At 43.1% G+C, this 144,179-nt stretch overlaps 1 protein-coding gene across 1 annotated transcript; it reads left to right on the top strand.

The window, feature by feature from the left end:
- The first annotated feature begins 50,432 nt into the window (after positions 1–50,432).
- PLA2G4D (phospholipase A2 group IVD) lies at positions 50,433–132,949 on the top strand. The gene is made up of 20 exons (XM_069208776.1): positions 50,433–50,557; positions 71,289–71,358; positions 73,165–73,301; positions 79,291–79,422; positions 83,840–83,880; positions 89,830–89,872; positions 91,424–91,481; positions 94,992–95,170; positions 95,261–95,359; positions 96,727–96,764; positions 99,245–99,380; positions 101,248–101,384; positions 102,243–102,465; positions 105,004–105,121; positions 106,380–106,517; positions 110,226–110,333; positions 116,415–116,609; positions 120,219–120,385; positions 126,370–126,556; positions 132,547–132,949. Exons 1-20 carry the CDS (start codon positions 50,456–50,458, stop codon positions 132,753–132,755), a joined length of 2,517 nt encoding a protein of 838 aa, XP_069064877.1. The 5' UTR covers positions 50,433–50,455; the 3' UTR covers positions 132,756–132,949.
- The last annotated feature ends 11,230 nt before the right edge of the window (positions 132,950–144,179 follow it).

Here is a 144,179-nt window from a genome sequence, read left to right as displayed (position 1 = left end):
CAGCTACTCCTGCGAGGCCCTCAGGATGCAGGATGTGCAAGACTTGCTCCTCCCATGCTGTAAATTCTGGGGGAGTAGGTGGGGGTCCGCCGCCAGTCTTCTGCACCGCAATGTTGTGCCTTGATACCATGGAACGCACCTTCCCCCGTAGGTCGTTCCACCGCTTCCTGATATCGTCCCGATTTCGTGGATGCTGTCCCACAGCGTTGACCCTGTCCACTATTCTTTGCCATAGCTCCATCTTCCTGGCAATGGTGGTGTGCTGCACCTGTGTCCCGAAGAGCTGGGGCTCTACCCGAACTATTTCCTCCACCATGACCTTGAGTTCTGCGTCAGAAAACCTGGGGTGTCTTTGGGGTGCCATGGGGTGGTGTGGATGAGGTGTGGGGTGGTGTATGTGTTGTAGAGTGTGGTGAGTGTGGTGGTGTGTGGTGTTTTGTGCGTGGATATTGTGTGGGTGATGTTGTGATTTGCCTCTGTGTGATGGTGTACTCTATTCTGTGCTGTCTCTCTCTGGCCTTCAGTCGCAATTGTGGTCGTAAGGGTTTGTGGGTGATGTGGGTGTGTGTTTTATATTGTATTGGGTGTGTGGGAGTGTTGTGTGTATGTGTCTCAGGTGGGTGTATTTTGAATTGTCCAATGTGGCTGTGTTTTGTAAAGGTGTGTGTATTTTGAGCGCGGCGGTGTGTACCGCCAATGGAATACCGCGGTTGAAAGACCGCTGCGGGGATTTGTGTGTTTCGGAATAGCATGGGCGTATTTCTGTTGGCGTGACGGTGGAGGTTTGGTCATCGCCAGTTTTTCGCTGGCCGTTGGTGTGGCGGACTTTTGTTGATGTCGGGTTTTTGGCGGTTTGCCAGTTGCGGGTCAGAATGACCGTGGCGGTTTACCGCGACCGCGGCGGTGTTATGGCGGTCTTCTGACCGGCGGTAAGCGCCTTTTACCGCCGAGGTCAGAATGACCCCCATAATGTCTAGCGTTAGTCAAGCAATATTGTTAAAGATTTGGGTAAAGCGGACATGGATTCCTACCAGTCGTGTGTTCGATCCCGTTTCTTGTTTGTAGTGGTCGGAAACGCTCGTGCTGGCTTGGACCAGCTTAATAGTTTCACGAGCGATGGAAATGGAAAAGGGACAACTAATTTGCCGATCTTGGTGGCGGCCATCTTAAAATGGATATAAAGCACCATAGATAAATGGAAATCAATGGTAGTAAGTATCTCAATATAACAACTTACTAAAAAATGTGGAGTATAAATTATTGTAAAAAAACGAACAGTGAGAGCGTGAAAAAGTGGAAAGGAAGAGAGATACCGAATTGTGACCCACATGCTTATGTGTTAGGGAATATGAACCCTAGTCTGAGGGTAATTGTTGATGGCCAGAACGTAAACCCAGACATTGTTACAATGTTATTCACATACAAGATACTGTGTTAATCAATACTATGTACATATATTTATTAGCAATGCATGATGTTGCAAATCATTGTGAAGCATCCTCTTTTGAAAATATCATATCTTAACTCCGCATATTTACTAACATAGTATTGCATATGTTATTATTATGAAAGCTATCAAGTAACAATTACAAAAAAACATGTAAATCTTTTTCCTTGTTTAGTCCCTCCTCCACTGCCCGCAGCTTAATTATCCATTTGCTTTCCAGTTGTCTAAGTAATAGTGTTTTGTTGCCACCCCTTGCACAGCCACCTAGCGTGGCAATACTGTGTGTTTTAATATGATGTAAGTCCCGCTGTGTGTGTACGGAATTAAAATGTAAAGCAAACGGGTAGTCTTTATTGTTGTTTTTGATTGCTCGAAAGTGTTCCTGTAACCTTTCCTTGTAGGGTCTGATGGTACTCCCTACATATATATGATTACAGACGCATGTCAGACAATACACCACATATTTGGTGTTGCAGTTTATGAAATGTTTGATATGATGCGTAACACCCGTATTGTAACAAAATGTTTTAATTTTGTCAATAGTGTATTGATAAATGATGCATTGGCCACATTTGTAGAAACCAAGAGGTGGTTTAGGAATCCAGTCATTGTTGGTGCGACCAGGAAAGAAGCTATGACACAACTGATCTCTTAATGTGCGTCCCCGACTGTATATGACATTGGGTCTATCACTGAGACCACTTTTCAAGGTGTTGTCAGCCAATAATAGTGGCCAGTTCCTTTTTAGAATTTTGAACACGTCTGAACTGATAGTGCTGTACGGGGTAATTAAACTCAGTGCCTTATTCTCTTTAGTTAGTTTCTTGGGTCTTGCATTGGTTAAGAGTGTAGTTCTATCTATAGTGCGAATTCTTCTATCTGGTTTTGTCCCATAGCTTTTCCGAATAGCACCTGTTCAGAAAACGCTGTTTTAGTAAGTCAAGTTGGTTGGTAAATTCATGATCATCATAGCAGTTGCGTCTTATCCTTATTGCTTCCCCAAACGGGATGGCTCTTATTTGGGAAGATGGATGGGCACTAGAGGTGTGTAGAATGGAATTGGTCGCTGTGGGTTTTCTATACAGTTTACTGCAAAGGATGTCATTTTGTACATAGATAGTAAGATCTAGAAAGTCTATACTGACTGGGCTGTATTGACTGGTGAATTGTATACTGAAATCGTTAACATTGAGATGACTAATGAACTGATCCAATGTTACATGATCTCCGGACCAGAACAGTAAGACGTCATCTATGTATCGTCCCCAGTAGATTATGTGTTGTGTGAATTCCGGTGCGCAATTGCGCCAAATGTGTTGTTGCTCATAGTATCCCATGTAAAGGTTGGCAAATGAGGGCGAAAATTTAGCCCCCATTGCCACTCCTTGTGTCTGTTGATACCATGCACCTTCATGTAGGAAGACGTTGTTATTCATGACTAGACGTATAAGAGCAAGTAACATATCTGAGTGTCGCAGATACGTGGTCTCCCTTTTGTCCAAAAAATGTCTTATGGCCATTATGCCTGATTTTTTGGGTATGCATGTGTATAAAGATGTCACATCCAAGGTGACTAAAAGATGTCCCTCTGTCCATTGGTAGTCAGAAATCAAAGAGAGTAGATGTTTAGTATCTCTAATGTGTGAAGGGAGGTTTTGAACAATCGGCTGTAGGAATAAATCTATACATTCCGAAAGTCTCTCAGTCAGAGAGTTGATCCCTGAAATGATCGGTCTCCCAGGGGGGAAGTCAGCTGTTTTGTGTATCTTAGGTAGTATATAGATACAAGGGTAACTCGTGTTGGATTAAATAGGTATTTGTACTCCAGATCCGTTAGCAGGCCCATATCCCTCCATGTAGACAGTTTGATTTCTATATCCCTAACAATCCTTGGCGTGTTAGATGTGTGTTTTAATGGTATGTTCCACCCCCTCTAGTTTCTTAGGAGTTAGTATGTTCCATAGTAGATAGAATGTGGACAGAAGCTCATGATAGAATGTTGGGGAGCTGTGAGGAGAAAGGGTGCTTGAAGATGGAGCAGTAGAGACGGAAATAAAGGCTCACACTTAAAGAAATAGATCTCGTCTTTATTACAACAATAACCATCATCAAAACTTGCATGTGAGGGAGATGTGTGCACTGCCCAACACTGTTGTAATGTTGGCCAAAACTTGCATATGAGGGAGATGTTTGCACTGCCCAGCACTGTTGTAATGTTGGCCCTGACATATTCGGGGCATCCAGTGCATGCAAGGATGATACATGGGCATGCACACAGAGTCTTTGTGTGTGCAGTGGTACATGTGGATACTTGGTGGACACAGCAAACTGATATTTTGCGGCCAAGCATGCTTTTATTAAAAATTAAAAGCTGATATCTCAATACAAAATTCTTTTTTTGTCATAAAAGGGCCCACTTTTTGTTTTTGAGAGTTAGGTTTATGACTATAAAATCATATCCTGTGGTCATATCATGCTGAGCTTCTATAGTCATCAGTCAGTCATCACACAAGCTTTATTCGGTTACATGACCATCAAAGCATCAAATAATACAATAAAAAATGAATTAAGAAAACAGGATAAAATGAGAATATAAAATTAATTTTTTTTAAATATAATCATATACGTAAAATTTCTAAGTTACTGTACACATGAAAATAGTTCATGAGGAGCTGCTATTTAGAAAACTGCTACGTATAAGCCACGCAGCCACAAGGAACTTGCTAATTGCGACAATCAGAGGTTTGGATGTGTCACTCCTTAAAATCCTCATTGCTATCCAGTATTGAGTCACACCCAAGGCACGACAAATAGTGCAAATCCATTTTGTTCGTGGAGTAGAATAAGCAGGACAAAAAAAAAAGAAGTGCTCCTCGGTTTCTGGACTACCGAGACATGCAGGGTACAGACAGACATGGGAGCAGGTCCCCATTTGCTATTCAGAGATAACAATGGAAGGTTCCCAAAACGGAAACGTACATACAACCCCTTCCCCCGCAGATCAGGTATAAAATCCAGGTATGGTTCAGAATGGGGAATCAGCTTAAAATCCATGAAAGAAGTAGTCAAATGACCATCGAAATTACTACGAGTTAGCTCAGTTCTTACATCGGACCAATAAGTTGTTTTCAAAATGGAGCTGTGTGATTTTTCCAGACCCTGAGGATTTTCCCAAAAGCATGTCAGTCCTAAAAAGTGAAACCATTTAGACACATGTTTAACCCATGGAACAGTAGTCGCATTAGGTCTCTTCAGGAGGTCACTAAAAGAATCTCTGTATATGGCAAGTTCGGGAACCGTCCAAATCCTCACCCAATATAATAACTGTCTTAGGATAATCAAATCATTTACACGTTTAAACCCCAGGATCAGAAACAATGGTTTTAATGGAGTACTCCTCGTACAAGCAATTAAAGCCCTAGCAAAATAGTTTTCTCCTACGGCTAATTTTCCGCAATCAGAAAATCCCCATATTTCAGCACCATATGCAGCAGCTCCCTGGGCTTTAGCCAGATAAATTTTAATAGCAGGAGAGACAGCTTTAAATACAGAACTTTTATAAAAGCGCAGAATAGCGGCTGCTATTTTCTGGAGAAGCCCCACACTCTTTCCAATCTGTTCCTCCCAGAGCATATTACTTGAAATCCTCACACCTCAGTAATCAATAGAGTTAACCTTGGTCAATGTAGACCCATATAGGCTAATGGTACATCTGCCACGAGATCCTAGATCAAACACCATTAACCTGGTTTTGTCGACATTCAACTCCAGACCATAATCCTGACAGAAAAATTTAAATTGATCAACAAGAATTTGGAGTCCCATCGGGGTCTTATAAATGAGGAGAGAATCGTCAGCAAAAAGTAAAATGGGTATCATTTGGGAGCTTCTATAGCCCAGTGCAGAAACGAGTGCCAGTCTGAAGCACCTGAAGGGCATAAAGTGAATTAATTTAACTGGAAATGTCTCTTAGGGGCATATTTATACTTTTTGGTGCAAAACTGCACTAATGCAGTTTTGCACCATAAAGTTTAGTACTGGCTTGCGCCATTTCTGAGGACCAGCTGTGCGCCGTATTTATGGAATGGCGCAAGCCGGTGCAAAGGGTGGGCTAGTGTAAAAAAAATGATGTTAGCCGGGTGGGGCTGGTGGTATGGGAGAAGGGGGTTTTGCACCAAAAAATGACATTAGGCTGGTTAGAGTAAAAAAATATTACCCTAACCATCCTAGCGTCATTTTCTGACGCAAAACCATCCACACCATGTGACTCCTGTCTTAGAAAAGACAGGAGTCATGCCCACCACCCCAATGGCCAGCAGAGGGGACCAGTGCCCCCTGGGCATGGCCATTGCACCCTGTGCCTTGCAGGGGGGCCCAGGTTGGGCCCCAATGGCAATTTAATTAAAAAAATAAAATACTTACCTATACTTACCTGGGATGGGGTCACCCATATTCTGGTGTCCCTGTGGTGTGGGTGGAAGTGTTCCTTGGGCTTGAGGAGGGCCCATTCCATGGTATTTAACCATGGAAATGGTTCCACAGGTCACTTAACACCTGGTCTGACCCAGGCATGAAATAATAATGCAAAGCAAGCTTTGCACCATTATTTAGCCCCTCCTCCCACCGTGCGTCATTTTTGCACAGGGGATAAATATGGGGCTCAGGGGTGAGCACCATTTTTTTAGATGGGAATGCCTACTTTTTCTTTTCTTTTCTTTTTAAATATTTACAAATTAAGTTTATATTTTTTAATTATATTTTAATTATTCAATTATTTAATGAACATTTAATGTTATGAGTTAATGTGCTGTATCTTTTTTCTATCATTTCTAGGGTAATAATAATTTGAATTTATTTTTTATCATTCATTTCTTTTATTTATCATTAATATTGTTTTTAACAATTACTAAACTTTATTATCTTTACCATAGAAAGATCTCTGCCCTGGTGATGGAGACCTCCACCTATGAGTGAAAAGTTAATGGTAGTAACCTTTCACTTGCATATGTCGTCTTAGATGCCCTTACTCACTGTTTTTCAAGTGATGGAGACATGTAAGTCCACACTTGGGTCTACATTTCCAGCTGGAGATCTTGAATAACAAAGAAGTGCAGAGTCTTGTATTTGAATTGCCCTTTCTGTAAAGAGGTATTTATTGAGGCACTTCAAGGCTTCTAATATCTTTCATGAGTTTGAATTTCTGGCTGGGCCAACACAGACATTTAATCTTCACAGGTCGGTACACTGACTTACATCAAATTGAATAACAGTAATACATTTTATTTACAACCACTTGTAAGTGTGGATGTAGCAGCTATACAAAGGCATGTTATTTTTTACAAGTTAATCCGTAACATTTACAGATGGAATCCCCCTCTTGGCTAAGTGTTTAAACAGTTTTTAAAAATTAAAAGGGCTTGATGGTCTAGATAAAGTCCACTCAGCCGTTTATCCTTCGCTTGTCAATAAAAGGCGCACCACTGAAACCGGTATCAGTGCACATCTGATATCTGAAAACACTTTGGCAGTGATCAAAAACTCCACAAAATGGACATTTTTTATTCTATAAAACCTTTTCATCTATTTTGCCATTGTTTTCCTGACTCTCTTGTTGTGTTATCAGAGCCTCTGCATATAAAACAGTTGCTAGACATTAATTTCTGTCTTTTCTGCTTTTTTGCAATCACTTCAGAAGAATTGCTTCTCCAGTGAAGGGTCTGGACCTTAAAAGTGACAAGGGACTATCTAACTATCACGCATGCACAGCTTTTGTAGTTTGGAGCATTGTTGCACCAGTGCTCTGCAAAAGACAAAGGGGCAGAAAACATATCATTCAGTTCTCCACTGTGCTGCAAAGCTAGTGACAGGACTTGTGTCACCATTGCAGTGTGACTAACAGTGCAGAGTCTGTAACCACTAGTCATCATGTGGTGCAGGCTACATGGCGATAGGCTGTATTACAGGCACTGAAAGGTCAAAGTGTAACTTTGACACAAGGTCTGACAAGCAGAAAGAGATAAGTGAAGGATTGCAATCCAAATGGCAGCTAAAACTGAACTGAATAACAGAGTAAGTATATTAATGAGACTTGAATGCTTCTGGTGTGCATGTACAGACAGGTACATATGTGTATGTTTGTATGCATGGGGGAAATCATGTGATTTGTTCACTCTTCCTTGGCCTGTTGATGCCCACTTCTGTTATAATGTTGACCATAATGATGGTAATCCTTGTCTACATCTTGTCATATTGTGGGCATCCATGACTTGATGGTGCCTTCCCATAGTACATTGTTTGGCATTGTATGCTGGTGATAATTCTTGCTATACTATGGGTTCACAATGTAGGAAACTGGCCCCTTGTTGCAGTATCCCCAATTTCTGCCTGATATTTGATGCTAACTTGATGGAGTGTGTGCTGGGATCCTGCTAACCAGGCCCCAGCACCTGTGTTCTTTCCCCAAAAACTGTACAGTTGTTTCCACAATTGGCACACAGATAAGTTATCTGTAAAAAGTACCAGTGGTACCAAGGGTCCTGATGACAGAGAGGGTCCCTAAGGGCTGCAGTATGTATTCTGCCACATTAAGGGACTCCTCAACAAACACATGCACAGTGCCATTGCAGCCTGTGTGTGCTGGTGGGGGGAAAAAGGTAAAGTCGACATTGCACCCCTCTCTGGGTGCCATGCCTTCAAACCACTGCCTGTGGCATAGGTAAGTCACCCCTCTAGCAGGTCTTACAGCCCCAAGGCAGGGTGCACTGTACCTCAGGTGAGGCATAGCTGCATGAGCAATATGCCACTACAGTGTCTAAGACCATCCTGAAACAGTGTAAATGCAGTGTGACCATATTAAGAACATGGGCTGGGAGTTTGTCATTGCGAAGTCCATGGCTCCATGATGGCTTCACTGAAGATTGGAAAGTTTGATATCAAACTTTTCAGCACAATAAACCTACACTGATGCCAGTGTTGGATCTATTGTAAAATGCACACAGAGGGTATCTTAGAGATGCCCCCGTGTATTTTACCCAACCATCAAGTGTAGGGCTGACTGGTCTGTGCCAGCCTGCCACTAATAGATACATTTCTTTGGGCTCTCTGGGGTTAGGATCAAAGCCTACTCTGAGTAGAGGTGCTTCACACCTCCCAACCGCGGGATCTGCAACACTTGGCGGTGAGCCTAAAAGGCTCAGGCCCCCTGTTACAGTGCCCCAGGGCACTCCAGCTAGTGGAGATGCCCGCCCCCTGGATCAGGCCCTACTTATGGCGGCAGATCTAGTGGGAAAATTAATAAAAACAAGGAGGACTGACCACTTCAGCTGGGAGCACCCCTACGGTGTCTGGTGCTGAACTCACCCCTCCTGGCAGAATACTCCATCTTGCTTTGGAGGAGAGTGACCAATAGGGATATGAACGTGCCCCCCTCCCCAAAAGGAGTGTAGCCACCCTCAGGGACAATAGCCATTGGCTACGGCCCTCTAACCCCTGTGAAACCCCTAAATCTAACAGTTAGGGGCACCCCTGAACCTTGCTCACCAGATTCCTGGTGACCTCAAGAAAGAAGAAAGAAGAAAGAATGAAGAGTCGACCCCAGCAGTGAAGACTCCAGACTACATTTAACTTGGCCCCAGCCCTACTGGCCTGTGTGAAGCTTCAAAGACCCCTGCTACAAAAAGTTGGAACATCTTGCAGAACCAGTGGTCTTTACAAACCCCCAGAGGATTGCCTGCCCAGCAGAGGACCAAGAACTACCGCAAACAGCAGCCCTCTCCAGAAGAAACTCTCCAAAAGGACTCCAGAACCGCCCCAGATCCGTGAGCCCTGCCCACTCTGCACCAGAAGCTCATGGCCCAAGTCCAGGTGGCCCACTGGTCCAGAGAAGGTCCCCAGGTGATCTCAACCTCGAGTCCACCCTGGGTTGACCACTCCTGGCCAACACAACGCCGCCTGCAGCCTAAATCTGGAGGACCACCCTTACTGTTACCGGATCAGGCAAAGATTCCTGATGCCCAAAGGTACCCCTGCACCTGCAGCCCCCGGCCTTGGGGAATCCGACCGATAGTCCAGCAACATCCAGCAAGCACCTCTCCTTCTTATCCAGCCTTTGGTTTTCTGGAACCAACCCCCTTGGGTCCAGCCTGCAGCATCTTTGACCCCCGGGGTTCCCCCTTGAAAAGCAATGGCCGCTCTATGCTGAATTTGCACCCTGCACCCGGCTGCCCCTGTGCCGCTGAGAGTGTGTTTTTGGTGCTAACCTGTGGCCCCTCCCAGTGCTCATCTAAACCCTGCAGGTCTGTGCCCTGAAGTCGCGGGTACTTACCTGCAAACTGCTTTCTTCCAAGTGCCCCAGAGCTCATAGGATTCCATTGAAAACCTGACACCAACTTTGACCTCTGCACTCGGCCGGCCCTTTGTTGCTGGTGGTGCACTTTTGGGGTCAACTTGAACTTCGACCTGTGGACATCCTAATCCCTGAAAACTGGCATCATAAATCAAGTACTTATCTATTGACAGTGCTAACACTTTTCCTTCCCTAAAATTGCTAACATTGAAAAGTTTTACTTACTTGTGAACTGTTTTATCTGCAAAACCTAAACAAAGTACATTTGATACTAATGCTTGATACCTACTTACAACTGTACTTACCTGCAACAAAGGCCTTTTGGTTCTAGTAATAAAGTAACAAAATATATGTTTGTTTATATAAACACATTGCCCTGGAGTTAGTCATTGAGTGTGTGCCTCATTTCCTGTGCTTTGCACTACCCTCTGATAAGCCTAACTGCTCGACCACACTACCACAAAAGCGAGCATCCTTATTAAATACTTTAGCTTCTATTAAGCCTCTGGGGAACCCCTGGAATCTGTGCACACTATACCTCATTTTGGTATAGTATACACAGAGCCAGCTTCCTACACACAAGTCCTGACAATCTTTCTAATGGGTATAATACTGGCCATGCTACATTTTGGGCATCCATTGCACGACACAGTGATAAATAGGAATACAATGTAGAATATAGCGATGTGTCATAGTAATATGTGTATGCACTTAATGAAATTCACACACACATCTGATTGGGCATCAATGCATTTATGAAAGTAATTGTATTTTGGAAGGAAGAAAATTAATTTTTTCATGTACTGATACGTTTTTGTTTTGGTAAATTTGGTTTATTTTTCGAAAAAGAAAAACTTGCAGTTGATTGCAAAATGTATTCATTTTATATATCATACATTGAAAAGTCGACTTCAAGGTTAAATGATTGCATTTATATATATATATATATATATATATATATATATATATATATATATATATATACACACACGTATATATATATGTATATATATGTATATATGTATATATATATATATATATATACATGTCAAGGGGCGTAGCTTCAAGGGGGTGTCTGGGGTGTTACACTCCCCCTAATAAATGTATTTTGTGATAAACAGTTGGGTGCAGGTGCTCTCAGCCGTCTGTCTGATTTCATCAAGACTTTTTACATAAACGTAGACAAAAACGCACACACACTCTCTCATTCTGATTAGAAAGACTTCAAAAATGTTTACTTCACAAAATAATATGCTTTCTCTCACTTAATACACCTACCAATCCGCATTTCTCTCCCATTACACTGCCTCTTAAGCCCCTTGAGTGTGCCTTCCTTGTTGTCTAATGCATTTTAACACTATATAACAGTGTGATTGTCCGGAAATGTGACCAAGCTACATCCCTATACACGTCAACTGGAGTAAGGACACATATTGCTTATGCTTGTGAATGCCAGCATCTATCTTTTTGATAAGAAAGAAAGAGAGTGTATTTGTGTGTGTGTGTGGTGTGTGTGTGTGTGTGTGTGTGTGTACGTGTAGTTTCAATTGTCATTAATTAGAACTGTTGAGCATGGGGATAGTATAGACTCACAAGAGGTAACACCTGGAGTGGGTCATGATTCTCCTCCACTCCTTCAACAATGGTGATAAACAACATATCATACCCTGCATATCTGCATATATTGACCTGTAATGTACTGATATGTGACATCTTTCATCAGAATATTAAATTGCGGATGCTAATGGACATTGAACTTGAATTGAGGAGCTAAGTGAGGACTGGTAATGATTGGTCAGTGTGGGTTTTTTACTAAACTGATTCATGGATGCAATTTTTTTTAGTGCAGCAGGCGCAGTGAACAGGGCCCCAGTGGCCTAGAGGGTACACTAAACTCTAATTATTGCTGTATTTATTAATTGAAACAGCAGCCATGGGGCCCATTAACCTCCTTGAGCTAGGGCCCAGGAAAGCAGACTATGCTGCTGGACCCAATGGCGGTCACAAATTAGGTTCTCATGTAGTGATGTCCATTTTGGACCGAGTTTGGTTTCACCTGTTTTTAGATTTCTGTTGCGTTGCACATTTTACATGTTGTACATTTTAGCTACGTCACATTTTAGCAGTATTATTTTTTACGTACATGCTTGCAGGATTTTATTTTGATAAGGTGGTCTACATGACGCTTGTTTTTAGTTAGCCTTCTTGACACATAATCAAGAACACTCTGTCCAAGGCTACATACAGAATGTGATGTTCTAAGTCCGTGTTGCTAGTTCATGTGACAGCCTGTAGTACCAAGACAAAGCATTACGTTAGGGCTGCATCTTTTAACATATTGCAGTTTTATTATAAAAGCTATGCATTGGGAGGGGAGGGTCAGTGGAGCATTTCAGCCACGACCGTCTTGGGACCGGTGTGTTTGCCAAATGCGGCTCTGTGGGTGTTGGTCCATAAACCTCCTGATTGCTATTCACATCACAGGCAGACTCCTGACACCAGTTTTAGATATGAGGCTAAGGCTGATCCCTTATATGGTGCAGGCAGAAGGGTACACTCGACAATGCTCTCTTTAGGGCATCAGGGCTAAGTCAGAATCTCTAGAACCGATTAGCAATGGTGGGAATATTCATTATTTTCACCCTGTTCATAATGCTTATCACTTGCTTTGTTTCATCTGCCTAATTATCGCTGCTCATACGCTTTATATAAGATTACAATAGTTTCAATCAATATATATTGAAAACTCCTAACGTATCTTCCTTGTGTTTTACGCCTTGGCATGCATGAGTAATGCGACGAAAGAGTGGGATCTGTTTCCACTGCTTCCCTGGTGAGTGAGAGTGTCATGTTTCAGGTTGCCACAAACACCCCCTCCAGAGAAGGTTAGGGATACAGGTGAGGCACTGTGAGCTAGCCAGGAACCGGGCTGACATTCTCTGATGGTGTGGAAGGACTCAGTCCTCAAACTTCTGAAGTTTTGTCGCCCCACACATGCAGTTCTGTTATTATAGGAACCACAAAATACAGCACACATAGAACCAAAGCGTCATTTTTGAATGATTGCTTATGTGCAGGAAATAACACCTTCCTGCAGATAAACAATCATTCATGGCGTTTTGCAGAATGCAGCACACATAGAAAAAGCAAAAACGAGGATGAATAAAAGTTTTCCCCTTGGCTGCGCCATGCTAACGCTACCCCTGGGGTGGCATTAGTATTTGGCACTGCCACAGATTTACGATTTCTTGTAAATCTGGGGCAGTATCAAAAGCAGTGGGTGTTGCAGTGGAACTCCCACAGCAGCACTGATTTCACGCCCTCTGCTGCAGAAAACTGTGTCGGAGGGGCCTGTATTTCCAAGGACGCCTCCTTGTAAATATGGTGCCGTGAATAGCGCCCCCGGAGCGTTACTATAAGTGATGCTCCAGTGGCATTGGGGCCTTGTAAATCTGGCTCTAAATGGTTTTCATTGCCTTGTTAAGCATCACTTTTTAGTTTGGCCATTTTTTCTTACAACTAATCACCTAATTACTTTTTACACTTTTAAAAAATGAGCAAAAAAATCAGGTATTCTGAATGTGTGAAGAATATGGTTTTCCCCATATTATTTATTGGAAATTCCAATTACCCAACCGATACTTTCTCCAAGCGTGAAGCAGTAAAGAGGTATGCATGGCGCAACTCTGCCTGTGGCTCAGTGATTAATGCTCAATTTCATATATGAAGTAATAAATTATGCAACCGCCAGGAGTATCGAGGATGGCGCAGGCAGACCTTTCCAAAAGCCAGGCCTGGATTGCTTTTACGCTGTGTTATCCCATTCAGGTATTTCAACGACCAACCTACAACTGAGTGAAGACACGTTTTAGAGCCAGGGGGAGGGACTCGTAGTGGTGAGTGAAACATGATACAGACAAAAAAAGCTGCCACACATCCAAAACTAACTCTGAACTAAAATACTTCTAAGTTAACAGCATGGGGTATTCATCTTTTGTCCATGTGAGGCGAAGTAAGTACCAAAATCACAGGCTAAGCAGCTATTTTGTAAATGATTTGTAATCAGATTCCTTCCATGACACCGTTATGCCATTTGGAAATCCTAAAACAGTTCCTGGTCCCAGCTCTCCAAGAGCAATGTTAGGCGCCTGTGAATTAATTGAAGGGACCCCGGTTATAAAGCATGGACATAAACAGAGCTCTCAAGTTATGAAAATTTGGAAGTGTGAAAACTGGTGGCCGGTCCGTTGTTCCATCAGGGCGACTGAGTAAATTCCTAGATCCTGGTGGAGGAACTGCCCACCAGACGTATAAATGACCGCTAAGCTGGTTTTCCTGTCAATGCATTTTTCTGTCTTTTACAGTGTTCGGTCAGTGGCAGAGTCCTGCACCAAACAGGTTCCTTTTTTTATTGTCAGAAAGAAAATCCGGAAAAACGTTTTTTCTTTAAAAAATAAAAAATAAAAATAAAAGCACTGCTCCCCTTGCTATGGGAGTGCCCTCCTCCCATGGTGAGGGGAGTATTTAGCAGTTTTCATTGCCCTTCCCTCCAGGGTTTTCCTGGCAGTGAAAAGTGACCTGTCATTCCGCCCATCTAAATTAGGTAGGAGGAATGACAAGTCAGATTTCCATCGCCCTTACCCTGCAGGGCCGTCAGAGGGCATTAATCATGCAGAGATCGAGTTATCTCCTCTATGATTAACCCTATGGTCCGTACGCACTTAAATACGGACCGCATTCTTGGTAGAGAGGATACACCGGTGCTGCCGCGAAGGAGCATCCTTACTGCCAAGAATTAAATTTGCCCATCACATATTTGATGACATCATAGGAAGTAACACAAAGACTCACTAAAGTATTTCCATGAATTACAAACATAGAACAGCACGCAGATAGTGTGAAACCACCTCCTCCCATCAGCTGAAGGCGTCAGTATCCTGGCTCGTTTGATGGGATAGCTTCATGAAGACCCTGCAGCTCACAAAACTCGCTTTGCACACAGCAGAGCTCCCAAGGGAGTCGTAATTGGAGACCAGGACCTTGCCTAGTGTGGCGTTTAGCCCGTTATGAGTGAGAGGTCAGTTCAAACTGCGAATGTGTGAGTCTCACTCTCAATGAGTAAGACTTAAGGAGCCAGATGTAGCAAATAAAAAATTTGCGAGTTGCAAAGTGCGAGTCCATGCGACTCGCAATTTGCAAATCGCAAATTGGTATGCAGTACGGTGTCTCAGACACCGACTACAACTCGCTATGGGGTCGCAATGACCCACCTCATCAATATTCATGAGGTGGGTCGCAAATTGCGGCCCCATAGCGAGTATAGGCACTCGCAAACATGGAGGCCTGGTGTCGTCAGCAGACCTCCATGTTCGTGACTGCTTTCAATAAAGCATTTTTTTTATTTTTTTAAGTGTAGCCCGTTTTCCTTAAAGGAAAACGAGCTGCACTTTAAAAAAAAAAACGAAACCTTTCGTTTCTGTTTTTTTTCAGGGCAGGTAGTGGTCCCTTGGACCACTACCTACCCTGCAAAAATATTTTTGGGTCCATTCACAAAGTGGAAGGGGTCCCATGGGGACCCCTTCCAATTTGCGTGTGGGTTACCATCCACTTGAAGTGGATGGTAACTGCGACACCATTTGCGACCGCATACGCGGTCGCAAATGGTATTGCATACCACTCAGACTCGCAAATAGGAAGGGAACACCCCTTCCTATTTGCGATTCTGAAATGCATATTGCGAGTCGGTAGCGACTCGCAATATGCATTTCTGCATTGGGAAACGCGTTTAGCGACTCGCAAACGGCAATTTTTGCCGTTTGCGAGTTGCTAAACGTTTCCTACATCTGGCCCAAGGTTTCTACGTAAATTGCGGCACTCCTTTTCTGTGTGATTGTAGAAATATAGATCATACTCAGTGGTACTTAAAGCTCCAAAATTCCTTCTGGAATGTTGTTTTGCACAGCCTTTCCCACCAGTGCTTTTAGTTTTGCATCAATGCATAGGAAATAGGTGTTACTAGCACTCAACTCAAGGGTAATTATTTAATTAACTTCGAAAGTATGAAAGACTAGTTTAACCATACTGAGATATGACCCAGTAACATCCAAGTAGTACACTGATCACAACAGTGAGTGTTTAACTTATTGAGCTATCTAATATCTTCACATCAGTGGCTCAAGTGAGTGGAGGGTTTTGTGATATTGAATAATAAGTTTGTGACAAAACTGTCAATGATAAAATCATCAATGGTGGCCGATAATTCAATCAGGAGCGGGAGGCGGGCTGGCTGCACAAGCACACACATTCCCTCACCCATCTACATGCACACTCACCTGCAACCCAATGCATTCACAAGCATGCACGCTTATACCTACCATTTAAAATCACAAACGGACACACACACATATTCACAGTACGTGCACACAAAGACACATACTTTTATACATACACAGATGCAAACACACATCAAACAACATTTAAAATAAAAATAAATGCAGCATAGATCTCTGACTTGAGGTTCCTGATGGATTGGGAGGTACTGATGCCTCCTCTGGGTCAACCAATTAAAGGAAGTGGCAGTCCCTACCTCATCACAGACTAGGATAGGGGATCAGTGAGACTTGCTGACCACACCCCACTCTGGGACAAGGCATCAATGAAAGATACTAGGTCGCCAAGGTCTAGTTACACTCACCTCATCATGAGGGTGAGGTCCTCTAAAAGCTTTGCCTGCGTGAGGGGGTCACGCCCACAGGGTTGTGACTACTTGAGCCCAGCAAAGTTCAGCTCTGGCAGCCAGGCGCCTGTGCATTTCACACATGTCTAGGACCTGGCTGCCTGTCCTAACCTTAAAGAGTGTCTGTCAGGGTTACCTTTGCTCAGCCTGACAGCATGTAGGCCAAAAGCTAGGCAGGAGTGTGACCTCTCAACCCTTAAGGATGGGCTGCTGCTTCAAATTATTATGGTGAAAGGTGACAAAATTGTACCCCAAAGGTTGTCCAGGAGTGGACCACTGTCTCCAACCCCTTTCCTCAGCTCTTCATATTTTCTGATTGTCTTTGAGTCTCCTCACAATGTGCAGATGGAAGGATTGTTCTGAATCTGCTTTGTCACACCAGTTCTTCACAACCCCTAATGCATGTGTCTCAGTGCAGTAAGTACTCCTTTTATTTCCACATGCCATGAATAGAAAGGAGATATCTTCTCCTGGGTTCTTGCTATGGTGCAGCTTCCAATACTGTGGTGCTCAGAAGAGCATTATTAGTACATTTTATATTTTAAACAGGTTACAGAGACACAGGACTCAGATTGTACATCATTCCATTGTTGTGAAGGGTTTCTGTAGTGACATTCGATACCTTAGTGTTAATAGGGTTGGAACCTAGCAAGTATTTTGCCGGCATAGCTGGTATGTTTTTGTCAAGGCCAATAAAAAGTTGAGAAATTCAATCAAATCTAATATCTTTCCGTTCTGAAATGTGAATTGCATGTTACTATTGTTATATTTTTTTAATTTCTAGATCATTTTTGTGAATACATTTTTACAAAAACCTTTGTTCCTTTATAAATAAAACAACTTTTTGTTTTTTTTATTAATGAAAATATTTGAATTTAGTGAATTTTAATATATTTGATGAGTTTTTGAGTTTTTTTCAAAAAAGTTATATTTGTAATTCGTGTATTTTTCCATTGAGAATTGTACGTTTATGTACTTTCATTTTTAATTTTAAAAAGTTAATTTTTAAATTATTTTTTATTTTTAAAAATTGTTCAAATTAATTATAGTTATTAATTTGAAAGTTACAATACATTTTTGTTATTTAAATTATTTTTGGTAGTACTCTCAATTTAACTTTTTATGTTATGTGGTTTACTTTTGTGGGATAATGAAAGTGTATTTCTGTAATACATTCTTGTAAGTGTAATGTCTTTCATAATTTTGTGGTTAATTTTAAAAACTAAAAGTATTGCAATTTCCCTAATGTTGTTAAGTTTGGAGTGTGAATGGTAAGTTTAACTCCCCCGCCCCCGCAGCGCCACCTCCCAAATACAAACACTTTCTCCAATGTGTTGACATTTGGATTTAGAATAGTAACTTTCCCCAATTTGAATATGTTTGGAGTTGGAATTGTACATCTGACACCACCCTCTCAAAGACCAACACTGTTCCCAATGTGGTTAATTTTGGATTAGAAGCAGAAAATTTGACAACGCACCTCACCCACACAAAAACCAACACCTTCCCCAATGTGTTGAAGTTTATATTTTTAATAGTAAATCTGAATCCCCCAAAGTCCAATACTTTTCCCAATCTGGTTAATGTTGGAGTGTGATTGGTACATTTGACACCACCAACCCCTCACACAATGACCAACACCTATCCCAATGTGGTCACCTTTGGAGTAGGAGCAATAAATTTGACACCACACCCCACCCCCCAATTCCAACACTTTCCCCAGTATGGTAACGTTTGGAGTTGGAATAGTACATCTGAACCACCCTCACCCCACAAAGTCCTATACTTTCCTTAATGTGGTTAGGTTTGAAATGAAATAGTAAATCTGAACCCCCCCACACTCTTCCAAAGTCCATCACTTTCCCCATTGTGTTTCAGCTTGGAGTTACAGTTGTACATCTGACCTACCCAAAGTGGAACACTTTCAGCAGTGTGGTAAAGCTAGGAGTTGGAATTGTAAATCTGAAATCCCCAAATTTCAACACTTCTCCAATGTGGTAACGTTTGCAGTTGCGGTAGTAATTTTGGACCTCCTAGTGTCCAACACTTTCCCCAAATTGGTGATGTTTGGAGTTGGAATAATAAATCCTACCCCCGCCATTCAAAAAAAAAAATCCAACACTTTTCCCAATGTGGTTAAGTTTGGAGTGGGACAATAAAAACAACCCCCTAAAAGTCTGATTCCTTCTCCAAAGTGGTTACAGTTGGAGTGGGAATAGTAGGAATGACCCCCCTCCCACACACACACACACTTTACCCAATGTGCTTAAGTTTGGAGTTAAAATTGCAAATCTGACCTGCCCAAATTCCAACATGCTCCCCAATGTGGTTAGGTTAAGAGTGGAAGTAGTAAGGCTGAACACCCCCAAAGTCCAATGCAATCATGTTTGTGCAGTGCTGATAAAAATTATGTACACAGGAGCTTTAGATTAGGCACACCAGTGGGCTTTAACCCTTAAAACTAGGAATGCTTCTATATGGATCTATAGGAAATCATGAGGCTTTTCAGAATCAAAAAAGGTAAAGCATGCAGGCTTTGTCACGTCTTTCAAAATGTCAAATGTAAATTTAAAAAAATCAATGGCTAGCCAATGCTTCTTTACAAAAGAAAAGTGTTGTAATTGACACACAACTAAATACTACTGAAAAAATTACAAACATTTACAACTTTACATTGTTTGGGGAATTTTCAGTGGAATTGGATATTGAACGCCTTCCTTAAGGGGCCTTGCAGAATTGCAGGCTGCATATGAAGTACCTCAAAAATATCACAGGGGCAACTAACCAAGTACACCTAGTTTCCTCTTCTTACCTTTGTGGTATCAGATGACAATTTGCACAACAACAACACCAAAACCCAGCAGCCAGCATGTCCTATTTATGACAAGTGTCAGAGGATATAATGCACTTTTAATAAGGCGACCGGGATATCTTTCACGTTTGTGACCTAGTAATCAATCCACCAAACTCTAATTTAGCCTCCAAATCTCAAGCACACTGTTAGGTTTTAGATTGGGTAACTGCACTGTCTTTTTAGTCTCATCCCCATGTTAGAATACAGGTTTATTATGTTAAATTAAGCACAGCTTTAAAGATAAGGTTCTCTAACCTGTGTACAAACAACTCTGAACTATTATTGTACTTGTATGGTGCTTTTCAATGATGCGCTAAGAATTTGTAATTATAGTATCATGAATTCCCATTGTCTGGCACCAAAAGTATACGTTGTCATGCTCCATTTTTGTTCAAGACTTTTTCTCACTTCTTTTGCTGAGCGTCAGCAGAGAAGCACTTTTTCGAACCCCTGTGTATCCTTGCCACTGATCTTTGTTCTGTGATACTATACAAGCCCAAGCAATCAGATTCAGAAAATTTATATTTTAGAGTGAAAGTGTTTGCATGACAATATTAATGCTTCACTTTATTTTGCTGCTACGCAGGCAACTAAAACAATCTATAAGCAAGCACTGGCAAAGACAATAGGTCTGTCATTGTCCGTCAGCCTTTTGTCAATTATTGTTTTGTTTTACCATGGGTTTTGCAAAATATTATTGTTCAGGAAGCTGCCAGGGGTTTGTCAACCTAAAAAAACACATTGACTAAAGACAATAACGTTTTTGGTCTCAAAACAGCATGCATTACAGTAGCAATACCTGGCTATGAAAGGACTGCTTTCTGTGGGGATGTGGTCATTGTGAAAGAAGAAAACGCTATAACTCACTGTGAAGTCAGCCGATGGCTGAAGTGGGCTGACGCTTTGCCCCTTGGAGCATGCTTGAGCAGAATGGAGAGAAATGTGAATGACATAACCACAGAAAAATGGATGAAGTGTGGCAGTAAACCCCTAACAGTAACTACGATGGACACATCATTTCAGTAAAATCAAAAGAAGGATAGAAGCAAGAAAGAAAGAAAGAAAGAAAAAGAGAAAGAAAGAATGTACAGAAAAAAGAAGGAAGGAAAGCAGGAAAGTATGAAAGAAACAATGAAAGAAGAAAATAAATCAGAAAAGTGGGGAAGAAAGAATAGAAGAAGAAAAGAAAGAAGGGAAGAATGAAAGAACAATGAAAAGAAGGATGGAAGGAAAGAAAGAAAGCAAGAAAGAAGGAAGGGGGTAGGAAGAAAAGAAAAAGAAAGAAAGATGGAAAGAAAGAAAGTAAGGAAAAGAAAGAAAGAAAGAAAGAAAGAAAGAAAGAAAGAAAAAAAGTAAGAATGAAAGAAAGAAAGAAAGAAATTGAAACAAATTGTACCAGTGCTGTAAATTAAACATGATAAAGGTTGATTTTCCTCCTGGACAGAGTTTATTAAACAAGCATTGGTGAAACAGAGTCCAGAATAAGCATGTTCTGAGGAATTGTCTTCCTATGAATTCACATGTAGAATATTGAAGCTTTCAGTTCATGTATTGCATGTATAGTAAAATGAGAATAAGTTAATACAGAACAGTTTTAAAGGCACACAATCTGTGGAATACAAATAAACAAAGGACACTTCAAAATGATTTTAAAGCAACATTGACAGGAGCTTATAAAACGTGGAATGTGGCCTGTGCTCACACCTGGCAGAATGGCCATGCCTTTACTTCGGGCTCTAAACACAAAGGCAATACTAAAATAATTATGAAGTAAAAAAAAAAAAAAACACACTGAAGGGAACTACCCTGTGTGTGGATGTTCTCATTGTAAAAGAGCAAAATGCTGTCACTCAAAGTAAAGTTAATGAGTCATTGAAATAGGCTGAACCGCTGCCCCATGCTGTATTACTGTAGTGGGCGGAAGCAAAGTGTGACTGGCACAACAACAGACCAATGGATGAAGAGAGGTAGCTGAAAATCCCTTTAATTAAGTATATTATACATATAATCTTAGTAAAATAAAAATCTATTGGCTAACACCAGATCTAATTACTCTTCTGGCACTATCATTTGTTTTCTAAGCAATCAACATCAGCATGTCAGGCAGAGAAACACCAACAGTCGCTTGTGACCCTCACAAGTGGAGTCAACTGTCCTGCGCATCTCCTGTCAACAATCAGGAAGGTGCAGTGTACTGGTAATCCTCCGTACCAAATCATGTGAGGGAAGCCGATCTTGCAAGGACGAGGATCAGGCACTATTTAGAATATGGATCTCCTTATGCGCATGCCTGCTCTTAGGACTGCTGGATGCTAAGCTATTTTGGATTCATGTTTCCTGATCCTGTTTCCTAATTCCTTTCTGCAACTTCTTCAAAGGATTTGAGATGCAGTTGCAAAGAAACACTTCTTTTTTTGTCAGCTTTCAGGTGCAGCTTAAACACAAGCAGATTAATCAAGTCAAGTCTTTCCTGTGGTAATTGCCAGTTGATTTTGTCCAGGGATCTCTGAAGCAAAGTATTTACTTCTGATCCCACTTTTAAGAGCCAGGATTCCAAATTTAACAACTGGAATCGAGGAAGGTGGAGGGGGAGGGAGGAGAAGGCACAGAGATTCTGTGAAGGGGAACAGAGACACTAAACAGTAGCAGGGAAGGGTAGAGAGTAAAGCAGAACCTTGTTAACAATGTTTTTAAACTTTTGACGAACTCCGCCAGAAGAAATAAAACTTCAGTGGGTATTTATGACGAACTCTGCCAGAAATAAAAAGACTTCAGTGGGGTGATCTAGATTTTGGTGAAGAGGATATACCATTGCAATAGCGACCTAGCACCCTCTCCACCAAACTCACGATCCTCCCAACCAATTTAGGGCAAGGCAGACCTTAAGTGGGTTGATGATAGAGTTTACTCCAGTTCTGTTGTTGATACACTCCTTCCACAGCCCAATGGAGTATGGGCTGTTTAAAGACATGCCTCTGCCCCATTTAGAGTCGGCAGTCAGATGTCATTTTTGGCGGTCCCTGGTCACCTGAGTTGCTTGTGTTCTGGTGACAGAGTACTCTTTTCACCAAACTCACAATCCGCCTGGATTATTTAGGGCTGAGAAGACCTTAATTGTGCTGATGATGGGGCCTACTTGAGCTCTATTGATGACCTAGTCCTCCAGCTACCTGACAGAGTAGAGGTCATCGGAACATATGCATCTGCCCTATTTACAGGGTGCAGTCAGATAAGTTTTTTGGTGGCCCCTGGTCACCTGGGTTACTTGTGTTCCAGTTCAGAGAGGACTTGGGCCATCATTATGACTCTGGTGGTCTCTTCATTACAACTGTAGTGTTACCACCACGGTCGGACCGCCGGCACTGCCACTTTTCGCCCACCGACAGCCTGACGGTTCCGGCAGTCCCAATCTGCCAGGGCAGCGCTGCAAGCAGTGCTGCCCTGAGGATTACGACCCCTCTCTCGGCCGGCATTTACATGGCAGTTTCACTGCCCTGTAAGGGCTAGTGGAGGCGGGGTGGCGGGGGCCTGGCCAGCCATATTGCGCAAATCACAACAGCATTGCTGCCAGCTCTATTATGAGCTGGCATCAATGTTGTTGTGCATTTCCCGCTGCCCACGGACCCAGCAGAAAAACTCCTAACAGGGCCAGCGGGAAGGAGACCGCACTGGCAGTCTCCTGACCGCAGGGGTTTGGGGAGCGGCTTTTTCCACCCGCCAAACTCATAATTAGGGCCCTTGGTCTGGCAGTTCGGGCTAAACTGTTCCCACTGGAGTAGGGTCAAAAGTAGGGTCAAGATTGATTTCCATATGGCTGACTCCAAACTGAGGTGATATGGTGTGCAAAATAAGGGTAGACTGGGATGTGCCTGAGTAATTAACAGTGGCTGAGATTAATTCAAGCATTCCATCACTCTTTGTATCCTTTGTTCTTAAAGGATAATTACAGAGCAATACCTTGGGGCACCAAGACTGATAAATATTTCAAGAATACTCTAGAGGAGGTTGCAAACTGTTAATCCACATCCTGAGAAGCTCTGTATCACCACGTATTGCTAATCTCAATTTCGCATTCCAATTCCCTTTCCCACCAGCTGCACCTTCACATTACAATTTCCTAAGTGTGGAACATGTGTAAGTAGGCAGAAGTACAAGTGGAGGATATGTCGTTTAGCATCCACTTAATTCCAACAGGACCAAGTTAATTGACTAGGTTAGTGCTCAATTACCTTTTGACATAATCACTCTTCAGTCAGTCATAAAAACTTTATTCGATTTCAATAAATCATAAAAGCATAAATACATAAACATATCGGATTGGCAATATTACGATTTATCCCAAACACAATAAAAGAAAAATGAGAAACATCTTGCCATTCACGGTACAGCACAAAAATTTGAGTGAAAACCGCAAAGCCAAATGCTGGCTACATACAACATAAATAATCTTAAAAGTAGGCTTTTGGACGCTTTTTACTAACGCCAGGGCCTTTTCACAAGGGTGCATTCACAGAAGCATATATATAAATTCCTTCAACAAACTCAAAGCAGCATTTATTCATAGCGCTTCCTAATTGAAATAGCCCCCTCCCTAATAAAATTAAGAAGAGCATGGCAAATTGCATACGACTCCATTGAAAGCAAGAGTCTGAGGCCTTCTTGATGTGATGACTCTCCAGTCATAACAACAAACATTAAGCCACTTCTTCAACCCCCAGTTTCTAGAGCAGTGATTCAGGTTCAAATCTATGCAAGTTCTATCTCCAGCTGACTATGAGAATGATATACTGACCAGGGTTACTAAAAAGCTCTTTCTCATCAATGAAATCTATCCTTCGTTTTGCTGCTTAACTGGTACCCAGGACAAATGATTTCTATCACATTACCTTAGTGATGAACCTAAATTTAACCTGCCTGTATGCTTTTTAAACCTCTCCATCTGCAACAACAGACATACCACCATTTCACCCTCAATGCTTCAAGTGGAGCGAATAGATTTTTAAGCATGGAAATTCTGTCACTGGTAATGAAATTCAAGTCACACATGGCTTATAACCAATTCCTTTCCGGAGTAGTAAGCTCTCTCTAGAACATCAGTTCAGGAAAAATGGATAACCTTGCTTTTATTATTTGTGTCTGTCTCCGCGCCCTATCTTTGCCTCCTTTTCTCCCTTAACCAGTTGGATTTATAAGGGTTTTGGAATTCTCAGACACCAATATAGTATCTACAAATTTCAGAAAAACATAATAAAGTATTTATTGTATTGCTTGTTAACATTGGTGCCAAACACTGACCCGAGGCTTTGAGCCAAACACACCAAACCCGTCCATTTTGTAGTTCTGTGCACCTCTAGAAATTGATCTTTTGGCAATATATCTTTCCAGCCCTACCCTTCGGGACTTCAAAAACGTTTGTTATTGTCTGCAGACATTTCTAAATATCAAATACCACTATTCTGCCTCCTTCACACAGAAGATTTATGTGTGTGAGTAAACTACATATGTCTCATGATGGTTTATTGGCCATCAGGCTCTCCATTTGAAGGTACTTTATTAACCAAATAACCCCATTCTGCATAACAGGAAATCACAGCATCCTGGTGGATAATTTTAATTCCTTTATGGATCAGGATATTACCTATCACATTGAAAAAAACAAACGGCCCAAGTCATATTAGAGACTGAACTGTTCACCTTTTCTCGTGCCCCCCCCCCCCCTCAATGAAAGTGTAAACCCTCGTCTCTTTAACCTGGCTGGACCATGTGACTGTTTGATACCTCCTTAGTTTCATGGTCTATGTACCCTGACAGCCCTTCATCCTTGTCTGCAGCCTAGGTAAAACTACATCCACCTCCCCATACCTCCTCTGCAGTAGTCACAACCAAATGATTACACTCAAGATGAAAACAGAGGCCATTTTGTGCCTTTTAAATTCTGGATGGGCTCTTCACTTCACACAGTTGTCCCAATGGAAATCAAAGTCAAGTTTACAAGATGTCCACCATTATGATAACCAGATTATCCTGAGTTCATTCTAGAAAACAGATTTGTTGCCTAGAGAGCACATTAAGTTCCCATCACTGTAAGTTGCACTAGTGAAGTATGATGCCTGTGTTACAAATAAGATTTAAGGCAGATATACATCAAAGAGCAAAGAAATTCTAGGTACTGAGAATGGTTTTCATTGCTTAATACCACTAAACAACTATCAACACTTACAGCCCTACACAGCCCAGACAACTCTTCTCTGGCACTTTATAAAGACCTAAAACCTACAATCATCCATACACAGAAAGGACTATATTTCATTGTCTAGTTGTACTACCAAGCACTGGGATACAGGAAGATCAGTACAGAGATTTGTAAGGTACTGCTGTCCCAGTTTGACGGGTTGACCCCCCTCTCTTTTGAGAGCACAGTTGCTCACTCATTATGGCAAATCAATGATCACACAATCCTTTCGGTTCTAGGCTGAAAATTGAATCAGAGAAACAGTATTTAGATGGATCAAATACCCTATGAGCAACATACCCTTTTATTTTGATATCCAGCCACTAATCTATGTTTCTTGAGTATTAAATCATACTCTTCAGTGGCTATTTTCATCCACCCTGAATTTATGGCCGCAGTTTTGATGTGTCATCTTGACAAGCAATTTTTCTATTACCTGTGTGAAGGCTTTGCAGCATTCAGTTAGTGGATGTAACTGCATTTGAAAGTGATTCCTTAATATTGATGAAAGTCACCTGAAGTAACCATATTTCTAGCCGCGATGTCTAGATGATTATCTTGTCTCCTTCTCGGCCCCTAAAAACTTAGGCGTTTTTAGTAATGAAAACCTCTCTTTTCATCAAAAGATAGAAAACATTTTTAGTTCATGTGTGTTCGCATCATCTGCATGTCTGAGCTGGTATCTGCATTGCTGAAAGTGTAATGCTGATAGCAGGGTCGGCTTTAGGGCGGTGCGAGTGGTGCGTCCGCACCAGGTGCTGATCTGAATTGAGGGGCGCTGACCCCAGGGGGGCTCTGTGTTTAGCAATAACTTATGACACTTACGATTTAAGAGCACCTACTGGAAAGTTCCTTGTGCATTCAGCCTTCAGGAAACAATTAAAATGTCAAGATACCTCTTGTGATAAATGTTCCTGCAAGGCAGAGAGATGGGAGTTTTGTCTAGTGGCAGCTTTGACTCGCCATAAAGTAGCGCAGAGGGTTAATATGACTACTGCAAAGAACAGCACTATATTTTGTGTGGCTAGCTGAGTGGATTAGTAGAGACAGCCTTTACCAGCACTTTAAAACAAATGAATGTATGTGAAAGGGGGGCTATGGAGAGATGAGGGCACATTCAGTTGTTCGACAAGAATGAGCCAGGATGAGATGTATTTCCAGGTCTTGCAAGCTTGCTTTCCTGAACTCTGGCACCTCTTGTCATTACCCATACCCAGCCTGCCGGAGTTGTCTTCTGTGAGGTGTCCATAATGGTATATCACAATTATCTACAGACCAGTCACATACAATGGACATGATTCTGTGCTTGTCACAACTTCCCCTACCTAACTCTGCAGGTTATAAAACCTGCGGATTGTCCAGTGAGAGCTATGCATCACAGAAAGTCTACAATTATTGTTCATCTGAAGAGCAACCAGGCGAACAGTAAAAACAGTAAAACCTACACTATCTACTTACACTTTTTTTATTGATTAGCCCTGAACAGTGGTGTTTCTTCCACAATGATGCAAAAATACTACAAGGCTTGCGTAGTGTATCCATTTCCAATCTATTACAGTACCTAGTGACCCTAATTAGTCTGTCTTTACTCTCACCCAACTTATCTTGCACTTTGTAAGCAGTAGGCTTTTTTAAATTAAGGGGCAGATTTAAGAGCCCCTAACATCTCCTTGTGCCACATAAGCATAATTGTTTTATGCTAATGAGGCCCAATGAGGCCAAAATCGCAGCACCAAATTTACAAAGTGGCGCAATGCATGCACCGCACCACGTTGTAACCCTTTGCACTACATTATGCCTGCGCCAGGCATAATTCATGCAAAGGGGGGCATTCCCCCATTAGGGGGGGACAAAAAAAATGGCGCAAAGAAATCAGCACTTTTAATACCTGCTCAAAACAATCGTTGAAAGGAGGCACACCATTGTTTACAATGGGCCTCAATGGGCTTTGCAGGATTAGCGTAAAAAGAAATTATGCTAATCCTGCAAAGCTCTAAACTGACGTCAAAAATTCTGATGATAGTTCCCTAACTACCGTCATGGTGCGCCGTATCTTGGATACAGTGTGTTCATGGTGGCGTTGGGGGGGGTGCTAAGGGGCGCAAGACACCACTTTTCTTAAATCGGTCCCCTCGTTTTTTGTTGGCCCTCACTTTTCCATATTCAGATTTTCCCCTTTTAACTTAACTTTTAACTGTCATCTGAGCAACAGTTTGCATTCTGACCCCTCTTTGCACCTCTCACAACTTACAAACAAAGGAGAATCCAGTCACGTCAGATTGGCAAGGTGGGCAATCAGCGGGTGCCCGAGGGAGATATGGCAGAGGAGAGCTGGTGGGCCATTTTTAGGTCGAGCGTTAGCGTTCGCCCTGCTGTATACTAAAGTATACAATAGAGTGAGTTTCAGCGTTCGGATTTGTTAGTTGCAGTGTCCTTCAAAACTCCTTGCTTGCTAGTGGTCAGTTCTTCCTCTTTGTCCTGCCTTTTTTCACTTTGGGAGCAGCACAAAGTACTGTGTAATTATGCTAAGTCCTGTTTATCTCTTCTGTAAGGGACTTTTTTTGGGCATTTGCCTGTTCCACCTCAACAGTGTGGGTGCTTGTTTAGCCCCTCCTCCTCACCAGCTCCCTCTGTAAGCACAAACCAACAGCAGAGGGGGGCTTTTCCAGGGCCAGCTCACCCTTACTCTCTTCCTTTTGTTATTTTCAGTCTGCCTGGCAATAAAAGTCCAGTCAGTAATTTACAACGCTATGAGCTCTAACTCGAGCAAACACGAGACTATTGCATTCCAAATGCTTGTTTAGGTCAGTCGGTTCACTCCCTAACTCCCAATTTGGGAAAAGCTAACACTGTGAGGTCGAACTGCATTAACAACCACATTTCTACTTTATCAGTGACTTGTTTTATTTTACATGCACTTTACAAAATAAGTCAAAATACAAATATAAACTATATTTACTCTTATCAGAGTGTAACAATACCCTAAGGTAAATGTTTCCACCCGTACCATACCGTAACCCAGTTAAAGGGAGCCCCCCAACTTTTGGTTTGCTGTTCATTGTGACTAGTGGGGTCACATCGCCTTAAGTTTAGACAGCGTGGGAGTCGGCAAAGACGTCTTTATATGTGCTACTGTTGCTAGTGCTGTGCACATTGTTTCTTGGCTGTCCACGTTCTATCCAGTAAAAACGCATGGCAACCATTCCGTGTCACTGGCACAACACGTGCGCTAGCACTGCTAGCATTGGGACTTGATCTTTCCTCATTCGGAGATAGTTCCTGACGTGATGGTGATACAAATATGAATTACCCCATCAATTTCATTAAAATGTACTTTTCAGGACTAGTCTCTGCAAGGCCGATTAGGAGCCTCCCCGGATTTTGAGGTCGACATGGCTGTGGGGAGGAACTTTAAAAGTACTGTAGCTCCCCGAGTATAGGCGCAGTTAGTTTTGCTGCCTTTTCAAGAAAGGGGCTCGTAACTGCACAACCTTATTTAGATGATTGCTCTCCTAATGACCACGTGCACTCCTTAAGGAAGCAGCTAAAACCTTTTGTTTACCTTGTTTACCTTACCACACGAGTGCTGCTACTATCTGAGATTGCAGAACTGACTGCAGGCAAGTTTGGAGTGCCTGCAAATGACAAATGTGATTAAACAGAACCGGAGGTCCTTTGTATGGGAATGATTTGTTACTTGTCTTGTTTAGCATGTTTTTTGTGCACATTTTATCAGCCTGTGCCAAAACCTTCTCAGCTACACACTCCTGCATGCACAGCAAACCGCCTGTATGCTTACATTTTACACAGACACTTTCTTGTTAATATACACTTCTATTGTAAACTTGTTTTCCAGTCATGATTTTAACTAACATGTGCATACTAAACTTAAAATCATCTCGCTGCCTAATTTGCCTCTTGGCATGCCTTGATGCCTCACCCTCTTGCAGCTCAGAAGAATGTCTTCCCCCGCCGCTTCTATTAAATGGGCTGTACAATGCGGATATTCCTCAGCCCTCTGCTACACAGGAGACTCTGTGGGCTCTCCTGGGATAATTAACACCTCCAGCAGAAACGCGGGGCTGTCATGCAGCAGCGGTCCTTCTTAACTAAATACCACATAGCTTCTCTAACCTCAGGGAAAAAATAACCCTGGTAGTTGCATTAATCCCCACCACTAATTGGTTTAATATGAAAGTGTTTGCCTTTGAAGTACAAATGATCATTGCTTGCAGTCAGTTATTGAAGACAGTATTCTAGTAGGCACTACATTATATCTGTGCTGAAAAATTACTCCAGGGTACTGTGACATGCCATAAATATGTGATTATGCGACTCGTTCCTCTGCCTTCATTTCTGCAAAACACAGGGTTTTTAGCCAAAACATTTGAAAAAAAGGTGCTATAAATTGTGAGGTTTTTTCAAAAGCAATTCTGGGGGGCATAACCGTTGTGTCTGTCTTGTGCAGTAAAACGTGGGACTAGTGGTATATTCTTTTCTCCTGAGGGAGGATGGTGTTTCAGTTCAGCTCTGGCAGCTCTTTAATTTTAAAGGGCTGTCATTGACCTCTTAGCTGCTGCCCCCCCCCAGTGCTGAGCCCTTTTTTGGCTATTTGGGGTAGTTTGTGCTTAGGCCTTCATAACTTTTTGTCCACGTGAGCTAACAACGCCAAATTTGCGTCCTTTTTTTCCAACATCCTAGGGATTCTAATGGTACCCAGAGTTTGTGGTTTCCCCTGGAGGAGACCAAGAAATTAGCCAAAATACAGTGAAAAATTTGTTTTTTTTAAAAAAAAATGGGAAAAAAGGGCTGCCGAAGAAGGCTTGTGTTTTTTCCCCTGAAAATGGCATCAACAAAGGGTTTCTGGTGCTAAAATCACCATCTTCCCACCTTTCAGGAACGGGCAAACTTGAATCAGAAAACCACATTTTTCAACACAATTTTGCCATTTTACTGGGACATACCCCATTTTTACTATTTTTTGTGCTTTCAGCCTCCTTCCAGTTAGTGACAGGAATGGGTGTGAAACCAATGCTGGATCCCGGAAAGCTAAACATTTCTGAAAAGTAGACAACATTCTGAATTCAGCAAGGGGTCATTTGTGTAGATCCTACAAGGTTTTCCTACAGAAAATAACAGCTGAAATAAAAATAATATTAAAAGTGAGCTGAAAAAAACAGCCATTTTTCTCCACGTTTTACTCTGTAACTTTTTCCTGCAATGTCAGATTTTTTAAAGCAATAAACCGCTACGTGTGCTGGACTCTTCCGGTTGCAAGGATATATATAGGGCTTGTAGGTTCATCAAGATCCCTAGGTACCCAGAGCCAATAAATGAGGTGCACCTTGCAATGGGTTTTCATTCTATATTAAGAGTGAAAAATAGGTATCAAGAAAACCTTTGTATTTCCAAAATGGGCATAAGATAAGGTGTTGAGAAGCAGTGGTTATTTGCACATCTCTGAATTCCGGGGTGCCCATACTAGCATGTGAATTACAGGCCATTTTTCAAATAGACGTCTTTTTTACACACTGTCTTACATTTGGAAGGAAAAGATGTAGAGAAAGACAAGGGGCAATAACACTTGTTTTGCTAATCTGTGTTCCCCCAAGTCTCCCGATAACAATGGTACCTCACTTGCGTGGGTAGGCCTAATGCTCGCGGCAGGAAACGCAACATGGACACATCACGTTTTTACATTGAAATCAGACGTGTTTTTTGCAAAGTGCCTAGCTGTAGATTTTGGCCTCTGGCTCAGCCGGCCCCAAGGGAAACCTAGCAAACCTTGGCATTTTTGAAAACTAGACACCTAGAGGAATCCAAGATGGGGTGACTTGTGGGGCTCTGACCAGGTTCTGTTACCCAGAATCCTTTGCAAACTTCAAAATTTAGCTAAAAATAACACATTTTCCTCCCATTTCAGTGACAGAAAGTTCTGGAATATGAGAGGAGCCACAAATATCCTTCCACCCAGCGTTCCCTCAAGTCTCCTGATAAAATTGATACCTCACTTGTGTGGGTAGGCCTAGCGCCCGCGACAGGAAATGCCTCAAAACACAACATGGACACATCCCATTTTTTGACAGAAAACAGAGGTGTTTTTTGCAAAGTGCCTACCTGTAGATTTTGGCCTCTAGCTCAGCCGGCACCTAGGGAAACCTACCAAACCTGTGCATTTTTGAAAACTAGAGACCTAGGGGAATCCAAGATAGGGTGACTTGTGGGGCTCTGACCAGGTTCTGTTACCCAGAATCCTTTGCAAACCTCAACATTTGGCTTAAAAACACATTTTCCTCACATTTCGGTGACAGAAAGTTCTGGAATCTGAGAGGAGCCACGAATTTCCTTCCACCCAGCGTTCCCCAAGTCTCCCGATAAAATTGATACCTCACTTGTGTGGGTAGGCCTAGCGCCCGCGACAGGAAATGCCCCAAAACACAACATGGACACATCCCATTTTTTGACAGAAAACAGAGGTGTTTTTTGCAGAGTTCCTACCTGTAGATTTTGGCCTCTAGCTCAGCCGGCACCTAGGGAAACCTACCAAACCTGTGCATTTTTGAAAACTAGAGACCTAGGGGAATCCAAGATGGGGTGACTTGTGGGGCTCTGACCAGGTTCTGTTACCCAGAATCCGTTGCAAACATCAGAATTTGGCTAAGAAAAACACATTTTCCTGACATTTCGATGACAGAAAGTTCTGGAATCTAAGAGGAGCCACAAATTTCCTTCCACCCAGCGTTCCCCCAAGTCTCCCGATAAAATTGATACCTCACTTGTGTGGATAGGCCTAGCGCCCGCAACAGGAAATGCCCCAAAACACAACGTGGACACATCCCATTTTTTTTACAGAAAACAGAGGTGTTTTTTCAGAGTGCCTACCTGTAGATTTTGGCCTCTAGCTCAGCCGGCACCTAGGGAAACCTACCAAACCTGTGCATTTTTGAAAACTAGAGACCTAGGGGAATCCAAGATGGGGTGACTTGCGGGGCTCTGACCATGTTCTGTTACCCAGAATCCTTTCCAAACCTCACAATTTGGCTAAAAAACACATTTTCCTGACATTTCAATGACAGAAAGTTCTGGAATCTGAGAGGAGCCACAAATTTCCTTCCACCCAGCGTTCCCCCAAGTCTCCCGATAAAATTGATACCTCACTTGTGTGGGTAGGCCTAGCGCCCGCGACAGGAAATGCCTCAAAACACAACGTGAACACATCCCATTTTTTGACAGAAAACAGAGGTGTTTTTTGCAAAGTGCCTACCTGTAGATTTTGGCCTCTAGCTCAGCCGGCACCTAGGGACACCTACCAAACCTGTGCATTTTTGAAAACTAGAGACCTAGGGGAATCCAAGATGGGGTGACTTGTGGGGCTCTGACCAGGTTCTGTTACCCAGAATCCTTTGCAAACCTCAACATTTGGCTAAAAAACACATTTTCCTCACATTTCGGTGACAGAAAGTTCTGGAATCTGAGAGGAGCCACGAATTTCCTTCCACCCAGCGTTCCCCAAGTCTCCCGATAAAATTGATACCTCACTTGTGTGGGTAGGCCTAGCGCCCACGACAGAAAATGCCCCAAAATACAACGTGGACACATCCCATTTTTTGACAGAAAACAGAGATGTTTTTTGCAGAGTTCCTACCTGTAGATTTTTCCCTCTAGCTCAGCTGCCACCTAGGGAAACCTACCAAACCTGTGCATTTTTTAAAGCTAGAGACCTAGGGGAATCCAAGATAGGGTGACTTGTGGGGCTCTGATCAGGTTCTGTTACCCAGAATCCTTTGCAAACCTCAGAATTTGGCTAAAAAAAACACATTTTCCTGATATTTTGATGACAGAAAGTTCTGGAATCTGAGAGGAGCCACAAATTTCTTTCCACCCAGCGTTCCCCCAAGTCTCCCGATAAAATTGATACCTCACTTGTGTGGATAGGCCTAGCGCCCGCAACAGGAAATGCCCCAAAACACAACGTGGACACATCCCATTTTTTGACAGAAAACAGAGGTGTTTTTTCAGAGTGCCTAACTGTAGATTTTGGCCTCTAGCTCAGCCGGCACCTAGGGAAACCTACCAAACCTGTGCATTTTTGAAAACTAGAGACCTAGGGAAATCCAAGATGGGGTGACTTGTGGGGCTCTGACCAGGTTCTGTTACCCAGAATCCTTTGCAAACCTCAGAATTTGGCTAAAAAAAACACATTTATCTGACATTTCGATGACAGAAAGTTCTGGAATCTGAGAGGAGCCACAAATTTCCTTCCACCCAGCGTTCCCACAAGTCTCCCGATAAAATTGATACCTCACTTGTGTGGATAGGCCTAGTGCCCGCGACAGGAAATGCCCCAAAACACAACGTGGACACATCCCATTTTTTTACAGAAAACAGGTGTTTTTTCAGAGGGCTTACCTGTAGATTTTGGCCTCTAGCTCAGCCTGCACCTAGGGAAACCTACCAAACCTGTGCATTTTTGAAAACTAGAGACCTAGGGGAATCCAAGATGGGGTGACTTGTGGGGCTCTGACCAGGTTCTGTTACCCAGAATCCTTTTCAAACTTCAAAATTTAGCTAAAAAAACAAATTTTTCTGACATTTCGATGACAGAAAGTTCTGGAATCTGAGAGGAGCCACAAATTTCCTTCCACCAAGCGTTCCCCCAAGTCTCACGATAAAATTGATACCTCACTTGTTTGGGTAGGCCTAGCGCCCGCAACAGGAAATGCCTCAAAACACAACGTGGTCACATCCCATTTTTTGACAGAAAACAGAGGTGTTTTTTGCAGAGTGCCTACCTGTTGATTTTGGCCTCTAGCTCAGCCGGCACCCAGGGAAACCTACCAAACCTGTGCATTGTTTTAAACAAGAGACCTAGGGGAATCCAAGATGGGGTGACTTGTGGGGCTCTGACCAGGTTCTGTTACCCAGAATCCTTTGCAAACCTCAACATTTGGCTAAAAAACACATTTTCCTCACATTTCGGTGACAGAAAGTTCTGGAATCTGAGAGGAGCCACGAATTTCCTTCCACCCAGCGTTCCCCAAGTCTCCCGATAAAATTGATACCTCACTTGTGTTTGTAGGCCTAGCGCCCGCGACAGGAAATGCCCCAAAACACAACATGGACACATCCCATTTTTTGACAGAAAACAGAGGTGTTTTTTGCAGAGTTCCTACCTGTAGATTTTGGCCTCTAGCTCAGCCGGCACCTAGGGAAACCTACCAAACCTGTGCATTTTTGAAAACTAGAGACCTAGGGGAATCCAAGATGGGGTGACTTGTGGGGCTCTGACCAGGTTCTGTTACCCAGAATCCGTTGCAAACATCAGAATTTGGCTAAGAAAAACACATTTTCCTCACATTTCGGTGACAGAAAGTTCTGGAATCTGAGGGGAGCCACGAATTTCCTTCCACCCAGCGTTCCCCAAGTCTCCCGATAAAAGTGATACCTCACTTGTGTGGGTAGGCCTAGCGCCCGTGACAGGAAATGCCCCAAAACACAACGTGGACACATCACATTTTTTGACAGAAAACAGAGGTGTTTTTTCAGAGTGCCTATATGTAGATTTTGGCCTCTAGCTTAGCTGGCACCTAGGGAAACCTACCAAACCTGTGCATGTTTGAAAACTAGAGACCTAGGGGAATCCAAGACGGGGTGACTTGTGGGGCTCTGACCAGGTTCTGTTACCCGGAAACCTTTGCAAACCTCAAAATGTGGCTAAAAAAACACTTGTTCCTCACATTTCGGTGACAGAAAGTTCTGGAATCTGAGAGGAGCCACACATTTCACTTGTGTGGGTAGGCCTACTGCCCACAACAGGAATAGATCACACAACGGTCAATGTTGATCCTTACATGAGGCAGCTATTGACCCTGGGGTGATCCATTCCTGACTGACGTAGGCACTAGGTGTAGGCACTCAAGTGGGGTAGTGTTTTTATCAGGACAGATGAGGAATCACTGGGTGGTAGGAATTTTGTGGATCCCAGCATATTTCTGTAGTTTGTGTGACAGAAATGCTAGAAAAATAGAGTTTTTATTCAACATTTCAGCTTTGCAGGGTATTCTGGGTAAGAAAACTTTGGGGAATACACACAAGTCACACCTCTGTGGACTCCCCCAAATGTCTAGTTTCCAGAAATGTTTGGGTTTAGTATGTTTCTCTATATGACCGCCGAATCCAGGACCAAAAACATAGGTGTCTGCCTTACAAAACCAGTTTGTTTTGGGATAGATAGTTTTGATGTCTCCACAATACGATTTGGGCGGTGGAATTTGGGTCTGAACTAAATTGGGGAGCTCCCAAGAGAGCACTCTCTCTCTCTGCTTGCCGCCGCATTCACCTGCTCTCAGGGTTGCGCTAACCCACTATTACCCCAAAACACTAGCCTACGTAGACAGTCACAAAATCGATGGTGTGTGTGAGATGCGTGCAACAGTAGAGTCCACCTTACTTGCGCTTCTTCCCTCAATCAGCACGTTCTTTCAAGACACTCAAAAAACACCTTGTCACATACCATTCGTCACAGTCTTTAGCACCTCCTGCGCCCAGTCCAGCAATCATTATTGGTGCTCCCACTCCCTCCTCCTCTGATTCCCTCATTACCACCCAGCAAAAGTGCCCTTCATCTCTCCATAGCCGCCCTCCACCCTGCACATACATTTCATTTGTATTATAGCGCTGGTAATGGCTGACTTTACTAATGTACTCAGCTATTTACATAAAATACAGATTTGCTCTTTGCAGTAGGCATATAAACCTTCTGCGCTTCTTTATGGCACTAAAACTGCCACTAGACAAAAGTCTGATCCTTATGTAGCAGAAACATAATCACAATACTTGACTTTTTTATTGCTGCCTAAAAGCTACAGTTGAAATGCGTCAGTTGAAGTATGTGCATTGCTTTGAAGACGCAAGCTGCAACTGCAAGACAACTGGTGGCAAATCTATATATATATATATATATATATATATATATATATATATATCACTTTTATATGTGGGTCTGGTGTTCCTGGGGGCCGATCGCAGCCCCCAGGGAAACCACACATGTATTGACAAAAGTGATTTATATATATATATATATATATCTATCTATAGATATATCCATGTAGATAGATATATCTACATAGATGTATCTATATATATAGATCTATATATATAGATCTATATATATATATATATATATATATATAATATATATATACATATATAGATCTATATTTTTTTTAGTAGTTGTATGGTTTCCTTGGGGGCCAAAATGGCCCCCAGGGAAACCCTACAACAACAAAAAAAAAAATATTGGCCCCACAGGGGGTCGCCCTGCCCACGGGCGACCCCCTGTCCATTTTTTTTTAAATACAATTTAGCCCCTCGGGGGGGCGCCTACCTTTTTTTTTTTTTAAATATGCCCTCGGGGGAGGGGGCCGGCCCGTTTTCCGAGGGGGCTGACCCCCCAAGTGAAATCCCTGGTGTCTAGTGGTGTTTACTGGCCCCCGATCGCAGCTGTGCTGTGATTAGAAGCCAGGAAACACTTTCAGGAAGGCCTCGTAAGAAAGGGAAGAGTCTCCCCTTTCTTACGAGGCCTTTCCGAACGTAGGGAAGGCCGTTTGGGGCTGTTTTCCCCATCGGAGCAGGAAGCGGCCACAAGGCCGCTTCCTGCTCCGAAGGGGAAATCAACAAAGTGATGTCAAGGGCGGGTGGGGGGTTGGTGGGGGGAGACATGGAAAAGCTTCTGTGTCTCCCGGGGTTTAAAAAAAAATTATAATCCTCGGGTGCAACGCACCCGAGGATTTACTTCCCCCCTCCCTGGTGTCGGCCACTGGTCGTGACCCGCACCAGGGAGGTAGTGCGGGCGTCGGCCAGTGGCCGACAACCGCACCCAAGGGGTTAACATGTTTGAGTAGGTGTGGTGACAGCCACAGTAGTGTTTACATTCTGCCCAGATTAGGAACTGTGTGCATGCACCACACAATCCTGCTACAGGAGGGCACGCCTCTTTGACAAACGAAGCAGAATATTCTGTGCAGGAGAATGTCTGCACGGATAATGTTGCCTTGAAACGCTGTATTTACACAGCTTGACTTTTGAAGTTGTGCACTTTGTAAATTTGGGCAATAGCAGTTGTGAACTTTACTTAATGAAACAACGTCTGAAGGAGGTAAGTCTGATTTGGTGCTGCTGCCCAGATGTCAGCAACAAGATCATATTTCACAGGAACACTTTTCCACCACATACAACTCAGGTGTCAATTTATTTACACGTTTGTATGTAAGCATTGCAGCCTTCAATATGTTAATTGTGTTTCATTATTTGTTGCAGATAAAGGAAGAAGGTGAATGGAAGTGCTTTAGTTATATGCAGGGCCACTGGAATTATATGGAAAAGAGGACGAAATTATGTGGCAGGGTTAACCAATTTATGTGGCAAGAAAAGACCATTTATGTGTTTACAGCGCCAATAGCTGTAAATCAAGCAAATGCAAGGCCTATTGCATTGCAAATGCTTGTTTTCATCTGTGGATAAAGCAGCCAACCATACCTGGGCTGATTTTCCTGAACAGTAGATTGTTGCAGTTTCAGATGAGAGGCAGTCTGAGCAAGCCACATATTAGGCCCTTTAATTGTTATTTGCAGAATAACAATAAGGTGGATGGAGCACGCACATCATGTTGTGCACCTCCTTCCATCCCAGGCCTCAGAAGTGGCAGTGAGCCTTGGAGGGCGGAGCATCTTTTGAACACCATATTAACAAGTCTTCAGTGTGGGGAGGAGGATTTTGACCTCCACAGCAAGTCACAACGATCAAGCAGACGAACTGCAGGTGCCTGCCTGCAGCTTGTGATTGGGAGTTTCATTCAAATTCTGTGCAATAGAATTAAATAAAAAACGCTAGGGGTCATTTTTGAGAAATGTGGTGTTGCACATAGTGCAGCACCACTTTTCTTGTGCCCCTTAGCGCCCCTCTAAAGCCACCATATGTGCGCTAAATTTTAAATACGGCACACCATGGCGGTAGTTAGGGGACTAGCGTCTGAATTTTTTATGCTAGTCCGGCGCTTTGCAGGATTAGCATCAAACAAGTATGACACCAATCCTGCAAAGCACCCAGAGGCCACTTTGTAAGCAAAGGAAGCCTCCTTTGAATGTCTGCTCTGAGCAGGCGTTAAATGTGCTGAAAAAAATGGCGCAAGGAAATTCTTATGCCATTTTTTGCCCCTAATGGGTGAACACCCCCTTTGCATACATTATGCCTGGTGCAGGCATAATGTAGCGCAAAGGATTACAGAGTGGCACAACATAAATATTGCAACACTTTGCAAATATGGGGTGGTGTTTTTGGCCTTCTAACATCACATTAGTGTAAAAAATGACACTAATGTGGAGTTGGAATGGCGCTGGGGCTCTTAAATATGCCCCTAATAACCACAAAACTTTAAATAACTTTGCAATTTAAAAAAACTCTGAATAGAAATAGATAAAAGGAAAATAACTTTTCTGGCTGTGATGCTATGAAAAAATCATTCACCCTCCATCCTGGAGTGAAAGGGGAGAAAAAAGGAAAGAAAAGAGAGAGAGAGAGAGAAAGAGAAGAAAATGAGGGGCAGAGAGTGGGGTGAAGAGACAAACAGAGGAAGGGAGAGGAAGGACTAAGAGGCGAAAAGGTTTGCATGGTAGATTGGCATAGGCAGTCAAAGAAAGGAAACAAAAGTGGAGAGAAAGGGGATGGCAAATGGAGAAAAAGAGTGTACAGCGAATGTTGAAACAAAGTGTTGATGGCGAAGAGGATGTTAGAATTTTTCTGGTCAGTGAGAATAAGGAACAGGTGGATTAGTGACTCATACACACTCCTTAGTTCTCTGACTGTCCAATAGTCTATGGCATGATTTATAAGTTGGCAGACACCTAGAGGAAGCGCTGAATTCACAGTAGAACCCACCAATGGAGTTCCTTTAAAAAAACTGAAATTATTATATAGGAAACTCCACCAGTAAATTATTTGCAGGTTTTAACACTTCCTCCAGAAATTGATAGCTTTTTCATTACCACCCAACTCGAAAGCAGCCTCTTGGTCTGTCCAATACCGGAGCCAGCACAAGGTCCCTCCACTTCCCAGAGTCACCCTCGGAGACTACAGAAATCAGAGTACTCAAAGGCAGAAATCCATTGAACTTCTTCTGAAAATGTTGTTTGCTAAAGCAGGTAGCTACTGTCTGCAGGAGTCATTGGTGCAACCAGGAGCCTTTAAGACCTGAGAGTGAACAAGACTTTAGTAGCTGAGAGTGGGCACAAACCCTAGGAAGCTGAGGGTGAGCTGCAGACTCAGGAACGTAAATGAAGCAATACCCTTGAAGTAAATATTCACCTTCCCAATGCCCAATGGGAGTAAACAGGAGCTTTAGAGATCTGATAGTGACTATGTGCCAAGCAGCAAGGGAAGTACAGAGAAATATATGTTTTGCTCCTGGTGAACATGGTTTTCAGTGAACTGATGGTTTTGTGAAGCTTTTAGGTACGAGTGAGCCAGCGCTACTGAGCCTAATGGTAAACTGGGAAAGTGAGTGCCCAGAAGATGGGCTGTACCAAAGGCACCTGAGGGTGAGCTGGAGCATCGAAGATCTCAGTCTGAGCAGGGCACTCAGGGACTAAAGAATGGAAATGAGCTTAAAGGTTATTAGTAAGTGGGTAGTTTAGGGACCATCTGATAGGGAGTATGAGCCTTGTGTTCTTTGGATTCTTTGAACCCATGGGTCCTTGAGGTGAGAGCTTTATTGACCTAAAGATATGCGTCAGAAGACATGGGTGATCTATTATGGAATAACAGTGTTTTCAGTCTTGGATGTTGTTACTGGCCCTTCAAACTTTAAAAAGTATAATTTACCACACACATCTCCCCAAAATAAGTCTTTAATGCTAACTACACAACGATTCATGAAAGGTTGTGATCCGCAAATATGGGTCACTATTTTTTGGGTGCCTGGGCCAATTTTATGTCCCAATCCAACCTTGAGTCCATCCCTGGGTAATAACCGACCCTTGTTAGATGCCGGGTCCATGGGCTCATAGTCCTAGTCAAGTCCCAGTCAATTATTTTCCCAACCCACAGCACGGTGAGTTTGGCATTTTCCCACTGAAGAGACTAGTGTGTGAGCCGACCCCCGTCTCCAGTCCCACCCGAAGAGCTTCACAGTTCAATAAACGATAATAAAGAGAATACTTTGCAGCTTGTGCCTACTTCGGGTGAGTGGGGCTTTCTACCTTGTTTCTAGCTATGCCGTCAGAGTCCTCCAGAATCCATGATCCCTGAACCTGCACTGAGGCACATAGCAGCTTCCTGTGCAATGATGTTAGTGGCACTGAAGTCCTGCTGGAGTTACTGGAATGGATGTGCAATTGTTTCCAGTAGGGCACCTGCAGCAGCCAGGTAAGTATTGTACTGTAATTATAGGGCTTGTCTTGTTTTCTACGCTGTACATCTCCCTCATTGTGAATTGCAGAATATTACATTTCCTCATCACACTTGCCCCAAGGATATTACCGGGACGGTGTCACTGGAGCTTTTAATAGAAGGGTTGGAGCTAACTATAGCAGTGCAGGAAATAAGGGAGGAGGAAGAAACGTCCAGGATGTGACAATACGTCACTCTCCGCAGGTGGAAGACACCCAAGCTGCTCCCAGTGTTGACTGGTGATTGGCATGAGAGAAAACACCTTCAGGATCAGGGATGGACAAGGGAACACAATGCCAGCAGTGGCACCTGAGGTCCACCTTCAGATAATGTAAAAGGGGGCGGTGTCAGATTTCTGGTGTGTGATCTGACAAAAACACCATGTGATGAAATGCCTGCCTGCAGCAAGGGAAGACGTGAGCACCAGGTGAGTAATGGGGAGAAGAGGTGGTGCACGGTTAGGGCAGTGCTTGGAATCATATAGGGCTGGGTATCCTTTTCCTCCAGTGGAAGGCACTTAGTGGGAGACAGGACATCCTCTTTTAAATGCCAATGCCTCGAGTGCAGAGTCCTAACAGTGTCTGCCCCATCACCAACATCCAAACAATTATTTGTTGGCTCACTCTGTGATGCAAATAATGCCCAGCTACTTCAATTAGGGGTAGACATCGGTGGCAGGTTCTCTCGCAGACTCACTCTTTGATTCCCCAGGCACTATCCTTGGAATCCCTAGTCTGAGGAGGAATGCTTAGTTTGTAAAATAAATAAATAGATATGTGTCTGGGTCCACTCTATTTGTTAGGGCTTGCCATTTGCAGTAAGATTGTGGTTTCCCTCACCACGGAGTGACTATTGTGTGTTACTCGGATTACTTCAGCGCCTCCATCATTTTATACTTCATTAAAACCCACACTACCTGTGATTTTTTTTTCACACACTGAACTATATTTAGTGGTACTACACTGATCCATGACTGTTCAATGTTAGAAGTGCACGTGGCATGGCTTATCAAAGAACTACACTCGCTAACACAGCTTTATAATGAAAATGATTATCATGCAGTTGCCTTTATTCACTTTAGTGATTGTTAATTGAATGTTTGTAATCTTCACAAGACACAACACTTGAACACCTCCCTGATGAAGGACCTCAAATAGGTCTGAGCTGCATTTTGGTCTATAACAGAGATATGCACAAAGATTTGTTCACTTAAGCATTGTTGGAGGCGGCAAGTTCTGGTTGGCTGAGGCTAGACTTTAGCCTTGCAGAGTCTACCACTCCCGTCGGGGGTGGGTGATTACACTCAGTGTATACCTTGCACTCACCTTTTGGTAGCTTGGCACTGAGCAGTCAGGCTTATCAGAGGGGCAATATGTAAAGCACTGGCAAAGTACTTTTCCACAATAAATACACTGAATGTCACTAAAGAGACTTCACACAAGGTGTATGTAAAGAAAGTTTGTATTCGACACACACATCAGCTAACACAACATGAACATCATGTAAATATGGGCATAAATCACATTCAGAAATAATACTAGCAGTACTAGGCCCAACTGGGTTAAAAACAATATTAGCAATCTGTTCACTTGGGGAAAATCCTACTTTCCCTCCCACTACTGTCATGCGGTGCAAAACATTGTCAGTACGAGACCCAGGTATCCCAATTCAGTATCACACAGTTCTAGGGTGCGCCCCGGTTCACAACGTTAGCAGCAATGTGTACATACAAATAATTCCAGCACTTTAAATAGCTCTGAGGACTAGGTACAAACCAATGTCAACCGTGATAGTCTTTTGGCAAGGAAACAACATATTACGGCAACACAGCCATGCGGTGTAGTCAATGACAGGCAGTCACTCCCACACACCCACTCCACACCACTATGGGGTGCCATGGATATCAGGCAGACTCGAATAGCAAGCACTCACACACACTCACTTTCAGCACCTTAAGGCAGAAAACTGTTATCCGGCAGGTCAGTTATCACTGTATTTGCAGACCCCGTGGGCCCAAAACTCCCTCCTCCCTTCAACCAATCCCTATGAGCTGGAGATGAAAGCAACCTTTCCCTGCATACTAGGCCAATTGCGGCCAAAATTAAACTTATCCAGAGTCCCGGGAAAAAGGAGGGGGAAAGAATAGATAACAGGCTCATCAGGCAATAATCAACAACTGGAGGTTTGGCCACAACTCAGGGAGTTCACTCAATGGTCTCCGCACCGTGCCTTCGAGCACAGGCCCAGGTCTGCAAGGTATGGAGGGAAGGAAGGTCACTGTAGAACACACACTGATCAAAATAGTGCCCAACCAGGCCAGGCACTCCAGTACACAAATAGTTATCAATTCTGCACCTCCCTGGAGTGAGGCATGACTCCTGGTCCGTGATGACTTGAGTCGCACCAAACAATTCCAAACATACATGAAGAGTTACCAACTTCCGTACCTCTCTGGAAGAAGGCACAAAGTCTGGTGCATGATGACTTGAGTTGCACCAGACAATGCCAGCAACACACAAAAGACGCAAGTTCAGCAGTGTCACAGGAGGTAGAATGCTGCACTGCTCCGGGTACACCCCACCTTCGAGGGTCGCAACCTGTGAAACAGACACTGCACGCAATGAACGTGCAGTCGGTGTGTCACACGAGAGAAATGTGGCACAATCGACACCTGCAACCAATAAATCCACTCACAACCAACAAGACGCTTATTGTTGTCGTGGACCCACAATAAAGGGCCACACTCCTTGAATGCGGGCAGTACTTTGAAGGCTCTGCACCAGGCAATCTGGTCTCCAGACTCAATACTTAGCTCCACACTCGCACTGCTGCTACCAGGTGGAATCCAGCAGACAATGAAGGCACTTAGGAGGGCACCACTCTCCAGATGACACAGGTAGAAGGTGTATGTCCCTTGTAGGAGGTCTTCCTACATTGAGAACAGGGGGCAAGCCAACAAGCCCTTGGAGAGCACATTTCAGAGTGCCACACAGAAGCAGGCAGTCTGCCAAGGCCAGCCACAATGCAGGAAGGGTGTGTTGTCCCTTCTAAGGACAGTAAATACTCATTTGCACAACAGATTCCACTGGCAGTGTGCACCATGTGGTCCAGGGTTTCTGGCCCCACATCCCTGAAAGTGTATCACTGGTTTGTTGCAGTGGGGCACCAGTAGTTATACTGTACTAGGCCTTTGAAGTTTGGAGTGATTCAGAGGGTTCCTTTGAACCACAGATGTCTCCCCTAAATTTTAGTCCTGTCTGCCATGGGGCGGTGGAATGCAGATCTCCATCTTTAGTGGGGTCATGATCTGGCCCGATAGGCCGAGTGGCAAAAACTCTCCCTCTAATCTATTCTGCCAGGCCCTCAAATAGCAGAGGTCTGTCATTCCACTTGTGTGCCCAAGGTTTATAGATGTCTCTGGGGGATGCACAGATGTGCTCCCCAGCCTCCAGTGCAGAATAGATTGAATTTAAAAAGGCACACAAGACGTTTTGGAGCAGAGAAATGCCCTGTTTGTAGGAGTGGGATTTCTCTGTGGTTATTCACAAAACCACCTTTACCACAGAAAGGGGTTTGTCGGGACAATTTCAATGATAGGATTATGAGGCTGCTCCACTGCAATCCACTATCGCAATTAGGGGTAATGGTAAACTTTCCCCATGCTAACCTATGGGCAGAGCAATCCTCATTGGAAGTGAAAACACACATGGGTATTTTTAACTCCCTGGGCACATGTGCCCTGGCACAGACACAAGCCTGCAGAGGCAGGCTGGACACAAATTTGAGAACACCCAAACAGGCCTGCTGTGACAGACTCAGTACATACTAAAAGACCATTGTGCAAGTGTGCACACACTGGCCTACAGTGGCAGGATCAGCACATGTTAACCCACCATTGGGTAAGTGTGCACACACTGGCCTATGGGGCAGGCTCAGTACATGTTAAAACACCAGTTAGCACCACTTCCTAACATATGTAGGAAGGGTGCGTGCGCTTTCCCACTCTAGTTACAGTGGGAAAGTGCCCGGAGCTCTCAGGCCCCTAAGCGAGAATCAGCAAAACCGATGGGAAGAGCTGACCTCCTAGATAGGGAAAACCGATGTGGGGTTTATTCCCTACCAGGGCAAGAAACACCCTTGCGTACCTGCCCTGCCTTCCGCCTAGGTAGTGTAAGGTCTACTCAGGGTTGGCCACTGGGTGGGTAATGCCACCCTGAGCACAAGGGCAACTGCGCCTCCACAGGCCAACACTGTCAGACCTAACACGGTTGACAAGCTATTCTGGTGGGTGGCAAATCGGTGCAGCATCCCACCAGTAGCCAGGGCCGAATCCGCCCCGGGTATATGGTGTACCTTTTCATAGGGCACTCCTGGGTACAACACCTCAACCAATCATATAAGTGCCCCTTCCTGGCGCGTGTAGGAAGGGTCTGTGCACTTTACCACTGCAGTACAGTGGGAAAGTGCCTAGAGTCCTAAGTTCACGCAAAGAGAGTCAGCAAAAAAAATGGGAGGGAAAAGCAAAAAGTTTCAATGAAATTCCCTAAGAAAGGCCATGTCCAATAAGAACGATATTGAGTTGTCCTGGACACGAATCTATCAATCATTTGCCATTGATGTTTTTTTTCATTAACAACAAAAAGAAGAAACAATTATTACCTGTGTAGATGTATTAACTCATATACAAACAGGCTCTGGGTGCAGATCTTGCACACACTGGTGGTGCGCAGGGGATACAAATCCTGGGAATAGATGGTTTTTGATGTGCCTAGTTGTGGTCCTTGACACAAAGCACACCCCGCAGCACCTCCACAGTAGACCGAGCTCGGTATACAGAATGAATCAGAATTGTAGAAACAATAGTACAATCGTTAAACCTTTTTCTTGAAATGTACTATCACAAATGAGTGCCCCGGATTACTGCCCCGCATTACTACCACAAATGCTAGCTGTTGACAGCTCCACATTAGGGTCTTGCCCTAAATGACTGCCACAAATTACTGCCATTAATAGTTTTCAAGAATTACTTAAATCTGAAAGTTACTGCCACAAAATGCTCCCTCGGATTGCTGCCACAGATATTGCAACAGACTCCTCACACAAATTACTGCCTAAACATCTGTCAGAGAATGCTGCCACAGATGCTGCGACAAACCATGGCCAGAAGTTACTGTCACTTTTACAGGGTCAGATAGACAGTAAAAGAAGCAAGGAATCTTGTGCAATCATGTATTATAATAAATTGTCCGAGGTTCAGGCATATTTATTGTTTGGGTCTTCCTTGGGTGGATCTGGAGAGCCAAGTGCAGACGTGCAGTCACACAGGGCACACTGCACAGGCTGGTCACTGTGGGAGTGCCCAGCAGTCAAAGCAGGAAAAATGGATACAGACCCAATCACTAACCAAAACAGAAACGAAATGTGCTGCAGAGGCTGTGGTGATGCTGACATGCAAGTCCACATGACAAACATATTCAAGCTAGATATCCATAAGATGACAACAGTAACTCAGAGAAGGCGAACATTTCACTCAGATTGTCTGCCACATGTCTGCCATTGTCACCACCAAAGACATGCCCATGCAAACCCCACATCATGCCAACAAGAAAACTCTGCACAGTATATCTCAGTGACAGAATTGCACTGGAATACTATGCCACATGCTTCCTCGAAAAAGGCCCAGAGTTACTTTAAGAGCAGCATCCAAATTCCAGCACTTTATGAAGGGGGAATCACGACACAGTCATATCTACAAAGCTAAGCCTGCTGCTGATGCATTCCCTTGTGCTGGTACACAAACAGTCTGCCCTACCCCATGCACACCCTCACATCTGAGGGCAGAGGTTACTGTGTGGTGTCTAGCATGGGATTTGTACTGAAGCCATACCATCCTTGTGCAAATTGTTATGCTTTGACAGCCACAGAACGGTCTGACACATTGGATGGGTTCTGCGCAGCACACAGGCAATGCATCCATTCTAGAGAAAAACAATGCACTCCCATATCAATCCAGGTATCTCTTTTGAGACTTCATCTGGATTCCCCATGCGTGATGGGCTTATAACCGCATGAAATGGTGATTTTCTGGTGCAGGTGGACTCCTTACCTAGCTATGTACCAGCAATGCATCCTTCAGACAAGCGCCACCCTCTTTTCATGATAAATGTTGTGGCACGGGTGAATTTGGAATCAGGTGCACGCTTGTGCTCTGTGCTTGCAAAATCTTTTGTTGAAAAAAAATAATTAAAAGGGTCTTACAAACCTCCCCTGACCTACCTGAACTTACCATTTGCTTGGTCCAACGTCACTCTAAATCAAGTGCTTCTGACTGGCCAGTACATCATCTGCATGTCGTCTGCTTCACTTCCTGTTTTCTTCTTTGCTGTTCATGCCGTTGTGTTGCCTCAGGACCAAGTACTCTTTCCGGTCACTTGCCATAGGACACTGGCCAGCGTCCTTCTTCTGGCTACAACCCTAAAGGTACTTCTTTTTTCTTTCTACATCCCGTCTTCTTTCTTCGCTGCCGTCTTCCTTCTTTGCTGCAATCTGTCTTCTTTCTTCGCCACATGCAGTCTTCTTTCTTCGCTGCAGCCGTCTTCTTTCATCGCTTCCTCTGGCTATGACACTGAAGGTACTTCTTTTTTCTTTGTGCATGTTGACTTCTTTCTTTGCTGCTGTCTTCTTTCTTCGCTGTCTTCTTTCTTCCCTGTGGGGCTCCTCTGTGGAAGGTGCAGCACCTGGAGCAGCAAACAATGCAGGGAGGACACCGCTGTGCTGTATGTTGTGAAATGAATGTCACAATGGGAAATGGGTTGCCGCCTTCTACCTGTGCTCGGATTGAAGGCTCGGAAAAGTCCATTCTCAGGTTCTGAAAATGTGCCTCGCAGTCAGTCCATTCATAATTTTCTTTCTACACAGTTATGATAAGTGTGTCAACTTTAGGGAAAATGTCAGTAAATGTTGATTTGAAAAGTAATAAAGCCAGCTTCTTCAGGAACTTTTGGGAGAACGTCTGTAATATTGCCTGAATTGTTTTATTGAAATGGTCAGTTTCTTTGTAGCTTAGTTGGTAGCCCAGATGTTCCCACTCCTGTTTAGTGTCCAGAACTTTTCTCTAATTTGGCCAAAAAAAATGTGCTTTTCTTAACATGAGGCAGGCTTGATGAGCATTGGGCGCATGACTGGGTAGGGCCGGAGAATGTTTTAGAACATCATCCAGATAAACACCATCTTCTTACATAATAAATTGTTCCGTTTTCAAATTGATGAAAAGTGGAGGGAGAGCTGCAAAAGCCAAAAGGGTTATGACATTTATCAAAGTGTTCCAAATTGGGAATGAAAAGCAGTGTTCATGTTGTTTCCTGGTTGTACTCGCAATAAGTTATAACATTATTTGGTTTCACACTTCGCTCGAAGTAGCTCTTTGGATAGGATTGATATGGTCATTCTTCATCATAGCACTGATGTCCCAGTTAATTATAAAGGGGCGCTGAGAAGTAAGGCGCTGCTTCAGGTGACTGAGAGATGCTGCAATGAATCCTGTAGCCAGGTTGGTTTTCATATAGCCCTGCAAGACTACCTTCTCAAGGCCTGAGAAAGGGCTGACTTTACCACGAGGAACTGAACCCCAAGTGTTTGGGTGAAGGTACTATGTTTCTTTTTCACATAGTACATCTACTGGGGCGAATATTCAGGAGAAAGATGGCTCACCCCAGCAGTGACAGGGGTCACTTGGTACTGGACTATGGTGTCACGATCTTTTATACTGAGGGCGGGATCCTTGAATGTGGCTTTACAGGGCCTTTAGAAGTGAGACTATACCTGTTCATGTGCACTTTTCATCAGTGGGTCTTGAGCGGCTGACGCAACGCTGTAACTCTGCTCTTTGCTCATACCTAATGATGTGTTTCTGATGCAGGAATACAACGTCACCTCTACCACTGCTATGAACCATGCAGGCTTCTGGAGCAAGCTTCATTGCCCTCACGACTCACCCTGCATTGCTGCAACCAGGAGCTGGGACGTGAGTGAGAAAGGAGGGCCGCCCTTTGATGCTAGAAGTGGAATATGCCATGGAGGGCGGGCGCTGTGTCGGAGACACCTTTGGCGTGGCAGCTGACCCCCGTCTCTTCATCATCCAACATTAAATCAATGGGCCAAAAGGGCCTTACTCTAACACCAAGATCTTGTAAAGACCTTGAGCAAAGATGACCTAGACTCAGCTGACTACCTGTATTAGTGTTAAATATGCAGAGATTAAAATATCTTGGTTATGAGTCATTCATGCAAAGGATAGTTTTTTGACTTAAGTAGCATGAGGTCTGTTTGAAGAAACCTATCCACGAAATTGTGCAAAATACAGATGGGCTATTGTGTTCATGGGCATGAGGGATACGCACTGTAGTGGTGTCTCGCCGTAGAATGATTAAAGTAGCGTTTTGCGTTAGCGATTATTTTAGCAACAAATATTTTATGCTTGCCTTTAACAATACCATTTAATAATGCAAAGTGTTTACAAATATTTGCATTCATGATAAGTTAAGTCTCCATGCAGCATAACAAATTATATTGAGGAACAGTTAAGACCCATTTATTATATAAAGTTGTGTATGCCTAGCGCTTTAGGCCTCACAGTAGGAGTGCAAAGCGCTATATGTAACCCATATAGTACACACTTACACTGCTCACTGAGGACTGGCATGCCTGGCTCAATTTTGGGACCATCTTTGAAATATGCACTTCCGCGTTTTCACTATCTGGTGAAATACAGCTGACAAATTTCCTGCTGGATATGTTATGCTTTGTAGTGTTTTCTCCTGCAAATGCTAACAGAAGAATGTTATAATAATGTTTGTTTTACATTTGATAAACCATAAATATTTGTTTATGTTGTTGTTTATTTATTCAACACACATCACAACATAAGCAACTATTAAAAGTGTATCATATTTAAAACAAACATTATTACAACATTTTTCTAATTTTTATAATCCAGTTAGATAGTAAAATGGAACGCCAAAGAAAAAACACAAAGGCGAAACCTATTGGCTCTGTCAGTGCTTGTTTAACTAGTGTGTTTTATGGTGGTGATTGTAATGTCGCTTCTTGTATCTTCGCTTCGGGCTCAATTTCAGCCTTATTTGTTTTTCAACCAATGTTTTTCCTTCTCCGCAGTGCGCCTGCCTGTTGAAACTCACGGCCTGCATCTGTGGCACTAGCCTTCGTGGCACCCGGCCAAAGGGAGGGCGGATCCAGGTCACAGCAGGAGTGATGCTGTCCTCGCGCCTCTTTAAGTCCCTAATGAATGGAGGGGCGGGGCATGGGATGACTTTATAGGACACCTGTTATCAGACATGACTTAGTTTCAGGTGATGAGCTGCGCGAGCTGGTGGCGAGCCATGGCCCAGCAGCAGCAGCAGAGCGCTGTGCCACATCTCCCAGAGGACTTCCCCAAGCCTGGACCCAGGAGGAAGGGAGCCCTGTCCACCCACCCTTACCAGGTACACAAACCTCTCTGAGATTTACTGGCTTCACTGTATTACAAGGGGGCTCATAACAACGTGTAGCTTAACATTCCAGCATTTATTCTTCCTTTATTCTGTGAAATGGGCTGGGGACCAGGGGCGTGGCTTCAGGTGGAAGGGTGTTTGGGGTGCTACACCCCCCCAAAAAAATATTTTCTGGTAAAAAGTTGGGTACAGGTGATTGCAGTCGGGTTTGGTGGGGTGTCACTTGGATTTTTACATACACACAGACAATCTTACACACACTCTCTCCCTTTTCTGTTTTGGCAGCCTTAAAAATGTTGGTTATTTTACAAAATGTTGTGTTTTCTCTCACTTAGTGCCCCTACCAAAAGGCACTCCTAACCCTTCCCACTGCCACTTAAGCCCCTTTCCCGCGCCTTGCTTGTTGTTTAATTTATTTGAAGATTAATGCCAGCGTGATTGATGGGAAATATGACTCTCCCCCCCCCCCCACCTTACTGACCAAGCTACGCCTCTGCTGGTGACCTTCTTATTAAGTAAAGTAGTATGTTAGAGTTCATTTCTGGGAATATTTTCTGCAGGGGCATTATTGAGATTATTGCCGAACCAAAAGAAACAGAGCTCAGATCTTGACCAAGGTGACCAACGCCGGTCCAGGAAGGCCGCATCACTCCAGATGTTCAGAGCATCCACCAGATAAATGTACATGTGCTTAACATTATTTACATATTCAGTTATTCAACTGTGGTCTAGCAGCTTCGTTATAAGACGGAGACCTGAGCCGTGCTCCTGGTTTCGACGCCAAAATGATGTGGTTTTAGAGGAAATCATTTTAGAAATATTTGTGTGATATGCCATGTAACCGCAAGGGTCCATACTGTGTCAATTACCTGCCCCACAGCATCCCACGCTCGAGATGCTGATGTTGCATAAGAATGTGCTCTGTAGATCACTATCGTGCTCTTGGCAACGGTTGCCGAGCTGCCTGAAATACCTTTAAAGGCAGATAATACAAAAATCCCAAAAAACAGTGCTTAATTTATGTTGGTGTTTTCCGGTGCTCAGCACCGGGACTTATTTGAAAACACCGACACATATTCATCTGAAATCACCACATGGCGGTGCTGTGGGTGTATTTTTAAGCAAAGTTCATTAGTGGAGCATGAAACTATTTAATTTAGCTTTATTTTTTTTCATAAAGCTTGACCTTAAACCTGTAGTTAAAAAGTTTTTTTTTTTAATATACATTAAGCACTGCCAAAAACATGTCAGATCATGAAAACTGGGTATATCTCTGGGGATAACTCTATCTTTCTTCTACCTAAAACGTATTCTTTGGGAGACGGTATTGAACAGACACATATGACAACATGTTATAATTGTATATGAAGCATGAGTGGTGTAGCTATGAAGACTAGACATCCATCATGAAATAGGCTTGCTAGTTGCTAGGATACGTGTGTCTGTTTGAGCGGATATGAGTGCGTATGACTGTGCCTGCCCTTTTTCCTGGTACATTGTATTCGTATCAGAAAAAAACAGACAATTTGGTATAATTTTAATTTCTGAGACAAATAATCTTCTTGTTTTTAAATTGTATATTAGTTGGTGATATCACATATGGCAGGAGTCTCCCACATGTGGTGAGGAGTACCAGATCCAGACCAGAGTTTCAGGACAGCCACACAAAACAAATACACTCTACTTTTGTCCCAGCCTGGATCTGAAAAATTATATTTGCTTGACACTGCTCCCTTCCTTACCAGGCCACTTGCCAGTGCTTCTTCAACAGTAATACGGGTGCAGGGTCCCAGAGACTTTCTTACGAGCCTACCGCTGATGCTGCTGAGGTTGTGTAATACCAAGGTTGTTTTGACTTGTAACCCTCAGGCCTTTTTCTTCCCTCACCCTGCATTTCCCGACCTTCACCTTAGTTTGGCAGGGTCCTTTCATTTTCACTCTCCCCCTTTGTCATTGTTTTCAGATCATGATCTCCCTTCTTCTTTCTCCCTCTCTCTCTCTTTCCTTATCTGGGTCAAAGTTTGATGAGGAATAAAAGTCCAGACCCTACAAATGAGTGGTGGTGCCTACCACCTGCAACTACTGGCACAAATTAGGCACTTCACTCTACTCCTTCTTTTAAAAATTATCCAAATAATCTTATAGTCAAAAATGCATTCTCCACCTGTCCTCGTGCTGCCAGGCCCTTCTCTCTAGTCCAACCTGGCTTCTCGCTTGGCTCTATCTCCCCTCATCTTCATCCACGTTCCCCCACCTCACTGATTCTCTTAAACATCCTTGATTGTTGTGTTTCGTGTTCTTTTGAAGTGCTCAGTGGTATGTGTGGTTTGGTGTGGTGTGGCACTGTGTTGAGTTGTTTTTGGTACGCTATATACATTTCTATAACAGTCCCAAAGTGTCCCCTGGTGGCCTCCAGTAATGGATTGTTCTTTCATACCTCCATGAGTGTCACTTAGGGGTCGCCTCATGTTGCACTCTCTTTGCTTCTCTAGGGTATCATGGGCCCTGGATAGACTCTATTTACTGATGAGCCATCTCCTGTGTCCTCAGCATCCATTGGCAAGGACAGACTGGCAATATTGGGCATCACTCCCCTCTAAGACCCCACAATAGACCAATGATGCTTCATTCTATGACACACTTCCTGATGCCAACAATGTCATTGTGGGCTCCGCAGGGCTGTGTCTGTGACTGCCGGGCCTCTATGTGCCTCACGGCTCCTACACCATGCCTTGGCCAGTTGAAGCTTTATGTGGTGCCACAGTCAAAAACTTTGTGTTGTGTCATTTTGAGAGCTTTAACCTAGGTATAAAAAAATCTCCTCAGAAAAATAAAACATGGCGGCCCCAGCACCGGGCCTCGTTTAGTGGAAGGTTGTAGTAGCGGCAATAAACACAGCAGGGTTGCCTCAGAAAACTAAATATGAAGATGGCATGCAGGGCACTGAAAAGCACAGGGCCTGGTGCATAATGCCCCATCGCCCCCCCAAGAGACGCCTCGGGTATGGTGGTGAAGACCGCAGAACCGTATCTATGAGGCCACGCAAAGCCACTTTGCGTGGCTTTTTAAGGCCTTCTAGGTATATAGTAAGGCAAGATAGCACAAGTCGCTGCGTTGCCTTAATCTGCATCAGGGGAGCATTCCATGGGCGTTGCAGTGGTTTTCCACGCAATACCCGTGGATTTTGATGCTGCCCCAGATTTACTCTATGACGTAAACCTGGGACAGCCCCAAAACCTTCCCCTTCCCCAGAGCAGGTGTAACGAGGAGAAATATTTTTTATTTCGCCTCATGTTTTCTTCTATCCTTGTGTGCTGCATTCTGCAGCACATATAGAAAGAGGAAATCACCTCTCCGGATTGTTATGTGTGCAGGAAGTTTTCTCTTCCTGCACAAAAACAATCCTGAATGCAACACAGGCACCCCTGCTTGCACCATGGGGCAAGGGTGCCCGTGTTGGTGCTGGACACCAAATTTTGCGCTGGGTGAAAGGACTGTAATGCACTGTATTTCGTGAATATTGTGCAATCCTGCCCCTTCACATTGGCATAGGACAGCAGAGCAAAAAGGTTTATGGAGCAGCCCTACGCCAATCTGTTTTAAATATGTCCCCCAGTTCTTTTAGGCACCGTACACTTCTCGCATCCCAGGTAGGTATAAAAGGCTACACTGGAGCCAGGTTCTCTCTCTGTGCCATCCTGCGTTGCCAGGCAGTGTCCGGCCCTCCAGCAATAACCCGCTGTCCACCCACCCCCAGCGGAGATCTCGAATCACTGGGCCGACCGACACCTGGCACCTATCTCATCACTCCAGGGGTAGCAACCCAGTGTTATGTGGATACCCTAAGCAGATGATGTGTATGTTCTTCGCTAAATATACATTATCTCACACCACTGAATATGTGTAACCCCTTCAAGATTACATGTAAAAACATTGACCCCTGAAATATCAACATACAGGCACATAATGATCATCAGAGCAGCTCACAAGTATTGTCAAGGTAAGTTCAGTTTTCTTATTATTAATTGTGCCTTGAAGATATTTTGGAAGTCATTATTGTGGTCTCAATATGTATCTAGGGTGACATTTCAAACTGTGATATTGTGGTGCAACCAGGGATGTAGCTTAGTCAGCGAGATTCAGGGGGTTGAGTTCTCAAGTCTCTCATCTGCCAAAGCAGTGAGCTGCAGGGTGGAGGGATGAGTTGACCAAGGCGTGGAAGGATTGTTTCCATAATGAACAGTCTCAGGACTGATTTGCATGAGATGGGCCTTTGTATAAAGTGACACAGTGGGTGAAAAGCAATAGGTTCAAATGCTTCCGGGAGTGATTGCCACTGGGCAGTACTTGCAAATAAAGTATTCATCCCAACACATTTGGGGCTTTTGATTGCCAGGTGTTTGCCTGGAAACCTGAGACTGGTGCAGCTTTCACAGACTAGTACTGCCAATGTTTGTGAATTGCAAAAAGTATTAAAAATTTTACCCATTCAAGGGGTACATATATGGGTACAGATTTACTACTTTTTTGGGCAAACCAGACACTATACATATTTGAGATCCCTATCCAAAAAAATAATAAATTAAAAGCATTTAGTGAAATGAGAATGATGTGAAAAACTGAGACAGATATAGCAGACCCGACTCAAAGCCCTCAGACTTAAATTACAACCCAAATTTGTATTTGATGGGTGTCACATTCCAAACATCCCCGGAGAAGCTACACCCCTGCCCGTCCCACCTGGGCCTGGTAGTTCTGGTGGGGAGCTCATGAGTACGGTCATGTACAACACAACGGCCTGGATTACTTGCCTTTGGATCACTTATTTTAAATGTATTTTCAGTGGATGCGCTCTTCCTTGTCTCTGCTACAGGAAGCCTTGAATGTAGAATCGTGAAAATCAGTGCAGGCGGGCAGGACTCCATGTTTCTAGTCCTGGCCTTTTACAAATCAGTTTATCAAGTGACTGATGGCTGCGTCCTAAACCCAAGCCACAAAGGTGGGTCCACAGGCAAAAATAATAGGGCAAGCCATGCTTTGGGTCTGGCTTGACTCTAACGAGCTGAGCTATGGAAACATTTGGAAAGTATGTCGGGAAACAAACATAATGTAAAAATCCAATACAATTGCTTCAACATTTTTTTAAAAGTGTATTTCTTTAGCATGGGCAAGCGTTGCACCTTAGTACATCAGATTATATCAATCCGTGGACAGACATTTATTGACAGTGATAGTTTTTTAAACATTCATTGGTCCAGCTCACCCGCCACCCCCGCCACCAATACCATTAGTGAACCAAGAGGCAAGTCAATAGTCAAGTACTATCTAAAGTGGTCTAAATTCTTAATATAGAATCAGCGACATCACAGTCTATGATCTCAAACATGAGGCTCTTGTGCAGTGCTCATCGTGAACACAAGTAAAGTGAGCTCATAAGTGATAATAAAGAAAGAAGGAGACTCTGTGACATAAAATATGTGCCTAGGATCACACAATTTGGATAAGCAGGAAAGCTGGTATTGATTCCAGTTTATCTGGTTTCATGTGTTTAACTTTAGCCATCAGTTGTAGCTCTCTCTCTCTAATATTTTAATCAAAAGGTTTTGTCTTTTATTCTTGGTTCTGGATGCGAAAAACCGCCACAGTAATAGCTAACCCGACTCAGGTTCTCGATGCTCAACTACCAAACAAAAAATGCATTTATTTGGGGAGTGCCATACCCCAATACCAACCAAAGTTACGCTCCAGGGCTGCAACATCACCTTCTGTGCCCTTCAGGGCGTGCCTTGTGGCATACAAGACGATAGGTAAATGTTCTTGCTGTAATGCAAAAAAACACAGAAAGTGAAAATTTTGAACTTCAAACATACCTACCAAAAACCATACATCTAATCCCTCAAAGAAGCAAGTGGCCACAACTATGACCAGATCTTGATTAACCTGGTCTGGTGGGTCGGTGTATTAAAGCATTCTCTGCAGGGACCTGTGCCTGAGCTCAAGGTCACAAGTTAAAATTCTGTTGGGCCCACTCAGCTTTTCATCCTTGCTAGGTAGATAGGATTAGCAACATTGACTTGGATAACCATGAATCTTTGATATTTTTAAATAGTGCCAACACAGTCCCCTGTGGTGAATGAGCACTTCATTGATTCACTTTCATCCATAATAAATTAGGCAAGTCAGTCACAGTGTTTGACTGGATTTAGGGAATTAAAACTGGTCGAATTTATTGATGCAAGGTATTTTTGTAAGGTTGAAATGTTGACAGCCCATTTTTATGCATTTATATTTTTGAGATTTTGCATCTCAATGCCTTCATTCAGTCAGGGGAAATCCAAGGTAGTAATTTTGCGCGCAAAATGACCACGGTTTTAAGTGTTTGTTCCAGTGCTTAATTTGTGCTTGTTATTTCCGGTGCTGAGCACAAGCACTTACTTTTGAGGGCCGGGACTTAGGGGGTGATTCTTACCTTGGCGGGCGGCGGAGGCCGCCCGCCAAAGTACCCCCGCCAGAACACCGCACCGCGGTCGCCAGACCGCTGCGGTGATTCTGGGATTTCCACTGGGCTGGCGGGCGACCGCCAAAAGGCCGCCCGCCAGCCCAGTGGAAATCAACCTTCCCACGAGGACGCCGGCTCTGAATGGAGCCGGCGTAGTGGGAAGGTGCGACGGGTGCAGTGGCACCCGTCGCGTATTTCAGTGTCTGCAAAGCAGACACTGAAATACCAAGTGGGGCCCTCTTACAGGGGCCCCGCGGCACCCCCTACCGCCATCCTGTTCCTGCCGGGAGACCCGCCAGGAACAGGATGGCGGTAGGGGGTGTCAGAATCCCCATGGCGGCGGAGCGCGCTCCGCCGCCATGGAGGATTCTGTAGGGCAGCGGAAAACCGGCGGGAGACCGCCGGTTTTCCTAGTCTGACCGCGGCCGAACCGCCGCGGTCAGAATGCCCTGCGGGGCACCGCCGGTCTGTCGGCGGTGCTCCTGCCGACCCTGGCCCCGGCGGTCTGAGACCGCCGGGGTCAGAATGACCCCCTTAGTCTTCTGCCTCAAGCATTTGCAGCGAGCAAAAGACACGTTTGGGACAGACGGAGGAAGAGAAAATCGAAATAGCATCACAATGAGAGAAAGCTGCAAGAGTGGGCTGAAGTGGCAGGGAGTGGTTTTAAATGGATTAAAGAGGCCCGAGATGGCTTCAGGATTAAGCTGTCTCAGTATTCCGTGTTCGCACATTTCATTACAGCAGCCGCGTGTTTAAGAAAAGGGCTTTGAGCACCGGCACCTTTTTATTGACAAATTAAGCACTGGGTTGTCCCTATGGAATGACCTGGGATATTGGTGTTACTATGCCGATTTCTGGTGATAATTCCGATATTCTGGATCTTTTACCTGGGGAAACAATCGGACAGATGTTACCTCAACCATGAGATAGTTCTGCATCGTGTGCATGAGTAGTCAAATTATTACTGCGAGTTTCTATGGGGTAGAACTCCTGTTTCCCCAACAAGGGAAACTCTTGAGTAATGTCGGGAGATGGCTCGTTTTTATATTAAACCTCTACATTCCCTCATACATCTTGGGATTCAGCAAATTGGTCCGGTGCGTAAACTACTTCCTGGAAGGTATGCGTGAGTAATCCTCAGCTGCATATTCATGTTTACATCCTATATGGGCTGACTCACGCTTTCATCCGTCACGAGATGACCTCCATGCATGGTGACAGACGTCCATCTGCCACTTTAGTGCTTATAAAACAGCAAATCCGCGTAGCAAGTGCTGTAAAAACAAGTTATTACGAAGTACACTACAGGTTTTTAAGTTTATAGTCGTTAATGTCTCACATTGTATTTTCGTTTTAAAGCGTTTTGAGAAAAAGTGCTGAATAAGGGCGTCCATAAATGAATGGGACAACTGAGTGCGCCCTGGAAGGATGACAGGCTGGAGCATTACTTAATGCCTCCAGTTACTGCAGGTTGCTTCCGGCCAAAACCTGAGGGAATTGGGTGTTAAATACTTCCCTGTGCTCGCACAGCATGTTGTAACTTGCTTGGCATGTTTTGTGAGTAGGCCACACGTACACGGAAGGCGATGAATAAGAGTGCTAATTAAAGCACACCAGTTTATTAATTGCTGCAGCTAATATAGAAATTAGCGGCGTCCATGACAAAGCCATGCGTGTGGTTACGTCACACTTCCGGCTGAGCACACCGAGAGCTCACGTGTGGCGGGAGAGTGTGAGAGATTACAGGCCGGGACGGGGCCCTGCTACGCCTGCGCGTGTCGTAGTATCTGGAAAGGGAGCTACTTCTGGTCTAATTTTCAAAAAAAACTTCCGCGTGTCTTTGTGGTTCTGTTATTAAAGACGACACTCCAATCTGTTGTAACTTCACGTCATGAAGGCTCGCATTGGTGGTTTAATAACTCACAACAGTGCTTTCAGGGTAGGGTGACCACCTGGCATTGATGCAAATTCTGGACAGGACTGTAAAAAATTCAGGACAAAGGGTAAAAATTCAGGACAAAAATTCAGGGCTAAGGGTCAAAATTCAAGACAACAATTAAATCAATCAATCATCAATCAATCACAAGATTTATAGAGCGCACTACGTACCCGTTAGTGTTTCAAGGCGCTGAGGAGGGGGGGGGGCTGCTGCTACTGGCCGAAGAGCCAGGTTTTGAGGAGTCTCCTGAAGGTGAGAAGGTCCTGGGTCTGTCAGGGGTTCGGGAGGGTGTTCCAGGTCTTGGCGGCGAGGTAAGAGAAGGATCTGCCGCCAGAGGTCTTGCGTTGGAATCGGGGAACGATGGCGAGGGCGAGGTTGGCGGAGCGGAGTTGGCGGGAGGGAGTGTAGAAGTTTAGTCTGTTGTTCAAGTAGGCTGGTCCAGCTTTGTGGAGTGCCTTGTGAGCGTGGGTGAGGAGCTTGAAGGTGATCCTCTTGTCCACGGGGAGCTAGTGGAGGTCTTTCAGGAGGTGGGAGATGTGGCATCGGCAGGGTGCGTCGAGGACCAGTCGGGCAGAGGCGTTTTGGATGCGTTGGAGGCGTCGGATGTCTTTCGCTGGGATGCCTGTGTAGAGTGCGTTGCCATAGTCTAGTCTACTGCTGACGAGGGCCTGGGTCACCGTTTTTCTGGTATCCGTCAGGATCCATTTGTAGATTCTACTGAGCATGCAGAGGGTGTTGTAGCAGGAGGAGGAAACTGCGTTGACCTGCCTGGATATGGTGAGGGCGGAGTCGAGGACGAAACCCAGGTTGCGTGCGTGCTTGGTTGGCGTTTGAGGGGGTCCCAGCGCGGTGGGCCACCAGGAGTTGTCCCAGGCTGAGGGGGTGCGTCCGAGGATGAGGACCTCCGTCTTGTCGGAGTTCAACTTCAGGCGGCTGTTTTTCATTCACTCGGCGATGGACTTCAATCCCTCGTGGAGGTTGGCTTTGGCGGTGTGTGGGTCTTTGGTGAGGGAGAGGATGAGCTGGGTGTCGTCGGTGTAGGAGAGAATGTTGAGGTTGTGCTGACGGGCCAGTTGTGCGAGGGGGGCCATGTAGACGTTGAACAGCGCCAGGCTTAGAGAGGAGCCTTGGGGTACGCCGCAGATGATGTTGGTGGCTTCGGAGCGGAAGGGTGGGAGTCGGACTCTCTGGGTTCTGCCGGAGAGAAAGGAGGAGATCCAGTTGAGGGCTTTTTCTTGTATTCCGGCTTTGTGGCGGCGTGTTAGTAGGGTGCGGTGGCAAACCGTGTCGAAGGCTGCGGAAAGGTCCAGGAGGATGAGGGCTGATGTTTTGCCGTTGTCCATTTGCTGTCTGATGTCATCTATGTCGGCGAGGAGAGCAGTCTTGGTGCTGTGGTTGCGTCTGAAGCCAGACTGGGAGGGGTCCAGGATGGAGTTGTCCTCGAGGTGGTGGGTGAGCTGAGCGTTGACGATCTTCTCGATGACCTTCGCCGGGAAGGGGAGGAGGGAGATCGGGCGGAAGTTTTTGAGGTCGTTGCGGTCTGCCTTGGGTTTCTTGAGGAGGGCGTGGATTTCGGCGTGCTTCCAGCTGTCCTGGAAAGTCGTGGTTTCGAAGGATAAGTTGATGACCTTTCGAAGTTGGGGGGCGATGGTAGAGTCGGCTTTGTTGTAGACGTGGTGGGGGCATGGGTCTGAAGGGGATCCTGAGTGGATGGAGTTCATGATCTTGCAAGTTTTAGCGTCTTCTACGTAGGTCCAGGCGGTGTAGCGGTTGGTGCAGGTGGAGTTGTCGGGGGTGGGGTCTGACGGAGGCGTGGTGTTGAGGCTGTCGTGGATGTCGGTGATCTTCTGATAGAAGAAGGTGGACAGGGCGTCGCATAGTTCTTGGGATGGTGGGATGTCATTGAAGTTGGCGCTGGGGTTGGAGAGCTCTTTCACGATGCAGAAGAGTTCTTTGCTGTCGTGTGCGTTGTTGTTCAGGCGTTCTGTGAAGTGGGAACGTTTGGCGAGTTGGATTAGCTTGTGGTGCTTGCGGGTGGCCTCCTTGTGGGCTGCCAGGCTGTCGGGTGTGTGTTCGAGGAGCCATTTCTTCTTTAGTTTCTGGAAGGTGCGTTTGGAGGTGAGGAGTTCATCAGTGAACCAGGCGGCTTTTTTCTTTCCTTGGTTGTCGGTGGACCTCTTGAGTGGTGCTAGGGTGTTGGCGCAGTCGTTGATCCACTGTCGTAGGTTGAGAGCGGCGGTGTCTGAGTCAGTGGAGTCGGTGGGCGGGTTCTGGGCGAGGGTGCTGGTCAGTTGGTCTTCGGTGACTTTGCTCCAGCGGCGGTGAGGTGGTAGTTGGGTGCGGTGGTGTTCGATGTGCTTCTTGAATGTGAAGTGGATGCAGTGCTGGTCGGTCCAGTGGAGTTCGGTGGTGTGGCTAAAGGTGACGTGGTTGCTTGCGGAGAAGATCGGATCGAGCGTGTGGCTGGCGATGTGGGTGGGTGTGTTGACCAGTTGTCTGAGGCCGAGGTAGGAGAGGTTGTCGATCAGGGATGTGGTGTTGGCGTCGTTGTTGTTCTCCAAGTGGAAGTTGAGGTCTCCAAGGAGGATGTAGTCTATAGAGGTGAGCGCGTGGGTCCTCGTGAGGTCGGCAATGGAGTCGCTGAAGGGTGCTCGTGGTCCTGGGGGTCGGTAGATGAGCGTTCCCCTGAGGGTGGTGTTGGAGTCAGTGTGGATCTGGAAGTGTAGGTGTTCGGCGGTCTTGAGAGTGTCATCCTTGTGGCTGTGGATTTTGAGGGTGGGCGATGGCTATTCCTCGTCCAATTCCGCTGGGGCGATCTCTTCTGGTGATCTTGTAGCCGTCCGGGATGGCTATGGCGATGTCAGGTGCTGAGGAGTCGTTCCACCAGGTTTCGGTCAGGAAGGCTACGTCTGGGGCGGTGGTGTCGAGCAGGTCCCAGAGCTCGATGGCGTGCTTGCTTGCGGAGAGTGTGTTGAGGAGTATGCAGTGGAGGTGTTTTTTTGAGGTTGTGGCAGGTTTCCTTGTTCTGTCGCAGGTGAAGTTGCAGGCGAGGCAGGAGAAGGGTCCCTTAGTGTTCTTTGGAGATGACTGGAAAAATGTTGTGGGGCGGCCGGGGTTGAGGGCGCTGAGTTGGTTGGCCGAGTAGCGACGTCTGGTGGTGCGGGGGGCATGCGGACCAGGGGGGGTGGCGCTGGGCGCGGTCCAGGCGTGGATGGGCGCAGACGGGCTTGCCTCTGGCGTGCCTCTGGTGCGCCAGCCATTAAGAGGGGAGGGAGGAGCAGCTGGGAGGCGGGAGGGAGCGGCGAATAGGGGTGCAAGGGGGGCGGGGTCGCAGGGAGGCAGCGGCAGGGGAAAGCGTCAAGGGGGAGCGCACAAGGGTTAAAAAGCGGAGAAACAATCTAAGAAGGCACTAAGGGAAGCAAAAGCACAAATGGGAAGCAAAAAGGAGCAAAAGGCACAATAAAGCACAATAAAGCAAGGCACAGCAATACAGTCACAATACGGCGAAAAACGGCACAATGCACACAAGTCTAGCGAGGCAAATGGGGCCAAAAGGCAGATTTAACCAGGGCACAGAATACAGTCACAAATACAGAAAACGGCACAAAGCTTACCAGAAGCCCACTAGACGGGCCTCGAACACGCTAGCAGCAGCGTGGGCGGAGGTCAGGGACACGGACACAGCAAGGTGGTGCTGCAGACGTGGGGGAGCGAGCTCTTGGCCGAAATCAGGTCAGAGGTCGCTCACCCTTGACGCGCAGCGGCAGCCATTAAGAAGGGAGGGGGGAGGGAGGAGCAGCTGGGAGGGGGGAAGGAGCGACGAATGGGGGCACGAGGGGGCGGGCCACAGGGAGGCAGCGGCAGGAGAAAGCGGCAAGGGGTAGCGCACAAGGGTGAAAAGCGGCAAAACAATCTAAGAAGGCACTAAGGGAAGCAAAAGCACAAATGGGAAGCAAAAAGGAGCAAAAGGCACAATAAAGCACAGTAAAGCAAGGCACAGCAATACAGTCACAATACGGAAAAAAACGGCACAATGCACACAAGTTTAGTGATGCAAATGGGGCCAAAAGGCAGATTTAACCAGGGCACAGAATACAGTCACAAATACAGAAAACGGCACAAAGCTTACCAGAAGCCCACTAGACGGGCCTCGAACACGCTAGCAGCAGCGTAGGCGGGGGTCAGGGACACGGACACAGCAAGGGGGTGCTGCGGACGTGGGGGAGCGAGCTCTTGGCCGAAATCAGGTCAGAGGTCGCTCAAGAACAAACATCAGTTTTACAGACACACACAAGAGAAGCCATGCCTCACTATGTTGTCAGGCATTTATTTACTCTTTTTTAACATAGCACTATTTATTCACTGTGGTCTTTTTGTGATTGCCTCCTGGTATGCTCCATTCAAGTGTCACATTAAGTCCTTGTTCAGTACTAAATTAATGCCCTTCAGTACTGCAGCAAGGCCATCACCCCTACCCAAATCTACCCAATCTTTCTTGAAGAGAAAGTAACAGCACATTTTTTATTATGTTTCTGAACATTTTAAAACCCCTGGCAAACAGTTTGGGAAACATTAAGGTAATTAACCTTATGCTAGTTTAAACAAATTGAACAAAAACATCTGGCTTACCTTAACCTCCCATTGACTTTCAACCTAAAAAAAAATTAAGCAGCAGGGCAGATGGCGTGGGTGAAAGTCTCACACCTAATGTCAGGATGTGAGGTACCCACAACTTCTCTGTAGTCTCACAGCACTAGAGTGTATGTCTGGGGCTCTACATTTATCTCACATGAGTCTACTCTACATTCTATGACACTGCACCACTCTGCATTACTGCACTCTCTGCCACTCTATTGTATGCCACTCTCTCCACTGCACTCTATGCTACTCTACCCCATGCCACTCTATGCCACTGCACTCTGCACCAATGCACTCTAAACAACTGCACTGTACGCCACTGCCATCTACTCTGTACCACTGTACTCTACGCCACTGCTCTCTGTACCACTCTGCTCCACTCTACATCACTGCACTGACACTCTAATCTGCAACATTGGACTCTCCACCACTGTACTGTATACCGATCTACTATGTACTACTGCATTCTAGCCACTGCAATCTATGCCACTCTACTCTGCATCACTCCACTCTACGCGACTGCACTCTGTAGCACTATACTCTACTCTGCACTGCACCACTCTACACTACGCCACTGCACTCTCTGCCACACAAGTCTACTCTGCACTCTATGCCACTGCACCACTCTACACTACTGTACTCTCTGCCACTCTATTGCATGCCACTCTACTCCACTGCACTCTATGCCACTCTACCCTGTCCCACGCCACTCCATGCCACTGCTCTCTAAACCACTGCACTGTACCCTGCACCACTGGGCTCTTCGCCAATGCTCCTATGCCACTCTACTCCATTCCACACTACTATGCCACTAACTTTTAGCCATGAACAGGTGCCACTCTGGTGTATAACATGGCTAGAACACATCGGCCAATAACTCTTGCATAGACTAGACCTATTGGCTTTGCCAATGTTTGTTAGGACTATGAGGTACCGAGGCCCCTGAAAGAACTGTGAATGTGTAAGTCCTTATTTTAAACATGCATTCAATGCTTAGTCAGGGATAGTTTGCGTTATATAAATACAATGACATCATATATAGGCACAAATACATTTTGATGAAATGAAAAAAGTGCTTCTCTATTATAGATTTGAATAATATACAGTTTAACTAACATTTTTTATAACACTCCATTAAAACCACACACTCCACAGGTCACCTTGGAACACCATTGCAGTACCTCTCTAAAAGAAAATATCTTTGCCATCAGAAAGCTTCAAGTAACACCTTTTGGTTAAATTGGATGCAGGTTTTCAAGCCCCTTTACATTTGCAGATTTACCAGTTGCCCACATTTGCATTTCTTTAGGAGAAGGAGACACTCTGGCAAGAAGGTCTGTTTCTGTTCTGTCTGCCCCTCCCTCTCTTCCTCCGAGCACAGGAGACTCCCTGCCTTCCACTTCTGCTGGGGAAACTAATCTGCCCATAATTTTGCCCTGCCGTCCTTTGTCCTTTTGGCGAAAGGCTAAAATTACAGACAAATGCCGTCCTTTAAGCCTTCCATCAGGACAACGGACGGCAGGGCGAAATTACGGACGGGGGGTCACCCTATTTCAGGGTCCCGTGTTAGACCCCACCGGCACAGACTCGCATCCCTTCAGCTCTGATCAGACTTTCGTCCTCCTGAGGTTGAATAAATCATTTCCACTTAGGTGGGTATCCAGTGCTTTAAATGAGCCGGTACTGTCCGGTACTGAGTACCAGCACTTTTCTATTTTGAAAGTGAGCGTACCAGCACATTTCAAGAAAAACGTAATACTTTTGATTGGAGAGTACTGGCACTTCTCGGAAACAAGCAGGTACTTTGGCACAGAGTACCTGCACTTTAATTTTTCCATTTCAAGCACTGTGGGTATCAAAAAGATCTATTAAATAGCATCAAACGCTGATGCAAATATACGCGACACAGCAACACGTCATTAAGAGCGAGTGTAGAAATAAACACAGATTCACACATATGTTATAACAGTGCAGAGGTCAAATAACCCGAGAGAAGCTGCCTGTTGTTTCTGTGTCACTGATTGCATGTCACAACGACTTACACTAGAAATTCACAGCTGCTGATGGTGACAGTGGAAGTCTGTCTCAGAGCCACAATTTAACCTCTTGGATCCCGGTTCTGATAAATACTTTAACTTAAAAGTCCTGCGCAAAGCAAAACAGCATGCAATAAACCAATATACTACCATTACATACTACAGCCTTACACCAGGAGTCTTTTACATCGCAGGCAAGTCAATATGTGAATGTATTTAAACATATGTAATCACATGTAATTGTCAAAACTAATTGAAAGTAAACCGAAGTTAATAGTGCTTAACCTATTGGCAATATAGTCATTAAATTAAAAATACATGTTGAATAAAATTATTTAGAAAACCGAGATGTTAATTGAATAAATGTAATTGTTAAAATAATTAAAACTAAGCAAAGGTAATATCAGTTTAATGTTAAAATAAAGCAATTGGTTCATTCTAGGGTAAAATGTAAAGATAATTTAAATATGTATTATTAAATATTAATAAATATAATATTAAATCTATACATATTTAAAATATATATATGTAAATAGGCATACAACTATGTTATATTATAAATAAATGTATTTAAGGCACAAGTTTAAACATATATATATACATTTGGCACTGACTAGAACTAAAATGGGTAGTTTTCTAATGAATTGTTGCTAAGACAATGGACAATGGTGAGGTCCACTGGATGTATGCGACTCTGTGGGAGAAGCACTTACCACATAATTCTGGAAAAGGAGAAGATGTGGATTTAAATGCAGGACAGGAGGTGGCATAGGGGAGGTCCGACAGTAGAAAGCTGAGTGTGAAACTAGAGCATCATGGCTCGCAGCTCAGCATCATATGCTAGGTAAGAGTGGACCTGAGTGTGCCATCGCCGTTTACCCAGAGAGGTCATGCTGTTAGCAGGATACTAAGGGTGACAGTATGGAAGGCTGTAGACATGACGAAGATCATAAGTTTGGGAGGGATTGCTTTGCTGGACTGTGAGGAGGATGTGTAAGAAGTTAGAAAGACGTGTCTTGGTGGAGTCCAATTGGCAAAAAGAATCCCAGAAATTCATTGTGAAAGACAGCTGGCAATCTGTTAAAGATTCTTTTCTCTAGAATTTTGTAGAACAAAATAATGAGGGAGATGAGATTGTCCTTGCTGAAGATGAAGGGTCAGCAAGGACTTTTTAAAGAACAAGAGCCACAGCAACATCAGCTGAGGCAAAGCAGCACTAAATGATGTTGATTGACATCTAAATCTTCACACAAGAGCTCCTCAGTTTCATTGTCAAGTGACAGTGAAGGCAATGGAAGTGCCATGTTGATGTTTACCTCAGAAAAATGTTCGCATGTCAGAATTGCCGCATACGAAGAAGAATTTGAGTCAAAGAAAAGTCAATGACTACAGCCACAAAAGTAATTCAAACATTGTCCAAAGATTCCACTATAAGTAAATTGTTGCTCCATACCTTTTATTATTGACAGTGGTATATCGATAAACATTATGCCGGAGGAGAACCACAATGAACTGTTTCCATTGCCCAACTCACACTGTTGAAGACTAAAGTGTATACATGGGCTGCATCGACACCATAAAAGAGTCAAGATTCATTCATTGCAACCACGAGACACAAAAAGACAAACGTACAAGCACCCATTCATGTACTTAAAGTTACTGCACTAAGTACCTGTTTACTCATTTTCAATACTGCTGCTGAGATGGGACTGATATCTGTGAACTACATCACGAATGCTCATCAGAAAATAGTAAGTCAGTTCCTGTCACTGAGATTGTAGAGAGCCCCTTGACAGCATCTGTCCCTCCATCACCACTGCCAGTCATGGGTGATTCTCTTCACAGCCTCAGAGGACACGATCTGGGCATTTGGTCAGAGCTCCACGACGACTAGAGGAGTTGTAATATATATGTGTAAAATATTGTATTTTTTATTTAACAAGGGGGGAGATGTAGTGTATTGTGAGTTAGCAATGACAGGACCCTTTTGGTGCCTGATGGTCTTTGTAGAACTGGGACCTAAGTGTTCACTGTGATGAATAGATTTATCTTTAGAATGTTGAGTTTGCGGTTACAGGCAGAGAAATAAATACATGTAGGAACAAGCTCCTGTGTGGATTCATTTACAAGTACCCCGGCTGGGGAGGACGCTACACCTGCGTCATCTCTTATTTTGTATTTTGGACCCCAGTTTAACCAATTGCATGTACTTCACTCATCTCGGGTGCAGTGGTTTCTGTCTTTGCCAGTCATGTTACACGTTTTTGCGGGGCTTGAGTAAGCAAACTCATAGAGTCTGGCGCCATCTTCTGGTATTAGCCATGATGGATACCTTGCTTTAAAATCTATAAGCACCATTGTGGCATTCTGCAATAGTGCAAGCCCTGGGGCCCAATCACTCCTTTCAACCACTTTGGAGGAGATTACTGTTGATGGAAGGTACATAGTGAACAATCAGTTCCTTTTCTATTTTTAAGTGAACACTAAGAGACTGCAAAGCTGTTATTACATGAACGAACATATGTGAAATTCCTAATTTTGGTCTTCACACAGTTTGCCGTTTCCCAAGTTTTCTTACACTATGTTTAATGTTATAACACACCATTTTCTTGCAAGTGTTGACACTCAATATTGCATTTTCTTGCAAATTTAGAGTGAACATGATAGTGTGCTTGCTATGTTTTCCTTACAACTATGAAACTGGATAAATGATACAATATATTAGTGCCACATACGTACAAAATCATAGTTGTAATGGTCCTAACCAAGGTTTCAGGCCACTTTTTCACACTTCTAAACTTTTTTTGATGAACACGTGAAGTTTTTATGAAAATCCAGATTTTGACCCGAAAGTCAAAATGTGTAGACCTTCACAATAGCCACATACCTTTTTTCAGCTGAAGGTTGTGAGAAAAACACTTCAGACCCCTCGACCCCCTAATCTACAACACAGCTGTGTAACCCATAACTGAGGGGGGACGAGGAGGCACCTTAGTAAACAATGTGGATAGCTTTGTTAAGTAGCTTATGTAGTATGGCACCAGAATATTGTAAACAAAGTATCATCTGACATAAATATTGTGCCTTAAAGGTAATTTGCAAAAATACTAAGGCCCATATTTATACTTTTTTATCGCCGCATTTGCGTCGTTTTTTGATGCAAAATCGGCGCAAACTTACAAATACAATTATATTTTGGAACTTTGCGCTGCATTTGCGTAAAAAAATTATGCAAATGCAGCGCTAAAAAGTATAAATATGGGCCTAAAATCTTTGTAAATGATACTTAGTGCAAGGTATCTATGTCAGACAATATTTTCGTCAGTGATCTTCTGGCATACAACCAGGAGTAAGAAGAGGACCAATAGGACAGTTGCTTCAGACAGTGAAGTCTTGTTATCCCTATGTCTAGTATTTGCTAACTCCACATCAAGCTCAGGGAAAGGTAAGCAGTTAGAGGCTCCCAGTTTATACTTCGTGGATGCCACTACTGCCTTCAGTGATGGTGGCCATAGTGGCAGTCATCAGAGGACCTCTCTGCAGTTTGGAAAAAATCCATTAAACAAGCAGTCCACCCTTCCAGTGCCGGACTGGCCATAGTGGGCATCAGGCGTTTCCCTGGGAGGCTGGGGGGAGGGGGGTATTTGGGCAGGGGGTTTTGGAGGCCATTTCTGTTACTGAGAGCCAATTTTGAAATGGTGCTGCAATATGGGCCCCCAGTAACAAAAGCAGCAATCCAGTATAATCCACTTACTTTCGTTTCCAGCTTCCGTGCGGGGGCTGGTCTGACAAAATTGCAAGGGCTGCTTTGCGTTCCCAGTCCGTCCCTGCACCCTTTGGAGAAAAAAGGCCACTACTCACTAATTTGGAAGTGTTTATTGATTAAGCATTTCAACAATACTTGCTGTGTAAATAGTATAGCTTTGCTGTACACAAGAGTATTGACATTGAAGTTAATAAACCAGCTTGGGGTGATGAAAGATATACCACTGGTACAATACATGCCAGTACTTTATATATAATATTCACAGCATCCATAATGGGTCAGTATTCATACAGTTGGAGGGGTCACTTGTCACAGGGGGTCAGTATTGCAAGAGGTCATACAGTCACAGAGGTTATGACAGTATGATGAGGTATGATCATTAGATCTGCTGACAGAGGGGAATATTAAGGGCCTTCTTACATATAGTACTGGATTTGTGGCACATTGGTTTCAGTAGGGTGTGCGTTCTCTGCAGGATACTAGGAAGACCAATAATCTTTATCTAAAGGATGTTCATGGGAAGGAGTAGGTGAGCAAATGCAATGCTGGGACAGGAAGAGCGGGGCCAGTTCAGATACATGGCTAGATCATTTGCAGAAGATTGGGGGAGGGCCAGTTCATGGATGGGCCTAGAGGCCAAGATCAGAAATGTACACTGAGCATTGTTTTGGACAGAGCAACCATACCAGGAGGTAAAAACAAGAAGGTGCTTTAGATGCTGAATAGAGGGCTGGTATCAACACTGAGAAGATTTCTAAAGATGAGACGGGACTATTGGTCCAGATCTGAGTGGTAATCGAGTTTTCAACAGATGGAAGGAGAGTGTGATTGTACCCTGAGGATGCTGATGAGGTGAATGAGAGCAGAGCACATGGCTAAGGGAAGGAGCACATTTCTGGGTGAAACTCTGGACTTTGATAATGGAAAATCCACAGTTTCACAAAAAATATCCTTCCCATGGGTGAAAACACTGCACAAAATCTTTTTGATAGTTTGGTAAAGGATATTTAGGATGCAATATTTCTGTCACAGGATATTTTTGCTATTGATATTCTGAAATACACCTCTTGCTAAAATACTCCATAAGCTTGTGTATATTTGATTTTAATTTCCATGAATCCTTAAAGAGCATTGTTGCTCTACTGTTTATGTGTTGGATTTGTGATCTTTACAACACACTAGAATGGTACTGGGTGGGAAATTGCAAAGAATGTCAGCAAGGAAGAGAGTGGGGAGGTGTTTTCACTCCTCTTTTACCATATCTGTCCCTCTAGCCCTGATGTCCACACCACCTGGAAAACAACCCCATTAGACGTCACAAAAAAGTTGTTGTGGTGTGGGCAGGGATCTGAAAACCTTGCGTTCATGAAGGGGCAAAATGTGGTGGGAAAGGCTGAATGATGCAGAAAGAGAAAAGACTAATGAGTGGCGTGATGCACATTATATTTTAGTAATATTTTGTCATTTTGCCATTTGTCATTTTAACTCACTATTAATACAGTATGAGCCAAAAGTGCACCTCTTGTGTACCAGTTTAACACCTGAATAGAGCAATCAGCAACTGTAAGAGAGGTGTCGCTTTTTTAGTAACTTGTGATGCGAATGAGTGAGAAACACCATTTTTGGCAAAATCTGAAAATTATGTAGCAGCTGATGGGTTATGTATCAAGTGTAATAAAACCATAATTGTGCAGAAAAAGATGTGACGTGCAGGATAACATAATTACAGTGTCCATAGGTATGGAATTGTATACTGAACGTGTGCACTTTTTATACACTGTGAAGAGCTGCGTCATGGTAATACAAAAGAGAAGTGGCTCAAGAATTCTTGTTGTACATTGCAGGATGAGGTGTCATCTTACATGCTGTCTGTAAGGATCATACGAGCCAGAAATATCCGGAGCGCAGATATCTGTAAGTAACATATCACTGTTCTCACCTAGGTGCCATAAAATACCTACACTCAGATTCTGCCAGAGGTACATGTGGCATGGATTGGGCATACTGACAGCACACACTCATAGCTATGCTTGTGGTGCGTCCAAGTCAGTATCAGTCACCTGCCCCTCTTAGAGACAGCACTTCTCAGCCTCTGATTGTCTATCACTCTGTTATAATTAGAAGCTTAACTATTGTTCTTACACATATTGAGCCTTTAATCCAACATTTCCTGCTGCTGGGGGCATATGTGCAATGAAAAATGTACTTATCCTGTACTGTAGTAATGGAGCAAGAGACTAAACGGAGGTCGAATGTAACCCAGTCATTATTTAGGATGGTGCATCTCCAAAAGGAATACTTGAGTTGGGTCAGCGGGTAGTCTATTTAGAACTCTAGTACTTAGGGCAGATTTATGCAAAGTGGCATTGCACCCGGTGCAGCGCCACTTTTCTTGTGTCTCTTAGCACCCCCTAATGCAACAATGTGTGCACTGTATTTAAAATACGGCGCACCATGGCGGTAGTCAAGAGTACTAACGTCATTATTTTTTATGCTAGTTCTGCGCTTTGCAGGATTATCGTAAAAAATGATGATGCTAATCCTGCAAAGCACCCAGAGGCCCCGTGAAAACAATGGGAGCCTCGTAAAAATGCCAATAAAAATGACGCAAATAAAATCTCTCAGATTACTTTGTGCCATTTTTTCAGCCCCTCCAGTGCTGGAACACCCCCCTTGCATACATTATGCCTGGTGCAGCCATAAAGTGGCGCAAGGGGTTACAAAGTGACACAATGCAAGGATTGTACCACTTTATGAAAATGGTGCAGCATTTTTGGCCTTCCAACACCACCTTAGCGTAAAAAAAGGATACTACTTTGGCGTTGGAATGGCACTAGGCCCTCTTTAATCTAGGCCTAAGTCTTTTGTGTAGTAAACGGGGGAAAGGGCCAAAACATGTTAACACTGAAGCACCAAAGGTCTTGGGGCTGAGTGAGTCTGGGTATTCCGAACCGTGTGTAAACTCCTGTTTGTGCATGGGTCGGAATTACGAGCTGGGAGATACTTGTATCATCTTATAATTATCAAATGTGTTAAATACCTCAAGCTTTTTAAAATGTTGGCAGGATAAGTCAGTCTAAATTTAACAGGGGAAGTAATACATTATTTACTTTAGCATGCAGATTTTGGGCGCTAATACCAAACTTTGCATGTTATTCCCCGAAAACTCATATTAGGCGCTATTTATCGCACCTGATAAATAAGTTGCCCTAGGGCATTCTTATTTCTGAGGTGCAATAAATGGCATCTTGTTTCCCAACCCACTAGTAACCAGACCCTTGATCTCCTGGGGTTCGCCTAATTTTTATAATTGTCTTATGAAGACATTGAATCAACTATTTTGAATTGCTTCTGATCCACAACTTGAAAAGTCCAAAACCACTTCCACAGGTTCTGTTTTGTATTTTTGACTCTATGTTCTTAGAAACAACACTAACTAGACAAGCAGCTGTGTTAGTAATTACACATTTTTCAGGACAAAAGTGTATCCACGAACAATGACTTGCCTGCTCAACAGTTCACCAAAGCATTGTTAAAATATATTTAATCAAGACTAGACAAAGGAAGTGATACTGGTTCTTTACTAGAAGAAGGGGGGGAGGCCAATGAGTAAAGAGATAGTCCATTATGTTATCAATACATCCATGATAGAGAAATCTTGAAGTACCTGAACCCGATATAACTTTTACTGATATACATTTAATTCATGTTTTCTTTCAGTATCGAAGCCTGATTGCTACGTGAAGGTCTACCTGCCAACAGCTTCCAGTGAAAAGAAGCAAACTAAAACCATCTGGAATTCCAAAAGCCCCGTCTGGGATGAAACCTTCCAGTTCAGGATCGTGAAGGAAGTGATGGTGGGACATCAGTTAATAAAGGGGGCAATGGGAGTGGCCCATAAAGAAGAAACAAAGCGCACCTGTGTAACTGTGTAACTGCAGGTCTAGACCCTAATATATGGTACCACTGGCAACTGACAACTTACACCAGTTAGACTTTTGGTCTAAACTTACACCAAAAGCCTAAACCTAGATCAAAAGTCTACTTATGTAGTAAAGTTAGACTTTTGATATAAACTTAGACATTTGGTCTAAGTTTACACTTGTGAATCGGACCCAATGTGTTTTTCAGATTTTTTGCATGTCATTGGTTTTCAAACTCTTAATGGATCACTCAAAAATCACAAATAGGAACCAATATAAGGAAAAATCGTAAGAGAGAACAGTGGGACTGACTTTGTGCACTCCACAGACAAGTCTCAATTATGGATCAAACCGGAGCTCCCAGGAAATACTGGGTGTTACGGGGCAAATCTGGGGTACTTCTGAGCCAAAACAGTCTGTACATTGTAATCTTGTAAAGTGGGGAGCACAACTAATATTCACACATCAATGGACTAACACAGGCCCAGGTTTTCTGCATCTTCCATAGAGAACATGTTGATTGAACACCAGATAAGGGGCGAGGTTATTTTTAAAGACATTGTGATTCATAAAGAATAATTAAGTGGTACAAAGAAAACCAGGCAAAGAAATTAACAGCACTTCCCAGTTAAAACAGTTGGGAATTCATGGAAATTTTATAATTTCTACAGATAAAGACCCACCTGTATAATTTCCTAAAAATTCATGATCGCTGCTGATACCGTACAATATTAGTATCTGTGAGTTATTTTTCATATTTCACTGTAGATAATTCCAGTGAATTACGAATATCAATGGTAGACCTAGAATATATTTTACTTTGTACATGCTATAAAAAAAGTTGAATAGATACAATGCGTACTATGGTTTTTTAATGCCACCTTTAGGTTTTTATGACATTTACATTGGTGACCATGTTACTGGAACCCATTAGGGGTATTGTATATGGCGTAATCTGCTCTCACTTGTTCTTTATATGGATGCTGCAGGTCACTGTGGAGATCGGTGACCATAAGAGGCATGGGGCCGCAATCCATGTACCTCTATGAGCCACGCATCTCCGAGGTGAGTTGTGATATCCTCATAATGTACCCAGTAGGGGATACATGATCCCACCTAGTAAGTGTGAAGGGATTTTCCGTGGCTGTACTGAGATTCGTGAATGACTCCTTTCTTGATATGCTGTCGCTGTCCCGTGTTTGCGTCTTCTGTGGCACCCAGAGGGTCTGGTGTGCACTGTGGCGCAACATAACATAGCAAAAATAACATCAAATTACATAACATGACATGAACAAGCAGAACACAACAGCAGGTGGCATCAGTTGTAGTTGAAATGTCCGGTGTTTTATTTTTCAGCCATGGGTACCAATTTTATTATTATTATTATTATTATCAAGTGTTCCTTAAGCGCAGGGCTACCAGAATCAGGCTTCCCAGTGTTAACAGCCAAAATTGCAAAAAGACCATTGAAGCATACAGATACGTTTTCAGATGTTTTCTGAAGCTAGACAAATTATCATTAAGTCTAGGGCATATGATAATGTAACATGTAACATAAGCATAGCATTAACATGTTGATATGTTTTCAGCACTTGCCTGTATACCTGTTTACAAGTGTCACTGTAATTCCCCCACCATTTCCTTTCACATCTCATGCACGCTTTCTTTAAATCTTTCAACTCTGCGGAGAACTACTGGACTTTATCACAAGTCTGATATTTCCTGGTTACCTTTAGTGGGATAAGAGTATCTAGGGTGGCATTGATCCAGTCATTGAAAGGGTGGTATGATGTGGCGACATCTCCACCTAACACTGGGGCTGGCTTCATCAAGGCCATTTCCAAACGGGTCATGTCCAGTTAGGACCACTGCCAGATAATCCTTGTTTCCTGTTTTTCAGGGGGTTTTACTCATATTTTTGAAATGCAAAAATAAATTAGAAAGTGTTCTGACCACAGACTGGCAAAGGGGTACGTATTATCATGCTATGAATATTGGAAATTGGGTCCAGTATGTGGCCCTTGTTACGTGTGGGGGACAAGCTGAAGTGCTGCTAGGTCTGACAGTCAATTTGTGGCCTGTGTGCAGGCTTTGTTGTCAATGTATAAGATTAAACCACCTAGTAGTGTGAAATTAGCTGTCTGTAGACTATAGGAGGCTAAATTGTCTGGTATGGCAGAGACAAACTGAGGTCTGCCCAGGAGGACTGTAAACAATTAGCCCTGAGAAAATGTAGGTATGTGAGACCTTGATTAAAAAATGAGAGACTTTCACACCCTGAAATTTGGTTTTGTGGTTTTCCTCTTTCTCCTAAAAGTGAAAATATTGCATTATTATTCTTGAGTTAAAATCCCCCATTAGTACAATAAAACTATTCAGAAAGATATCCATAATATCTTTGAGGCCACCTTTGAAAAAAATGGTCTTTTATTGTACATCTTATCAGACATAACTAAATATACATTCACTACTGATAATACATCAGTATGGGATCGAGTTATGATATAACTAACCTCTATCTACTCTAATCACATTTTACATTCAACTGAATTAGATGTCTCGAGATCTTATAAGAACATTGGAATGTTGGGAGCTCATTTGAAAACAATGGAGTGCTCTGGGCTTCTAATGGCTGGTAGAAGCCTGGAGCTTAAACAGTCCAATGTTGGTCACAGCTGTTGCTGTGAACAAAGGCCTTAAGGAGCCCGATGGGATTTTGGTCCCCTCGGGCTCAGTGAGGCATTGTTTTATTTATCAGCTATCTGATCTCTAGTGGCAGAATGTTCTAATAGCCTTACGGCCCTCCAAAGCTGGGCTACGCCCTAATTTGATTTGATCTCAAATCACCTTGGTACATTTTAAAGGCTTTTTTTCCTTTTTTGATTCTATGGTGGGATTTATTTTATTTCCATTACTATTAGGTTCATGTTCTGCATTACATATTCATTCTTTTACTAGCTGAGAGAAGAAGAGAATCTTGGTTACCTCACCCCATCTGTGTTGATTACAAAACCGATTTATATCTCCTGATGAAATTGATTTTAGGGAAACACATCTATAAAATATCTGCAGAAGACTTCCTTTATTTCTATGATCTCCATGTTTTGTTCTATTTACCCTCTTTAAGCTCATCAATATACATCCACAAACTCTGATCCCTTCCGAATTCATTTTGAGATTATATCCCTAATTTTCTATCTGCTCTCTTTTTCAGTTAGAATGATTGTGTATCCTTATCATCACCCTTCACACTAACTTACTGAAATCTTCTTTCGTTTGACCCTTTTGGCCAACTCCTTTCTGTTTTCCACCCTTCCATTCCTTATCCATACTTTCACTCTAAGGCCCTCATTAAGACATTGACGGTAACTGCCACCTACCGCCACAGCGAGGGCCGCCAACATACCGTCGCTGTGGCTACCAGCCGCTCACCCGCATTATGACCCTCAATGAAATTCCGCCATAAGGCAGCCGAAATACCGCCAACAGTCATGGCACCGGAGGGCGGTAAGGTGGCGCTGCTGTCAGCAGCAGCACCACCCCAGCAAAAGACCAATTACCGTATCATGAGCAATGATACGGCCTGGTGGTGTTTAGCTGGCGGATGCTGCTGCTGACAGCAGCGCCGCGTCCCGTCTCCAGCCGGAGGACCCCCTGCACGCAGGTAAGTCGGTGCTCCGACAGGAGAGAGGAGTAAGGGGTGTTGTGTGTGTGTGTGTTGTGTGCGTGGGGGTGTGTCTGTTTATGACTGTGTGCATGTGGGTGTGAGTCACGTTGAAGGAGTGTGTGAATGCCTGAATGTGAGTGTACGTGTATGTTGTGTGTTGTGAATTCAAGTGTGCGGCAGAGTATGTTGGTATGTATTGAGGTGTGTGGGCATGTATGTGTGAATGCGTGGGTGGATGGGGGTATGCGTGTGTGTATGTGTCTATGTGTGTGCGCGTTTGGGTGTGAAAATGTGCGGGGGCAGGAGAGGAAGGGTGAGGGTGGGGGGAGGACTCAGGGAAGGGGGGTGGGGGAGACCCCTAACAGTGTCAGGGAAGGAATTCCCTGGCACTGATAGTGCCTACCGCCATGGGTTGTGTGGTGGTACGCTTGCCACGAAAACCATGGTGGTAGGCGGGGTCATAATCCCAAGGGTGGGATTGTGACAGCCGCCTGGCTGGAGACCGAAGTCCCCAGCCCAGCGGCCATTACCACCCTGGTGGACGGAGTGGTACATTGGCGGTTTGGCTTAAGCCAAACCGCCAATGTCATAATTTGGGAAAAGGTTCCGCCAGCCTGTTGGCAGTACCTTTCCCCAAATTAACACCGACCGCCAGGGTTGTAATGAGGGCCTAAGAGTTCATTGTTCATCTCTTCTATCGAGATTTCTGATCAATCTAAAACTTAATTCCCTGTTACTGATGCTTTTTTCTCTAACTGGTTGTCTCTACCCTTGGTCCAAATGACTCATTAGTTTTTTTTCTTTTTCCCACTTGGAATTGGTGACGGAGGTCCTTTTTTTTAACCATCTATTAAGGGGTTTGCCATGTGTACATATGGACCCTCTCTTAAAGAATATATAATCTCCCTGTTTCTAACTGACATTGGTCTATCGGAAACATAAAATTAATTTGCTTGAATTCCCCTTTCATCTCTCTCCTTGCGGTTCACTTTTACTGGTCCTATCAGAGTGGGCCCACATCTGTTTTAACTCTGAAGCTAATGTTTTAACAGCCCTGTTTGGGACTTCATTGCATCATTATTCAGCACTAATATACCATGTAAATGTTTCTGCATTCATAATAAAATATAATATCCAACACTGACGAAGATGACAAAGTAATCAATAATGATGACACAATTTGACTTCTGTGTCTCAAGCTTTCTTGTCCCTGAACAGTGTTTCCTTCTTCAAAATCTCTTGTGCTCCACTATTGATGTATGTATGCCTGGATGTATATAATATTGCTATAGTGCAAACGTAGCCAAAGAGCAGTAGAGCGCTTCACATGATCAAACGCAAGCCTAAAGTCAGCGAGTGGTAGGAGAGGAAGCTGGGTTGTGTACAGTTAATGCATTGTGATGTTTTTTAAAGCGGTACATCTTCAGCTCTTTAGTAAGTTGGAACAGCATTGGAGGAGTCTTGATGGTAACAGGGATGTTATTCCAAATCCTGGGTGCATACAAGGAAAAGGTCTGCTGTCTTTTTTTTTTACATTTCTTAGTCTACAGTCTGATGGTCTCCTGGCTACGGGTGTGCTGAAAACCACAAGAGGTGGTGAGCTGGTCATGAAGGCTTTGGTTTTGAAGATGGTGTGGGCCGGCAAGGGGAGCCAGTAGAGTTCTATCAGGATGGGGGTGATGTGATCATATTACTTCAGGCCTTGTACGAGACCTGCTGCAGTGTGCAGGATGCCCCTAAGGGTGCCAGTGTGGAGTCTGGGACTCCATGGAGTAGGGCATTACCACATCCAAATCAAAGAGTTTGAGGGTTTGAAGAGCAGTTCTGAAGTCACTTTCTAGAAGAAAGAGTTCTATCAACAAGATACATATACGTGGAGATGAATATAGTAAACCTATACTTCCCTATATCTTCTTACCTTCATGATATATTTTTGTTACCAATATTATTGCTATGATATTTTTGTAACACAATATTTAGGAATCAATATTGATGTAGCATTCCCAAGCCACACTGTTGGGTTAAGGAGGGGTATGGTATATGCAACCAATCTCTGATTGCGGGGCTTATATTTCTACTCCTTTTAAGTGTAATTTCTTTCTCAACAATATATTTAGCTACTGTTATTATCACAGTCACCTTCAGCCTATCACCATTTTAGCTCTGTACGGGAACGATACATTTTAATTATCCATTCCGTCTCTTTAAGTCAGCTTGGTGCTAACGGAATGCGTAACTATTTGTTTCTTTTCTCAGAATATCCTAGAATTGTCCGTCTACGATGAAGATGTTGGCACTAAAGATGACCTCCTTTTTACTCTAAGTATCGATCTGGCTGAAGTCTCCCCTGGGGAACCCATTCACAAAACCTTTGCTCTCAATCCACAGGTGGGTCATTTTATTTTCCATAAATAAAAAAAGGAAAAAGTGCATGTGTGCCCATTTTAATTCAAGTTTCTCTATTTAGTGAGCCAATAAACAGCCTCCTCTAGTTTGGATTTAAGCATCTTTGGTTCAAATGTGTAAAAGTTCTGGACTACGCAATCTACTTGGAAGGGACTTCCCATTACTTACAGGGGCAGCTCCTCTGCAATGGTGGAGCCACCAGCAGAAAAATAGAATGATATTTGAATATCGTTTTATTTTTCCACTGCTGGCTCAGCTAGCAGGTGCAGGGAGGGGGTGGGTCTGAATCTCAGGAGGTTGTGGGGGGTGAGGAATTGGGTGCACTAAGTGTGCATGTGCATTTGGACGGCCTAATATGGCTGTCCAAAAACACACATGCGCGCTTAGGTTTCTCCAGTCCGGCTGTGTATAAATCTGTACTTGAGAAACCGAACAGGCCCCAGGGTTGTTTCTGAGCGGCAGACACTGCCAATCAGACCAATCCTGACGCTGCTTACATGCCATGTTTAGCATGTAAGCAGCACCAGGATTGCTGGGGAGCCTTTTTAGGTGTCCCAACGAATGCTGGGGCACCAGAACACGAAAGGAGTGCAAGCGAGGCAAGAGGACAAGTGAGGTGGCAAGAGAGGATGGCGGCGGTGATGAACAATACGTTTTTTTTTTTAGGTATTCTTTCCCCCCCTCGGTCACCGTTGTTCCCCACACACCAAACTCTGTCAGTACGTGTCCTCAAATTAATGCAAACACATTGAATATTGGTTTATTAAATCATAAAAATGTGCCCGTCACACTTCTTATCAATAGTACTGTTTGCCTGTTTGCCAAAGGTGAGTCCCCCCGATGTCCATGTAACAAAGGCCACTGTTTATAAATATCACCGCCCCTGTGCCCGGTGTATGCAGGAGGATAGGTGCACACATATTTCAATGCACCCAAAAACCAGGCCAAAGTGTACTGAAAATAACAGTGACCTAAAAGCCACACGGACTCTCAGATGCATCTGGATGGTGAAAGTGAATAAACACAAGGCTAGTAATGTTACAGAGAGCCGAGCAGGGCATGGCCTTGGGCCAGGATCGCTCTGGTGCTTTGATGTATGGACAAAGTGAAAGCATTTCTCCTTAGCAACCCCAGTGGGACCCTCCTGGGTAACCCTACGTGAATAACAAAAAAAACAGGCCATTAGCGTCTAAAAAAAACTACTCCTCACCGGCAAAAGGCAGACAAATACTTCGGTCGCCCGTCCCAGACTGCCTCATGTCCCTGTAATACACTTTCATTGAGCTCGAGCAGATTTACAATGCAGAAAACAATATAGTTTGTTCCTAGACATTTTTGCATTCCATAGAGGATCTGAACTTCCAATGCGTGAATTTAATAACCACTTGTTTTCCCAGTACTAAACAGAAACTCTGAGGGTAGGGGAACCAGCTCAATAGATTTTTTCACCTAAACAACAACAGCTGTACTCTGATCCTGCATGAGGATTCACTTATCGCTTTTTAGGGTCAAGAGCACGCAAGTGCTCTGGCCCCTGTTGTAATCTCTCTGTGGGCTTTTAACCACACCCATCGGTTTGGTTGGTTTGTGGGCTTGCCTTATAAAATTCGCTTGCTTTCATTAGTGAAAGGCATGCACATTTCATGCCTTTTCTGGTGTTTAGCCCTCCTCGAGCGCACTGGTAAACTACTGAAAACATACAAGGCTCAGTGTTTTCTGAATGGCTTCTGAACTATTTCTTTTTATTTCCTACGCAGTGTGATCTTGCAGGGCAGTAGTCGAGTGCTTTACATGATATCGACCCTATTACATGGATAATTCTACTTTTGCCGGTTACATGGTTAATTTTGCCAATACGTTTGACTGCGAGCAAACTTCTGTTTCCTTTTCTGTGTCTACTTCACGCTCATGGCGACTGTCGGCTCTCATATGTGAAACTGTACTTTTCATTATTAGTTTATGTGGCAAGAAAAGTCTGGTTAGGAGTTTACAACGTTAATAGCTCTAACTCAAGCAAATGCGAGACCCTTTGCATTGCAAATGCTTGATCCTTTCACAGTCCCTCTTCCCCGTGTCTTAGTTGGAGTGTGGTATGAGCATTTGAGGAGGGAATACCACACCTGGTAAATACTGGCACCGCAGGGCGTGGCATTTACCAGGTACAGCATTACATCGCCATTATGAGTTCCAGTACTCAGAATGAGGCGTACCCTATGGTACTGGAGGTTGCACATTTGACTGCACTACATTTTCCCTGCTTTGGATCATTGTTCCTTGTTCACAGTTCACCAGGTGTTTCCTCACAAAAATCTGTGGAGGGAAAAATTGCAGAGGGTGGTGTATTGCGCTATATTGCCCACCTCTTGTAATTCCAAAGTTGGTACAAACTCCTATTTGCAGCAGTGCTTGGAATGAAGCCCAAAGAGGAGTTTGTCCATATAGACTGCCTGTGTAGGAGTCAATGTGAAGGCTTCACACAGGGAGTAATGCATACCTGAGTCCAATTCTTCCTTTGAGGAAATATAGTCTAGTGGCTTCAATGCTGATTGTGGGAGCTGGAGGCCAGAGTTCTTATTCCAGCTTTCCACTTGAACAAAAGGTTGTTCAATTCTGGGTTAATCACTTCATCTCCCTTGTCTCAGAACGGTACCACAATATCAGTCTCAGAATCTCATATGACCCAATATCGAACAAAAATTTCACCCAGTTGGATGTAACAATAGCAAAACTACATCCAATGGGACAATAGTTTTGGAAACAATATTTAGGACAATGTATCAGACAAAAGTTCTGCATACAATATTCTGACATAGAACACAGACATAGAAATCAGTATAGACATAGAATATTGAACATGTGTTGTGGAAAATAGTGTAGTGTACTAATTACACAATCCTTGTCTTTTTAAAACCCATATTTCTGTAAAGAGCAGCTTAGTACATGGGCCCTGAAGCAGCTCTGAATATATAGCTCCAGGCCATCATTTGGAGTGTAGAGAAAATGTGTGAACTGTGCAGCAATCGAACTACCAAACACTACACCTAATCAGAGCATCGTAGGATTACCACAATCCCAATCCACTGCAGCCACATTGTGGCCCGTATTTATACTTTTTTACGCTAAACTGCGCTAACGCAGTTTAGCGTCAAAAAATTTTGCGCCGTCTAACGCCATTCTGAAGCGCCATGCGGGCGCCGTATTTATGGAATGGCGTTAGCCGGCGCAAGCGGACCGGCGCTGCCTGGTGTGCGTGGAAAAAAACCACGTACACCAGACAGCGCCGGCGTAGGGGGAAAATGGCGTATGGGCGTCTTAAAATGGGGCAAGTCAGGTTACGTCGAAAAAATCGTCGTAACCCGACTTGCGCCATTTTTTTCCGACGCCCATCCCCCATCAACATGACTCCTATCATTGTAAAGATAGGAGTCATGCCCCCTTGCCCAATGGCCATGCCCAGGGGACTTATGTCCCCTGGGCATGGTCATTGGGCATAGTGGCATGTAGGGGGGCACAAATCAGGCTCCCCTATGCCACCCAAAAAAAAAAAAATTATAAAAAATAATACTTACCTGAACTTACCGGAATGTCCCTGGGGTGGGTCCCTCCATCCTTGGGTGTCCTCCTGGGGTGGGCAGGGGTGGCAGGGGGGGTCCCTGGGGGCAGGGGAGGGCACTGTGGGCTCATTTTGAGCCCACTTGTCCCTTAACGCCATCCCTGACCCAGGCGTTAAAAAGCGGCGCAAATGCGCCGTTTTTGGCCACGCCCACTCCCGGGCGTCATTTTTGCCCGGGAGTATAAATACCACGTAAAGGCCTGGGAGTCATTTTTTAAGACGGGAACGCCTCCCTTGCATCTCATTAACGCAAGGAAGGGGTTCACGCTAAAAAATGACGCACACTCCGGGCACTTTGGCGCCCGAAGCGTCTAACGCCATAGTATAAATATGGCGTTAGTTGGCGTTGGTTTTGCGTCGAATTTGCGTCGAAAAAAACGACGCAAATTCGGCGCAAACGGAGTATAAATACGGGCCTGTGTGCACAATTAAGGGCCGGATGTATCAAAGGGTTTTACCCATCCTGTATCTATGGGGAGATGGGCTGCTATATATTGTTCTAACCTCTTTGTACATAAATGGAAAAACTATTGGTAAATGTGAGCCCTGCTAATTATTCCCATTTATGTTTAGGCAATGCTAATTCTGAGATAATAGTGCGCATACTCACTACTGTAGCGTAACTACTACCACGGATTGAGCACCAGGCCGTAAATGAGGGCACTACTGTTACCCATTTCTGAATGCAGACAGCTCCCTCTTAAGCCCCATATACTCTGTTATTGTTCTGTATGGCACTGGCACTGGCAGGGAGGCCATAACCACTTGTTTTCATTGTCATTTCAGGGAATGGAGGAGCTGGATGTAGAATTCAAAATGACCAGAATGTGAGTACAACACCCAGAAGTATTTTTGTGCTATTATGAGTGGACTGGAGTGGGGTGGATTGGACTGGAATGTGGTGGATTGGACTGGAGTGGGGTAGGTTGTGGTGGATTGTATTTGAGTGGGAGTGTATTGGATTATGAAGTGGATTGGATTGGAGTGTGGCCGATTGGATTGGGCTAGACTGGGGTGGAATGGATTGGGGTCAGGTGGATTGGTGCTATTTTTAGTGCTCAATGTGGGCTTTTATTAAAGATCACTCACTTGGGTACGTTGGGTAGTCCACTACAATATCAAACTTTCTTGGCTTTATAATCAATCTATTAAGGTATGGTACGAGAATATTGTAACCAAAATATTATCCTACAAAAATGTCCTTTGTATCGTTTTCAAACATATCACCCTATTTAAGTTAATTGTAGAAATTTTACACCCAATCAAACTATATTTTTGTAAACAATATTTAGTACACAACATTTCTATCAGAAGGCACTTTTGCTAACAATATTCTGATACATAATTATTAGAAAACTGAAAATCAAGCTGAATAAATAAATATCTTTTTGGGCCTACTTACTGTTAGGCCCCTCATCCGGTTTAATATCAGGGTTAATCATATTATGTTCTGTATCTATTCCTGCAGCATGTTTAATGCCAGGTTACACTGACTTCATCCAGACCACCAGACTATTAATAGCAAACCTCAGCAAGCCAACTCAGATTCCAGTGTGCATTGGAAATCTCAAACTACCAAAAACTATGCGAAGCCATACCAAGGGCAGATTGTACAGTACACAATGTGCAATACCATAAGATTTTAGGAGGTGTCTAGGAAATTATCATGACCAAAATTAATGTATTTGGTTTAAATAAAACAACTATGCAGTCACATTTAAAAACCAGAAGGATAATGCCAGCATTAAGCCAAACATTAGAATGTGCTGCTCTTCATAATCTGATACCATAAGATCGCAATTTGAGAACGAAAACAAAAATCCTGCTGGATCTCATTATAGGTTTGTCAGAAAATATGCATTTTTTATCTATTTATTTAGTTATATTGGCCATTTGCCACAGGGATAGAGAGACACGTCTTCTGAAAGTGCGTAGCCTATGAAGGGCGTGATTATGGCCTTGGCGGAGGGGATTACTCCTCCCTGACAAATATCCCGCCCCCATTTACAAGGTCCATTATATCTTTATATCCTATGGAACTTGTAATGCAGCAGGCGGGATATCCGTCAGGTTTGTGACAGAGTAATCTCCGCCGCCAAGGTCATAATCACACCCTAAGTTGTCATAAAGCCACATTTTAGATCTATCAGTATAATGCAGTTTCTGTGTAAATCACAAACAAGCTGGAGGGTTTGTTGAAGCTACATGAAGGTTTTCAGTGAACATTGACATTCTTCTAAGCTCTACCTTTGCTTTTAGGGGGAAAGTCATTGAGAAAGATGTATGTAGACTATCATGTGATATGAAATGACTCAGTAACATTACACTGATCCCAACCCTTACTAGTCCCAGTCCTTAGATTATGCAGGCATACAGACAACCCCTCTTCTAAAACTCAGTGCAATGTCTACCAAAGCAGAGCATATGTCGAAATTCAATATCTGTGTTGGGAGGGATAAAAGGTGAATGAGCACTGTGACACAGAAAAGCTGGATTTAGTGAAATTAAAAATGCTGGTATGTACACAACCTTTCTTCCTCCTTCCAATCCTTAAACTACGAGGATATACCAAGAAGTATGAACAGAGTTTGAGCAATACTACACTACAGGCCAAAGCACTGATAATCATCTAGGTTTAGCAATAGAAAAACAGGAAAATGACAGAAAAACAGTCTTCTATACTGCTTTGACAAATCCCAATATGAATACCTCCTTGATCTGAAGCTTTCAGTAAGAGATGACGGTATGTGAGGTTAACCAAGTGGCTGTCCTACAGATATCCACCCACCCTACTTAAAAACCCACATGCATTCCCCTTAAGTGTTGGTCATTTCCTTAGAAGAAATATTCTGGAAAATATGGGCCAAGGGTGTGTGTAATTGCTCATAAAGTAACACCGTAGTTTGGTGCAAACATCGCTCAAAGTTACTATGAAAAGACTGTTTCCCTTGTGTACTTCACTAATGGGCACAAACCACGTCAAATGACTGGAAAGCTGCTGTCTCGACCAGATACATCAAGACCACCATTTTGTTCCCTAGAAGGTAAGCAAATCCACATCCACTGATCTAGTAGTCGAAGACAGAAATTGAAGAAGTATTGCAGAATAAGAGGAGAATATCTGTTAACCTCTCTGGAATAACACCGGGAAGGATGGAGCACCAGGGCATCCTGTAAGACTTTCACCTCAACCGCTCAGGGTGGCAACGTGATTCAAACCTATACCTGGCGAAACAAAAATCAAAGGGGCTTTGGCTTTAAGTGGCTATCTGCTCTAGAGGGTTTTAATTGCAAAGGGCAGATCTCAGGCTGGTATTGTAGATGGGCATGGGGCTGAAATAACAGAAAAGTGAAGGCGGGAGGAAGCATACATCTCCTCCACTATGATCCCTTCTGTCGGTCTCTGTGCAAACGGCTGCCAGCTGTGCCCTGTGGTTGAGAAAGCCACTCACAAAACAAGCCCTTCCTGCATCTGAAATTCTCAGACGTCACATGAGAGAGCCTAAAGCTCATAATCTGAGCGCCAAAACAAAAAAGGTGTTTGCGACATAACTTCAAAGTTGAGGTCTACGGGGACCTTTTCAGTGCCAGGACCACCTCCTCCAAAGGAGCCTGCTCTGGTAACCCCTGACAACTAGTCTCCACACTGAAAGCTGTAGTTGGGCCAGGGTCTGGATGAAAACTGCAGGCAACCATGCCTGGGATGGAGAGAAAGACAGAAGCCACCCTGAGACCATCAAACTGCTATAATAGGAGATTAAAACATTACATCCTCCTGCTTTGATAAGGGATTACCAAAACCACCCTAAATCACTAACATCTAATTCCGCAAAGAATGCAGGAATTGAAAGGGATGAGGTGAAAAGCAAACAAAGATCTATCCGGCCACGAGAAAGACAGAGAGTCTGTTACCTTAGTTTTAAAGCATGCGCCCCAGGAGCAGTAACATGAAAGGAGCATATCCTTCTTGGATATAATAGGATTCTGTCAAAAATTGCCAAATTTATGATAAATCGGAATGAATCTCTTTTTATTGCATGGGAAATCAGTTGAAAAAAGGTAGATTCAACTGAGAGTGCCACACGTGGTCTAAAAGTGTACACCTTGGCAACTGATGTAGCTCTTGACTAGCAGATTGTCTGTCCTAACAATGACGGCTTCATCCTGGAGGTGAACAATAAGGGTCATGAGATTATGAAAGACACGTGACATCTCCTTGCACGTGTACATTGTTCTACCCTTGGCCACAGACCAGGGGCCTTGAGAGAACTCCCGACCTGGAGTTTCTTCCTAGTTTCTTCTGCTGGCGTCCATGATGATCATTAGAGGGACCAGAGTATACAACTCTGGCCCTTGGGAAAGACTGAGCACGTTCAGCCACCCCTACAGGGTGGTCACCAGCAAATGCGATTTTAGAATGGCACAGTCAAAAACCAAGGATTGAGAGTTAAGTGCTGGTGGACATACCATGGCAGTGGATTTAAATTTACCCTTGTCCAGGGCCTCATGAGATGTGCAGCGACCAATCCCTTTTAAACATCTAGCCACTGTAGGGAGAGAAGAGATTTCATTGTTTCACAGCATGGCAGGCAATGCAGGAATTTGTAGGTTTGCTGAAGCGGTAGGAAGACTCTGTTAAAAATTGCTTAAATTTTTTAGCCCGTTCCAAGTGAGGTTGACCACCAAATTCCTGGTCCATATCAGTTCTAAATATCCACTATTGTGTGTTGCTAAGATGGAGTGTAGACCATCCAGACATAATATAGATAAATGTGACCTCCTTGGGTCTGTAAAAGCCCAAGGAGGTAAACATACAGAGATTAAAGCTCAGACTCAAGCACAAAACAATTAATTGTAGTATGGCTCATCTGCTGTGAACTCTAGGAACCTCTGATGTTGGTGGATTGGGATGTGGAAATAGGTGTGCCAAAATGTAATGCAGGACCAAATCAGACTGGTACCAGTACATACAGGATGGATTGGATCATTACCATCTTGAAATAGAGGCGGTAGACAACAGTCCTACAGAAGCTGCACTTGGTTCTCCATTTGGTGGGTAAAGCTACCGAAGCCGTTCAAGCATCAACCATCTCATCAGCGAAGGAGCTTCTCGGGAGTGGTGAGACAAACATTACATTTCCCTGCTCAAATAAACAATATAGACCTACCTGAGTGATGCCTCTGCTCTTCTGCAAGTAGGGTTCAATGGAGCAGGACCGTCGGAAGCTACAGCTAGGCAGTAAGGAGTCCGCCTTCACACTCAAAGAAAACTATATTCAAATGCTTAGAGTGAGTAAGAGACATATTTGTTTTCAGGCTCGTAGCACTCTTTTCATCAGTGTCCCTTAAAGGGAGCCATGGAGCAGAAGCCCAGGCGCCTAAGGAGCACAGAGGTGCCAAAGCATTAAACCTAAGTTCAAGGTTCAGCGTTACCAAACCTCAAAGAAGTCTTCCAAAGTTTCTTGTCACAGTACCTGCTGGATGTAACCAGGGGACCATTCTCTTGTTCCAGGACAGACTCCGGAGAACCGTTCCCGTGTTCAGTGGCAGGCTCTTGGCCCAACTCAGCATCTCTCTAGCTACAAATAAAGACTGCTACTTTCTGAACCTTATCCGGCCATTGAAGGGTGTGGTATCAGAATATCGATCCTTTACTACCGTGTTACCGTAATATCTTAACAAATCGACAATATCGACAAGGTGCGTGTATAAGGGTTAGTAGGATAGGGTTACTGTGCTTAACTGCCCGTATATATACCTTGACAAGATATATCTTCAAGGTATGTAGAAGTGAAATTAAGATTATAGCAAATCTATACTTATTAATATATAAGGAAAGTATCGATATTTTGGTTATCGATGTTTTTGCTACAGTATTATGGTGCCATATTACTGCTCGATATTCTGGCATACAATCTGTTGAAGGATTACATTTTGAAAGATTTCCAGTATGTGGAAGGAGAGGATGAGGAGGATGAGGTAGGGGAGCATTCCTTCCCTTGTGCATTGATGTTAGCCACATGAGCATCATATGAGGCAACATTATCATCTGCATAACACTGCCATACATTAAGTCTTACCTGACCCCCAGGTGCCCTGTGATGACATGAAGCAGTTGCACGCTCTCCACTTTCTTAAAGACATAAAGTAGTGACGCTCTTGTTGGTAACTGTGGGTAAGGGATCAGGGGCCCGGTGCGCCTCGGGATCCTAAAGGTCAGATCCGTGAGAAAGGAACCAGGAGGTTCCAATACCAGTGTTCAAACGTGTTTATGGCACCTAAACGTCTGTCCTCTTTTACAGGCCGCAGATACCAATACACAAAACCTGGCAGCGTTGCGTGATTTCTGCCATCTACATGGACAGAAAACAGAGAAATCTGGTAGAGGGGGGCAATAGTGTACTGCCCCTGAGGGAAGACATTTTTAAACCATTGGGCTGTGAGGTTTAGATGTCTCAGGATAGGCTTAGACTCAAAGTACAGGACTGGGACCAGCGAAAAGGCAGAGATAACAATTTATATTTATTTCAACAGTTTGTTTAAGTGCATTATTTACTTTTTTAACTGTACTAGTTTCCTGTTGTTAAGCAGATGTAATTCATCTATATTGGACTTACAATTCTCGTTTTAGTGGAATAAACGCATAACTACAACTGGCCACAAGATGTCCCTGCAGCACAGCTGTATTCTTTTACAGCGACGCACTATAATTAAAATTTGGTATGAGTTTTATTGGTATGGTTAATTTATATTTACCATGTTTGTTCACTTTTCAGCCCTGAATCATCTGAAAAAATCCTGACTAATGAAGTCTTAGTGGTAACTATTTGTTCTTTATGAATGTGCTTTTTTGTCTTTATGTGTTCTTTCATTTATTTTTTATTGTCTCCATCAATACCTTCCTTCCTGCTGTTTTGCAATCTTCCATTCTTCTTCCCTTCCGGCTTATTTTGTTCTATTACACATTTTCTTTCTAGTTGTTTTGTCTTTTACTTTGTTCTTTACACTTTTCCTGTCTGACTTTTCTCCCTCTCAACGTCACCCTTTCCTTTCTTCATTGATATTTCTTTCCTTTGTTCTTTCCTTTGGGTTGCCACCTGGCAAGCACTTTACCAAACTGGCTAATACTTTATGTCACGGCTGCCAAAAAGGAGAAATTACAAAAGTTGGTATTCACCCCCGTCGCCCCACTGAAATATAAACGTAAACGGTGCATCCAAGTAGAAATCACTTCAAACTCATGTTAGAGCTGTCTAAGCTGTTTCTCAATCAGTATTAAAGCCACCAGGACAGACCTGACATTTTAAAAGATAATGCAGATCATTTTGACATAATCTTATTCAGGATCCAGCTATTGGTCCTTCCATGTTCTTTATCCGTGAACAAATGGTAGGTATTTTACTCTGGCAAAGATCGCAGCCCTATTCTTTCCTGTTAGCCAACCGACCAGCCTTTCCCTTAACTTTATTTTTGTTCTCTTTCTCACTTTTCTTCCTCCTCTTGTCTTGTTATCTTTCTTTCGTTTTCTTTCAGTTTGTGAATGCTTGTAAGTCTCCTTCCTTTCAGATACCTCACCCTTTTGTTTGTTTTTCTTTTTTTATGTTGTATCTCTTTCTTTCTCTCTCTTTTTTCTGTTGTTACTTTCCTTCTTTCTCCTATTCCTTGCAGCTTCAATGTGCATTGTGTATGTAGAATAAATAAGGCCCATATTTATACTTTTTTAGAGCTGCATTTGCGTAATTTTTTTACGCAAAAGCAGCACAAACTTACAAAATTCAATTATGGCCCATAATTATACTTCTTTAGTGCCGCATTTGCGTCATTTTTTGACGGAATAGCGGCACACACTTACAAAATACAATTGTTTTAGCTTCGGATTAGCTGAGGGCAGGTGCTGTGCTGAGGGGCGCCCTTGGAGCTGCCCACTGCACCGTTGGTGCTGCAGGGGGCTTTTGTTACGCCGCTACCTGCAGCAGATGTGATGCTGACTGAAGAGATCTGAGTGCGCCTTTTTTTTCCACTGGATGCCCCAGGAAGGGACATTGCTGCGTGTTTCACCCGATAGCTCTGTCTGTACCGCCAGCAGTGAAACATGACCCCGTTGTTCTAGGTGTTCCTTTCGAGAAAGCTTTAGTTATCCGTGACGTTAAATGGCGCCTCGTCGCCTCACGTTGGCTGTCATCTAACCCTGCAGCTCAGCCAGGACACTGGAGCGCGAGAGCCCCTTGGGAGCTGCCGAGCAGGTCAACGAGGGTGAAGAGCTATAGAGGGGGGTGGCGGGGCTGACAGCAGGAAGCTGCGCGCGGCCTGCGATACCGAGGGCACAGGAAGCAAAACAAACACTTAACTGTCCTCTTTGCTCACTTTTAGGCCCGGGAAGTTTCCTGTTTAGAAGTCGAAGTTGACAAGAATCCGGAGAATGTCAAAGGTGGGGACTGTATGTTTAAAATGTACTATTTTTGAACAGGCCGCTTGGTTAAAAAAGTCTGTAGTGTGACCCCACCACCCCCACTTGGCTATGCACAGCTTCCAATAAGCACAACACTGGATTTATCAACTGAACAAAGCACGTCTGCCCGGCGGCCCCATGTCATATGTCACATCCTCACCGAGGCCCTGCTTTAAAATTTGCCCACACGATTTTGTCTGTTGGTATTTTTAGGTCGAGGCTAAATAATCGAAAGAGAAAAACTTCAAGGTCCAGAATGCAAAGCTCAGTTGGTTAAAGAAGCAGGAGTTGCTGACTGGGTAACACATGCCTCGGGGTCATTTTGGAGTTAAAGCACTGTCACTGAGGCCTTGTTATGAGCTGAAGATGTACAATAATTCCCTCCAGGACATCTGGTATATATCATGTTGTCTGGGGCTTTGAAGGTGCTTGCTGTTATATTTGTCTGATCACAGTCGCAGGTGGCTTTGGTAACAAAAAGTTACACAAATGCTAAATGACGTTCCAGAAAGAATAGTCTTTGTTGTTTACCTAGTGATCCTGTAAGATTCAAATATATAGCCTTGTGAATCAATTAGGAACCGTGGACTAATCTGTATAAAAAAACAGTTTTCGACTAAAAGAGCCATGGCTGTGGAAATATTCAAGGACACCCTCTCTCCTGTTTGTTAGCACTCTGTCTCGTTCAACTCGTTATTCGGTTCCACTTGTATTTTTATTTTTATCTAGGCAGTTCTTTATAAATATCAGGTATCAAAATATTCACATAATGTATTCCCTGTGCGTTCTGTTTTATACTCTAGGCATGGTCTAGGTAAACATGACCACTGGAAGGAAATTAGCATCCTTAGAATAGACATGAGGTCGATAGCACATGACTTGAAGATCATAAAGGAAATTTAAGAGGCAGTGATACATAAATTCTTATTACATCTGTATACAGAGGTTCTCCCAAAATGATAACCAAATATGCCTGCTCATGTTATTTAACAAGAGGATTCGTCTTTTCACAATGTCTGTGAGAGGTCTTCTGTCCCAAGCAATCCCATTCTGTCCCAGGCTGATGCTCTGTAAAATCTGTTGACAGCTGGGATTCTGACCTGGACAAAGCACTTGTGAAGCTGTTTCTAACAAGCAGGCACACCCCAAAGACATCTGTCCAAAGCAATGAAGAAAGAAGTAACAATGACATACCTCCTGTCCCAAGTACTGTACTTCTTTCCTAAGACGTTCATCTCAGACAGCTATGGTCCCAGGATGTGTATGCCAGCAGTCACTTTCAAAAGTCTTCATACTAAAGAAGGCACAGTCGAAAGCTCTTGGTTGGTGACCTTCACAGTTAGATATTTTCTAACACAAGTGGCCACTGAAATGCATGGCAAATTCATGAGCCAGCAAGTGTGCTCTCTGCAACTAGTTTGCATCCAGTGATGTACACACTTGGAGGATTGGTGCAATACAGTACGAATTGTTGCATCACTCGCCTTACATTGATATGTTCCTTAGGCAATGTTCTAACTAATCAAATAAAGGTCCTTTGCAAAAAGAAAGTATAATAACCATTATGTAACTGCATGTTATCTTTGGTCATGCATTCTTTAACTGTACCTCGGTTGTGTTAACCTTCTCGGACTGCCTTCTAAACTTGAAGGCATGCTATCAAGTAGCATAATATTCCTGGGAGTAGGCACACTCCGGTAGTGTTTGATTGTAGTTGAGTTATAGGGCCCTCCTTCTCTCCCATCAGTAGCTACCTGGAGCGCACCCACCTTTGACATATTGCTATTGTAAATCTCAATCTTGAAATTTGGGGATACATTCACAATACTGTTTGATATTTGCTTTGTTTTACATGGTAGAAGTTTTAGAAGTTTACAAGAGGGATAACAGTTACATTTTTCTGGTGATAAGTCCCTATAATGTTTGTCTTTTTGAAATTCGTTTTAATAAATGACTGGTTTTGATGTTCACAGAAAGGAGCCTTGAGAAACAGTCATGATGTATATTAGTCACATATAACTTATTTATCCGGTTGCCATACTACTTTTAACTATTGCGATGACATTTTCTAATGTGGTTTCACCCAATGACAAATGCTGTTCCTCTTTTGGGATCTGATGAATCATTTCTGAGAGAGCACATTTTTTATCTCACAATTTACTCATGGAAAATACAGTTACTAGTCCAGAAGCTAAAGAGAGGACACAGTTTCCATAAATTCAGACATCTTCCTCATCCTTCTGAGAAAATGTCTGACTCGCTAATTGAAACATATACTTCGAATACCAGCAGCCGTCTGTCAGTTGAGTCCCGATGGTTCTACTGCAGTTCAGTCACACAGTTACGATGAAAAACTAGAATGCTAACATTCTGTTAATGACAAATGTGGGGCACACCTGAACTCCATGACGCTGGAAAAAATGAGACTGCTGCAAATTTACAAAATTAGGCCTTCGGTTTTGTCTTGGAAGTTATGGTTAGGGCTGCAGAAAATAAAAATGAGGACATATTTTCTGTAAATGCTCAAATATTTTACCATTCATATGAAGAACTGCCTGGTAAGCTAAGTGAAACTTTCTTTCAACAGCTCTGGTGGTCTGTCAGCTGATTCCCCAGTCTTGTACTGTGGTTTCTCTGGGGTGTTAATGAAGCACTAAAAGGCTAATATTGTATATTCTGACAAAAAATGAGGAAATAGGATCCGTTGAATTCAGTGCCTTTCCAAGGGAACACACTGAAGTCAGGGAGCATGGAGCGGTCAATGAAGACATTAAATTAGTGATTTTTGAGGGAAACTATGGCTTTTAGTGGTTATGGCATGATATAGTTTTATATGACATAAAATAGTTAATGAACATTTTTAGAAATTCATAAAGCTATTTGCAGACAGATCTAATATTTAAGTCAATATGTGCTCTGAGGGTTTGTGAGAACCTCCAATGAGTTGCTGTTTGGACATATAGGTTTTTCTTTTAACTTATCCCATTTCCTGTGGTCAATATTTAATCTCCATGCATGAATGAGCACTGGCTTCACAAGTATTTTATTGAGAGTTATATATAAGGAATGCATGAAAACACATTATTAAAATATACATTTATTGACCATAAACACGTTTTATGTATACTTTATAAATGACTTCATTCAAAGACAATTAATTAAACATGTTTAAAATAAGTAACATCTAAAACCAGACAGAACAGTGAGGCACCTAACACAGTGAAAACTGTCCTAGACCACAACATTTTCAAATACTTGGAACAGTTTAAATGAATGGAAAGGAAGATTTTAGAGACTTGTTTATTTCAGGGACTCTTAGAAGAAGAATACATTTTCTGTTGATGTCAACAAGTGTCATCGAACACTTTGCTGAGTATGAACAATGCATGAACAGCAGTGTTATGTTTTCCAGTTTACCAGGATTGTTTGTTTCAGACATAGTCAGTTTTGGTAATTAAATTCAGTCTCCCACTCTTGCCCCATGTTTAGAGACGAAAGAACTTTTGCTGACTTTGAATGGATCATATGAAGAATGTCAAAAAACCCTGGTGAGCTCTGCCTCTGATGGCCACTCCACGGAAACCTTCCTCTTCCACACCCTAAAGGGATGGGAACGAGAACTGACCGCCAGCCTCAAGACACCCACTTCACGCTTCGATGTCACCTTTGTACGTTGTTGCACTCATTAGCATTAAACACAATATATTTGTTTTAAATGATTTTTTATCACATGCCAACACTCATCCTACTTTTTTTAGAGAGGAAATTCACCAGACTGCCCTATTGGCTGTGTGACCGCACCTGTCAACGTGTTTCCTGTGGGACAGGATGTGAAAGTCAAACTCGAAGCAGCAAGGGTAAAAAATATATATATTTATCCTCTCTTCCTTTATAAAACAGAACGTATCATTTCCTGAGTTTCTCTCAACACTTCATACCCCCCGTGTTCTCACACGGTTCACAACTGACACCACAGAACACCTCTGTCCACTCCAGACCCTTCAGTTAAAGATTGTTCTGTTCTAGGGTAAATAATATTTATGTTAACAAGCAAGAAACAAGCAAAAAACTGATCATCAGTTTCTCAAAGAACAAAAAGAGTGAAACACAGGGAAGGGAGTGGGGGGGACCAGTCTTTGTGTGTGTCATGAGCAAGGCTGCCTGTCCTGCGCCGGCTTCTTGCAAACACTGCACCCACGTTAAAAAAGGAGGCTGGGATTATACCTCAAGCTACCTCCCAAGTTAACTCCCTTTGAGATATTATGGGCTGTGGTTAAACCTGCCGGTGTGAGGCAGCACTTTCTGCAGGAGACATGAACGTGCTTCTGGTGTGGGGCTCTTCAAAGTAAGGTTTACCCTCTCCTTTGTGTTGGCTTGGCAGGCCCCATTTCTCTTTACAAACCTTCGATCCACAATGTAGAGACTATGATGCTTTCACTTGCATCATGATGAACTTGGTTATCACTTGTTAATTGACAGTTCAGGTCTAACTGGGCGACCACATGACAGCCTTCTGTGGACCACCATTTTGATCCAGGTAACTATATCAAAGCTTTCTGAGAACAACCAAGCATGTCACAACCCACACGAGTATACATTGAATGCCATAACAGTGAATTTATGTCAGTGCATCAACAACTTTTGCAATAACAGGTCATCGAAACCAACATCCCAACTCGTTGTGAGCATCTTCAGCACCAGGGCTTGATTAGGGTCATAGCAAGTCACCTGAATGCTCATGTTGTTGGAAAGGTTTTGTCCATTTAGAAGTCTGATGCTGTAATGGTTGCTGATGTGATAAGAACACACCAGGCTGGTTAGATGAGCCAGGACAAAAGTCGACAAGCTGGTCCCTCCAAAAGGCTTCGAGGACTGGCACCGTGTCAAACCCATGCTTGGGCTGCACGTTAGTCTTCATGTATGCATGGGTCAAGAGAGCTGGTGTGTCCAGTGTGTGTCTGATAGCGCTGATCTACGCAAGACTTTCAGCACTTCCACATAGGATAATGTTACAACCATTTATTGAATAGAAATGATGTGTATACTAGGTTACATTTTTGAAATTCTGGCATGGATCCTGCCCTCCACAACCTACGCTGGACACCCTCGTGGTTGAAGGACGTACCACAGGTGTAGACTGAAATTGGTTGACAAAATACATCAATTTTTGCCTGCACACCAAAAGAGGCTCTCTGAAACACCATTTCTGTTTCTTTCATTTTAGGAAGAACACGTGGATTTGCAACTCAAGCTGAAGGAGTGGTAAGTTGCTTTTACTAATTTTGCAAAGTGCGCTGCTGAATCTCGTTTCTACGTTTAGGAACAGTTTTGCTTCTAAACGTATAGCAAGGGTCGAACTGGGAACTCACAGCAGCCCTGGCAAATTATGTCAGACCAGCCCCCATAGGGTGCATAGCGAGCAAGCCTGACCACTACAAGGGAGTTTGGGGGGGTCCCCCTAAGAATAGTTGCGAAAAAATGGCAAAACGATTGCATTCTACGACACATTGTTCATTTTATATTCAATTGTATTAATTTTTAAGGCATAGTAAATGATGACCTTACAGTGCACCATAATACATCAATCTTTATTGGGATTCTTCAATGATTGCCTCACTATTACACTCTAACAGTACCTCTCATCTCTCCATAGCCCCTCCCACATGTATTTTACTTGTTTTATAGCGCCTATCCTACCAGCATAGGGTGTTTGAGCACTTTACATCACACACATACATAGACAATGAATCCTACATGTGTAAACCAGTGTATAGAAAATGTTGACAAAGGGGACTACAAGATGTATGATTCACATGTCATCCATACTGGTATGCATTTTTTAAGAGTGCTTGGTCTGGGGAAGCACAAACTCAGGGTTCAGAACATAACACAGTGGCTAGGGTTGACTTTACTAATAATTTATTTATACCCAAACAAACCCTTTTTAGCAAAATTAGGATAATTAAAGCCTGGGAAAAAAACATAACTTTCTAACCTGCAGTTTGCATGCAGATCCTTGATGGCAGTTCATAGCTCACTGTGCTAGATTATGATTGTAACTTATGAACTGCACACTAAGAAAAGGATCCCTGTGACAAAAGCAGTAATCTACTGAGCTGTGCACATACAATAATGTTCTGTGATCTGCATAGTACACCTTCTTTGCAGAAGGCATATTAATCCTCTGTGCAACCTTAGATGAGTCAAAGTGCCACTAGAAAAAACCCAATCTCTCTCCAGAAGGTACGTTAATCACCAGAGTTATCGTGCCACTTTTATTGTCGCCTGGAAACAGTTGGATATACAAGGAACTCTGCAGTGCTTTTAAAACTGCTGCACTTATCCAAAACAGACCCCCAGTGGCACCCCACCCTTCTAAGGAAACGCCTGATGCCCGTTTACACCCAGTCCGTCATTGTGTATAGCTATTTGAGCTTCATTCCTGTTATGCAAAAAAACAATCAAATTGTAACATTATGTCTGACACAGTTATAGTAGATACTCTCATCCTAAAACAGCACTATTACCCCAAATATGTTAATAAAATTGCAAACAAACATTTCACTTATAGCTTGTTTTTCACATGTTCTAAGCCCCTTATTGAAACTTTAAAGGAATTAAAAGACATGCCTATCTTGAAAGTAGACTTGTTATTTTGTGCCAGGAATGCATGATTGTGTCACTTTAAAAAACAACCACTGGGAAAGTAACCTGGCCTTGGTAAGTCTGCATGTGTTTTTTTAATGCATTTTATTTTTACATATACAATTGGTGATAAAATACATTATAACTATCTATATGTCTGACTATCTATATATAGATCTATCTATGGATAGATAGATGGATAGATAGATTTAGATATAGATATAGATATTGATATTGATAGAGGAGTGTATGCCACCAATAAGGGATATGAGCTGCCTAGATATATAAAAATACTGTTGGTAAGCTTTACTAAACAGTGTACCACAAGTGTGGCGGTTTGGGAAGTGAGCTACAACGAAGGATTGGAAATAGATTTGTTTCCTTTCGATGTTTCACTTTGTCAACAGCGGTGGCTGCCGCAAATCTCAATGGGAGGGACGGTAGGGGCAGGAGGTGGGGGGTGGAGGGGAATGGGGGAAGTAAAGAAAATAATAATTTTTAAAAACTTACCTTTTTGATGACGCCTGCTGCATTGTCCTCTTCTGTCCTGATAGTGTCCATGGGACACCAGCACAGGCTCCCCATGCAATTCTGGCACTGCTCTAATGCTATACCTAGCATGAGAGCAACACCAGGATTGGTCTGAGTGGCTTTGTCTGCAACTCAAACAATGCGTGTGTCAGTTTGCCCGGCCACAGGCACACTTACTGCACTGACTCCATTCCCCATCCTCCTCCCCTTCCTTGGACCTGCCCCGCCCCTCCCTGCACCTGCTGGCTGAGCCAGCAGTTGAAAAAGAAAACAACAATATAACATTGTTTTATTTTTCATCTGCTGGCTCTTATCCAGGGGGGTGACGCTCCTTCGCCTCTGCGAAGGAGCCCCCGCTGTTTGCTAAATTCGAAACAGAGTAGTATAATGGACGCCTTATGGGTACAGAGTAATCAAATAATTGGATTGTAACAGCCCACAAAATGTCAGATGAGATAACCTTTGGCATTGCAGCATCCTAAGAGTTGGGACACTTTTCCAAAAAACATGATAGACAGTCAAAGGCATCCCTTCATTGTAAACTTGACTCTCCTTTTCATCCCCAGCCCTGAGGACCTCTCTGTGCGCCTCGGATTCGACCTGTGCGAGCAGGAGAAACAGTTTCTTCAGAAAAGGAAAACAGTGGTGGCTGCTGCTCTGAGAAACATCCTGCACCTGGAAGAGGATCTAAAGGACCACGAGGTGAGTGGACCGGAAATACGTCACCTTCAGCAATGTCAGTCTGAATCATGCAGCCACGCACTCTTGTGTGTTTGTCCATAATGCCATTTATGGGCAGGACAGCGCCCCCTGGCTGCTCTTTGTTTTATTGACACCCAGGCCCATCAGAAGGCAGTGGGGGATCAGAGGGGTTACTCCCGTGCTTTTTGAGTCCCTCCCCTGAGCCAACAAATGAATAGGGAGAGCCCTGCCAAGGGTCTGGTTTGGCTCAAGGAGCCAGTGCACAAGTTGAGCCCTACAAATAGTTGGCATTTAAATCATGCAACAGACAACATGTAAAAATATGATACTGACTATTAAAAAAGTGTATTTCTTTAACGTGCAGAATCATTTCACCTGTATCACCTTAGTATATCAGATTTTATCCCTGCATTGAAAGGCATTCCAAGTTATTGTTATTAAACATGAACTTAGAGATATGCCTTGCCCCCCAGACCCTCCTGATTAAAATGCCTTAAGTAATCTATGAGGCAAGTCAGTTGTTGTACGTGCTTGATATGTGACTTGCGTTATTATTAGCTATGGAATAAAATTATAGTCTATTAAATCAAACACAAGAATGTTTTAAACAGGGCCCTTCCTGAACTCGAGTATTTTAAAGTGCTCTCATAGGTGATAATGAACCCAAATGAGTCTTGGTGAAATAAAATATTTGCCTACGATCACAAATTAGGTTAAATGGGGAAGAACTGATCCCAGGTTTTCTGGTTTCACACTGTGCAATTCAGCCACTAGATGGCTATCTCTCTCATTTTTAACATCAAAGGTTTTTGCTTTATTTTTTATTCTTCTCGCATGAGGGTAGACCTTGGGTGGCAGGCAAAAGCCGCATAAAAGCTCGGCTCGTTTTGGGCTCGGGTTTCCAGGAAGAACTGGAGTTGAGCAAGAGTCAGGCATCTGTCTCGAGCCAGGTTTAAGCATTCAGTCACCCGCACACCTCTAATCTAAAAGTCTACAAGTGACTTAACCATTATCGTGCGTTATGCTCTAATTCTATTCAATGTTCTTTTCCCTTGAGGATTGTGACTGAGATTGTGTTTTGTTTGTTACTCAAATATTTGATATTGTTTGTATCTCTTTAATTTGTTGATTATCATCTGCCTTGAAGCTATTTTTCTTATGGCAGATGGCCATGGTGATATATAAATATTAAAAATAATATATAAACAGACAAATCAAATGTACTTGAAGCTTTTGAGTCCTCTGCTCATGCAGTCCAGCTTTCCTTTTGGTCTTGGGATCTGGTGCGGTTCCAGAATATTGTTATTCCTCATGGATTGAGGCATCCATCTGAAAAACCCGATTGATTAACATTTTGCCCTGCCACCCTTCTTCGTAGATATATATTGACTGTCTTTACCTCAGAGAATACTACAAATTGGAAGGATGTCTTAACATTGTCCTTAGGGAAGGGGGTAGGGAAGTATCCTTCCTGCCAGAGACAGACATTCCATATCATGGGTGGCTATTTATATAATGCAAACCTCACTGTAAAGCAACAGCGATGTACATTACGTGAAGGGTTGGAAGACAGTCTAAGAGGTGTACATCAAGCAGGCTTGACAGAAACACATTGTACATCAATTTATGCACCAGGAGATTGATTCACACCAAATCGCACGATGTTGAGCCTTTTGCCTAGTCTGGGATTCAAACCTGGGTCTCTAGGGTCCAAAGTCAGAAGCGCAATCCACTAAGCCACATCTCCATACAAATGTTTCTCAACCCTCATTCTTTGGAGGTCAGTCAATGGATCGCAGGTTGTCCACACTGGAATATCGTTAGTCAGTGCCGATTATTTTACTAATGTTCTTTCTCTGTTGTGTAGATTCCAGTTGTGGCTGTTACGGCAACTGGGGGTGGAATCAGAGCAATGACGTCAATGTACAGCCACCTATCCGCGCTGCAGAAGATGGACCTCCTGGACTGTGTTACGTACATAACAGGCGCCTCTGGATCCACATGGTGAGGATGAGAAGGAGGTGGTGTGTAATAACCGGTGGACTAGGATATCTAGTAGTCAAGTACTGCTGGGACCCTAATCTTTCATCAAGTTGCTTTATGTTTTAATGTCATTACTTTAAACTACTAAATAATTCACCATAGTGCACAAAAAGTGCCACACGTTTTGTTTCAGTGTGAAAACTTGAAGGAGCTGAGCTTTGGAATTTACTTATGAAGTCCCCATAATGCTACTGTTTTCCTGTAATCTTTGGTAGACTTCTGAAGCCACATTTCTTGACCAGTGGTTCTGTCATTGTAATGGCTCTTACCCTATAGTGTAGAAGATGCTGCGGAAGGCATATCAATAACATAACAATAACATGGTATTCCCAACACTATCCTCATCACCCAACACTATCCACATCACCCTGCCTTCCCCTTTGGATGTCTGTAGAAGATGTGCTGTCCTTCCAGAAGATCTAGAAGCGGTTTCTCCTCTTTAGACAATGATCCAATCATTCTGAGTCTACCTTACAACCCATTTAATGAGAGAATTTGCCAAAGTATCCCACCAACTAATAACACATCCATTCTTTGTCAAATATGTTCATGTCCCACCGCATTATAAAATTGCACCAAATAATGACTTTAATTTGACTGCCTCAGAACTACCTTCATGACTTGTATTTGCAAAATATACATGAGAAAACAATGATGCTAGTGTGATAAAATAGTGACTGTTTTTGCTTTTTCATTCATCAGCTGAAAAGTGAATCTAATGGACAGAATCATTCTTGTTGGCTTTGCATTCCTCATGGTCTGCAGCGGCTATTTCCCCTAAAATGTAATTTTCCTGTCTGTTTGTTGGTGCTGACCCAGGGCCATGTCGAAGCTATATGAAGATGCTGATTGGTCGAGTAAGGATCTAACCGCGCCAATAGACAAAGCATGCAAAGGTGTGATGAGGAGTAAGAAGAATGCTTTCAAATGGGGGAGGCTCAAGTATTATCGTGGGGAGCTGAGTCAGAGAAGCGAAGAGGGACACAGGACGTCATTCACAGACCTCTGGGGCCTGATATTGGAATCCATGTTCCACAATGGGGTAAGTAATCTTGCTGCATCCCTTTCTGCAGTGTGCATGGCAGTCGGCTGGTCACGTCTTTATTTGCACTTGTGTTGAAGCTAGTGACTTGCCTTTAGAAACAATATAGAAATTACTTGGTGATGAATAATACCCAACAGTTGAGTATTCTCACCTGAAATCTACAACCTGTAGATGATACGAAATTCTGAAGCATTCAGTGAACCATAGAATATACATGGTAAGACCTTTCTAAATAGGAGGACGTCTGCATACATTCCTATACAGGCGTTATATTGTGAGGCAGGTAGTAAATGCAGTAGCAGTAGGTATTGTGTATATTCAATGGCACATTGTCAATTTCTGCATTAACAGGTAAAATTAGATGAAGACACTCAAATCTGTCTCCAGATTTTCGAAGTACATTGATAGGAAATTGTGCAGTAGTGGTTCAGTCTGAAACCACCAAGAAACGGTCAGTTCCAGAGCATTTGTTAAATTGGCCATCTTGACGCACTTGTGTAAATTTTGAGACAAGTGCTATATTCTGTTACAGTAGAAGTGTCTCGAAGCAACCGGGTTTGGAGATAGTATTTGTCAAATGCGCATGGTTGTACCATAATTGGAAAATGGCTGCCTAAAAATAGCAAAGTATTTTATTATTTTCAGTAGGTGAAGTCCACTCTATCTAGCTTAACTCTTGGTGTTTAGTGCACTTAGTGTTAGTAATTGTGGGTCATGACATTTTTAAAATATGAAATATGTTCTGCATCTATAAACCTGCTGAAAATATAGTTTCTCATGAGGTCAGACTAATGTTTTTCAATCACAAACTGAGTTATCAGTACAAAGAGTCAGTGTTGTTTCTGCTGATATGGGCTGCATGGGGCCCTTCGAAGTTTACAGTGTCCTTGAGCTCATGTATGAGTCTAAAGTGCTTTTGCACTTATTTACAGTAGGATAAGACTGGGCAGACCACATACATCCCTGTTGCCTGGTGTGACTACCTCCATCCAGGACATTATGGATGCTGTTCCATTTCTAGGATTCTCTATGTTGTAGTCTTTCTTTGCTTCAATTGAACTAATTAGAGCACATGACAACAAGGTGATACGTTCAAGGCTTGAGATAGTGTCCTTAAGTACTTAGAGTGAGGAGGTCACCCTACTGTCTCCTGCGGTGCTCCGAGGTGCACATTCAACATATCTGTCAGAAGCGAGCGGCACACATCTTCATGTTTAGTTGGAATGCAAGAGGACTCGTCAGTTTGGTTCATAATATGTCTGTTCCATTGAATTTAGGAAGTTAACAAAAGAAGAAATCAATTCACTTAAGTTCATAGAACTTCTGAAGGAGTAGAACCCTGAACAGGTTCCTGTGCCCATAAGACTGGGCAGCCTTGCTAGAGCTATCTTGAAAAGGTGGGGCTTGAGCGTGGACTAAAAGACTTATAATCTGTCAGTTCACTCCAACATTTAGCATCTCAGTGGAACAACCATTGGTAAAGGCAGTAGGTCTCTCCTTTTAGCTGCCATTGAAGACCTGTTTGCTTTACCAAAGTTTGTTGACAATAAATTCGTCTTGCTGATGCTGTATAGTATTGACAAAAAGAAATGTTATTTGCCAAAGCTCAGGAGCATTAGCAAAAAATGAACAAAAGAAGCGCCTCAAGTGTCGGCAGTAAATATAAATTAAAAGTAATCAGGCAAGCGGTGTGAGGGGCAAAGAATGAGCTATGCAGGGTGAGGAGGGAGTAACAGAGAGCGCTTTGTGCTTGTTGTTTCCGGTGCTGAGCACCGGCACTTATTTTTGAGGGCCAGGGCTTAATCTTCTGTCCAAAACATTTGCTGCGAGCAAAAGACACATATGGGACAGGCAGAGGAAGGGAAAAACTAAAAAGCACCACAAAGAGAGAAAGTGGAAAGTTGCAAGAGTGAGCTGAAGGGGCAGGGAGTGGCTTTATATGGATTGAAGAGGCCCGAGATGGCTTTAAGATTACGCTGCCTCAGTATTCAGTGCTCGCCCATTTAATTGCAGCAGCCGCATGCAAAGAGGAGGTCTTTGGGCACCGGCGCCTTTTTATTTACAAATTAAGCACTGGTGGAAGCAGCTCTCAAGTGAGAGAGGAAGAATACACATTCATTTCCAATGAGTGGTGAAAAAAAAAAAAGTAGTTCCTTGAACGAAAGCAGTTGAACACAGTCTCCCAGTCAGAACACATTACAGAAGAAATGCTCCCGAGGTGGAGCAAACAAAGAATAGAGAGGAAAGACATTGCATAAGAAGCAGGGATATGTAATAGAAAAGAAAGCCTTCTAGACCAGAGCAACGTGTTGACCCAAATGCTACTCAGTCTAGGTTTCAATATATTAGTGACAATAGGGATTTGACAACAAACAGCTTTAGGAAGACCAAAATATGACATGTCGACTGCTCCATTAGAATTATGGCGATAAAATAGGTAGCAGGAAGATTTCTCATGCATCAAGATCTCATGAAGGAGTATGAAACACATTCATGCAAATGCAAAATGCACCTTTTGTTTATTTTCATCACCAGAGGACAGAAAGCAAACTCTCGGATCAGCAGAGAGCGTTGGAAAGGGGGCAGAATCCGCTTCCCCTATACCTGGCCATGAATGTGAAACCGGAAGAAAATAGCACCACTGATTTTAAAGGTAAATGGATGAAGGTTGTTATGTGTTGTAACCCAGCTTGGAACAGTGATGTGTTGATAAACCATTTCAGTCCCACCCTTGTAATGTGAGTGTGAAGACCTTCACCCAATGAGCAAATATTGGCAAGTTGTTGGGATTGTATTATGAATTTAGGGTACTGCTGCGGTGTTACCCAGTAAATGTTCTGGTTCAGGCTTCTTGTCTTCCATCCAGTGCAGCAGTGATAGGCTCTTGACTAGGAGTTGTTGTGAGACCTTATGCAGCACAGACAGTGAGACCCCCTATATTGAACAGACCTTTGATGATCTTGCTCCTTTAAATATATCTGATAAGGCACACTGTTATTGGTGCAGTCGCTGTTCCATTTCCTGCGGGGATAACTCCATCATTGATGTGAAATATCTGTGTGTAGGGGGCTCAGATCATGTAGATTAGACGTGTACACATCAGAACCAGTGTATAGTTTCCTAATATCTGACCAACATAGATGTTAATGTTGCTGCTCCCCAGATCTATTCTCTGACAATGGTGGGGAGGCCTCGGCTCTTAAAATGTAGTGGAAAAGTGTCTGGCTACTGCACCACACTTGTCTGAAATACTATTAGCATCACAAGCAACTTCCAGTGGCCTGAAGAGCTGGTTTTCTTGTTAATATTAAATACCGTGTAGGGAGGCCCATGAGGCCAGGGAGCATTGAAAGTGACATCCATTTTAAAAATTCTTTACGAGATTATATTAAAGTACCCTGAAACTAGGGCTGTAAATCTCAATAACTCTGGTAAACATCTACAATGTAAACATTTTCTTATTATTTTACAATTGCAGGTAAGTATTTCATAGATAATAATGAAATGCACACATTTCACAACAACCTGTGAACTCTGTGGGCTAATGTGACCAATGCAGAAAGACAGACAGAGCATGCCATAACTCAAAGATGCCTTCAGCAGGACCTGCTCAGGAAATAATTATTTTATTGGAGGAATGCAAACTCATCTAATGGGCCAACTGTACATTTTGGAATTTTAATAACTTAAACTGGTCCTCATTTTAACCCAATTTACATTCTACCTAAAATTCTTTTCTTAGTAAATTTTAGGTACTTTGGTATAAAAGTACTTCTTTTTCAACAATGATTTCGGATTAGTTGAGAACAACACATTCAGTTTTTCAAATATTTCATATTCTTTATTGTCTAATCAGGTTCTCCAGATTTTGGACTGCAGGGGCTCTTAGTTTCTCTGTTTCTGATTTGCAGAATGGTGTGAATTCTCCCCGTATGAGGTGGGACTCATTAAATATGGCGCCTTCATCCGCTCAGAACTGTTCGGCAGCGAGTTCTTCATGGGGCGACTGATGAAGAGGCACCCGGAACAGCGGATCTGCTTTCTGCAGGGTAATGGAAAGCCAAAGGATCACGGGCCAGTCTGGGAGCTCGTCTTTGGGATGTTGCATGGGATATTGTGTTTATTTACTGCCCTTCTATTTGGGTCCCTTTTTTAAACTAAAGTCATTAGCAAATTTATTTATTTGTTAGCTAATTTATATATTTACATATGGGGACACATTTCATACATTTTGTGGGGTTGTCCTACGTTTTTCTGCAAAATGCTTCAGCTATGACGTTTTAACGGCTATGGCATTATGAATTAAATGGATGACAATTCATAAAATTGTAACCGACCATTCTAAAAAATCTATAATGCAACAATCTAGCATAATTCAAAACACTATGGTGTAGACTTTAGAAAGTGAAATGTGTGGATACTTTTCTTTGTTGTGTCAGGGCTGTGCTGCAATTTTCGCAGTGCTCTGCTTTTATCAAGAGTCAAGGTTCTGTATACAAATCGTCAATTGTATCTTAAAGTAAGAATGTTTTAATGAATTAAGCACTAAAGTCAAACTTTATCAAAAAGCCACGTATAAAAAGTACTGGAGCTTCAGCAGTACACCAATTCACCGTGGTGCCAAGAGCCAGACACCAGTTGAAATACACAAATGTCATTGAACTGGGGCTGCCACCAATGCAAGGCCGCAGTCAAAGACAGCACCTTTTGAAGTTGGAACAATGATTTCCACTATGAGATTATAAAATGTTCCCGTACCTCCCACCTGAAACATAATTTGTAAATCTAGTTGGGTTTAGCTTTCATTTGGAAGCAGATTCAACCTTTTAAAATATTGTAGAATTGTAATACTGCAGTTATCACATAGAGTGAAAATACAGGAGGGTCATTTAGTTTGGCAGCTCTGGAGCTGTTCTCTAAATAAGCACTACACCCTCCTAGCTAAACCTCTAGTAGTGACCCGGCATCTCTGCTGGATGCATGGAAATCCCAGTCTGCCCGGCGGGAACATTTCCTGGGCAGTCCTCTGTTAGGAAAATGGAGGCCATGGCACCGTCGAGTTGGCTGGTTGCCCACCAGGATATCAATGACCCTGCAGTATTTACTGCCTCCTGAGGTTTTTATTCCAGGAGCACATCTACATAACTTGTGCTTTTACTTCTACGACTTTATCACCCATTCCCACCTGCCGAAGTCATTATTAGGAGGGAATATCTCACAAGGATAAGTCCACACACAAAGTATGTCCCTTCAGTGCTAATACGATTATCACCTTGTGTGCCTTTAGAGACCAAAAATATTGTAACTTTTAGGCAGTGTTCTTTAAAGAGGCGGGTGGTGTAGAGGGAAGGGAAGGAGCGTCCTACAGTACTCCCAACAATAATGTTTTACAAAAAAATGGCAAAATGAATCAAACATCAGCAAAGCCTAAAGGCTGCCAGCCCATACCAGACCTATTGGCTTTCCCAGTGCTTGTTATGTTTGTATAGAGGCTTGAACCCTCTTAACATGCTATGAATGAATGAATGAAGTGTCACTTAAAACATGCATGGTGACCTTACCAGGATATCCTGGCACTAGAGAGTTGTGAGTAAGGAAAAACACCACCTAAACAGCCTAGTGAGTGATAGAACCGCTCTATAAATGCAACAACGGTACAATCCAGAGGGAGATTCTAAGAAAGAGTGTGGGATCCAGGAGGTCGACTGCGGTACCTACTTGCGTGTCCAACATTAGTAGGATCTGGATCATGTTTCTAATGCTTCTCATATGTGGCTCCCAGAAGAAAACATATGTGATCGGGAGAAGCACATCATAGATGAAGTCCAACAACTAATTAACAGCACATATGGAGACAGCCCGGGTAGTTGAAGGAGAATCACTCAAAAAGGAAGCCTCCATTGCAATGTTATTCTTCCTGCCATATCAATCTCATGGTACAGTTCTTCTCTTCCGCATATCTGAAGCCATGATTCTACCTGCTTCCCTATCCTGTGGACGTATGTCGTCTGTCAAACTAATATGGTGGCATCGTTCGTCCTGGCACTAGGTTTGGGCATTCTTTGCTTCATGGCCGAGCAGTCTGATCACATTGTTGCTGAACACACATTGTTCGTGTTCTTGGTGGATTATACACAAATGCACAGTGCTCAGCTCAGTATTCTAGACTATTTGTCATGTACATCCTTTTCAGGGTCAGTTTTCCTTCTGGGACCATTCCAGGAGCAAGGCTGATTATCTTTCTGTCTCATGGTGTAATATACTAGGGCTCTATATCTTGTTGTGCAGAACTGTAGAGTGATTAGCTTTTCAGGAACACTTTCCATTCCTCCTACCACATCCCAGCATTGGTCCTCTATTATGGGTATTCTGGTGGCAAAATACCCTAGCAGATGAGGCAACATTGCTCTAGTCAGGCAATGCTGTACCATTTCCTTCCTGCTAAAATATTCTACTGACATTGTTCAACCAACCTGGCGCAGTATTCTGGGGACAAAATCCTTACGGAAAACGTATACGATGGATGGAAATAACACCCCCAATAGCAATTACTGGAACTCTTGGTTGATTCGACTACAAGCTGCCCAGTTAACTAATTCTAGTAACAACTGTTTTTTTAAAAGCTTCACTTTAAATTGTTCAGGTTTGAGGGATTAATACTCATAACAACAGCTTTAAAATGCAATGAATCTGGGACAGTAGCTATGTAATACTGCTTAGAACATTCCCAAGTACCCTGCAAAATCAGCGTTGCTATCCTACTCTGGGATTACCCAACCGAACAGGATCCTCCCTGTGAATTGCTGGGCCATGCTATAACATGAGCAAATAAAAGACGCTGTAATGTCAGGTTACTGCATAGAGCCATTGCCAAACTCATCACCACATTCTATATAACCCTACTCTCCTTTTTAGCTCAGGAACATGACATGACATCCTCCACCCTCCTTGTCGGCCCCTCACATCAATCTGAAATGGTCAACTAATTTTCTCAAAACAGTACATCATGTCGGATATCAGGAATGTCGATATCTATATTGGGAAAATGTGCCATTATTTCCTAACATCGAATCCCAATACGGGGAGGTGATTCCTGTACAGTGACCATTTCTTGCTGTTTTTTTACTATATTTTCTTTATGAACTGTATGACTTGGTTGTGCCTTAAAAAAAAGCTCCCGGCACCATACACCTGAGCGAAACATGTGTCTGCTGTAGCTACATCTGATAATAATTTACTGAAATTTAAGTCTTTATTTTGGAAACCAGAAGAACAGGTTGTTTTTATCCAGAACTATCTGTAGAATATGTCCCTAATACAGAGAGCGTGTGAAATGCCTCAGTTACCTGCAGACATCGTGGGATGTATTTTCTGGGATAATCATTATCGTGTTTTCTTTTGCCTTGATATATTCGGCTATTATTTTTCCTGGTACAGTAAAATGAAATATATTTCTTATTGCACAGTATATCCTCTCTGCATGATTTCTACGCTGGCACAGTGCTTTTGTGGGGTCGATATCCATGTGGGTGGATGCTTCTTGTGTGCACACATTTTCCCATGGCCCATTGTTCTGATGAGCCTTGCAATGTACCCCTTTTGTGTTCATTTGAAATCTCTTACTTCACCACTGTACGAAGTGCTGCAATGTCAGACTTTGGGAGGGCACTGCTGCAAAGGTTAAGCTTTGTGCAGAATTCTAGGATTTCTGTCATGCTAATTCATGTTTTGTCTTTTCTTATTGTTTCCATATGCAGGCTTGTGGGGGAATATCTACTCAGTGAATCTGGTGGACACGTGGTATATTGCTACACACTCGGATCATTTTTGGGAGCAGTGGTTCAGAAACAGGGTGAAGGAAATTGGTAAGAATTACATACTGTCTGCTGACTTCTGTTGGCTTGATAATTATCAAAAATATCAAATCAAGTGAACAAAATCCAGAATATCTTCTTCTTGCAGAATAAAAAAAACTCGAAAAATCTCATTTTCAAGTATCAAGTATTACACAGACTGTAAAGGGCATCAAATATATAATTATACCACCTTTCTTTGATATAATGATCTTAAAAACATAATAATGTATCACCACAAAATCCTGAACAAAAACTGTTTCTCTTCATCAATACTGATTAATTGAAAGGATATCACATTTTATAAGAAACTTTGATAACTGGGGAGTGTGTTTGTGCTGAGTGAAAAACCATGATTTACTTAAGTCTGGTGGAGCAAAGCTTTGGACCTTAGAGAAGTAAGGGCCAGATGTAGCAAGCCTTTTGCGCCTCGGTACCGACTCGCAATTTGAGGCTGCGACTCGCAAATAGGAAGGGGTGTTCCCTTCCTATTTGCGACCGCATCGCCATGCAGAGTTGCTTTGGGACCGCGAATGCGGTCGCAAACCAACTTGCAGTTACCATCCACTTGAAGTGGATGGTAACTCATTCGCAAAAGGGATCCCTTCCCCTTTCTGAATGCCAATAAAAATATTTTTTCAGAGTAGGCAGTGGTCCTATGGACCACTGCCTACTCTGAAAAAAACGAAACCAAATGGTTTCGGTATTTTTCTTTTTGCAGCTCATTTTCCTTTAAGGAAAACGGACTGCAAAAAGAAAAAAAAAACTGCTTTATTCAAAAAGCAGTCACGGACATGGTGGTCTGCTGTCTCCAGCAGGCCACCATCCCTGTGAGTGCCTAGACTCGCTATGGGGTCGCAAACTGCGACCCACCTCATTAATATTCATGAGGTGGGTCTTTGCGACCCCATAGCGAGTCGCAGAAGGTGTCTGAGACACCTTTCTGCATTTCGTATTGCGAGTTGCAGTTTGCGAGTCGCTATGACTCGCAAATTGCAAGTCGCAATTTGATACCTACCTACATCTGGCCCTAAGTCCTTTCATACTTAGCATACAGTATAAGGAATACGATTTCCTGTTTAACTGTGTGTGACATGTACAAACAACATGCTTGCTCTATGGAACTAAGGCATGATGCTCAGTCTTGAACCCACTTCCTACCCATCCATCCCAAGCCTTCCCCATGATGACCATATGGCAGCAGATCACCTTCTTCCTTTCTATAGATGCCCTTGTTTGTCCAGACTGTAACATCTGGGGAGATAAACAGTCTGTTTTGTTTGTATAAGATACAGCAGAAGCATCATTTGTGCTCCTAAGAGTTTCCAGCACTACTTAAAAGTCTATGAACAAAGGTGTAAGATTTGCTGTCATGTTGCATGTACCAAGTTTCAGTCAGATTTCTAACTTTGCTAACATTTAGGAAGAATGTGGCCCACCCAAAGAGTGCATTGACTTATATCCCACAGAGCTCATAAATAGGTGCCTTAGGTACTTCTGTGTGACAGATAGTAACTTTGATTTGGAGAGTCAAAACTGAAGAATTAAGATCTAGAGAAAAAGGTTACTATGTATTATCCTTCTTAAGAGGGAACTGCCATAGGAAACGCAGGCAAGTCATATTTGGTTATTCTGGTGAATGTAAGAGGGCATACATTTTACATAGAATTTATGAGGAAAAATCAGTGAAATTAAATAAATTTAAATAGGCTACTAAAAGAATTGTGCAATAGCACGTCTGAGTACCAGTTTGGTTGGTTGGTTGTGTTAATTCAAGCACTATGAGAATTTGTGTATAGTATGAAGGTCATAAGCACAAGTCCTACCAATCCCAAAAAGTCTCTCAACCTGGCAAATTAGTTAAATGAGTAAAATAAAGTTGGGTTAACATAGTATTAGTAACTAGAAATAAGCTATTGTTCAAATGTCCTCTTTTTCTTAATACATACCTGGGCCAACAAAATTATGTTCAGCCACATAATTATAGAACTCACATAGCCAATCACCAAAACTTTAAATAGGAGAGCATTAGTCATTTTCATAGGAAGGGTGGATATACAAAAGGAGCACTTACATTAAGGAATAGAATCCCTTTGATAAAAAGTACAGTTTTCAGTGATGTTTTGAGGAAAGGCTGGAAAATATTTTAGAGAAGTATGACTGATGCACCCTAGGGTTTGGCTAGGAATGTTTGAAAGAATTGACACAGCTTTATTTCTGATCCCTATATACAGTGAATGGAAATAAAGTTTTGTCTTCCTTCTTTGGAAGATTTTTCTGTATAAAGCATACAGGCTGGAGAATTCCATTGCATATGCCTTCCATGTCAGCAAACACCATTTACTCGATCAATCAATCAATCAGTAGAATTGTAGAGTGCTATTCATCACCCATGAGGGTATCCAGGCGCTGGCAGTGTCCAGTTGATTAGCTGAATGGCCAGGTTTTCAGTGTCATTCAGGACTCTGGAAGAGATTCGGAGGTTCGTAGATGAAAGGGTAGCTCATTCCATGTCTTTGCTGCTAGGTAGGAAAATAAGCGGTCTCCACATCTGCTACATCGGATGTGGGAGGCGATAGTAAGAAAAAGTGACGCGGAGTGCAGGTGTCTGGTGGGCTGATGGAAGTTCAGGTGGTGGTTCAAGTAGACAGGTCTGCAGTTGTGTAGGGCCTTGTATGCATGGGTCAGGAGCTGGAACTGTCATATGTTTCTCTCCACTGGCTCCCTGAGGTAGGGGGTGATGTGTGTTCATCTAGGGAGATCCAGGATGAGTCTGGCTGCAGCTTTCTCTGTGGCCTGTAGTCATCAGAGGAAGTGAGCTGTGACCCCTGTTCAAGATCATTTCTGTAGTCTAGTCGGCTGGAGATGAGGGTCTGGGTGATGGTGCGTCTGGAGCTTTGGGGTAGACTTTTGAACATCTTTTGAAGCATGCATAGGATGAAAAAGCAGAAGAAGGAGACGGAGTTGACCAGAGTCGTCATTGTTAGCTCACTGTCCGGAATGATGCCTGGGTTCCTAGCATAGTCCATGGGGGTAGGAGGAGGTCTGAGTTCTGAGAGCCACCAGGATGTTTCCCATTGGGAGCTTTTGTTTCTGAAAATCGGTACCTCTGTTTTGTCTGTGTTGAGTTTCAGGCAGTTGTCCTTCAGCTTGCGAAGTCTCTCATGCAGTTGGTGTTGGTGTCTTCAGAGAGGGAGAGGATGAGTTGTGTGTCATCGGCACAGGATATGGTGTTAAGGCCATGGGTTTTGGCGATGCTGGCCAGAGGTATCATATAAGTGTTGAAGAGGGTGGGGCTGAGCTTGTGGTACTCCGTAGATGATTTCCTTGGGTTCAGCAGTGAAGGGAGGAAGGTATACATTTTGGTTCCTTCTAGTGAGGAAAGAGATGATCCACCTGAGATTGGCTCCTTGGATGCTTATGTTGTACAGCCTTGGGATGAGTGTGTGGTGGGAGACCATATCAAAGGCTACACAGAGGTCAAAGAAAATCAGAGCGGCAGTTTCTCCTCAGTCATTAGGGCTTATATATCGTCGGTAGCTGCAATGAGGGCTGTCTCTGTGCTTTGGTTGCTGCGGAATCCGGAATGGGAAGGAGGTTCCATTCCAGATGTGAGGAGAGTTGTTGGTTGATGTTTTTTCTAATACTTTGGCCGGGAACTAACTGAAGCAGGAAGATTGGCCGGTAGTTGTTGAGTTTTCTGGGGTCTGCTGATGTTTCTTTAGTAAAGTGCTGACTTCTGAGTGTTTCCAGTCCTCGGGGAAGTTGGCTGTGGCAATTGAGGTGTTGAACAAGATGGTAAGTATGTGGCTGATTCTGACTTTGCCTAGGTTGAAGATGTGGTGAGAGTATGGGTCAGTTGGGGCCCCTGAATGGACTGAGTTCATGATGGAGGTGGTGTCATGTGGGACGAGCTGGCTCCATTTGGTTATTTGGATGTTTTTGGTGATAGCGGGGTGGTTGTGTTGCTTGAAGAAGTTGGTGCCTTGGGCTGGGGTTTGAAGGTTCTGTAGATATTGGCGATTTTGTTGTAGAAGAAGTTTGCAAGGTTCTCGCAGAGTTCCTGTGAGGGGATATTGTTGCTTTTTGCAGCTGAGGGGTTAGAGAATTCTTTGACGATTTTGAAAAGTTCTTTACTGTTTATGGAGCTTGACTGGATGCATGAGGCTAAGGTATGTTTCTTAGATTCTCTCAACTGTCTATTTTAGAGTTTGAGAGCTAGTTTGAAGGTGGTCTTGACAGCCGTGTCCCTGCTGCTGCTCCATCTCCTTTCCAGTTGTTTAAAGAGTCGTTTAGCCATTCTGAAGTGTTCAGTAGCTAGCCTGCTTGTTGGACCTTCTGTGGGTGTTATGGCCAATGGGAGCAATGCTGTTGACGCAGTTGGTAATCCATTTGTTGAAGTTTCTGATGTTTCGGTCTAGGTTGTTCGAAGAGATGGGGAGGATGGTGTTGAGGGTGTTGGTCCACGTGTCCTTTGAGACTTTGCTCCAGCTGCAGTAGGGGGCATTGGGCAGATTAGGGGTTGAGGTCCGTGAGCTGCTGATGTTGAATTGGTTGATGGAGTGGTCAGACCATGTGAATTCCGTGGTGTGTCTGTACCTGATGCGGTTGCTGGAGGTAAAGATTTGGTCTACCGTGTGGTCTGCGAGGTGCGTGGTTCATGGATGAGTTGATTGAGTCAGATGTTGTTCATGCTGTCAATGAGTTTGGTAGTGTTGATGTCATTGTAGTCATTGAGATTAAAGTTGAGGTCACCAAGGAAAATGTAGTTGTTGGAGTCTATATTGAGGGGATAATGAAGTTAGCGATGAAGTTGCTAAAGGCTAGACATGGTCCTGGAGGACGGTAGGAGAGGGTGCCCATGATGGTGGTTTAGCTGTCTGTTTGGAGTCAAAAGTTGAGGTATTCCATGGATGGTGCATTGTTGTCTTTGTTGTTGTGCATGGGATGGATTCCTTGTGTGTGGTGGCGATCCTCCCGCCTGGCTTGTGGATGCAGTCATACTGGGTAATCTTGTATCCTTTGGGTAGTGCAATGCTGATGTTGGGTGCGGAAGTGGGGTTGAGCCAGAACTCAGTGAGGAAGAGGCTGTCGGGTGTGAGGGTAGAGATGACGTCCCAAATCTTGATGTGTTTGCATAGTGAGCGTGTGTTGACAAGGGTGCATGCGAGTTGGTGTTTTTGTTCAGGTTATGTCTCTGGTGTGTTCAGGGTGGGGCTGGTTGGTGGGCTGGCCTGTGTGCTGTGGCAGGTGAAGTGGCAGTGGGGGCAGGTGAAAGGTCCTACAGTGGAGTGTGGGTTGTGTGATAGTAGTGTTTTGTCTGGGGTCGCATCTGTAGAGCTTGATGATGGTTTGTCTTTGGGGGCTGGGAGGGCCAGGGGTTGTGGTACTAGGTGCGGTCCAAGCACAGACAGGTGCACACAGGCTGGCCTTTAGCACACCTTTGTCATGCCGACGGTGAGCCTGCTGTGCACGTCCACTGAGCAGTCGTGCTGTGGCCTGCATTAGGTAGGTCCTGGGATGGGTGGGGCTTCTGTTGGCAGGAAGACCAAAGAGTGGGAAAACCCATGCAGGAAACCTGGGCAGCTGCAGTGTCACTAGATCAGGCTGAAACAAGCAAGAACTGCAGGCCACAGGCAAGTAGCAGGCTAGGTGTCCAGGGGCCTACTGATGTGGTTGCACTGAAGCCTGCATTATGTAGGTGCCGGGGTGGGTGGGGCTTCTGTTAGCAGGAAGAACAGTGAGTGGGAAAACCTGGGCGGGAAAACCCAGGCAGTGGCAGTGTCACTAGATCAGGCTGGAACAAGCAGAAACTGGAGGCCACAGGCAAGTGGCAGGCTAGGTGTCCAGGTGCCTTCTGATGCAGTCATGCTGCGGCCTGCATTAAGTAGGTGCTGGGGTTGGTGGGGCTTTTGGTGAGTGGGAAAACCCGGGTAGCGACGGTGTTACTGGATCAAGTTGGAACAAGCAGGAACTAGAGGCCACAGGCAAGTGGCAGGCTAAGTGTCCAGGTGCCTAATCCATTCCACTGTCCTTTACTTTGAAAGTCCATACTTTCCCTCTTTCATATTATTTTCCGTTGTGTTGTTGTAGACAAGGATACAGTCCAAACCAAAAGAAAATCCCCTCGTATGAAGACCCTTCTACACACTCCACCGGGGATGCTGTCCAACACACTGAAGGATATTTTGACCAATCGCTTCATTGATGGAGAACAGCACAACTTCTTGAAAGGTTTACAAATGCACAAGGGCTACAGTGACTACAGCCAATTCTCCACATGGAAAGGTAGTGTGACATCTTGCTGTCTTTCTTGAGGATTATGTTGATATTTCTTAGGGCTTTTTAGTCTTCCATTTGCAGAGCAATGTTGACAAGATTGGGGTGGGGAAAAGATAATTTTATTATGGTGGAAATATCAACATTGGATCGGAAGTGTCAATTACCACTATTCTGTAAAGGAAAGTAGATTTGGAGTTAGGATTATTAAATCTGTACTTCCCTATAAATACCTAACTTGAAAATACGGTGGTAGTTGATGTTGTGGATGTGATATTCTTACAGTCCGATATAGCTCACCTTGATATTGAAGCATACACCTGTTGACAATGTTTTTTGAGTTTAGTATGTACAAGATAATATGCTGAATGTACCCTATGTAGGACAGGATGATAAATACAAGCACAACACATCTTTTGCAACACAATATGTGTTGAAGAGTGTTTTATCAGATGTCTCACTGAGCCACATAGTTTCACACCTTGGCTAATTGTGTATTTGTAGATGATTTCATTTATTTGATGTTGACAAACCATTTTAATGTCATAAAGAAGCATCTATTTTGCTCGTTGCAACAACTCTATAATTCGATTAATTATGAAAGAACACAAAGGTTCTTCTGAAATCTGTAATATTTCGTCTTATGAAGGCAAGATCTGTACGGGTGAACCCACATGGAGCCAACCTTAAATCGGTGCCTCTGTGTAATCAAAATGCTTAGTAAAATATCATTCATGCTGGATAGCTTTACTGGAAAACTATAAACTTTATAAAGGAAGTGGGTACGTCTTTTGGCTCCTGAAGATGAGGAGCTCCTGAAGGAAGCCCTGCGAGCTCCTACTAGTGAAGTTTAAGAAGTAATTATTATATTCTGGATTAAAAATGGAGTTGCAAACATCTGTTCTCGACAAATACTCACCAGGGTGTTGAAAGCAGCCTGGTGAATCGCATTCATTTAAAAAATTGGACACAGGTCCATTATTATGCTTACTATATATTGAGCTGACCTGATGCCTCAATGCTATTTGATGTTCAATTGATAGCATTTTCTTCCCGCCTTTCTTTGTACCTCATCATTCTCCTTCACTTTTAGTCTTTTTTCTGCTTTTGGTGAAAACTACTCCTCCATGCCCATTCCCTTATCTTCACCATGTTATTTTTTTCCATATTACCTAGTAGATGGGAGGCCAACAGACCTCTCCTCATCCACCCCATTTTCTCCCTCCAGTGACCACTAATCCCACATTTTCTTTATTTGCATCTGTTTCGTGATGCCACTTCCTTCCAAATGTTTTTTTTATAGCTTTTCCTTTGTTTTTTTCTGTTTATTGTCATAGTCTATTTGTGCTTCCTCTTATCTGAGCCACAGTAGAAAGTAAACACATAGTACCGCAGCCAATTGTGTTTTGAAGCCTTTTTTGATATATTATGCCAGGGATTCAACCTCAAGTACGTATGTGTATGTATATATTTACATGTGTTGGCTCAAACTCATATAGATTTATCAATAAATAAGATCAAAAGGGGTTTTGCTGTTTGGTTTTATTGAGGGATCAACAATGATTCTGTAATGTTTGACTAGCATTCACCGAAGAGGATTGGCAGATGATTCTTTCTGCTCATTTGGGTGCTATCTGAATTAGGCTGTTAGCTGTCTGTGGGCCTGAAGCGAGGTATTCCTGATCTAGTGGGTTGGAGTCTTCTGTACCCATTGTGTGTTGTTCTTCTTTTCCCTTTTGCGTTTGTTCCATACTGGGCTTAGGGTTTTGGGTGCTATGTAACTCTTGAGCGCCCTATCTAGTTCTAGCTTCTTCTCTCTCATCCCCTGTCTGCTTTCTCGGTGGCCTTGTGGGCTGCTTTAGCATGCCATTCCTTGTGCCACAGTAGTCTCCTTCATCACGCCTTTTTTTGTGTTGGATGCCTTTTGGAGGGGGTCTACAAGTCTCACTGCAAGTTGGCCTATTGGTTCTCTGTCATTGTGCCTGGTGTTCCTCCTCCATCTCTCCTTCAGTGAGGTATAATTCAGGTTTTAGTGCCTTCCATGGTGATCATTCCCATCATGGTCAGTGATCCTAGGTTGATTTCTGCTGGAGGAGTTGGCTTTTCCTGTTGGTCATGCCTGCTGATCTTCTTTTGGGTCTCCACTTGGGAAGTGGTGAGCTCTGGGGCTATGATTGCCTGTTGAGTTTTGGAGCTTGTGGTGTGGAATGTCCTAGACGTGCATCTTCTTGGGGCGCACTCTCTTGCAGGGTTTTTTGTTTCACCGTGGTGTGGCTTCTGGTTGTGGACCCCTGTGCTCCTTTTTGTTCTCTGATCTTGGTCTGCTCTGGATGTGTTTGCCTGTGGCTGCATGATTTCTTGTTGGGGAATTATGCTCCCTCTGCTCATATCTTTCTTTGATATGTAATTAGGTCACACATTTTGCCTTGTGATCCCAGCTGGTAATGGGGCAGAGGTTGAACCTCCTTATGACTAAGGCTGCTTGATACTTGATTCTGGACCTCTGGTAATTATTTCCCTGGTGGGCTTCTTGCATTTGAGTGGACTACACTGTGCGGATAGGCATTGTGTTTGTCACCAACGGGTCTTATGTCTTTCCGTAGCCTGCTGGGTTGTGGCCTTTCTGTGTGCAGGGGGAGGGTGATTTCTCCTATGACCACTTGGAAATTTTTCACACAGCAGCATGTTTTTACTATATGGAATTGGGCAATGTTTCTCTGTCTTGTTGGTGAATGTTGTCCTTGCTTCTAGCTTTTCCCTTTGGATTATCGTTGGTGTCTAGCTCAGTTTGGTGTGTACTTGTTCTCCCATTTTGGATGTGATGCAATCTCTGTTTGTGCATTTTGTTGTTTTCTCTTCAGTGTGCTTGCAATTAGATTTGTTTTAGGGGTTTTGTCTCATGTCAAGGACTGTGATTATCCTCCTTTATGTGTGTTCATGTGTTCATTTCCCAGACCATGTTCTATACCTCTCCCAAGAACTCTCATTTTTTTGATTGACCTCAAGTCAGTAGTAGCCTTGGACCCTGACAGGCATCTAATGCTGGCTACTTGGCTTCCACTTCTATTGTAGGGGTCTGTCTTGTTGTTACCCCCTCTTTTTGGGGTCTCACCACCAGGTGGATTGGTTGTGCATTCAGCCTCTTGGGCTTCTGGAACTTGGGGCTCAGTTTGCCTTCTGGGTTTTACCATCCTCATTTTGTGCCTGAGATTTGCCTCTACTGGCTAGTTGCCCTACTGGATAACCTTTCCAAATCATGGGCCTGTTCATCTGCTTTAGTACTCCTCTCTGGAGGATTTTGGTTACAGGTGGTTCTTTATGACACTAAATGTAGGGAAGTGGGAGACTATAGACTTTTTATTCGAGGTAGGCAGCAGGGTTGCTTTCTCTGTGGGTGTTTTCATGCCTTCTGATGCATGGACTGGGACAAGGATGAAGTATTGGAGTATTTAGATTACTGGTAAGAAAATGAAGCAATACAACTATTCTATGAAATACATCTGATGTTTGAGGTGATTCTATTGAAATAAAAAAGGTTTTCTGTAAAGCTCTGTGCTGTTTTTCAGAATCAGGTCTGTGATTTGTCCAAAACCTTAAAGAAAGATGTTTGCCTTTCAGATTGTCAGTTAGACTCATACCCTAATCAGCTGACGCCATCTGCGGACCGACTATGCCTTGTGGATGCAGGTTATTACATCAATGCAAGTTACCCACCCTTATTCAAAGCAGAGAGAAAAGTTGACGTCATCTTGTCGTTTGACTACACCTTGAATACGCCTTTGATGGTAATAGAGGAACACTTTATGCTCTTTTTCTTTTTGTATTCAGGGTCCCATTCAGGACCATTCAATTTGGAAAATGAATTTAGGGATTAGGGGGCACATGTAGGTAGCTTTTTGCACATCGCAAACAGCGAATTTTGCTGTTTGCGATGTGCAAAAAGCACATCGCAATGCACAAACCCAGTTTTGTGATTCAGTAACCTGGTTACCGAATCGCAAAACAGGCGTGCGACTCGCAATTAGGACGGGGTGTTCCCTTCCTAATTGCGACTTGCAGTGCAATGTAGGATTGTTTTGTGACTGCGAACGCGGTCGCAAAACAATCGCCATTAGCACCCATTTCAAATGGATGCTAACCCATTCACAAAAGGGAAGCGGTCTCCATGGGACCCCTTACCCGTTGTGAATGTCACTGTAAACATTTTTTCAGAGCAGACCTGCTCTGAAAAAATGAAACAAAAACATTTCATTTTTTGATTTTGTAATACATCTCGTTTTCCTTTAAGGAAAACGGGCTGCATTACAAAAAAAAAAACAGATTTATTGAAAAGCAGTCACAGACATGGAGGTCTGCTGTCCTCAGCAGGCCACCATCCTTGTGAGGGCCGCCATGCTCAAGGGGGTCGCAATTTGCGACCCACCTCATGAATATTCATGAGGTGGGCATTTGCGAGCCCCTTGCGAATCGCTAACAGTGTCATGGACACTGTTGTGCATAAGGTTTTGCGACTCGCAAATTGCGAGTCGCAAAACCAAACGTATGTACATGTGGCCCTATATTCCCTACATGCAGGTAAAATTGGATGAATTTATCTTGTATGTCTTTAGGATGTGTGTACCATGATGAGTTATCTTAAACCTGTGTTTTTCTACTGGACACCACTTGATGTATATACGTGGATGCCCATGTTCATGGATTGGTACCTTGATTATAGCAAATCTTTTAATAATTATGCATTGAGTTTCACATCCAGGTGAATTTAAGGGATTTTGTGCCACGAACCAGGTGGTGTGGAGTCTCTAGAAGGAGGGGGTGGGTGCCTGTTAAGAACCATGATTTTGGAATCATATGTGTCCAATCCTAATGTCTTTTTGAAATGGCTTTTAATGACAAGGCTTTGCCATTTCTAATTGCTGTAAATGACAGGCTTGACTTCAAGATAATACTACGTAATTGGTCAGTCTTGGAAGGATGCATGGCTGGAACTTCAAAATTTGAACTTGTGAACTTCAGGTTACATGCACACGTTAGCAGCAAACACTTAACTCAGTGACTGCCTCGTTCGCAAAGCTTTTCCATGAGCAGGTATTTTTTACTGCTGAAAACTGCTAGATAAGTCACACCAAAGTCTGGAGCAAGACACAACTTCTCAAAGAAAACAGTACAGGAATTAGACCTTGGGTATTGATGCCAAGCATATCTCAAGTGTGATCAAAGAAAATTTAATCACACAATTATACTGTGTCCTGAAGGAGAGCAACACTTGCCAGGTCACAACAAGAATGTACAGGGATGTGGACATGATGGTGCCTTTTCACAAACTCCATTTTGTAGTGCATTTATTAGTACCACCTACACACCACTAAATGCTATTCACAAACCCACATGCAGAGTTGTCAGTCTCCTATCTTTTGTTTGGGGATTTCCACCCTGACTGTGCAGATCTCTACATGCATACGCCTAAGATTTAGTACAAGATGTGGGGAGAGGCTGGAAAGTAAAGAATACTTACTAATAAATTCGTAGGGTTTAATGAGAGTACGAGGAAGGGTAAAGGAGGGGTTTAGTGAGGGACATACACCCACCCATAAAAGAGTAAGCCCATTAGTATTCACAAACTGCACTTATATAGTAACTGCAGGAAAAAACGACCCATACAGTCATAAATGTACTTTGCATCAGACCTAGAGTACATACAGTAGCACACATGGCCTACCGCTATTACTACAACACCATTGCATAGAAAATAATGGAGGTGGGGAATTCAAATAAAACCCCATAGGAAATAAAGTTAAAATAAATTCATGTTTCGACTTTTTAAAAGTATAGTAAATCTAACTTTATTTTTAAACATAAGGAAAGTAATTAAAATTATTTCTATTCATATCTTTTAGCAATTTGTAAAGCATAGTATGCATGGGAATTAAATATGTAATTCAAAACTAAGGTACTAGTGCTGTACCATGTTTATTTTGTTCTGCATTTAAAAAGAAATATCAAAAATCATTTACATCAATATTTATCATAGAAATGTTTGTACTTTTTTGCCAGAGTGATATCTCTGTCCCATTGAGGTAGACGTCTGCCTACGTGTGAAATGTTCTTAGTACTAACTATACACACATAAAGGGAGCTGAGATATGTATGTACAATTTGTAGTAACTTTATATTCAGAAATGGTGAATAGCTAAAAGTAGTATGTGACTACAGAGCCCAAGAGTAGATTTACCCACCTTAAACTTTTAACTTTGTAAATAGGCCTCATCTCAACGAGTTTAGTATTACGAATGCCGGCAAGACCCTGTTTCTTAGGGCCCTTTTGACAACCGCTGCCGAACAGCAGAAGTGTGGAAACTATTTTTTCAGTCTTGCTGTGGAGCTGATTTTCTTTAGCAGCACTTCGAAAATCTGCACTGCAGTTGGAGTAAATGGGTGGATTCTGTCCCGGACACAGAAAAATGCTCACCCATGGCCTGCCTATGCTTCTGTGCCCTGTACAAGGTCCAGGTAGGTGCAGGCTTCCCTCAGCTCTTCTAATCAGCAGTCAATGGGTTAAACACAAATATTTCTTCTGATTTTAGGTCTGGGTTGACTGCCGGAAGCCCTATTACTCAAAATATACATAGAGTAGGGTCTGTGAGTTAGCCTCCTTCAGCCATTAGCTTATTTTCATCTACTCGTTTCAGGCACTGGCTTGTAAAGTTATTTGTTATGTCTTAAATCATCCAGCAGAAGCCATCCTCTCTCACTATCATGCAGTTGACATCATATATAAAGATGCACACCTGTAGCCAGGCTCTCACTGTGTGACCTGCAAATGGAATCAGAGAGGTACATCAGGTGGGTTCACAGAAAATGGTACCACAGTTGAGAAGAGTGTCTTTTACAGGCCACACAGGATGAGATTATCACCCCTGGTCAACCCTCATGCTGACGGCAATATGTTTTTTTAGTAATGTGCCATGCATGTAGTGTTTTTATTATAATTGCTATCAAAGTAGTCTCATTGGAATATTCATGACATAAATGTCCATTCCCCACGATGCAATCGTAGTAGTAGGCTAATATGACACGTGGCAACTCCAAGTCCCATATCTAGCAAGTCCTCAATGGCAATAACCTGTTAGAGCCCTGTCTGAGCCAGAGCTGCATTAATCCAACATAAGGTGTCTGCCTAGGACACCATCAGCAAGGGCCGCTAGATTTCACCATAAAGTAATACATTACATATCAGTATCTTCAATTCTCCAGATCCTAGCACTCCTCAACACGGTCTTTACAGTATGAATATTCTGTTCCCCAAGACAGGCAACCATCATTTCCCCCTTTCTCTTTATTTTTATTATCTTTGACACATTAAGTTTACTTTCATTTACATAACTCCCTCTTCCTTCTAAGTTCTAAACTATCCCATCATCCTTTACTCTTCCTGTGTCATTAAATCAGCAATGACTCAGCAAGAAGGGTAGGAGGAAGGGAATAAGGTCTGTGGCAAGAAAGGGTGGGGCTTGGAATAATGACGTTTACCAGGAAGTAATCAGACCATGACCTTCTCATCCATGTTCCTCATCTCAGTCCATACAATGTGAGAGGTAACAAGTAGTCCATGGCGTAAAAACATACAATAATTAATGCTAAGAGATTTTATTGAGCTGCTCCAAAAACAAAATCTTTGGATGTTATGGGACTGCTGACAAAACACATTTACCAAAAGAAATAGAGGAAAATCTCATAACTGAAAATGATAGTGACAAACAAAAGTGTGAAGGGAAAATCATGTTGCCCCCATTCAGGCGTCCTTCAAAAAAACCTTCCTGGCTCCCGCCCATGTGTCCACCACCCACTTGTAGATCTGCCCTGCACCTCTTCAGGGAAAGGAATTTGAGATGACACACATGCTTCCTTAAAAGGCAACATTAAATATCTAATCAAAGTTGCTACTGTTGGTATCTTGTGTTTGTCTGACGAACCAAAAGAACTAAATGGAGTCTAACATCCTGAAAGATGTTTTTTTCCAGTTGGTAGCAAGGGGGAAGGGTACAGCTTAGGGTGTTGTTTTTTTATAGCTGTACTACGTAGAAAGCCCTAAATATAACTAACGTATGTTTCCTCATCCATAGTAGAGGGGTCAGGATAGAAGACTGGTAATACAATATCCTGTTCTAAGTGGAATTTGAACAGAAATTTGATACAAAAAAGATCAGATTTTAACATGACTTTGGGCCTGATTTAGAGTTTGGTGAGGGGTTACGCCATCAAAACAGTGACGGATATCCTGACCGCTGAAATATAAATTCCTAAGGAGATATTGGGATATATATTTCGGCAGACGGAATATCAGTATGACGGAGGAGTAACCCCTCCCCCAAACTCTAAAGGAGGCCCTAAGTCAGAATGGAAATTAATAAAAGGGGGGTTTACACAGCATAACTCCCATCCACCCTATCCTTTGAGCTGATGCAATAACTATCAAGAATAGAGCTTTATATTTTAAGGCTCTCATTACGAGTGGGCGAGTGTTATACTATTTATCAAGTGTAATCTAATCTGACTCCAGGAGTTGGAATTTTTTGAATCTGATAAATAACTCAAAGGGTTTGTCCCCAGTCATGGGGTCTATCATATGGATTTTTGTGTTCAACGTACCAAAAACATGTGTGTCCCAATAATTATCAGGAACATTTGTCCCAATAACTTTTGGCAGGTTTGACCTACTGAAATGTATGCAGGAAAATGTGGGAATGCATGTTAGCTGCCAAGCTCCTACCGAGATATGTTCACTAACCAGACTTTCTGCACATATCACAATTAACCGGGCCACTCATAATTAGGGCCTGAGAAAGATAGAGAAATGTTCTCTAAAGGTTCAAATAATTTTTTGTCTGAAGCAGACTATACAAATGACAAATTGCGCCAAACTGTGTCATCACAGCTACATCTCAGGTGAATAGAGAAAGAGGCGAAAAGAATTTGCTCACAGAAGCAGAGTTAATTCAGGTGCACATGAATGAGAAATGTCAAAAGCAACTCATGCCCACTAAGGTAGAGCTTGAGGAATTGCTAGCTCTGTGCTGCAAATATTCATGAAAGGTAAACAAAGTCATTGCTTACCTTTCCCTCTGGGGGTTTACCCATCTGGTAATGGAGCCAGGATAAAGAAAGCAAGAGTAAATAATGATGAGAGTGTTTAGTACTGAGCAGGAGGGGTGGAGTTGTGTAAATAGAAGTAAAGTTAAATATTTAAAAAACTAAATAGACTGATGGCAGTGATTGTTGTTTCTCTTAAGGAATGAGATACTCAAATTGTAAGGACTGGGACAAGTAAGGTATACAAGGAGATAAGGCCCCATCGCAAAATGTTGATTAACGCATGCCTAGATTCCAGTCTACCCCTGTACACCAGACATTTCATCATTGTGAGATTAACAGCTGCATTTATTTAGATTACCAAACAACGTTTTGGGCATTGGGGTTCTATGATGTGCCTTTTCAACAACACAGCACATAAGCCAAATACTTTACATATTCCAAGCAGGATTTGTTAAATTCGATCCCAGTTTACACCAGACATTGTTCATTGAACATTTGCTACAAGGTATTTTCTTTTGCTTTTATTAGTTGGCAAACCAAGTCTTATGTAATTAATGTCTTATTTAGAGCTGGGTGTATATTTACTCAATAATACAATAAGTAATGCGTTCATTCTTTTCCCCTATGTGACACTCTGCATCCATCTTGTAATTTTGTTGCACTTGTTTTTGCTTAGGCCGTGGAGCAGACTGGAAAATACTGCTCGGAGCAGGGCATCGCTTTCCCCAAAATTGAGCTGAGCGATGAAGAGAAGAAGAGCACGAAGGAGTGCTACACGTTTACAGACACCGAGAACCCCAACGCCCCCATAGTGCTTCACTTCCCACTAGTGAATGACACTTTCAGGGAGTTCAAGGCGCCTGGTGAGTCCATGAACATCACAGCCAGTTCCTCTACTGTCAGGAGAGGCTCAGTCCTCTGGTAGCCACCACTCACAGGTTTCAGGGGAAGACAGACAGCAAACAGGCAGCAAACAGAGATTCATACTAGCAAGATAAGGCAGCTATCTCCCTAAGCACATTTCAACTTACTTTAAATTACTAAAATAAGCCAACCTCACTTTCCTAATGATCAAATGAAAATTCTCATTCCTGACCTTCTGCTGTGGATCTGCAGTCATTAGGTTAGTGCTGAGAGGCATAGATGAGGCAGCCTGTGAAATCTGCACTTTCTAAATGAATACACTTGTGATTTTAGGGATTGAGAAAAAATAAAACTTCCCTTTCTTAGCCTTTGCCCTCCTTATCCTAGATTCCTCTGTTAGCTTCGTAATTCGATCATGTCACAGAATGCCTGCCCACAAGTTCCTTGAACATTTCCTTAGCACCAATATCGCCTCAGTCATCTGGAAGCTGCAGGTCTTAGTAATTGTTCTAGCAAAATGTAAGGAATAACATTTGAGAGCCTTGGTAAAGGACCCTATGTCAGTGGTTCCAGACCTGTGCTTCAGAGACCCCTGGGGTCCTCTAAGCTTCCTCAGAAGGTTTGCAAGTGCGTAGAAAATGTATATTAAAAGATTATTAAATATATATTAAAACGTTACTAATGTACACTTGAAAATGTTTAAATGGACTATAATGAAATTGAAATTCGAGGCTAAAAATGTAATCAGTATCCTCAGATTGATTCATGGGAGCAGTGCAGGTGCATGAAATAGAATATCGTATGGACGATGTGTGCCTTCAATTGAATTTAGAAAAGCTCCAAGCTTCCTATTAAAATGATATTTTTTTATTTATAGTTGTTCGTAAATTTAAGAAAATGTGTTATCATTTCTGTATGTGTTTGATGAATGGGTGTTTGTGTTTTTAGTATGTTGTTTTGCGGGTCCAATCATCGACAGGGGTCTCCGGCTTCCAGTAATGATTTATTGGGGGGTCCCCGGATTCCAATTAATGATTCATGTGCGGTCCCCGTGTTCCACTAATAATAAAGTGGGGGTCCACAGAAGTCAAAAGGTGAAGACCCACTACCCTAAGTGACATGACTGAGCTTATACTGTGTATATCTACTTGCTATCCACTGTCAGCAAGCCTGTGCATTTTAAAGGATTGCAGGAGTGGCAGTTGTCACATCAGCTTATAAACAGTCAATAGACTACCTTAGCCCCGTTAAACAAATTCAAAATCAACACTGGCATTTTACAAAATGCATACGAGCATTTGACCCACCTGATGAAGTCAGAGGAAGTGACCTTGCATGGCATATGGATATTGGTGGCTTTACAAGAAGACACATCACATAGCCTTTGAACACGATGGGCTGACAGGAAGTGGACAGCAAGAAACCTACAAGAAGAGTCAACAAGCATTGATAAAGTCAATCACTCTTACCTTTAATAGCCAGCTGCAAAGCTTTTGGCTTTGCCAAAGCATGTTTGTCTTGGGGTGGCACATTGTTTCATTATAATTTACTGTCTGAAATTGGCCACATGCCATTTTGGGACAGTAAGTTAACAAATATACTCAAATAGAACAAAAGCAGGCATTCACGTGTGACCTGCCGTCTTTCATTTACAAAGTAGCCGCTGGCATATGGCTGTACGTGCGCAGATGGTCATTTGTGGAATGGTTTTTCACCTATAGTAAAATATTTTCAAGATCATGTGCCAAATTTTACACTAACCTCAGGTATAAAATCCAACAGAAATTGTTTGTTTCTGTCTCTCACCAGTGACCACATATACTAGAACTTGAGACCCACTGATAAAATTGTGGATAGGAGAATGGATAAGAGAGAAAACAAACACATAGGACTCTACACTCTGCCTCATCATTTGCGGAGTCAAGGGAGGGTGCAAGTCGTAGGTGATCTCTGCTAGGTGAAGAGACACATTAAGGGCCAGATTTAGAGTGCAGTGGAAGGGTTAACCTGTCACAATGGTGACTGATATCCCATCTGCTGTATTACAAGTGCATTACCTCCAATGGCACTTGTAATGTGGCGGGTGGGATATCTGCCACACTTGTGATGGAGTAACCCTTATGGCCAAAATCTAAATCAGGCCCTAAGTAACGTGTCTTTTAAACACTGAACATAACTGTAATTGGGAAAAGACATATTTTAGTGAAAGCTCAATGTAACTAACTCTAACCCTTGACATGATGCTGAGAGTTCCTGGCAGCTAAACAGAAAGAGACATAAGTGTCCTGCTGGATAAATACATATTTGGAATTCTCTGTATTTTCGAATAACTACCTCAAGCTGTGCCGCTATGCACTCTTTGTTGGAAGATAAATAAAAAAAATTCTGATTGCTGTAAACCGAAAACATAGGAATATCATTAAAAATCTTGTGATTCCGTACACTTGGCAATATTTAGACCTAGTTGACTCCAGCTACCTTATACATTCATATATATATATATATATATATATATATATATGTATATATATATATATATATATATATATATATGTATATGTATATATACATATATACACACACATATATATATATATATATATATATGTATACCATCCAAAGGTCCACCTTGTGGTGCGCAGATTTCACGGGTGCAAACGTGAGGAAAGGACCATTCCCCCACAATCTCCAACACCAACAATTGCAAAACAATTGATTCGTATGCACTCCAGGAGAGTTTTATTTCTTCTATTCAAGAAAAGTGTAAGAAGACACCACCAAAGATATAAATCTTTTTTTTATTTTTTCAAAGAAATATTACAGGGACTTACGTAGTCAAAATTATTCAAAGATTTTATTTCCGCAACCAGACGTATTTCAGCTTCATGCCTCTTTCAATGCTTGCTAAATGGAGTAGGCAAAGCTAAAGTTGTTAATTTAGAGGGTTAATGTTGCTCTCATTGATGGACAAACATGAGCATAGACAGAGGACTGTACCATCCGAGTTTACAATACAGTTTTTTAGGCTGCCATGTCAAATGAGTTCATGCAACGCATTAAGAGCAATATTGTCCTACATAATTCTGTGTCGGATTCTCCACCTTGAATAGACACCTTATAATCCATATTTTTCATCAAATGTAAGGACAATATTCTTAAATTCCACCAGTTTATTTCATAAGCATGGCCATAATTAAGTCAGTCCTTTGCCTCGTATGTTCCAAGGAATCAGTCATTCCTCCAAGTACTCAACTTGAAATGGGCATATCCACTGTTCACACCCACTCCATGTTTTGTACATACTCCTGCTGTTGCCTCTTGAAATTTCACCTCTCGATGCAACCATATAAGTAGAATAACGGGCACCCACCCGTGGGGATTATTAAATACCAGTCCATTTTGCGGTTCAATACCTTATTACCCCAATCTCCAAATGTGGCTGTTCAGGCAGCGTACAACTTACAAGCTCAAGAGAGGCAACAGTATGAGTATGTACAAAACGTGGAGTGGGTGTCAACAGTGTATTTGCCAGTTTCAGAGAAAAGGATGTTATTCATGAGTCCACCCTCATGTACGGAGACACCCTCCCTAAGAGTCCGGCAGCACACAGGTGAAACCAGTGGAGGACATATATAGACATATATATATATTCACTGAAAAAAAACAAAGGTTACAGGGATGTTATAGTTAGGTTCTGAATTTACTCCTACATAAGCATAGAGATTCAGCAGTTTTAGTTAGAGTTCTTTCAAGTAACTATAGCTCGCGCCCTAAGGTAACTATAACTCGCTCCCCCACCATGCACAGTTTTTCTTCAATAATTTGGAGTCAATTGGGGTAAGCAGAGCATGGCGAGGGCGCGAGTTATAGTTACCTTAGGGCACGAGTTATAGTTACTTGAAAGAATTCTAGCTATTACTGCTGAATTTATATGCTTTTATACAAGTAAATTCAGAACCCAACTTTAAGGTCCCTGTAACCTTTGTCTTTTTCATTGAATTTCTATGGCTTTTTTAATGCACACGCAGATCCCCTCTAGTGGATCTTCCCTGCATTCCATCCAGAATAGATACTTCAAGAGTATGCATTGTAAACAGTTCATCCACCTATAATCATATTAGAAGTTTGACTGCCTAGTTTGAGTTTTTAAAAGTAACCAACAAATGATCAGATTTTCTGTATGCCTTGGAGCGCTCACAATAAACAGAAATGGCTCATTTAACATCCAAAAGATATAGGGCTAGATGTACAGAGGCCCTTTGATTTTCTTAACAGGCTGAATTGCAATTTCGGCACTTTAAGAAATGCAAAACAGCCTTTTCCTATGTACAAAGGCCTTTAGGGAGTTGCCAAATGTGTTTTCCACCCTGTAGAAATTGCATTTTGCAATTCCCTAAATAGGAAATCGGAAATAGGGATTTCGTATTTTTGATTTCTTGTCACATGTCCAAAGCGTTTCCTAAATGCTAAATTAGCATTTAGAAAATGCAATTACCATCTACTTGAAGTACTTGAAGTCAATGGTAACCATGTGCCATTTTAAAAAAAAGCACCCGGAAATGCTTTTTTTCAACGTGCAACAAAGGGAACACTTGTCCATAGGGCATGTGTGCGCTTTACATGTGCAGCAAGGAGGGGCCTTAGACTGAAAGTCACCCTTGCTTTAGCATTTCCTAATTTCCTATTTTCTATTAGGAAACTGCAAATTAGGAAAGGCAAAACTATTCATAACTATGGTCCTTTGGGCCCATAGGAACAAATAGTTTGCTATTACCTAAATAGCGATTTCCTAATATCGATTCCTACACTGTAGGAATCGCTTTTAGGGAATCTCTATTTTTGTACATGCCATTTTGAATTTCCTAAATAGCGATTTCTAAGGAGTTGCTATTTAGAAAATGCAAAATTAGTATTTCGTACATCTGGCCCTTAGGGGCTTATTTACAAATGTAAATTTGCACATGAGTACATTTACATGTTTAAATTTTCTCTTACACTTTTAAGTAATTTTAGTACTCTGGACTATTCACGATTTAAGAGTGGAAAGTTACTCAAAAATGTAAATTACATGTCTTAACACCCCTGAAACATGGAGTGGAGAAGATGTATGAGTCTAAAGTTTCTACAGTCAAAAAGCAGCAGTAGTAGATCCACTGCCACACATGGCCAACCACTGACAGCGCCACACCCCATAGGATTTTTTAAATTATATTAAATTTTTTTAAATTGTGTTGTTTGCAATATAAATACACTGTATTTAGTGTTAAACAAAATTCTCAAAATAGAAAAATTAAGATATTGTAACATAATGTAACATTACTTCTAATTAAAATGTAATTAAATTACTTTTAATTCTATATATTACCTTTTGTAATTATTGATGCAGAATACATTTATTTTTTCACTCTAGGTTGGACCTTTTGTTTAATACATCGTTAAAAAATAATGTTAATTTAATATATTTAAATTAATTAAATATTTAATTTATATTTCAGTTAATACTGCTGTAGATGTTTTATTTTGTTCTACATTAAAACAAATAATTAATTTACATTATTATTTAACATGATCATATTTTTAAGTTTTTGTGAATTTGAATACACTTTTTTTTAATGTACCCTATACTTTACCACAGGGAGCCATCCACCCTAGTGGCAGACATCTTGTGTATCTCAAGCCCAGCAAGGGTCACCTTCCTTCATCCCTGTCTCGGTCACAAGGCAGGAGAAAGAAATAGGAGGTATCTAGGGGAAGCCAGCTTCAAAGGGCCCTTGTGTGGGTGGGACTTAGCTTACTTCCTGTTCCCTTTTCCTATAAGAGATGGGTTCACTTCAAACGTGTTGACTGAAAGGTGGACAGAGGTAGGTAGGCATAATGCCTATTGCCCAGGCAGTTGTGTTGTGTATTCACGTCATTGTGTTGTGTATTCACATCATCATCGCCTTTGACCCTGTCATTGAAAGAATGATATGTCTTGTCCTTTGCACAGGTGTAAGGCGAACTTCAGCTGAGCTAGCGGACGGCAATGTTGATGTCAGTAGTAACTGGACCCCATACTACTTGACCAGTTTCACCTACAAACAACGCGATTATGACCAGCTGCTGAAGCTGACCGAGTACAACCTACTCAACAACAAAGACCAGATTGTGAAGGCCCTGCGCACAGCCGTGGAGCGACGGAAAAGTAAACAGAGCTGATGTCACCCACTCTGGTGCCCAGCTCCTAGCAATGGCAGCCATATTTTGCCGGGTCGGTCTACACAAGTCAGGGCTGTAGTGCTCTGCTGGTAAAATGCTGGTCCTGGCATTTGGAAAACTGATCCTTGTTCTGTGATATGGCTATGAAGGATTTTTTTATTTATTTGAATAAATTATTTCACTTGTTTTTTACTCATTAACACTGGTAATGCAAGTTTCTAATCTAAATCAATGAGGAATGAGTGAGTGATTATGCAAGTGAGTGAGACAGGAATGAGCCATGCTTATGCAGTGCTGCAGGGGCAATGATACCATAGGTTTCTTGATCAAGCTTTTTATTTGAATTTTTCTGAAGGGCACACACCCATTTCACTTCTCTGGGTCACCCGAAGTATGGTACCTGTAAGTCCAGCCTTCCTGCTGTACAGGGCCGTAGCCAGGGGTAGTTCTAGGGGGAATGGCCACCAGCAGTTACAACATGAAGACAAGGTTTAGGATGCAGAGAGGGGATTGGATTGCTTTATGCATTTTGAAAAATTGTTGCATTTCAATCCGTGTGTTAGTTTTCAGGATGGGGGCGAGGCATACCCCAAGACATAGCTGCCAAGTGCTCCTTTGCTGGCCACCGGCCCTCATTTTGTGAAACAGTGGGGCCCACTAGCACTCTTTTTTGGGGACTGGCAATTATTCCTAATCCAACTTTTTCTACAGATGAAGGGAGGGCATACGCCCAACAGAGAAAGAGTGAGAAAGAGAAATACTGAAACAGTGATAAAGGGAGACAGCAGGAACCTGCAAGCGAGAGATAAAGTGGCAGGGAGTATCTGCATGTCAAAAAAGCATGAGGTTGGTTCCAGACTATGCAGCCTTGGTATTCTGTGCACCGGCTGCAGGCTTCTGAGCAAAACATTGGCACTGGCACTTATTGTTGAAGAAGTTAAGCACTGGTCCTTTGGCCCAGACCTGGTGTTAGAGACAAGGCACTTTGCCTTCTGGGACATGTAGTTCTGCCATAGCTTGTGCAGGCTAGCCATTAACTTTACCCGGATAATGTGCATCTAGACTGCTGTATTTTAGACTGCAAGGCAAGCTGCCTGACGGTTTAGGGCTGCTTTACGGAAAGTGATCACATTCCTGTGTATTAGTGTCAGAAAAGATAAACATATACAGTTCTCACATGCCAGTTACAGCCTGCAAGGACACATGGGTCAATCATCTGAGTAGCACCCTCTAAGTAGGCTACAGCTGGTTTAGGGATTTTGTGGGTTTGGGAGTCTCACAGGATCCTGGCAAGAGTGCATCTAACTGCCGTAATAATGGGGCGATGACAAGTCTGAGATGCACTGGTGGAGGTGTGTGTTGGAGTGCAAGAGTTGCAGGTAGATCAGGTTGGGTCTGGGGTGTAGTGGCACATTTGAGTGTGACACAGTTCAGGAATAGCAGGGTTTGCTGTAAGCAGAGTTCAGGTGCACAGACAGAGCTAAATGTGCCTCACTGCAGGAATATCAGGGTTTGCATTAGGGCAGAGGTGGAATGCCCTGTGTGGAGAGACGGCATAGGAATGGTCCATCAGGTTATGATTCAGGTGCCTTGGCAGAGCTGCATGTGAGTCTCATGTATGATTACCAGAGGATGCTACAGGAGTGAGGTGCATTTGCAGAGATGTATGTTAATCTCAGTGCAGAAAGGGTAGGAGGTGCTGTAAAAGATGGTTAAGTTGCACTGGTAGGTCTGTGTAAGAGTTTCTGTGCATTATTAGCAGGGTGTCCTGTAGGACAGGTTTGAGGTCAGTGCGCAGGTTTGACGTCCACTGACAGAGCTGTGGGTGAGTCTCTGTGCAGAAATACTAAGGCACTACAGGGTCATCCTATGGATGTATGCTGCCCTTCCTCTCTGTCACCCAAACAGCTCTCAGGATTCCAGCTGCCTCAAGCCTTACAGGAACAGCCTGTCACTGCCCATCCTCTGGACTCCATTAGGTCTCTCCCCAACTTTACTCCTGACTGCCCAGTCTCCCGCATGTGTCCCACCTGCACTCTCTCCTCTCCCTCCTGCCTTCTTTTACTTCTCCTGTAACACCATTACTCCCTCCCTCCTCACAACTCCTCTCATTCTGCCTTTAAGTTCCCCTCAACCTTGTCCATCTCTCTTTCTTTCTGTCCTACCATCTACCACCCTCGTTACCTTTGTATTATAGCTCCCCCTCTCCCTCATCCCCTGGTATCCTGGGCTTTACTAGTGACAAGACTAATTGAAACTGTGCATGTGGAGTGTTTACATAGTAAAGCCATGTTTCAGTACCCGAGATGGAGAAAACTGAGCTTAATGCTTCGATCATTTATAGAAAGTTATAACCCCTGTCTGAGTGCTCAAACCTGTACTTGCATACACTGTGAATTTGTGCACGTTGTAACCTGCACACCATTACCACTAGTTTTTCCCCCTCAGTTACACACTCTTCCCCACAAACTAGAACTGACATATTAACCCACACAACCCATTGGGTAGAACCAAACTTACTTGTGCCTCCTGCACATACTACTAAACCATTGCATCTAAAGGTGAATAATAATGTTTTCTTTTTCTTAAGTTATAAAACCCTCTAACAACACCCCACACTTCCTCATGTCCTGCTACTACCATTACCACCCTTCCAAAGCATCCGTCTTCCCCCTAAAGTCCTTCTATAATCACTCTTTAGATTTACCTCTACAAGTCTCAGAAGCACACTAGCAAAATTATCCTACACCTTCTTTTCCTTACTGTGTCTCAAATCTCCTGAACTCCTACCTTGCCATTTACAGTACCTTTCCAGCCCATCCAAACTCACTAAAAATGCCTTCTCGCATACTGGAGCATGACGAATCGACCACTAGACCTTGCTTACCACCTCAGTTGCTGCACGGTAAAGCAACACAACACCTCCTCCTTCCCCTAAGTGCAACAGGATCAGATTAGTTGATGAAGCCTAGGTTGAGTGAGTTGAGTCAGCCTGTGGTCGGGTGGCGTCCTGTGTCAGCAATCTGCATGATGCTACATTTAGCATGTGGTTGTCTGCCCTCACTTCATAGACCGCAATGGGGCTTCCACAATCAGAGTCACCTCGAAGAGTGCTAGGTGAGCCATGCGGAGCATTGACCATGAAAGGGGGGAGTAGGACTGCAGAACTCAAACCTGGGGAGAGGATGTCAGTCTAAGGAGTCTTCATCTTGTCCCAAACCAACACCATGTGTTCTAGTAAAAGGATGCTAACAGGCCTCATAAACTGCCCTTTTCAAGATGGTGGTCTGTACTGAGAATTAAGATGAAGTAGAGTCCTTTCTCGTGCTTTCAGTTCCTGTTTGAATCATAAAGAAGGAAACATTTCCAATAGATTGATCCCTTATTTCTCATCATTTTCTTTGTCCCTTACTATAATTTCTGCCCCTGATTTTTGCTTCTTTCAGTTGGAACTTCTATTGGATCTACCTCTGGATATTCTTGCTCGACTCCTTCCTCTTCCCTAACAGCAGGGGAGTGGGGGTGGGTTTATGGGCCCTGATAATATCTTCAGTATTCATCTTACTCTTCAAACAAGAACTACAATATTGCCAAGGACGTTTTAACCCTTTCTGGGTTTTTTCTCCTAACGAGGACCCTCACAAGTAAACAATTGGGGCAGAAAGAACTGCTCACACGTCTACCTGGTCTGAACACATATATTAAGGACAAATAAGCAACGCGTGATATTGTGATGCAAAGCATCAAGGCTTTCTGTTTTTTTTATATGAGCATCTAAATGCTAACCAGCCTCACATGAAATTTTCAAAGATTTCTTCATGCACACATCAAATGGAACACATGTGACAGAACTAAAACTCTGGTAATATTGTTGGCGCTCATAGCTCCAAGCCCATGACCTAGGTAATTAAGAATCCTTGCAGCCAAACATTATTATGAGGCTAAATACATTGAAGGCAAGAAGGCCTGCAAAGCTATCGTTTACATTGGGCAAACAAGATGGCATTGGTTAAAATAACAAGGGCTCACATTAACAAATAGTGCACGTGGTGTTTGCCTTACTTTTTAATACAAAGTGTAGTGATTCTATTTGCAGTCCACTGCAAAATATGATTTGCTTTGGATTGTAACCAAAAGTAACACAAAGTTGTGGAATAGGCTGCCTTTCGTTACTTTGAATCGGGGATAGACGTCATTCCATAGTTTCCATGCAACCACCAATGGATTTTGACACAAATACCTGTCTGCAAAGAATTGTAGACACAGATTTTGTGCCAAAATGAGGCATGTGTAACAAGTAAAAATGTATTCAGTTTCCTTGCTTTTCCCTCTTTGCATGTGTGCTGCAGTCTACAGCTCTCATTCAGTGAGAAATGCCTGAAAGCATAGTTTTTGTACTTGAAGGGACCCTTTTCTGTACAAAACCTATGCTTCCCACACTGCAGACACCCTTGCCTTAAGGTGCGTGTTGAGGCGTAGCAGACAGAAGTGCGACAGCGCAGGGAGAGAGCAGAACAGTGTCACATCTTAGTAGATATGGCACTGCTCTGCTCTCTCCAATTCAAGCAATGCAGTACAGCACCTTTACTTGGTGTGCTGCATTGCATGATTATTTTAATTGGTAAATCTGGGCCACAGTTTCCGCTATTATAGTATTTTCAAAGCAAATCCACACGTATCTCACACACAACACCTTGCATGTGTACTCTTAGGTGCACCATGGCACTATAGCCACAGGGAGGAGTTGCTGTTTTCTGAGGCAATCAGGAAGTGGATTTTACAGACCTTCACAGAGTGCAGTCCTTGATATCAAACTTCAATGACTCCCAGAAGCACTTCTCCACAATATTTCATCAATAAGGCACCAATATCATCTTCCCACTATCCAGATAAGAGGGATGAGGTACCAGAAAACGTATAGAAAACACAGGTCCTTCAACAAATTACTATGGCTTCCTTATAGTCTGATAACAAGAACATCCATACTTACCACCAATGGGATACAAGACACCTCTAGCAACCCCTCCCAGTCAAAACATGCAACTCTCATTCATGCCATAAATACTAGACAAATAAGCAAAAACAGAAAACCTGGTTAGCCACAAATATAGGATCCATCCTACATGAAACATTTGCTGACGGTTGACTAACTCCCATTAGAGATCTACGACCTAGCGGTGGTCCATAAGAATATGCGACCTACAGCCTTAATCAAAGACCTTGCCGTCTCAGAATGTAAAATAATGCTCTTTCACTGCTCTACATCCATTATTTTCTCTGTTACAACTTCCTTTCGTCTCATGTCTGTCAACACCTCCCCACCGAATAGCCCTGCTTTTACAGAAACACTTGTGGGCTCTCTACCAGACATATCAATGGAACACAAAAGCCTCTGCATCCCAAAGGACCAGAACAATTAATATGATAAACCATGGCTATGATGGACACCAGGTCTACTCACCAGCAATGAAGCATTTGGCTTTCATCAGCAAGTCATGCCCCTTTGTTAGGCCTCAGTCTTGGCACTATATTGGCCCCAAGAAACTTGATTTCAATCACAGGAGTCACCCCTGCCATATAGGGTGATCACCACACCATCTACTTTAAACTTAATCTCCTTCAGAATGTAATGCAGTCATAACCTCTAAACCGTGAAAGAATTTTGAACTAAACTCAAGAAAAACTCTCTGCCTCTCTGCTCTCCGAAATGAAGCTGTCACTAAACAGTTTCATTAATGGCTATAGATTCATTTAACACAGTCATTCTTCTCCTCAGAAGGAAAGATCTATGATTCAACACTTATGTAAAACCATGAAATATAATTAAGAGAAAAGCCTGGGAGGGGATGGGGAAAGCAGTGGGCAAGCTTGAAGGAGGAACGAGGAAACAAAACAGAGCATGTGTGGGTTGTGGGTGTTTGGGGGGAAGAGGTGGCACACGTAAGGGAAAGAGCTAGAAAACACACGCACTCTCAGAGTGCTGAAAGAAAAAGAAACAATATTTCACTCAGTCTTAACAGTGGAACAATGCACGTCATCTAATAAAAAGTATGGTAAAGAGGCTCTGCTACATAGGGAGGACAGATCCAAGAAGAGGACTGAAAGCCATTGAATAAGAAGCAAGCAAATTAGAGTGACAATAAAGCCAGCCAATGGTAAGCAAGGGGTGGGCTATAAAACCACTGTAATTTTTAAATATGATTTACAGAAAGCTTTTGCCTACCAACAGCTAAACACTGTTTGGCAGGGAGACCTAAAAAAGTGACTCCAAGGACAAAAAGATCGCACTACTCTCAGGGCCTTACTAGTACTACACGCCCTACTGGAGAGCGCTTAAAGGCAGTCAAGCAATTACACTATCCCTGCAAGCACCCAAACAAGCACAAAACACTGAGAAACTCTGTGATTCCTTAGTAACACATAACATAGAAAGCGCAACCACCTTGAATCATACTTTAACTCGAAAGCAAGCGAAAAGTTCCAATCATCAACCTCACAACCAAAACTACACAGCTTAAATATTCAACCTCAACTGTGCACCTCCACCGTCCTGTGTGAAAAAAGAATCTGTGCATGTGTTTTCCTTCTGAAAAATCAATAAAACGTGCTAAAAAAAGAAAAGGAATCTGTTCGCCTAATCAAAGGAATAAACATGACAGCCTCCTCAGATGCCTCATTCCCTCCAGAAATCTTCAAAACCATTCTTCTAGAATCTTCTGCTGATTTTTCAGGTGAATTCCCAAGTGAATTGAAAACAATCTTCATTAAACCTACCTTAAAAAAACAAGAACTTGCCCTGGTTTCTAACCCAGGATAAGCACGGAACAGGAACTAATCTTCGTCTGGGATGACCAGGAGAGTGGCTGCATTACTTTTACTTGATCTATTTACAGTATTTGGCTCGCTCAATTACCAAATACTAATCCAAAGACATTACTATACAGGTATCCAGAGCACTGTGTTGAAATGGATAGCATCCTACCTTAACGATAGATCCTAAAGTGTCTCAATGCCACCTTTAAAGACCCCAACCAACACCACAGAAGTTGGCATCCCATAGGGGTCAACAATTGCATCTGTACTTTTTAATAGAAATCTAGACCTCTTCCTGACCTCGTGAAATCATGCAATACCGCAAGCTAGAACTATGCAGACGAAAACCAGATCATCCTAAAAGTGGAGAAAAATTCTAATGTCAATATATTAGAACTCAGCAAATGCCTATTATCAGATGAATGATGGATGCTAACAAACCACTTCAAAATTAGGTCATCATTTACAAGGCCCTTGGGACCCTACACCACTGGGAAATGGCAAAAATGTGCTGTCTCTACAAGATACAGTGCATTTCTGTCTTCTCGCCCTGTGCTGTCGCACAAATTGCTGACATGCGCAATGCATGCTCCCTTGCCTGCGTTGTGGGGATGATTGTTTTTGTGCAGGAAGGGACACTTTCAATCACAAGAGGGGTTTTCTTCTTTGTGCAGAAAGCTGCACACATAGAGAAAAAAACAGGGAGAATTAAAAATAATCACTCATACGCCACCCCTGAGGTGGCGAGGGAATCTGACCATTCCCACACTTGTTAATCTGGGAATGCGTCAGATTCCTTCAGGTTCCATGGGTGTTGTGTAGGAACACCCCAAGCAACACCCTTGGAACGCCCATTTTACGCAGTGTTATGTGTGAAAGGTGGCTTTGTGTGGCCTTGTAAATATGGGTTGGCACACTGTGCCACTAGAGTGTAAAAATAAATTATGTTCCGGTAGCGCAGTGTGTCGCTAGGGCTTTGTAAATGAGGCCCTTAACTCTTCAAAAACAGAAATAACTACAAATACTGAATGAATCATAAACCTATAATGATTTGCCCCTCCTAAAAAGTCACCCATTGATGACGTCAAGTGGAGTAAAAAATCTTTGTGTGATCAGAGACTCAAAGCTCTTTCTTCAATCCCAAATCAAAAAGTGATAAGAGATACTTTCTATATGATAGGAATTCTTTGACATTTCACCTCTTATCTAGGCTTTTCACATAGGATAAGGCATCTTTGTGGTTTCCTGTTTGGCTATATAAATGGATTCTCCATTAGACTACCTAGAAAACTTGAGCAAGCTGCGAAAATCCAGAATGCACCAGTGAGACAAGCCTTTAACCTAAATAGTTGGACCCATATTACTCCAGCTGGTGAAGCTCTTCACTGATTACCAGTGGCAATATTATCTTTCAGAGCCCTCTGCATTGCACACTGGACAGTATATGGGACAAGCCCAGCCTTCTTACACTGAGATCATACAGCCAAAGAAAAACCTTAGATGAAATATGACTCCATGCCAGGTAGCCCCTCTTATGAAAAAAACTTGCATAGATGATAGTTCCTTTTCTGTACAGGCTTGCATGCTGTAGGGTACACACAGAAAGAGGATAAGGACCATTCATAATCACTGAGAATTCAGAAGAGACGCACACACTCACCTTTTTCCAAATACTGGATTCAAGTGAATCCCATTCCTCAAATATTGATCACTGGGTGAGTTCTCATTCACACATTGCTTTGTCAACAAGCACAACTAAAACCTATGTGTTCATGCCACAAAGCCACAATTTGCCTCACACACTCCAGACACCAAAAATCAACAGTACTGGACCAAACTACCACCAGCACCTTTCTCTTGCACATTCACTACAGAGGTTGTAAAATATAAGGCTCAGTCAAGAAAGCACTTCGGGTTTCAACAAGAGGAAAGAAAGCACCATAGAATGCAATACAAGGGAGTATTAAGCTGGCTACATCTGAAGTTTTAAACCTTGAGGCAACCTTGAATATTCAGCCCTGAAAGTCAAAGCCTAATCAGCAGTGGCAAAACCAATAGGTCTGGATTTAATGTAGTAACGGATGCAGCGTTAGCACATTTGATTGCGACACCTAAGAGGTAGTCAATGGAGGAAGCTGGCCTAGTGTGTGGTGAGCGCCTGCGGTGTTATCACCCTATACCAGGTCCAGGAATTCCCTATTAGAGAGGTGTAGTCAGTGTCTATGAAGCCAGGCTCTCTAGAGGTAGCTGTGGATGAGCAGCCAAGGCTTTTCTAGGAGACATGCAAAGCTCATGCAATACCAGTTATAGTCATACAGTACTTACAGACACGAAAGAACTGCACAGTATTACAAAAATAAAGGTACTTTATTTTAGTTACACAAATACTAAAATACTATATAGGCAATTCTCTATTAGCAAGTGAGTAAACATACTATTATACACACCTTAGTTGTCAGGAATGAACAAAGAAAGTAATAGAAAACAGTGCAATAACAATAGACAATAGTGACCCTAGGGGGAACCCAAACCATATACTAAAAAAATGGAATGCAAATGATGCCCCCCACCCAGGTAACCAGAACCTGTAGAGGGGAGCTGGAGGAACTAGGAGCCCCAAAAGGTAAGTACCATAGTGCCCCCCAGTGAGCAGGAGAGAAGAGGTAAGTAGCTGGTTTTCCCAAACCCACAGAGAAACTTTGTGAAAGGACTGTGCAAGACCCAAGCAAGACTGTAAGAAACAGAAGATGGATCCAAACAGAAGAGGACCTGCAAATGAAGGAGACCAAACCCTGTTCCAGTTGGAGTGTCCGGTTGGGGTAGAAGTCACCACCCATCCTTTTGGAGGTGCAGGACCAGGTCGACGGGGAGGACCAGGAGTCGGCTATGCAGCACAGGAGCAGAGGAAGAGTTCCAGAAGTGATGCAGTCGGTGTCCCACATAGGAAGAAGAGTTGCAGCCTGTCAGTGGTGTGGAAAGACCACCAACAAGCTTTGGCAAGGCAAGAGTCGCAGAAGAGAAGTTGCAAAGCTGCTGGAGACCAGGAAGGTCCGAGGGGAGTCAACCCAAGGAGGGGAGTCCCAGGTGCCTCCAGCAGTCAGGAGCGCAGGAAGTCGTGGATACAGCCCCCACAGGCAACTCACAGGCAGCAGGCACAGGAGTTGCAGTGAGGCCCACTCAGCTCACCTGGAAAGGAGTCCCACGTCGCTGGAGCAGCAGGCAGGAGGCCGGGGCAACCTGGAGCCTGAAGATCCCTTGGAAGAAGAGCCAACAAGCCTTGGTAGCTGCAGGAGTCGTGGTGCACAGGAGTACTGTCCTGCAAGGAGAGGCAAAGACTCATCACCTCTAAAGTTGGACAACTGGTAGAGGGGACTAACAGGACCAGTTAGGACTACCACCTGTGTTGCAGGATCCACGCGGAGTTGCAGGAGAGCAGACCCATGCAGCCGGTTGTCGTTACAGTTGGTGCCTGCAGATGCAGAAGAGTGACTCCTTCACTCCAAGGGAGATTCCTTCTTGCTTCTTGGTGCATTGCTTCTTGGTACACAGGTAAAATGGCTTCCCCGCCCTCAAAAAGTCCAGGAAAATGGAGCTGGAGTTCATGGGGGCACCTCTGCTCATGCAGGGGGGGGCCCTCACACACAGGTACATGCACCCTGCCCTCTGGGCAAGGAGGGCCTGTCATAGGAGTGATTTACAGTGACCTGTAGTGAAAGGGTGCATGCACCTTTTCACTGAGGCTGCAACAGCAGGCCTGCAGACTCATTTTGCATGGGCTCCCATGGGTGGCATAATATATGCTGCAGCCCATGAGGAACCCCTGGTGCTCCATTGCCCTGGGTACCTAGGTATCATACACTAGGGACTTATTTGGGGTCACCAGTATGCCAATTGTGGGGTGTACCAAATGTTAGTAACAACCAAATCTAGAGGGAGAGAGCACAGTCACAGGGGTCCTGGTTAACAGGATCCCAGTGAACACAGTCAAAAACACCTGACAGCAGGCAAAAAGTGGGGGTAACCATGCCAAACAGAGGGTACTTTTCTACAGTCAACAGGAGTGAAAAGTTACGGATGCAGTTGTAAAATAGTCCTTCCAGCAGTACAATACAAGCATTCATGTGGAGATGGAAGGATACTTTGATACAGACAATACCATTAGGTAAGAGATGTATACTCTACTGTGCTGCACCAGGATATACTTGACAAAGTTTTAAGCAAATGACAGAAAGGGGCTGGCCGAAGAAAGAAAATAGTTGAAAGGAGTGGACTCAAAGCAAACTCTAAGGCCCGTATTTATACTTTTGTTGCGCCGCATTTGCGTCGTTTTTTGACGCAAAAACGGCCAAACTTGCAAAATGCCATTGTATTTTGTAGGTTTGCGCCGTTTTGCGTCAAAAAGCGGCGCAAATGCGGCGCTAAAAAAATTATAAATACGGGCCTAAATACATTGTTAGCAATTGATCTAATTAACAAGTGTGCTGTAAAGCCCTAGGCCTAACAATGAGCTATTGCCGATTCAGATAAGTTGGAGTAGCAGCTAAGCCATGAGGGCCTTAGGGCAATGCAACACTTAACACAAAGATTGCCAAGTTGCCCCTGGATTTCCTG

Source organism: Pleurodeles waltl, chromosome 9, assembly GCF_031143425.1.
Source record: "Pleurodeles waltl isolate 20211129_DDA chromosome 9, aPleWal1.hap1.20221129, whole genome shotgun sequence".
NCBI lineage: Eukaryota > Metazoa > Chordata > Amphibia > Caudata > Salamandridae > Pleurodeles > Pleurodeles waltl.
This window is presented reverse-complemented; position numbering and strand designations above follow the sequence as displayed.

Coding starts and splice junctions, on each gene's coding strand:
- PLA2G4D (XM_069208776.1), top strand. CDS start 50,456: ATGGCCCAGCAGCAGCAGCAGAGCGCTGTGCCACATCTCCCAGAGGAC. Junction 91,482..94,991: donor GAATCCGGAGAATGTCAAAG/GTGGGGACTGTA, acceptor CCCCATGTTTAG/AGACGAAAGAACTTTTGCTG. Junction 116,610..120,218: donor CCAATTCTCCACATGGAAAG/GTAGTGTGACAT, acceptor TTTGCCTTTCAG/ATTGTCAGTTAGACTCATAC.